Here is a 122,821-nt window from a genome sequence, read left to right as displayed (position 1 = left end):
AAGAGAGATGAAAGAATTCTGTTACTGGCCTATGGATAACTGATTTCTAAGTAAAAGTACTGCATTACTCCTGTCCTCTGCCTTGTGTTCCTGAGAAACTGGACTTTTCTCCTGGAGATTCTCCTGTTCATATCTAAAGCACTAAATTGTCTAGCTCCAGATCATTTTAAGAATGTAAGGCATGTATAATCCAGCTCTTAATCTGTGATGTGCTGATTCAGGCCTTCTTAATCTGCCAAAGCCCTGGCTCCACACATGTTGTAATGGTTTCTTGTATGTACAGTAGCGTCAGGTATATGGAATTTCATAGAAATTTAGTGTCGTATTTTGTGTTATTTCTATGAAATACCTATGATAATAACCCTCTCATAACATCATAGGATCAAAGAAGGAAGAATATAATGATTGACAGTAATTTTTATCCATGTAATATCAGTGTTCAGCTCTCTTGGCTGTCAATGCAATTTCACTTATGTAGTCATCATCCTTCTCTTTTACACATTCTTCAATAGGTTTTAAAACAACTCTTCGACAGACACACCACCTACTTTCTGAAGTGTTTACTGCTAACAATACCTGTCCCATTTGAGTGTGATTTAGAGACACTATTTTACCATCTGCTTAAATCTTGAATGCAAATAAAAAACATAATACTTGTGACTGTTTCCATTCTCTTTTCTTTTAAAAAGCTCAGGGTGGTGGATATTGTTTTCTAGAGCATTACACCTTCATTTACACATTCATATTGAACTTTAGATACTACTAAGAATTTCTTTCTATTATTATTGTGTGCTGGGATCACAGTGTCATAAGACTAAGAATGTGATTGTAATAAACTAAAACTAAATACAATAAACAAATCAAATAATCTCCAAAAATACTGGTTTGCAAAGGGAAAACACACAACCTGATATAATAGGTCATGATCTGAGACTCAACTTGGTATACAGTACCTTCATTCATACCTACCAAATAAGTGAAAAATCACATCAGACTGATACATGATTTATTTAATCTTTTTTTCCCTCATGTTATCCACAACATAAAAAGCACATATTGGACATGTTTTATTTCTGTAACTCTCCCATTCACCCATTCTTTGCATGGAAAAAGAGCAGGACCCTGGACAGCTCTTGACAGAACATTTCTGTAAATACAAGGCCAGTTGTCAATCCACTGTAATAAGGGCTTTCATAATTCCCCAGACTCAGTTCTTAAATATTAGGTCAGCCAGCATCTTACCTTATAACCCTGCTTTTTTCAACCAGACCCTGAGTAACTTTTGCTCAGTGAGGTTTCACATTGATTATGGATTGTTCTTACAAACACAGAGAATCTTGCTTTTAAGTAGCTACTAGAAATATTATAATACTGGCTGCTAGTAGGCATTTTGCCCTCTATTTTCTTGGTGGTGGTGTTGCCTGCCTGTTTTTCTGCTGCCCACTGAAACATTGAACTTTGTCAGAAAAATGTTGTTATGGACTTAATGAATCGGGGACATGATGTCACATTAATATCCACCTGTTCCTTGTTCACACTGTACAGAAAGAGAGACTTGTCTGGAAGGAAGAAATTATTTCTCAATTCAGTGATTGATTGTATCTGACCAGAACTCTGAACTAACACAAGTTGGGTTTTTTTTTCAAAGACTGTAATGACTGAACTAAATGATTAAACTGTGAAATAAGGTGATTATTTTAAGGTATAGTTACTTCTTTGTCTATTCCAAAATACTATCCATCACTATTTTAATAAAATGGTCACCCACATCGTCTTTTCTTATGAATTTCTAGCATTTTGCTGGTTTCAAAAGTAGCATATTTGCATGGACAAGCATGTTCTGTTCACTGGTTTCTAAGCCATAGATGCTTTGTGTCATCCCAAATCATCACCCAGATGTTCAAAAACGACACAAATCTGACATGCAAAACATCCACTGTATAACTGTTACATTCACATAGTGCAAGAAAGCTGCTGTTGTACAGCCAGCGTGAGGATGTGTGTAGTCTTGCCATAATGTTGTAACATCAGGGTGAGCTCACAGTCATCACAAAGAGTAGTGATTTCAGGTTGCCATCAATTTTTACAATTGGAGCTCTGTAGCAGCTAGACCACTCCTGCCCTAATCATCTTCACACTCGTTTTAAGCAACCATTAACATATGGCTCTACACAATTGCTGACATCTGTCAGGGTGGTCTGCACAAAACCCTGATTCATCACTAAGGCTTCGTTGCTGGTGAGCCCACCTGAGGTGTTGTTCCAACACTATGATGGCATAAAGGTGAATCTCACTTGATATGTCGTTAATATTGGTTCCTTTCTTGACTTACACCAGGTTTGACATTTAACAGATTATAAATGACCTTATCACCAATAAACTCTCTCACTAAATGTATTGATTTAGTGCTGCTGATTCAATAGTAACAGCCACTCAAATATTTCACAAACACTCCAGAATGATCAATTAATGACACCAAAACATTCAGTCACTACCCATAATCTATATATTTTATTTTTTTCTACAAACATACATGCATACATAGAGTGCTACGTATCTTTTGATGCTCAGTATGCCTTAATACACACTTAACATAAAGTGATAGTTTTCAATATGCAAGGAAATATCTTATTTAATTTTCACATAAGACAAAATGATAAATCAAAAGGAAGGGTATAGGGACAAAATAGACAAAATGATTGTTGTAACAAAAATCAGGCACAGTATGTATTGACAGTAAGCATACAATGACTCAAATAAGTAGCCTATTGGTGCATTTTGTAAACATTATGTTATTAGAGTCATTGTATGTGCAACAACTTTACATTTTACCTGTCGAAATCTAAATGTAATAGTTGATCTGCTTCATTTTTCACATTAAAAGAACCTTTCGAATATAAAAATGGTCTTCTGGCAATGTACGGTAACGGCTACCTTAGAGTATTATTTATTTAAGCGAGCCACTAGATGGCACAATATCCATTTACGGTTCAAACCCTGAATAAGAGATGTCTTGAATATAGAATGGTTTGTCATAAAAAGGAAAATATTTTTTATGACATATTATATTACGATGTTGTTATCTAAAGCTAAATTCAAATGTTTGGAGTTTTCGAAACTTTTCACTTATGTAGGCCTGTTCGGGAGATTCGCTGTGCTACTTTAAGTAATTCAGGAGGTGCTGGTATGTAACCAGATCTATCATATATTGAAGGAAAAAAAGATTTCTAGTGATTTGATTTAATGTAAAATTATTTCAAACTTTAAAATAATATAGTATTAATCTGTTGTAAAAATAGATTTACTGAGTTGTCTGAGAAACTACAACAGAAGCAAAAACATATCCATGAATTACAAAAATCAAAAAGTGAACAACGTCCCTGTGTATCACTAAAGTTAAATCTCTAAAAAACATAAATCTAAGTATACAATCAACGATGTATAAAACTATTATGAATTACGGTGACGGATTCTGGGTTTTAACTTAAAAAGGAGAAATAGTTATACTTTAGTTTTCAAAGTTTATCAAGTGTTTCAAAATTAATCAAGCAATAAACAAATACAGAACTACCCATTTTTATTGTATTTTGACGTTTTAAATATGTTTTTGTTTTATATAAGATTAGACTGCGAACTACAATATCTCATCATGAAAGGCCGAGACAATTATCTTATTCCTCTATTAAGGAGATAATAATAATAATAATAATAATAATAATAATAATAATAATAATAATAATAATAATAATAATAATAATAATAATAAAGTAATGGACGACATGGTTAACAATGCTGCCCTACTGCTCTTGAGTTCTGGGTTCGATTCCTGACTGGGTCGTCTTCTGTACGTTCAGGTGTTACCGTCTTAATACCGTTTGTGTGTGTGTGCCTTACAATAATGAGTGAATAGATTCTATTTTAAAACGTTTGGTTTTATGACAAGCGTAGAAAACCCTTAACAGCGAATTTAATCATAATTGCATTAACAAAAACATAAAATTAAAATTCGTTATTAGATTTGAAAATGAAAAATGTAATTTAACTTACATTAAAATATATAGGAAAACGTGTATTATTTTACCCGTTTGGATTAACACGCTAAACAGTAATAATAATAATAATAATAATAATAATAATAATAATAATAATAATAATAATAATAATAACATATCATCTAATGGAAGTCTGGATAGGTATATGGAAAGCGTATTTATAAGGTAGGCTATCAGTATCTTTCTGATGTTTAAATGCACTCAGACCATGAATTTGACTCGCCCGACAGAAGCAGAGAAATCTTTTTATGCACGAATAGTATGGAAGATCAATTTAATTTGTGTAATACAGTGTATATATATATGTTAAGCTTTGCGAACAGTTACCACACGACTTGTGGTTGATCCTATTTTTTTTTGTAATGAACGAAAAAGTAAAATTATTATATATACATCTTAAGCAATAGTACAGAATTTGGTATGAATACACACCTCAGTAAACAAGCCACGAGTCAAATGCTTAAGAAAAATGTTGGAAGTATGAAGATATGCGGTTTCACTTTTTAATTTTTTCTTTAAACATTCTATGCAGTTTCTGATAGTGATATTACAATTATTGTAATGGTCTGTTTCAATTTCTCCATTTTCAAAGCACATCAGCAGAAATAAAGATTAAATCATTAAACATTTTAATGGACTAAGCTAACATAGGCAGAAAAAATGTTCCAAAGAAGACAATGGGATAGTTTCTAAATGAAATAAATACTTTATAAAGGAACTGAACATATACCTTAAATGTACCACAACATTACTTTACTGCAACGTAAAGTTACAATGTATTCCAAATAAAACAAAAATTATATGTCAACACGCCTCTTACTACAGTTAAAATGACTGTAGTCCTTTTCGGACTTCTCTTTAATAGCAACCATTCTTCCTATATTCTATATATTCTTACACCAAACTGATAAAAAAATCTTTTTTTGAAAATGATGGTACTGTACTATATATAATTTGTGCATAATGATAATGTAATTCAATATTTCAACCATGTTATAAATGTAAATTAGATATTATATACGGCACCACCACCCTGTTTTGCTCTATTTAGAAGAGCAACTTTTACTAAAGACATCTCTGGAATATCAAAGGGGTGTCAATATCATGCCAAACGTTTTGATCCCGCCGTAGAAATACAATAAGCAGGAATTTAGAAAGGTATTCATGTTTTCTGACCATGCTTTACGCTTTATCAACCGTTAACAATGTAATAAAATAAGGCATTGTCATAATCTTCCAAAACACGTTTTGAGAAGGCCTTCTTATTCTGTTACGGTCTGAAGATGTTTTTGCAGTGCTCACATGGCAATAAAAAAACATCTTAAAACTTTTTCCTGTTAAGGTCACTCCGTGATAAATGTACATTGGCCTCAAATGAGAGGTAAAAAGTAATTATTTAACAAAAAACTCAGCCTTATAGCAAAAGCCTGTATAAATCCTGTTAGATGCCTACATAGCTGGACTTCGAGTACATAATACAGTATTTGAACAATTTCCATTATTATTGGTAACAGTTGTAGTAATAATTTAACACAAAAATGGGATAAAGTCTCTCTTATTTCAAAATATTGTCCTTCTGTAAAAAGTTAAGTAGTTCTGAAAATTGGGTTTACTTAAACCGCATGTTCTTAGCCAAATGACAATATTAAATCAGTTTAGCAGTACTAAAAATGTCAAATAGATTATTTACCAGAAAAGGGTCATGGGATTAATTTTAAAAAAATCAGACATTTTAAAATATTTTACAAAAATATTATTGCAGTTCAAATCCTTAAAGGCTCATAGTTGGTTTAAAATGTGTCCTTTTACATTGTGTTTTTTTTTTGTAGTTCTCGTATACTTTACTCAGTTGGTAAAGGGTTAAGACTTTTCAATGAGTATAAGTACCCGGTCATACTATTAGCATTTCGTAGCCAATGATGACCAATCAGGATATAACAGTGTTTTTTCTTCGTCCAATAGGAAATGGTAAGGCAATTCTGTCAGTCACAGGTAAGAAATGATACCAGTACTGTCTGAAAAAGGAGAGGAAAGGGAGAAGGAGTTGGGACAGTGAGAGAATTGCAAGGCGTGAGGAACCCAGCGTAAGAAATCATCGTCAAAATCGAATTTCGGTGCAATCAGATTCAGGACGCAATGAGATTATCAACTCAGTTAAGGGAACTTATTGGAGCTACTCTTCTGTAGGAGTGGGAATATATTTACATTTATTTGAAAAATTCTTAAAATTCTAAAGAAGAAGTTTTTCATTAAAATGGCCGTGCGCAGCAATACTTTAACACCCTTCTCCATCCAGGCTATTTTAAACAAAAAAGATGAGAGTCGGCATTTGAAAGATTTGGACGTTTGCTTTCCTAGGTCAACCTGTTGGAAAATATTCGGGGAAGTGGACAATGTATCCGAAGAGTTTTCCTCTCCCTGCAGAAGTGAAGCAGAGGCTTGTCTGGCCAGCTCCCAGAAAGTTTATGACTCCGACTCGGGTCTTAGTGAAGAGAATGACAGCAAGACACACACGGTTTGCAAATCGGAGAAAGATTTGGACCGCTCGACTACAGAGTTACTTGAAAGAAGTTTGCAGGACGAAACTGACCACGAATCTACAGTTATTGAAAATGCAAACGGTCTCAGTGACTGTGAAACATCAGCAAACGTTTCTGGTAAGTGATTTCCTACAAATTAAACATTTCCCGTTTATCAAGACTTTGAATTAAGAACGATCAGTTATCATTACTCATACAATTCCGTGCTTCCTTTTGCAGCAAGTTAAAAAAAAGGTAATAAACAAATGTAATAAGCTATCCTTGGGGTAAATTATTTTAATACAATAACAATATGTTTGCTTAGCCGAGCAATTTGAAACATGCTCACAATAGGGAGTCAGCGCAACCTTGTTGTGAAAGGTGCTATATAAAAATAAACTGAATTGAATTGAATTATTTTATATGGGAAAAAAATATTTCCTTATCTTCTCAATCCTTGCTTAGTGAAGTATGACATGGAGGAGTTCGCAGTTTCTTCTAAATTCTGCTTCAGTGAGTGACAGTTAAAGCCATACTCAAGTGTTTGATCAAAACATTAGCAATTAGATAGGCATATAATCTCTCGTGTGTATTTTCAGTATTATACAATATATTAAAATGTTGCAGTCCTGTAAAATGCAACAAAACCGAACACTATGGATGATGCCAACCACAAAACTATTTACGTCAGTGTAGAAAATGTTTCAGTAAAATGAAAAATAACCCTAAATATATACTCATAAATGCATTCTTCTTCCAAATCACGAAAAAATAAAGACATTAATGCGTCACGACAAATTGGTACTAAAAGTTTGCAATTAACATAGTTTGTACGGAAATAATAGTAAAGAAAACTTTTGCTTTTTAGGCTAATTTCATTCTTCCTGTGGTGGGCTACCTGACACGTACTACGAGTTTGAGAAGTTATGAGATTAATCCTGCTGTTGTTGTTGGCACAAGAATACCACTGCACTGATTTCATTACAGATATTTATCTATGTCTATATTTCTTTCTAGATTCAAACAACCCCGACGATTCTGCATGTGACAAATCGTCAGACCAACCGAAACAGAGGAAAAAGCGGTCCAGAGCTGCTTTCTCGCACGCACAGGTATTCGAGCTCGAGCGGCGATTCAACCATCAGAGGTACTTGTCAGGTCCGGAGAGGGCAGACCTGGCAGCCTCCTTAAAGCTGACAGAAACCCAGGTTAAAATCTGGTTCCAGAACCGCAGATACAAAACCAAACGTCGTCAGATGGCCGCCGATTTACTGGCTTCCGCCCCAGCGGCAAAGAAAGTGGCAGTGAAAGTTTTAGTCCGGGATGATCAAAGACAGTACAACCCAGGAGAGCTCGTAAGGCCGCCGCTCCTGTCTCTTCAACCGTCCTATTACTATCCTTACGCATACTGCCTGCCCGCATGGACACTCTCTGCCTGCGCTGGAAATCAGTGAAACGTCGCTAAAATCTGAAAAACGGACAAACTGAAACTGAGTACTATTTATTTTCTCTTCTCACAAAGACAGCTGATTTATTGGGATTCAAAAAGAAAAAAAGGACATAACTGCCCAGTGTAGACTGTTTCATGGTATCCATGTTTTGGCATTTTATAGCATTAAAAGAAAATAATAAAGACTTCATTCTCAGTACCAGGAAAAAAGACTCAGTTGGACTATTGGTGAAAATAGCCTACTATTACTGAATGTATCCATTTATCTTATATTTTGTTTTCCTTCAAAAGAAGGACAGCGCTGTCAATGGCTTTGAAATTTGAATAATATTCGACGTGTTATTGCCTTACTAAGATTAGAGGGTAAGACTTTTCAGCACTTTTCCACGCGTAGAAGTAGTTTTTGTTTTGTTTTGTTTTTTCAATTAAAAGCCTACAACTGATGGGGTGTGTATAATTTGGTCATCCTAAGTGACTTGAGATCCACAACTGTGGAAGGAACTAAGACGAATTCTGATTAAAATGTATATTTTTTTTTCTAATAACTGCTCGCTAAGTATTCTTTGCAAAACATTAAAAATAGTTGGCAATAAAGCCTTCATATCATGTTTCCACCCTTAGTCTTTATTTAAAATCTAATGATACTGAATAACTGAATTTTAAAAAACATGACTTTTATGGTCTTAAGTGCATCGCTCTTCGCACCATAGGCCTGCTAGTGACGCCTTTGCGCAAGCTAGTAGGCCTGTTCTTAGCAACTTTATAACTTACTGATTTTGAAGCCTGTTTTTCAATTACACAAAAAACGCGAAATATGTTATTAATTTAACCAATGACACAGAAATCATTTCTTTGGTCTAGATTGTTGTCAGTATTGTGATTATTTATGTTACGTTCTCTTACATTTGATAATCCATAGTATTTGCCATCAGCAATGCCATTGATAAGAATGTTAAAAGGTCAAAGGGTACAACATCATTAGGAAGCCTTTGGCAAGATTACGTTGTGTTACAGCTTGCATGTTAACAACCTATTTGACATATTTACCCATAATCTTTATAAATAAATGCTACCGAAAATTATAATTCTATTTTTGTACGCGATGCATGGTATAAAATGTAATACATGCATGTGTTGCTACATAAAAACATAATTGTTTAAACTGTAAAGCATATATATTATAAAATATTCAGCACAGATCTCAAATAAGGTGGAGGCAGCATTTTGCAATCTTACAAATGTTCACTGATTCCTTATTAGAAGAAAAGGTGTTTTCACCGTCAAGTATTTTCACCAGGCCTTTTAATATAAATCAATAAATATACCAGGAATGTAATGAAGATTTTCGATCGTTCTTTAGTCCTAAAGTTAGTAAATTGTAAATCCATGTGATTCGCCAAGCATTTTGATTGGTCTGATTACTCTTTACATTAAGTAACGTCTATAATACAAGCTGCGAGCACACTTTGATTCAGAGTTATTGATTAGGTGAATTATTGGATACAGTATGAAAACTGTGCTCTAGTAGCGGCGAGGGGAGGAGGATAACGTGAGTACTTGCGATAGTACATACATGTTCATATCTTAGTATCCCTTTCTCTCAAAAGAACATATCAGCAACCCAAATAAAGTTTATATGACAGCTGTTTTTTGCTCTATTAATTTTACCACTTTAAAATATCCCCTTAGGTAATAAACTACGTTTTGTCTTTGCATTGAAGCCATTTCCAGGAATCTACGAAAACTGTTGTAAATCCTTAACTACAAACAACTTAGTTTACGAGCCAGAACTAAACATTTTTTTTTCAGTTTGCTGACAGGCATAAACCCTGCATGTCTAAATTTTTAGAGGGTGTGTTCCCGTTCAGCGAATAATATGAAAAAAAAACTAAATAGGCCTATAGCATTACAGAAAAATTGAAAATGTATTAATTCAAAAAGCAATAATTTTCTACGCATCAAACCGCGCAAATAACTTTTCACCATTAGAATTTTTTTTCCATTTAAAGGTGAAAATACAGTTAAAACCTATCGTTGGTCCTTAATATTTATTCTATCTATATTAAATAACCCGTAATACTTAAGTGTGATTTGACTTTTAAAGATGTAACTTTAATTAAGGATATTAATACTTTACCTTCACCAGAATAGACTGCCATTGAAGAGTTCAAGGACTTTAAATTGCAAGCAGAAAAGGCCTACTTTCAAATCTCCTATACAAATTTTAAACCTTCATGCATTGATCGGTTTTCAGAATACCATTTTCTCAAAATTTCGTACTTTTCCAGATAAAACAGATAAATATTCAAGACATTGTTTTAACAAAGTGCTAATCTGGACATGTAAGCCAGGGTCATTGTTTGTCATAAAATGTTAAACCACACATTATTATTATTATTATTATTAATATTATTATTATTATTATTATTGGTTTTTTTATATCGCTCTACTGTAGCTGTGCTTTCATGGAATGTGTCAACCCAGGGAAAAGAAACATTTCAGTTTGTCAATTTTAATTTGGTCCCGTCACGATCTATAAAAGAGAAGCACAAATGTAAGTGAATATTATTATTATGATGATTACTATGTCACAGAAGAATTAAATATGATTTTAAATAAAAATATTAAATAGTAATTTAAATGTAGTCTTGGCGGTCAGCTTGCTGGTCAGATTTTCCACGTTTTTAGTGACTTTCTTCAAATCAAGAACTACCACGGTTATAAACTACATTCGTTGTGCGTTCGAGCATTTAATCTTTCATTTATTCATGGAGTGGTTAGTGGTTGTTTAACCAATTACATTATTAGTGGCCAAAAAGATAAGTAGGTCTTCAATGTAATTTAATAATCAATATACGAGATAATGCCCGCATTCTGGTATTCTTCTGTTTTCATTTTATCTTCCGAATGATGTAATAATTTAAAGATACAGAGCAACCACATACAGGATGTTTCAATATTTAATATATTTTTAAAGGAACGCATTTTCAGGAATGTGCCTCTATTGTGTATGGGTTTGTATATCTCCATTTCAACGTGTAGATGATATTGAAAATAAAATATGCAACAATCCATGGACTACAGTCAGCGAAAGGTACTGTATAACGATGTTCTAGGCACTTTCGTATAGTGACAATAGCTTAATAGCAATGTTAATGGCATTACGTCATTCATTACACTGAAACAAAGTTTGGAAACTTTTGAAGAACGATATAATACAGCATGATGACTTTGAAATTATCCTTAAAGATTCAGAACTACACTATACGCACGAATTAAGTGAGCATATGTTGTATAATACAAAATGTAAGTGCACAGGAAAATTTTATCGAATAAATATTCTAAGATCCAATATTCCAATAGCATACATTAACATTTATAAATTCGTTAAATTATTAATATACAATTACTCCAAGCAATTTATTACATTTTAATGTTTCTTATAAATTCTGTTTGTTAAAGAGAATTCCTTTGACGTTTCCATAGTCACTCGGCAGGGACTGGTCCCAGAGGTGTCTTTCCGATGATGGAGTAATTGCTTAATTGGACTGAAGAGAAAGAAAACTGTTTTCTAGCTTCAGTTAATATAAAACACGAAGCCATTATCGTTTTTATTTTTATTATTATTGATGGGATTGTATCACATAACGTGATAGTACGTTTGAGTATTTAATTGTGTTATCATCTATGACAAGGAAACGGATTTATCTTCGCTGTACGTCACACATCATCATCAGACGGATCGGTTTTACATGGTGGCAATCAACACCTTTAGTCAATACGTGTTGGTTTCCGGTAGGGCGATGAACACTAAAATGAGTATGTCTGCGGGAAAAGGACTGCAGAGTCCATCCCACATGCCTTGTCATAGTATCCAAGTCACATTATGCCTGCGTATGGAGATATCCGATATAGCAAAACGATTAGATGATCTGTTGCAAGAATTTGTGTTCATTAAATGGCAACTGAAACCCTCATCACTTTTATTAACCCTCAAAAATAATTTTTGTTATATTTAGGCAATGCTCGTCACTTTCTACTGTTTATGATCAAGCTGAACTACATTTCAGCTTTATTCCAACCTATGTCGAGGCATTCCATCAACATGCACATGAAATATGTGAAAACTCCCTGAAATTCAGGTACTTTTAAATTTAGGGGAGCACAATAGTAACAATGTGACACCGTTATGTGACTTGATAGTCCCCCAAAAATCGTTTTTCACGGTCTTTGGCTTTAAGATGCTTCGTTATCTTACACTCTGATGTCTTTTACCTACAGTACGTGTACACAGTCACATAAAGCATTGGAATCACTGTAAATAGTCTTTAAAAATCGTATTTACAATTCAAATTAACATGAAACTGCAGTTAGAACCACAAATGCGTCTTGTGATCAACTTTCAGTGTTATTGGCAATGTGTTATTAAAAATATAACATCAAGAACAGCTTCTCTTTTAGGGTCTTTCGGCAGACAGGCACTTCTTATCATTTAGAATTGCTAACTGAACAGCAAATAATATAATGAAAGACGCTTTGATTATACAGTTAGTTGTCTCATATCTGAAGTAGGCCCAACTTTACATTATGGATTCTTTTTTTTCAAAGGGGTTTACGATTATTATTTGAAGCATGTTTTTTGCCATTTCGAACAGTTGTAATCAGATAAAACAAAGACTACAGTCTCTACACAGCCATTGAAAAATATGAAGCTTTACATACGGCAAACCCAAAATCAAAACAGCACAAACGAGCAACCATGCAGATAACTTGTTGAATGAGGCTCATTGTGGTCATTCTTTACAATCCTTCACTTCTGGCAAACCCACTCATAGTTTAAATACTTAGAAGGAATTTGCTAAACATCAAATCAAACCACACTTAGCGTTTTGTGCGACATCTTAACAGTGGAATGCGTCCTCATATAGATACAGGCAATAAGTATACTTCTTTCTTTCATTATGTGAAAGTCGGTTATTGTCGGTAAGGGTTGTTGTAACCTTAACTCTGTTCCCGGAATAAAAGGGCTCGAGGCAGAACAATTACCAAAGACTGTACGCCAGTCGATTACAGCAACAGGTATATTTTACTATATTATGAGGTAAATAATTAGTATTGTTTCACACTTTATCCGGAGCAAATTATCAGGAGCCCAAAAATATTTTTTTTATTATTTCCTAAGAACAGTACACAAGTGACAGCCAAATATATTTCGTGCCTCCGGAGCGCACAATGAAGATCAAAGACTCAGAACAAACCTACTGCTACTTCTAACGTCTGTGCTGTCCGATGTGATTGTTACTCAAGAACATTACTAGATGGTGCCTTTATTTTACAGCTATCAACAATAAATAAAATTCAGTGTCTTTCGATAAACTAAATAATGATCAATGCTTTTTTTAATTTGACATCCCATTCATGACACAAAAATACATACAATTCATTATCAAGGCATTTGAATATTTATAAGAGATGCAGTAGATACATTAAAAGAACGAACAACATATATACTGTATATATAAGGGATTGTGTTTCACAAAGGTGATCACAAAGTTGTGTTATTATATGCTGTAAGTGGTATTCAAAATACTACATTTTCAAAAGAATCTCAACATGTCACACCATGTACAATGCATTACAATGTATATAATAACTGATACAGAAAGGATGATTACACAAAAAAGAAAATCCCCTCACAAGCAAACAAGTGATGACACCATTTTTATACGTATCTAAAAAATCATTAGAAAGTCAATTTCGCGTTTTCAAAATCAATACTTTTTACCAAGACAACTCTGTATCTTGCCATCTATAGCCCATCCAAGACTGCGTACATGATCAGAACAGACAATTTAGTTGTTTTCTTTCCAAAATCTTTAATTTATGAATATTTTTTATTTACTCCAATGAAAACCTCTCACCTGGCTATACACCAGGCCAGTGAGCAGTTGTGTATAAGCATGTTACTGAGCTAAATGTGTAAATTCACACTCAAGTTCTCACCATGATGATCATGAGATTTTTAAAATATTCATTAAATAGAAAAGCGCATCAAATTGGTTATGTATTGAAATATTTGAATGCGAACTTCAAGACATGTAGTAGGAAAATATAAAGTGTTTAGCAGAAGTGCAGCAAGAAATGATACGGTGGCCTACGTATTCAGTAACTAAGGACCTAACGATTAGGACTATTTTGACAGAAAAATACAGATGACAGCAAACGCATGCACATGCTGGGTTTTCTTCTCGCCACGTGTCCTTTTCTGTATGATCACATAATTTAGTCTTTGCACTTGCGGTGCAAACAGGCTCAGATCGAGCTTTGTTAGATTTCAAGGAGTTTCTTCACGGTATTATTACAGCCAGTATTACGGTCCAAAGAGAAGTTACACGTGAAACACTTTGTATAATCAGAATAATATCCAAAAGTAATATACCACCCTTTTCGGAACGTTTTGGAAAAGAAAAATACAAGGGTATAGGAGGTATAGCAACAGGCCTGCAAATAGTCTACTGTATATACAGTACATTACCTTAAAACGTAGACTACTTCTTCCTAGCAAGAGCACAAATATTTTCTTATATGATTATAACAGGTAGCATAATTATTTAAAGTAATTTTGTAAATACAGTATTTACATAAATACTTAAAGAAATAGACTATTAAAATTTACGCGTAAATTATCTAAACAAATCAAAACCGATGCTTTCAGTCGGAAACGTATTTCAAAGATCAGAACTTGCTATATCCATTTAATAGATACTCGCACAATTATATAAGATATAAAAACTAGATGTTCGCTTCATTTTGCATATACGGTACTGAGTCAACCCCTGGAAGAAAAGCATTTGTTAAACTAGAATATATTTTCCAGTCATATCTCTTTTAACAGTTACTAAGAGATATCAAATGGGATTCCGATGCGCATTTCATTAAATCTTTTATCAGGACGCTTATATAGAGACAAACATGAACCCCTACATTTTAAATGCTAGTAGAAGAACATCTAAACCGCAATATCCATTTGAATGATTTCCAAAAAGAAATAATAATAACAATAACAAATATAATAATATTTATTTCTTCTTATTATTATTCCAGGGATGAGAGCATTTTTTTTTTCATTTTTACACATTTTTTTTAAATTGCAGTAATGCAAAAACTTTTTTGCAACACAAAATGGTACAGTTAATAATACGGATTTCAAATATGAATTAAGAAAAAGTAAGATTTTTAAACATGTTCTAAAACAGCGGAAGCCTTTTGTCTTCATGTGGTTGCTCTTGGTGATAATGTTTAATTCCTAGCAACTTAAAACTAATAGCATAAGAAATTCTGTAAAAACACTTATAGTAATATAATCAGAAATGTGGGCTTTTTTGACAGGATTTTCCATATAGTTGTGATCTCATCTGTACAACAAATCATGCCCACATAGTTAGGTTTTTGATTTAGTATATATTTTCTACTAAGTATAATACCATACAAATAACAATGTATAAAAGATTAGTTTTTCCAAACATAAGCATTCGTCCAGTTTCATTATTTGTGTTCAGGATGGACACTTTGGAGTAAGACCCAGAAAGGTACACATATTGTAGCTGAAGTCACATACGATATAAACATGAAGTCACTGTATATACAGCGAGTCAATATATTTTCTTTTTCATTGTTTGTTTTCTGGATTAAACTCAGTAACCGAGTTAGAGAGGGAATAATAAAATTCCTATGCATTATGTAGTTTTGTATTCAAGAATATTTAAACGTATTTGCACTTTACAATTAATCAAAACAGATTAAAGCATATTAATGCTCATTATTATAAACAAAATCGATGAGGATGAGTTCCTATTGAACTGAGATACCCATAATTGAGAAAGGCAAGTTAAATATCAGACCTCCACGAAGTATTTAACACAATACCCATAAGTGCTGCGCACAAGTCCTTTCTGTAGACCTTTTTGTTTCATTTTACGTACGATCAGCGACAGTCTGTTCATTCTGTTTAAGCAACGGTGTTTTTTCTGAGTTCTATAATACATATCGCTATTCCATATGGTGTTCTTCTATATGGTGGTAGAGGAGTGCTGCACCAACAGAGTCTGCGGGCGCGTATACGTATGGGTGTGTTGGATATGTGTGCTTTTTATGTGGGGGGTGTTATTATGGAAGGGGAGGAGAAATTAAATAACATAAGCCTAATAAGGTATATTGTATACAAAGGAAAATACGTTCTATGTTTATAAAAAATACATGTAACATTTTTCTGTATCTCGTTCAAGTTTGGTTTGTTGTTCCTGTACTGGAGTTTCTGTATTGCACTTTGCTGTAACATCAGTCCCCCCACCGTTAAAATATGTAACTACAAGGAATGTCACATTTTTAAACTGACCTTCCAAACCGTGAAATATACAGTATTGACATCTAATGTACGGTTTGTCCTATGTGTGAAAACAAGCAAACAAAAACATGGGTTTCGCGTGTTGAGCTGGACATCAACCTACAAAGGGTTCGAATAAACATTATATGTTTAACGTTATTACACAAAACAAATATTAATAGGCATTTATATTTTTATTAATATTTTTTAAATCTCTGCATACTCCTAAACAAGAAGAATCAGTTAAGAGATCCTATTTGCAAAGGTATGATTTAAGCGCTTATGTTTAAAGCTACAATTTATTCGTCACGAATATTTCTGTTACCCAATACTAGAGATCAATGTTGCTTTTTATTTTCATAGGATTTACAACTTTAACATAGTAAAGCAATTTCCCAGTTTATAAGTACATCTTTACTATCCTATGAATGCCTGTATATTTTTGGTAAGATTTTGCACGTCAAGGACAATTTCTTTATACAAGTTAATAGAGTCCGCTTGACATACATAATGGTACTTAATCAGTAAAATTATTTTCCCTCGCTAGCAGACATGTTCCAGTTGTTGTTCTAGATCACATTTCAGATTTAATGATAGAAAATTACCATTTCAAATGCTACATTTTTTGACACTTAAATCCTCGAGCCATATGTTTCCGCCAGCAAGGGATAAATTTATTCTAGCATATAACTTAATGAAATTATATTTAGAGATGTCAGGTTACGACAGCCTAATTCACCACCACTATACTTCTCTCCGTGGCCGGAGACATTTTTTACTGTTTTTTGTGAGCCCGTGTGCAGTATTCGACCAACGAAGGAAAGTACGCTAGTCATGATAAGGCCTATTATTAATTACTATTTTCCACTATTCGGTCACGATTAACAGCTAAATAATACATAAACTCACAAAATTTAAGTAGTTTAGCCCAAGGAACGAATAAAGAGTGAAAATTATAAGGTTTAAAAAGAAAATACCAGTAAACTGTATGTAGTAGTGCAGTATGTATTTAATACATAGACCATGAGCAAGTTAACAGTATTACAATAGACTATTAAAATATAATAATAAAATAATCCATACAGATCATCCAGTATACAATCAGCTACACATTGAGGAAGAGTAAAAAAAATCGGCTGAGGTATCTAATTCTCTTATTCTTTGCTTAAGGTCTCTAAGATTAATACACCCAGAAAACCTCAGTATTATATTTATAATGTACAGTGTGCCATATTAAGAGGTTCTACACAAATAACTGCTGAATTCACAGTACGTTTGTACATTCATAGTGGGCATATTTCACTCTCACCGTCACAGACTGGAGAACAGAACTTATATATATATATTGATATAAATGGCTAAAATATATATCATATATTTTACATGATAAAAAAGTACACTAATTATATGAATGAGGCCTGTTTTAATTAATATTTAATTAACTTTAATATTTTTGTTGAGCAAAATATGTTGGCTAACAGTGTTTTAAATGAAATCTAAATACATATCATAACTACAAAATTGATTCTAAAATTAAACAAATGTTTCTCTTTGGCAACAAATTGATCAGATTCAGAAAAATACAATAAACAATAAACAAAAGATGATGTAGTATTTAATGCAGAAGGGCCCTTGCTTCTGCAGTTGGAGTCTTTGTAATATTAATATTCACTTTGAATTTAACCATTTAGTGTTTATTATTGTCAAAAGGTCAGTTTCCTTGTTAGAAAATGTAAAATAGGTTTCCTTTTTGCTTTACAATGTACTATAATATGAAGTAAGGATGTAAATTTGTTATACCACTGCTGATTCAAGAGGGCAGGTGACCCTTAAAAAAGTGAAAACACAAGTACACATCAGATATAAATTCTGACTCAATACTCCACATTTTGCAATGCTTTTTTTAAATGTTCCACATCACTGCCAGTCAAACTCTCCAACTAGCCTCATAAGAATGAATATCTAAGTCCTATGACTGCATCATTCAATACAATACTGCAGAAAATATTTTCTTCTCAAACCATTTAAAATTAATTGAGCGATCCATTTGTAAACAGTAGTAAAGCTACAAATATGATCCATTAGCTACCACTGAAGCAAACCAAACAAACCTTTTGTTCTGAAATGTAGTCCAAGAACACACAAATTGAGAAATTTTACATACTGTAAGTAACTACAAACGTATTGTTTATTAAAAAAAGTTATAAAATGTGCTGAGACTTTGTCTTTTGTCTGAATATTTAATGTACTCTGTTGACTCTCAGGTGCCAAGACTTCTGGAGGCTGTTCCATGCTGTATGGTGAGTTAGCATCTGGCCCAGGGTAATATACACAAAAATGTGATGTCACAATCTGTTTTTGGCTTCAGCCCAATATATGCAAACTGGTGACATCATAATCCTTTTTTGTTATCAAACTGAACCAAGACCTATTTCACAGTATTATAAACTGATAACTACTGTACTCAGTATGTATAACAAACTGTAATGAACTCTTGGGAACCTTAACTCATTTATGAACGTTTTACATAATAAGCATGTTATCAATACATAATGCTTAATAGTCAACTAATAAATCAATGTACAATATTGTAAAGTGGCGGAATGTTTTCTCTTGTGTTAGTCCAAATATTTGAACCATTTTCATACACAATGCACTGTATCATAACATCACCCAATTCACACCTTCCTCTGGTGAGAACTTTCAGCTACTTATTTTAAGGTAAATGACAAATCCCCACTGTTATGACAACTACAACAACAACAATCATTATCATGACTACTGATAGATACAGATAGATAGGGTTCAGAATTCATTATGCATTATCTGGAGTAAATATGAAAATATTGCTCTACAAATACAAATAAGCTGACAAGTAGACTGAGTGTTTAAGTAGTTACACATCCAATGGATTTCTATCATGTTGCCCCCACACAATATTTAACCTAAATAACACTATTGATGCGTTCATGAAAATGTTCATAAATAAAACTGCATAATTACTATCCTTCCCTCTTAAGCTCAGACTTCAGTACCTGTATACTTTTCTGTTCTACACTATAATATATTGAAATAATTTTCCTCTAGCCAATACAATTTCATGTAATGTTTTCTCAGGTACAAAAATGTTACTATTACATCTTATGTCTTTTAATTATGCTAATGGCATAGGTCACTTATCCAGGGATAATGTAAAAATGGTTCTCTGTATTTAGATTATAACATTGGAACAGAACATTGGGATGCTTATGTTAAATCAAGAACCTTTGTACGAATAACTTACTGCTTATGATGCTCCATTATGCATTTTGTGCTACGGACACTAGCATTTATAAAACATATGAATTTTAAATGCATGAATTAAATTTCTAAGGTATTGCCTTAGGACAATAGGTCCAACATATTAGCAATTGTTACATTATCTAGTTTGTAACGAGAAAAATATTTCTTTTTTTTTTTTTGGGGGGGGGGGGTATTACCATATTATTTAATGTTCATTGTACTAATTGTAGGACAATTCAAATTACCAGCAGAGAAGGGTGACTCTTTTGTTCAAGTTCAAGTTCAAGTTTATTGTCATTACACTCATATACATGGTATGTGGTATAACGAAATGCTATTTAGCTAGCTGTCGGACATAAGTAGTACAAAGAGAAAAAAAAACACAACAACAACAACATCAACAACAACAACAATACAATTGTGTAGCAAAAGAAAGACAGAGACAACAGGCAGTGTGCAAAAAACAACAACAGGCAATGTGCAAAACAACAAAAAAAGTAACAGGTTATGTGCAAAAATATGCATCAACAGAATAAAATAAAGGGATAGAAATTATGGGGAGTGAGCTTTTGACATGTATGACATTTTGCCTTATGTATCAGCTGTGTAACTGTCTCTATGTCTGTTTGAAAAAAAGAGAGTGAGGTGGTAACATCACAGGTTTGCATGTATTGCCCTGAAGGCAAAACTATTGTGATATGATGAGTTTGTATATGTTGGCTCGGGGCCAATTTCAATAGAACACATCACCCTGAAGGTGTATGAGAACAGTCAAACATTTCAACAGAAGTCCAGGACTCTTTGACGACTTATGAACAGTTTTGGTCTCAGTTTTACAACATCAGTATTTTGGCTAAATGCCTTTCATGTGTACAAAAATGTAAACAAAAAATGGTAGTCATTTTAGCCAGATTACTGAGGAAATTTAAAAAAAGGCAGCAAAAAGAAGATGATAACACCCAACTATTTTGAAGCTTTCACAAATATATCAGATTGGATATATTGCTCAAATAGTGTATCTGCACCTTTCAAGGTATGCAGTTTTTTAAAAGAACTGCATGATGACATAACAAGACAGATATTGGCCTCACACCTGAAGAAGGCTTCACAGCCAAAACGTTGTGTTTTCTCTCTTCTCTTTTCAGCATGGAATAAACCTATTAGTTGTTCCTACTGTATACTGATAAATATGTCATTTACACAATTTCTTATTCTTTTAATTCAAATATTGCTACAGAATTTTAATTCATTTGGCAACATGTCTATATAGCTTGTAAAGAAATAAAATAAGATGGTAAAGTGATGTAAAAGCAGGATGGGAAAGATTTATCAGACACCTCCAATTCCTTGCTGGAGTGAACAATACCCGAGTCTAAACTTTAAGCAAGTCATGAAAAATTGGAAGTCTTTTTTTCTCTCTTCAATGTAAGAATACTTTTACTTAACAATCGAAGCTCATGTGTGTCTTACAGAAGATGCAATACATTTTGGAACAATACAGTTACTGCATTCTACAGTGTTTCTTTTCCAAACCCTGGAAATCTATGTAGAAAATGAAAATAAAATGGGTTTAGTCTAACACTGATTATAATGTGCAATCTAGTTACCTGAGCCAACTGACATAATTTAAAATGCTATCTTTGTGATATCTTACAAACTATTGAAGATTTTTTCTATCTATTTCCTGACGTCTTCAAAATCTTGATAGGTTTCTTTCAGCACCATGGACTCTTAAGATTTTAGATTATGTGTATGTTGTACACAATTAACCTGTAAAGACTTTCAAGTTGAACAATGAAATGACAACACGATTCAAATTTTGTATATTAGGCTGCAAGTATTGATAATGTCTAATAATTGCACTGACAGTTCTTTAAATTTGTATGGAGAAGCTATAAAGGGATGCCTCCTCTCACATTTGTTTTTTAATTTAAGCCTTAGCTTGCAAAGTTAGAGCATCAGCGCAGGTTAAGGGTATAGAGGTATATTTAAAAAAATGACCGAATTTCATTATATTCGGATGATGTAATAATACATCTTTTAGATGTACCCAAGTCCTTTTCAGTTGTAGTCTACATTATTAACAGCTTTTGTAAATCAGACTGATATAAAGTAAACTGGGATAAGTCAGAATTTCTTCCTCTTAATTTTTCACATTGTGATAGTTTGTATATCTAGTACAACTGGAAAAGGAGAAATGCTATCTCTGATTGCGAATAAAATCTGAGATAGCATATCTGCTTCTTCAGGACAAATTAATGAAACCTGAAGCATTAATCTTAAAGAAATGCTAAATCAAATTAAATTTGATGTGGCCAGATGGAAGCATCTACCTATCACTTTATGGTGCAGGACTACAATTATTAAAATGATGGTTATCATTTAAGTAAATTATGTTTTGGTAGTAATTCATAAGAAATTATGTAATACCTAAAATTTCATTCTGGGGAGGAAAGAAATCAAGATGCTCATCAGAGCAGCTATGAGCAAAGGTGGACTCCTGACTTTTACAATGACTATTTAGCTATTGGCTAATCTCAGCTAAGTGAAAGATCTAATCCAGGTTCAACAATAGACTGGGTAATAATTGAAAAAGATACAGCTCATGGAAAGAGCATTAGCTTAGAAAGCCTTACAATAGTAATGTATGCCCAGCAGCTTTTAATTATATGCCGATTTCTTTATTATTTATTTTTAAAAAACTTTAACAATCATGTCTTTTAATGCACCTTCGTGTTTTAATCAACTACTATTCAGATCTCCAAAGTTTTTAGTAACTTTAAAACCAATTTATTGGCTAGAGATGGATAGGGTAGGTACTAGTGTAATTCAGGATGTTATTAAGGAAAATAAATTGATAGCATTCCCAGAACTAGTTCTTCACAAGTCTCTTCCTGAGAAAGAATGTCTTAATTATGCAAAGCTTGAAGATGTCCTCTGAAGGTGGGGTAGTATTGGAGGGGTAAAAGAAAAATGTGCTTTGATGCATTAGATGCTAAATCAATTTTCAGGCTTATTGCAATTTTTTGGAGAAATTTGAAAAATAGTTTTAAAACAGGTGAATTATAGCCAACCGCATAATTTATAACAATGACATGGGTTTCTATTCATTTTGAAATTAGAATAGTCACTGTCCAAACAAGTAAAGTATTATCTGCCCCAAGCTACACATGATGTTAATTTTTAATTAATGATATGGTAAATGTCATTCATCAAGCAGAGTTATTAGAAAAATTAAAATGAACACATCAGAAACAAAAAAATACAGCAGGCCAACATTGTTTTTCCATTCATAAGCTTTCATAAAATCTGTAGGATTTTGTGAAATGTATAATATATTATGAATTGTATAATACAATGGAGAGGAAAATTGTTGCCACTGTCGGTTACCAGTTCTTCATCGCTGCAGTGCAGTGGGAGACTGGTAACAAAGTAAGATGCTAAATAAATGTTGGGGCAATGAAGGCACTCTGACTAATGGTCTCCTCTCAATCTTCTTTATTTACAGCTAATCTGAACTCATGACTGTAACACTGGGACCTACAAAGATGTATTTAGAATAAAAAAAAACAACCCTTTTTTAAATAAAACCTTTATAGCATCATTTAATTTAAATTCCATGATGACATTGTTAATGTCTTGAAAGTCTAAAACTGAGAGGAAAATCCCCATGGACACCACCAAAACAACTGTTTATTGCCATTTTATAAAGGAAACTCACTTTTCTTTACTAGCATGTTGAAATGTTAGATAGTCCCTAGAATGTGTGTTGATATTTTATAAAAGTATAGTATAAAAGACATACTGGTTCAGCTATCTGGTGGAATAGAATTGATCATTTGCATGTAGAGTTGTTCAGGCTTCAGGCATTATCAGAGTTTCATAACATTTTACATTATTTAATAGAGATATTACTGAAGGCATGTGTTTTTATAATGTAAACCAACTTGTCTTCACTGCAGGTGGAAATACTCAAAGTAAAACTAGTCAGTCTGTTAAACTAGAAAGTCTGCAGGCATGAATTTAAATGAAAAATAAATAACACTGTATTTAAACAGAGTATGATACTTTTTCAAGACATTCAGGAGACAATCTAGTGTAGAATCATATGATTACACTTATATGCCTGTAGGAAAGTGATATCCTACTTCTCTATGCTTCTGCAGTTTTTATGATTATCCCTGAAAATGCTTTGAAAAGTCACATGGCCCAATGTATTGCAACTGCCCCAGTAGCTCTGGAAAATGATCAATGCTCACCTTACTCTGGAATGGCAGCATAAAGATGGCTGAACTGTTTTGCCAAAAAACTAGATTTAGAGCCAAGTACAGAGTATGGCTTTTCACCAAATTAGTTATCCAAGTGGAGATATCCTTACAGAATCTTAAGAAAAGTTAGGCCTGTGACAAGAGTACTGTTGAAACATTAAAATTAAATTATTGTTTAAAATTGTGGAGGGAGAAAGAGAATCGTTTTGGATGTCGGACTAACTGTAACAATGTTTTCGAGATTAAAGAGAGAAATCAGTGTTGTGACAGAGGTGGATATCCGTTTCACAGGAGGTGTGCAACTTGCCAAGCTTTGACTCATACCCTTTGGCAATAATTTTAGAGCTCTTAAGGCAGGCAAGAAAAGCCAAAGATAATACCAACCTGAAAAAGTATAGTTTTTTTTTTGTCAGGTAACCCAGACCTTTTTCAAAAAGTACTACACCACTATCCATTTTCCTCCTGGCACTTCCAATTTACAAAGACTTTGTTAATTTGGCAATGTGCATCATCTACTCCACACCTTTTAAAACATCAATTAATTCTTGATCAATGGGCCATGACACTGAAACACTCTACAAAACAAAACTCAGATATCCAATAAGTGCATTCTATATGGTGTACAGTTGCAGTGACCTTTTATTTTATTAGCCTATTTGTAAATATCTGATAAGAAATTTATGGTGCTATGTGGTATGGAGTACATGGAACTTTCAGGTCAGATACTCCAATCTAAGTGATTGATATTTTGTGTACTCTTTTTGTTTAAACACATGATGTCATAGAATGTCAACTTTATCTGAGGATGACTGGCATTGATGTCTACTCAACATGTCTCACTGATTCCCAACAATACGAGAAACCAGTATATGATATCGAATCCATACACAATATTTGGCATATGTTGTGGGGTTTCAGAAAACTAATTAAACATAACGGTACCTCTGATCTTTAAGGTAAAACAATGAGCATTCTTCGGAATGTTTGTTTGTCCTTTATCTTGTGGATTTTGAAGGAGGAAGAAACAAAAAAGAACACATGACTCAAGCAGGTTTTTCTCCAGCATTTGCTTATACTTTGCACCATCCACTTTATTAGTATTGACAAGCATACCAGTCCCTGTTGATGAGAAACAGCCTCAAAACTTCATTTTGCCACAACTATGCTTAAGAGTTAGGATGATGCTGACTGGATGATGTTATGTTTTGGGCTTGTGCCAGACTTAACATTTTACATTTAGGCCAAAATAGTTTTGCCTCATTTGACCATAAAACATTCTGTCACATACTGTATCAGCAAGATTCAAGGTGAGAAATTTCCAGTAAAGTCTTCTTTCTTGCCATTCACGCATATAAACCATTCACACAGCTTTGTTTAGGGGCTGAGATATTGTCAATATATGAACAATATATGACATAGAACTTAGTAGATCTTTCAAAATCAATATTGGTTTCACTGTGGTATCCTTAACCAGTTTTGTGCTTGCCCAGCTGCTAAGTCTGGAAAGGCAGGCTGATCTAAGTGTCTGCTTAGTATGATGCACATTCCACTTCTTAATGATGGACTTCAATGTACTTAAACAGGTATATTTGAATCTTTCCCAGATTTGTGTCTCTCTACTACATTTTTATATGAAAGGTCTGTGATCTCAACAGCCTTTTTGTTGTATCATTATATGAGTTGAAGTTTGAAATTCATTATGTGTCAGAGTTAACTTACAGAGACAGATGCTTACTGCATCTTAAATCAAGTCAAACCACATTGATTACACACAGGGACTATTACACTTTTGTGACCTTCCAAACTATTGTTATGCACCTGGGGGTCTGTATTTTATATTAAAGTCAATGGTACTGTAACAGATGTATGTTACATGGTGTATTTGTTGTGAAATATGAAATAAAATACAGGTTGACGATGCTCTTTTAAAGTTGAATGGTGCTTTTGGGAGTCTTTTTTTACCTGTTTCACTAACCTCAAAATGGGGAAAAAACAACATATATTAGGTGTAGTTACTGCAGTTACTTTACATTCATGGAATTTGTTATTGTTCTCAAACTATATACAGACTGCTTGGGAAGTAACAGCAACAAAGTAAATAAAGAAAATATTTGATTTTTTCTTTGTAAAAGTGAAGAAAGCACCTCCAGACATGTAATACATAAAATGATGAGAAAATCATAATCAATATGATACTTACCAGATAAGTTCCTAACCCAAAACTTATGAGATTCCTAAAGAAGCAACAACCAAACAGTCTGTGATACATTATTTCTTTACCCTCATTGCAGTTAATAATGGGATTTTCATTTCAGACCACAAAAAACATTATAAATACCTCTGTCTCACTGTTGATGTGCTGATTGTCCAAAAGCTCTGCTCACAGTTGAAAAGCTGTAAAAATAAGAAGAATCCTTTGGACTGTAGAGATGCAGCAACACATTTTCTTTCAGAAATTTCCCAAGAAAATTAAATGAACGATTATCAGTGATTTTAACTACATATTGACAATGCCTTATAAATAATGTGTATTCTTGTATTATTTCTTAAATTAACGATAGCATATGTACAGTAAGAGGGCATCTGGTTCAGACAAAATGGCAGCCTCTTGTCTGGGCCACATTTCCCAGGAAGCTGAGGGGACTGAGCTGCTACCCTCAGTCACCTCACCAATTTTACTGTTAGATAACTGGTTAAGCAATATTTTAAAAAGCAGGAAGCAAAGGCTTCTAAGGTTGATTTTGAATCTGCTTTCTTGAAGACAGAAGACAGGTCCTCTGTAGTGCAAAATCACCAGAGGGGAGAGGAAATGAAAATTCCAGTGAGTTCTTAGATTCTGGAAGAGTGTTTGTTAACAGAAAAAGAGTGTATGTAATATGGACGTTTAATAAAGTTCTATTAAACATGAACACAATAAGACAAAAAAAACAGTTATTCCTATGCTTACTGTATATTGTTAAACTCATACAGTATAAGATGAAAGTTTAGGCTTACGCATACTGAAATACTTTTACAAAATAAACATATTCGTTTTATGAAATTATCTAAAATTTATAAAGGCAAATTTAGCATGTGGTAAATTATGAACAATCCAAATATACAGAATATTTATCCGTGGAGTAGTGTTTACACTCCTAGATTCATAATGTGAAGGTTGTATATTGAAATTCAACATAAAACACTGCTGTTGTATCTTTCAGTAAGATACTTCACCCAGTTTCTTTAGTAAAATACTCAGTTTTACAAATAGGCAAACAGAGATGTTGCTTTGCATGGAAGTATCAGCCAGATTAACTTATATATTCATTTTGCTTTAAAACTACATTTCTATAATTTTGAAATATGTTTGTGACTGTTTTGGTCCATACTAGTTTTGATCTAGTATGGACATTTGGAGTAGAAATGTCTTATTGTTAATATTGTACTTCTCTTGTGCTGTGTCATTTCTAACCACGTTTTAATTTAGTTCAGTTTAATTTTGTTTAATTTCCGTAACAGTGATAACATTGGACTCTTGCACCTTGACAATATATGTTTGTGACTTCAGGCCAGACCATCTAATGTAGTAGAATGACAGTATGGAATGCTGAACATTTACATAATCTACTATTCCTCCTGTCCTTCATCTAATTCCCTTATTTCAACAGTGGAATGCTAGCAAGTAATATAGCCTGGATGTTTTTTTTCTTCATTTTTCATATTCTTAAATTTTAACTTCTCCTTGGAATATGTGGAAACCAAATTTCCTTCTCAGAAACCAATTTATCTTACTTTATATTGGCCCAGCTCAATTAAGATAGCATACCTACTGTATGCCAAACTGTACAGCCTACAATATGAATTCCTCTCTTTTCTTCTGCATCCAGGTTTTTCAGAACTTTATATTTAGTTCATATTGTTGACATACTGTATGGGTTATCCTATCAACAATAGCAGTCTTATCTAGCAACACCACCTTTTATCACTATATTTGTAAATTTAGATTTTTAAATAATATACAAAGAATTCTCACTGTGTGTATTGGGATATTAGATGTTTTTTATTAATACTGCTATCTTCATCATTTTCTTCAGTAAATAGAAAACCAGAACTACATACAGATCATCTACTTCTTTGTTAAAACTATAATCCTCTGTTTGCATAGACAGGTTTTACTACACACTGAAGAGCAGACCATTCTATTAGATGTATGTGTATGTATATACTGCACATCTTGCACCTAGACCAGGATCCGTGGGACACTGAGACTGGAGCTGGGTGTGTCATGCAGGGTATGCATGGTGTGCACTTCTGTATGTCAATAAAGTCAACTATACTTCATGGTGGGAGCTCTGGTATCTGGCTTATGCCATGTTCTAGTGCTGCCTCCAGAGGGTCTACTTCACATAAGACACTGCTGTTGTATCTTTCAGTAAGCTTATAATCTATAAGGGTGACCTGCATTACTATGCAGATCTCTTCAGGCGTTGTGTTCAGTACCCGAGTTCATCAGTCTCTAAAGCCCAGGCAGGCAAGCACAGTCAACCTTGGTAACCAAATTGTGTCCTGGCTTCTGTGAAAATTGATCCTGGTGTGAGTGGGTGTGTTTGTGTCTGCGTGTGCCTTGCAATGGACTGGTGTTCTGTCTGGGGTATATTCTGCCTTGTGCCCACTGATTGGTGGGATAGGCTCCAGCTCTCCCGTAACCTCATACTGAATAAAGCGGTTAGAAAAAGGATGGATACATTTTGTATTTCAAGCATCTCGGATAATATTTTCATACTGTATATTCTCACTCTTAAGTCTTAGAATTTACAAGCAAAGTTGCTCTCCCATAATAAATTGTGGTTTCTCTACAATACCAACAGTCTACAAACCACTCACAGACATTATGTATTTTTGAATGTATTCATTGCGTAACTTTCTTTCATTATAGAAACCTATGTTGAATTGTGAAAATGCTTGAAAATGAAAGGGACACTTTGGAAAATTGTAAGCACCCCCACAGTAGCTAGCTGCAGGTAAACGGAAGTAATCTATTATAACATTTTACTATATATCCTGCTGGGACTTGGAATTCGTGCCAATAGAAAATGTCTGTGAACTCTGAATCTTGGCCTGGCAGGACTGCAAAGTAATGTCAAAAGACATTAGGCTGCACAATCAAGGAGGACAGTGGCCAGAGTTTGTGTCCTAAACAGCCAAATGAAAATTGTGTGCCACTAAAAATGAATTTCAGCCAAATTCATCGTGTGTACTTGTGTAGTTTTGTGTGACTGAAAAAAAAGTTTATCTTCTTTGAACTCTTCAGTTATTGTTTGTATCTGACTCATTATTCAATTAATGTATCTTACTCATTATCGTTGAAAAACGTATAAAAACTATATTTTTATGCATCTAAGAAAACAATATTTGCATACCGTGTACAAAAAATATGTCAAGCCAAATCGCTTCAGCATAACGAACACGAGTACAATCAGCATAGGGGCAGAGACCTGTCATGACGTTTAATTCTGCTGCTTGTAAATATCGTTGTACAAATATAAGAAAAATTATAGTCCGAGTTATTTTTTCTATAAAAGGAAGAATTCATACAATATAAGAGCTTTTATTTTTTTTACACACACATACCAAAACAAATCAGGATTAAGAGCGTTGTTCTACCGATTATACGTTTCTGGTTACATTTTAAGTACAGGAGCAATGATTAATTTAGTCGATGGCGGCGCCTTTGTGAAAATAAACCATGTTAAATTTAAACATGATTTTTCTTTTAGTTTTGGCATGATTTTACCTAATCGATTCATCTGCTTCTACCACAGCGTGCCACAGTGAATCTTTGTTAGGGACGTTTCAAGTCTCTGATTGTTTCTCATTCTTTTATGTATAAATTAAGTAATTTGTAGCAAATTCGCAAACGTAAACATCCACTAAACCCCGCATACTGAACTACATGTTCTCTCTAAGTATCTTTAAAAATATCTGACCCTCTGACCCCGTTTACCTTAGCGACAGAGACGCGTCACGAGTGGATTAATCCATTTCATGAATGAATGTTAAACACAGCATACGAAAAGTTTAATCAACACATACACATTTTATTATAAAATATTCTCATGGGTAATATAAAATTTGGGAAAAGGTGTACAACTCATATAATATTGGTGCAATATATTGTAATCCCTACAATACTGCAATGGTCTTTCCCCAGTTTTAGCTTGCGGTAAATATGGCGTCTGGTTGCTTAGCGCTGTTCCGTTTAATCCTGACTTGATGATACTATTTGTTTCATAAACGTTACATTGTTGTTGTTTTGTTTATAAAGTGCAGTGTTTATTAAACATCATGTCGGATTCGGAAGAAGACAGTCAAGACCGACAGCTGAAAATTGTGATTATAGGAGACGGAGCCTCTGGAAAGGTGAGAGATTTTCAGATTTATATGATCTACTGTAGTATTGCAGCATCAACATATTTCGGATTTAAAACGATTGTGATTTATCCAGTCATTGCTTCAGCATGGGAGCCGGTGTTTCTCGAAGACAAATGTAGAAATACAAAATAAAACAGGTTTCTTGGTGTGCTCTTGAATTTACACTTTTGGAAATTATATTCAAAACAATATTTACTAGTTGCGTTTTAGTCGGGGATGGAACTAGACTAGTCGCAGGAAATTTTATGTGCCATCGCTTAATGTGCATTCAATTTAATACGATTTATAAATACAGCTTTTCTTAATGATATGAAGATGAACGTAATTTTTATCGAGCAACAGTTGGATCCCAGTACTGGCGAAATTCTTGTATTTCCATTACATAGGTCTAAAAACCGAGTAGGATTTCGTCTGCTGTGACTTTTTCTTTTTTCCTTCTCGAAAACAGACATACAGTACATTTTTTACCCTCAAGACTTCATATGTTGGTACATTTGCCTGCAAACAGAGTATTGCCTTTCCAAAACCAATTAGAAATTCCAAATTCATTTCCCTTTATAGACTGTGGTGTGAATAAACGGATTAAATGAAATTGCTCCTATTTGTTCTGGAACAACAGATGATATTTTATGATATTTTGAGATGCTGCGCTTTGCTTTATGCAAGGCAGCAAGTAGCATCATCGGTATGTGACCCTTCCAGGTAATATAAACATCTCATAAGAGGAAAGTGCTGATACTGCAAACCTAAGGTTTTTAATGCCAAGAAAGTAGCCTTAATAACACCTGAATCGCTCAGTTCTACAATAAGGGTGTGCTTATTAAGATTAATTATCAATTCCGAAGTTTAATGTCTTAAATTGGAGACATTTTACATTTTAATGTATTTTTACAAATATGTTCTTGTGATGGTCTGGGAAAATATTTGTCAGAGCAGCTCTGATTCAGTCAAAAGCTTAATGTTGATAATCATCCTGTCCTCACAATGTCTAGTTCGGGGACAGTACATCACAAAGAGATAATATAACACTGCGTTTTAAATTCTTGGGTATTGGATATAAACAGTCATTACGTTGGGAAAAAAAAGGGGGGTGGGGGGTGGGAGACACAGGGAGGTCTACATTTTTACCTTCTCGTATCTGTTTCATAGGATTAAGTCAAAATATTGTACGCCATAAACACATGAGATGGCTTCTTCTGGTTTGTAACCTTTTTACGCATCTTCACGTGTGCGTTCAGCTCGCTTAGCCTTTTTTTCCCCACGCAGCTGGTCCTTTACACAACTTATTTTTCGCTCTTTCTCTCCTGTCAACAGTGTACCACGGATATTGAAAATGTAAAACAACCGTAACTATATTGTAATACCGTACAATAGGGTTATATTGCTTAATTAAGGAAATTGCTTAAACTACATGTATTATTTCTATTACGTAATGCATTAAAGATTATGCTGTGCACCGGTAGATTAAATGAGGTTCCAGACCAGATATTTCTGAGTTCGAATAGCGTGTTCTCCAATTTACGTTTTCCGTTTTTAAATATTTTTTTATTTAATTTTTCAATACAAATGGGATTCAAGACTTGAAGAATTCAGGACAAGATTTCGGAATTTAAGACGTAGTTTGATACTTCATCGTTGTTTACATGTACAATGACTTCATCAGTCGGTCAAGCCTCAGAGTTTCGACTGACATCTCTCAGAAAGTGGTAGTTATTAGGTTCTTCAACACCCTTGCAAGCATTCTGTAACTTTCTGGAGGGTGGGAGGCGGTCACAATATTGAGATGGTATAATGATTGTGTTTTAAGCTACTCTAATCAGGCGTACACACACAAAAAAAGACTTGTGTAAGAAACGGAAGACCATATGGTACCACGCGCTATACTACACAGACGACGCATTACGCAAGTTCCGCTCCTGCCGACGTAAATTGCAGGAGTGATAATAATAACGGGCGCGTGACAGGAGCACGCCTGTTTTTGCTTGAGTACAAAGTGATGTGAGTAAAACAACGTGTAAAACGCGACAACTTTAGAACAAACTTCAGATTTTATGTACTTAGAAAAGCAGTTTTCACCCAGCAGCTACATTTTCTTCATTAGAGTTTATGGATTTTGTTCCTCTTATATTATTATTTTTACTTTGTCAATTAACATTTCAGAAATTAAACATAATACCATGTCAAATTAACTTTGTCACTGAAAGATCCTGTTGTGATTTGAAACCATTTATAGGGTAGACTTCTTAAAAACGCCGCATCACACTTATCGCAATGTAAATACAATTTAATTATTTCTAAAAGTAATTTCAGATGCATAGAGTTGAGGATTAGTTTTCTAAATCAGTATTTTGCATCGACTGTTACTTCTAGCCTATATCTATCCTTAAAAAATCCACCCTCTAATTTAATACATTTACAGTGTTCGAGATTAAACAGAAGTAATCCACATTCAGTGCATTTCTGCAAAGTAAAACATTTGTACAGAAGCTGCAGTAAATTATATACAAAACCAATATATATATATACATTCTTTACGTTTTAGTTAAAAAAAAAACTTAATCGCAACCACGGTCTTGAGTTGGTCTCTATAAAATCCTGCCCTTCAAGTGTGATTTTGATTGACTTGTCTTGGTCTCTTAATATTGAAACAGAATAGCCTTATCCCACTGGTACAGAATGTTGTCAAGTTAAATTATCGTCATTTCTGTGTAGAACTTTAGAACTGTGCTGTTGCAGTGCTGTTGTTGGACATTCTATGACTGGATGTGAAATAATATAGATTATATTTAACCCCCTAATGTGTACAATATCAAGTTCTTTCCAAGAAGCTTTTGACAAAGTTTTGACTCAGTTCATTTTTTTCCATTTCTTTCTAAGCAGACAGTAAATTGAAGAAATGTAATGCATGTAGAGTATACAATTTTAGTATGACTGGATTTTCTCATAAATCATTTTTCATAATCTCTAAACTGGCTTTCGCATACATAAATAGCACATTCATTAATTCTTCAAGGAAAAAAAAAACTTCTCACTGGGTGAGAGATTGTGGGACATACAGATAAATATTTAATACACATTGATTCTTGGAAAATATTTAGTGTAAAGTACAGTGCTGAACTGATTTCTGTTGCATGCCTACTCCCCAGTAAACACTGTAGTGTTTTTAGAAGACATTTGTGTCGGACACCATTAATCATTGATATGCTAAATGTTAATCAAACTTAAACAGAAATAAAATGAGAGATGTCATGGAAACTGCAAAATTGTTTTTCGGAATAATGGAATAATGTTATAATACAGGTTGCCTGTACCACATTGTGATGCTTTCTTTGTAAGCATCTGACAAAGCCCATTTGCCTATCATATGGTGTAAAGCCAGACCAATTGAAATTAAAGATGTTAAGAATATTTTTTGCTTAAGAACAGTGTTTATAGCAAAGAAAAGTGGTAGTCATGATAATCTTAAACAGTCTCCTTTTAAATGTATGTCTAAACTTTATATAATTGAGCAGAAATGTAGTCTGGTGAGTTAAAGTGCTTTTGGGGTTATTTAGTTCCTCCTTTTTTTAAACGGAAAAGTGAATTTAAAGTTATTTAGGCTTAAGGTGAAATTGAATGGGCTTAGTATGAAGATTCATTTTTTTAAAAGCAAATTAGCAGTTGGATTTCCTTACAGAACATACAAGAGAAGCAGTTTTCACCAGATAAATCTTTGGCAGGGGCTTTTTTAAGTCTTTGGCAGGAGCTTCAGTAAGTTAATGACAATTGTAACACCTTGGAGAATTGCCAGGTGCCAGCTCTTAACTGTCTGCATGATTTACCTGCTTCTAAAAAAGTACACCTCCTGTTTGGATGTGTACTTTGACTGACATTTTGTCTGTGTTTTCTTTCATGAATTTACTCACCAATTGCTATTGGATGAGTTTTTCTTGGACTCCTTCTCCTGTAATTCCCCCCTGTGGCTGTCAATTTGTAGACAGTAGGAAATATTTAAAAGTCTTTCCACTACCTGAAGTGGAACCTTTTTTTTTAAAAAAAAGTATCTCCATCTGCCTTTAATATGGATTTATATTTGCTTAGAGGACTAAGGACGATTTTGTGTTCATGATTTGTAGGTCTATCACCATATAGGATACTTCTAATTTATTTCTGCCCTGAAATATATATTTTTAAATTAAAATATGAGTGTAAACACTGGTTATAGGAACTGTAAGCAACTAGGAACAACTACTACACACCTAAATGTAGACATTTGTAAGTGTTATCACAATGTCCTCATTATTTTATATGATGAGTGCCAGAGCACTATATCTGCTATACAGTATATTTGAGTACAAAGCCAATTGTGGTTCTAGTAGAATTGTGCATGTATTAAATTAATCTAGGTTATGCTGATTTTGAACAAAGTTGTCTTGTTGATGACATTTCCTTTAATTAAATGGAGTTTAATTTAATATGAATACCACTTGTATGTTCATAATCGTATAAGATTAATAAAATATGCAATGGAATAATTGTGATTTTTGTTTTTATTGTGATAATTTATTATTCCTGTAGTTATTTCACTTTGTTTAATATTTTGCTGCTAATTATTTGTTCTTTCTTAAAGGAATTGCAGTTATAAACAAAGATTTTAACCCCAAAACCCATGAGCAACGAGCTTTGATAAAAATAATTTTCTCCTTATGTACCCCATTCTTTTATTTATCTTGTTTATAGTATTCACAGATATAAAACACAACTTTCCCTAAATACTGAGAGCGATTTCCAGGATGTGCCATTTGACATCTTCATTGAAGTGTCTCGTGTAATCTTGTATTCTAAAAAATATCTCACGTACTGTCTGGCTTTCTGAAAAGTACCAAATATTTGTTTTGTTTTTTTAAGTTCATATCCAAACACTGAGTAGGATAAGCACAGGGCCCTTATTAGCTTTAACCTTTTGACTTCTTTAAAAGAAGACCTCTGGATTATACTAGTGCTTCTTTCCAGGCTAGTTCAAATTATATGACAACAAAAGCCAAGCTACTGTAAAGCCAAAAGAGAAATGTCTTGCTTGGTTAAAGTGAGCATGTGGAGATTGCTTTTGCAGTTAGTGATTTTTTGGACTATTAAAGCTGAGTTTTCTATAGCCTGGTTACATTAGCTTTCAGCGGTTTCTCATACCAATGTGCATGCGCACTCTGTATTGATCCTTACACTTTCACTCGGATGGCCATAAGTTAAGTACTATCTTCGCTGATGATTAGACATTATGTCATAACAAGGCAAGTATTATGTGATTTGGTGGTCAACTTGTACCTTTCAAGAAACACAACTCCAAAATTTCTATTCACATACACAACTGTGTGTTTTACAGTAAAGATATAATGCTGAGACTAGCACCATGCTATAGTTATGGCTAAATGTAAAAATATGTTTGAGTTTGCTTGCTAATTTATATTTCTGTGAAGATTAAGCTGTAAAGTTAGAATATTTAGTGTATTATTTTTCTTCCCATTCATTAAATTGAATGACACTTGGCATGCTGAGGCTTTACAGCAATTTTCTAACTACAAAGAGATCTGTCATGGTAAAAATCTGTCCGTGTTTTGTGGCTGTAAATGACTGCATCCATCAAACTTTTTTGTTTTTTAATCTGGTAAACTAGGTGATTTAGGACTTTTGTAAATAATAGTTCAGTGCCTGTAGATTAAATATCACCTTAGAAGTAATTAAAATATCTCCAAATTATACTATATATTAAACAGCAATTTATTTTGTAGTTTTTGTAACGATAATCTGTTTTGAAACGCACACGCATTTGTTCGTTTAAATAATTAGCTATAATATAATTAGTGAAATGGAAGAGAATTATATTTTCTGCTAGCAATATTCATACCTTCATTGTTTATGGTATATTCCATGTATTATTTACATTTACACGCACTAGTATATAAAGTTAAGATAAATGTGGTCGTTCAGTACTTTTTCCAGAATATTTTAAGTTAACTATCCAGTTTAATTTTATGACTTTTGCTGTGTGCTTCATTCTGTGTTTTAACTTAGAGATGTTATACTATATTCTTAAACGGTGATAGTACTGCAATGATTGGAAAAGAACACTTGTGGTAATTGAATCTGTCAATTAAATATTAATTTGATGAAAGAAATGAAATAATGTCTAGTCTAGTTGGTCTGAAGCTGCAATTTCTTTTTTTTACTAAAAAGATAGTTATTTACCATAGTTAACTAATTTAAGAACTTCAGGATTCTGGGAGAAAATCCTGAGTGTTTTTTAATTAAACTTTTATTATTTTAAGTAGTGTTGGTAAAAACAATTATGAGAATGTAGGACTATTTTAGTGCAATGAAACGACCTTTGTCTTGTATTTATTGTTATTTCTGCTTTTTACTGTGTTCTGGAATATACAAAAGAAATCTCGGGTTGAACTACAGTTCAGCAACCGTTAAAATGAATTTCTTTTCAACTGTGTGTTGCTGGTTTAGTACTTGAATGGCTTTAGGACTGTGCCACCCATCCATTTTCTTTACTGGCTTTATGCAGCTCATTGTTGCAGGGGGAGTCAGAGCAGGGCAGGATATAGCTTGGAAAGGACTCCAGTCCATCGCAGGGCACTAATACACAAACACACACACACACACGCCATACTCAGTTTTTATCGAAACCAGTTAACCTACCAGTATGTCTTTGGACTGTGGGAGGAAACAAGAGCACTGAGAGGAAAACCACACGATCACGAGGGGAACCTACAAACACCATGTGTACAGCATTTCAGGAATTGAACCCAGGGCCCCAGCATTGCAAGGAAGCTTCACCACCATGCTGTACACGTATAATGTTATTTATTCCAATTATTCTGCCTACATCTTATAGCATCTTTCTCTGTGCAGATATACTGTAGATATGGTTGAGACAAACTATACTAATCCATCGTAGAGGCACAAATCTAGATTCAACAAAAACATAACAACATAAAAAATAGGTTTATTTCTATACATGTTGACTGTGATGTTCTTCATCATTTGCAAGTGGTCTGTAGTGTTTTTGTGTGATTAGCTGTGATATAATCATACTAATGATATGGCATACAGTACACTGGGAGAGATTTTGCACTTAGACCAAAATTCAAGTCCAAATTGAAGCATGAAGTTTTGAGTAATATTTCCCACATACAGTATAGGTGAGCTCTTTTGTGGTGCATACAATCTTTTCAACATATTTGAAACTTTGTGCAGCAAATAAACACCAGGAATATTAAAAACACTTGAAGTTGACAACAAGGTCCATCCATCATACCATTACATTGCCACCGCTAAAACAATATTTCTTTAATCTGACCTCAGTAAACATTTTATTGTTTCTTCAGTATGAGAAAGAGAATGGGTATTCATCAGAAAATGTAATCTTTTGCCAAGTCCTATCTATATTCATGTGTAAAATGGTCTAATCCATTTAGGTTTACTCATTTTAGTGGTGCTTATATTAAATGCCTGGAGTTTGATGACCATAATCAAACGTCTATTTGCATAAGACGTCTTGACATGACCCCCAGTTATGTTAACCACCATAATGAAGTAATTACTGTATGGGAAACAAAATTCTCAGGTGGCCCCCTTTTGTCAAGGTTTTAAAAATAAGAGGAGGCAGTTTGTCCTTTGTAGCTTGTTTGGTTGCAGGTATCTTATTGATCTGAGAAACACGCCCAAACATTAACGGAAAGAAGCAGTGGAATTGCTATCGACAGCATTGCTGGGTAGCTTATTCTATAATCGCACAACACTTATTTTATAAAGAAGTGTCTCCTGTTCTTAGTTTTAAAAGCACTTCCCCTTTACTTTACTTTACATTTGTGCTTTTAGTTCACGTTTCACTCATTTATTCTGAATAGATCCATTGGGTTCACTTTTTTAATGCCTTTGAAAATTCTGAGCCCTTGAAGTGAGCCCCTTTATAGTCCTCTCTGCTCAAAACTAAAAAAAGACTGAGTTCTTTTAGTCTGTCAGAACAGAACATTCCTTTAAACCCAGAAGTTTAACTAGGCAGATTTAAGAGCAGTAGTGTCTTTTTTTGAATGTGGTGACCAAAATTGTACACAATATTGCAGTTGGGGTCTTATAAGTGCATTCTACAAAATTAATATAACATCTCTTGTTATATTTAACATCACTTTATTAACCCTTCACAATTTCTTGCATTAGGAATTATCTTTTCGCACACCTGCTTGAATGAGACACACAGACAGAGAGAGAGCCTGGGGTCAGACCGCAGGGTCTGCCATTGTATGGCGCTCCTGGAGCAGTTGGGGTTAAGGGCCTTGCTCAGGAGCCCAACATAGTAGGATTCCTCTGCTGGCTGTGGGATATTTCTATAGTTATATTAAAATGTTCACTTCTAATTATTTATCCCAAGATTCTGTTTGTGTTTTTATTGCATTTTCTGGAAGACATAGGCCTTAAATGATGTGTCTTGTTCATGAATTGCTTAGTCACACTTTGTTTCCCTTTTACATTTATAGTTTGTTTTTCTTTTTGCATATTTATCTACATTGAGTGCCATCAGCCAGCTATTTACCGAATCTTTAATTCTAAATCTTGCTGAATTGCTTTTGCAGGTCCTCCTGTTTGATATCTGAAAACTTGACTAATTTGCTTCCTATACCAGTAGATCTCGATCTTCTGATAAAATCAAACACTGTCTTAAAATCTAAATATGCAGATTACTGCAGATTCTTGTTTAAAGAACTCTGGTAAGTTAGTAAAGCAAGACCTACCTTTTCCAAATCTGTGTTAACTTTTCTCGAATCATGTTACCATGCTGATTCGTAATAGTAGAAAGGGCTATTTGTATTTCCTTGGTTCAGTTTTGTCATCTTTTTTTATAGATGGGTGCTACATTAGCAATTTATCAGTCAAAGGGTAATAGTTAATATTGGAATCTCTTTTTACCTGAAATACAATTGACCTGTACCTGGAATTTTTTTTATCTTAATTGCTTCAAGTAACACTTCTGCCTCTTCTATGCTAATATAATAATACAGATAAGGAACAAGTAATAGGTTTATTCCATGCTGAAAAGAGAAGAAAGAAAACACAATGTTTCGGCTGTAGAGCCTTCTTCGGGTGTAAGCCACCTGAAGTAATAATACATATATGTGCTTTTCCTAAGACTGGAACTTAGTCAGTGTTGGAAATGAAATGTTCTTTTAAAGCATCAGCCATCTGCCTTTACATTTTCCTACCAGCTTTATCCAGTACAGGATCACAGGAGGAGCTGGAGCCTAGGCCGGCAAGCAGTGGGTGCAAGGCAGGCTGCATCCTGCACAGGAACTACAGTCCAACACAGGGCGCACACAGACAAAAACACACACTCAGTTTTTACAGAGTCAGTTTATCTACAAGCTTGTCTTTTGACTGGGAGGAAACAGGAGCACCCGGGGGAAACGTACGCAAAATGGCCCCAAACACTGCAAGGAAGGCAATGCTAACCACTCCCCACTGTGCCACCCACCTTTCAATATTTTACAATTAATAAACTTTATTTTGTATAGTGCCTTTCACTGTATGTCATCACAAGGTGCTGTACAAAAATCAAACAAAGTAGACAGGTATAGACATATTGCACATTATAGTCATTTAAAGAGTTATAAACTAGAGTATAAAAATGAGTTTTAAGACGGGACTTTAAAGTAATAATTTTATGGATGATCAGATATAGGCTGGGAGATGAGTCCATAGTCCTGGAGTAATAGAACTGTCAGTATGGTCTCCCAGTGTTTGTAAGCTTGTATTGGGAACTAAAACAAGGTCAGAATCTAAAGAGCCCAAATTATATTTAGGTGTGTAGGTAACTGATGTAGTCAAACCATTAAAGCCCTAAAAAGGTGAACAGGGGTATTTGAATTTTGTCCTGAATTTTGTCCTGAAATGTTGGTTTTGATTAAAGTTTGGAGAATTTTAAACGTGCAATTTGTTAAGAATGTGTTTGGATATATACCACTACATTATAATATTTAAGCTTCAAAAAGTGTGAATTAGCTTTTCTGCATCAGACTACAAGAGTTGTAGAAGGGAAAGCACAATGTTACAAAGAAGAAAAAAGACACCTTCACAACATGAACGTGAGCACTAAATGCAAGACTCGAGCCTTGCATTTAGTGCTCGAGCCTACCCCACGATTCGAACTACCCCGAGATTCCTCACTTGAGTGCTTGAACTGATTCTAGCACCATCAACAACAACATAACATGACATTGTGATTGAAGTTCATTAAACTTCATTTTCTTTTTTTTGTATAGTTTTGCAATTTAGTAACCCATTTAAAAAACTGTTTCTAGCTGTTTTCATTCACTTATTCTTTGGATTAAAATGGTTGTTTTAGATGAATGCATTTCATGTTGTAAAGTATCTACCAGCAATGTAGAAATATTTCCTCTCATTTGCACCGTGCCAATACATCACTGTAGTTACAAATGGTGAACCTATGTGTTTGGACACTTGCAAACACTTGGACAGCTTAAAGAGGAGTGCAAAAATAGGTGTGGAGCTGTGATTGTTTCTACAGGCATATCACAAACGTATATCATCCTACGTACAGGCTAATCAGGACAGTGAGCATTTTCCTTTTCTTCATCTTTGCTATCTAGAAAATCTTTACTTCTTCAATCTGAAATGTTTTCGGTGAATGTTATAGAATTCAATCATATGTGTTTTTTTTATTTCAGACGTCTCTGGCCACACGGTTTGCACAAGAGTCTTTTGGGAAGCAGTATAAACAAACAATAGGACTGGACTTTTTTCTGAAAAGATTAAACATGCCAGGTGAGAATTCCTAAAAAAATACCTCAAACGTTTATTAGCATAGCATCTGTAATACTTGTGCTGACCAGCAGACAGATATTTTGAGAATTTAACTTAGACGTGTTTCTTGGGAATTCTCTATCTTAGGTTCTTACATACAGAGAAAGATGAAAGATCATTATGGTAGATGCAAAACCATGTGTCCTAGACAACTAGGAATGTAATAAAAAATGCCTATCACAGAGGATATAATAGAAAATGCCTTCATTTAAATGCATATCAAATAAATCTTAATACTTATTTTTACCGACAGTATTGTTTCCAACTGTTTTTTTTCCAATTTCTACATTCAGTTAATTCTAAGTTTATAATTTAATGTTAGACTCAGAAATATTACTGCCGTAACATATCCTCAAATATATAATTACCCTTTGTTCATCTTTAGAAGGTTGTTTTGGATCTTCAGATCCAGTCCAGTATTTGCTTGTCTTCTTTCCACTATGCCTCAGGCCTTGCACTGTTTTTATTCTTTGCTTGTTCGATGAAATGATGAAGTTTGCTTTACTCTTGCATCTGGTCATTAAGCTTAGAAACGTAGAAGTCAACAGCATTTGTATTTTCTTTTTTTCCCATTTTTCAAACTGGGTATCGTCACAGACCATGTAGCTGCAACTTCAAACTTGGCAGTTGTACTGGCATAAATAACCCATTTAATTTACTACCAAAACTGGGTTCCTGCCTCAACCAAGATGAGAGCCTGACTACTGTTTTGATTTGCTCAGTGTTGATATGTGACCTGTAGCTCCACTTGTTTATGAATTTGGCAGATGTTATTCAATTGAAATAAATTTAAATATAATGATTTGGTATTCTTGCATAAACTTATGCAACTTAGAATTTATACTTATGTCTACCTGTCTACCATTTTGTTTCCACGTTAATGTCAGCTTCTGTTTTGGGTGCTACTACATTGAATTGAAATCAGATTTTGTCAAGAACCAAAGTTGCCTGTGGTTTGCACCTTTGCAAATAGTCTCCAGTACCATGGGGTCATTAAGAGTTTGGCAAATTTGTTTGGTCAGGTAGCTCGAAACATAGGTATAATTTTAGAGTCTAAGGCTTTTGGGGCATTTTCAGGTGTGCAATTTGCTAGTTAACTGGGACTCAGGCCTTAGGGAAAACTAAAAACTAAAAAATATTTGATTGTTGTACCAAATACACATCCTTCATGGGAAAAGGCTTGACATTTTGCATCCTTCCATATGTCTATGGAGTATTAGAATAGTAATAGCGTTGTATGATGTGATTGCCTTTCCAAAAGTGTTTATTAAGATAGCATGATAGCTCAAAATATCTTGTAAATGCAAGATTCAAATCATTTAAATAAAAATAATAAAGAAAACATAACCATGACCCATTTTTGTTTTCAAAATTTTTTAAGACAAAAAAGAAAACCAGTGAGGCTAGTCTGTAAGAAAGTTGTAGTGTCACTTCTTTCACAGTTGCTGTCATTTAACTGAATGTTATAACTGACTTCATAATAAATCATTTGTCTGAATGGATGATTTACAAAATTAATAATGTAGATATTTTATCCAAGGAAAATAGTATTAGGTAGAGATTCCTTGCAGACCCTTCATCCAGCTTAGCTATGATGTATAGTCTAGATGTATTCACTGTGAAAATTTCCCTTCCTTTATAAATGTAAGTGAATGTCAAGTTGGTCCTCTTGTTGAATTCACTGTCAATCAGACAGTCTGCTCAGACAGTTTCTTAAGATGTAGTGTAAAATACTTCTTGGAGCCCTTTGGTTAGTGTCCAGTAAATAGTGTTCAGTGTGAAAGGATTTACTTTTTACCTCCTAGTGCATGATGGCCAAATCAATGTTTTTAGTTCTTTCTTGGCTGAACAGCACTTACAGCAAGCTTGTAGCTATGAGCCAAATATACTTTACAGGATCACTGCTGTGTCCCAATGGAGGTTAGAAATCTGACCAATATAAACTACATACTGTGTAGTCTTCTTTTTTTTCCAAAGGAAGAAAATATTTATTTTAATTTGGTTTTGTAGCTCTCCTACAAATTGGGAAGGATTATTTTGTATATAATTATATTTTTTTTAATTCACATTTTCTTTGAGTTCTGTCTTTGTCAGAATATTGTACGTCACACAGAATATCTGGAATTACCTGTAGAATTTTGGTCGGTGGTTTAAAAGAATTTTAAAATATATGCTATTCTTTATAGCTATAATAAGGTGAGTTTCTTTTTCGTTGTTAGTGCAGGTGTGTAGTAACTAATTGTGAATAACTGATAATTCACACTTTTGGATTGAAAGAGAAGAATAATGTTTTGATTTTTTTTTCTGTTGAAAATGTAAGCAAGATAAGATGTAGTATTGTACTTCACTAAATTTAGGATTTACGTAATTAGCCTAACGTGGATCACAGCTCTTTGTGACAGATTAGTTATGTTTTCACCCATACAGGCAAGCCAGTGATGTTTCAATCTCCAGATTTTAGAAGTAAGAGGCAGTGTACAGGATAGCAAGGTGCGGTCCTGAATGTACTGCAGTTATTGCAGAGAAGGCACTCAAATTACAGTATATTATTCAAATAATTATATTATATTATTATTTAAATGTTAACTGAGTCAAATCAAATACTTACACAGTTTTTATTTATATACTATGTTTAATATATACTATATACACATTACGGTTTTTTGAAGTATTTTCTAGAGTTGTTGCGGTTTGGTATTTAATTATGAAATTCTTTTGTTTTTAATGTTAGTTTCTTGGGAAATCCAAATATTTTCTGCTCGTAGTGGGCATAGGAGGTCTGACAGTGTTTTCTTTTTCTAGATTAATATACTCACCTTAATAACATTACATTAAGAACAAAATAATACGTTTGTTTTCCAAAGGTCTTGCAGGGTTTGACTTGATATTGCTTGGTGTTGGTGAAAGTACTGTGTTATGGATTGCTTTTTTCCCCCTCAGGGAACCTAAATGTTACCCTGCAAGTATGGGATATTGGAGGTCAAACAATAGGAGGGAAAATGCTGGACAAATACATCTATGGAGCTCAGGTATTGTAAAAAAAACAATCATTTTACAAATACAGCTGTATTAAAAATATTTTTAGTGTGTTCTCTTGCCAGTTGTTTTCTAAATCTGCTTTGCTTTGTACTGCTTGTATTTGCATTTCATTTGATTTACTGTGAAATTATAATATCTGTCTTCGGGGATTAAATTTCCCTCATTTATTTCCCTCATTTATACAAAATTCCCTCATCAGCTGCCAGGTTTTAATCACAAATATTTATGATAGATGTGTAAGTGCATATATTTTAACCATATCAGGAAGTAAAACAAAACAGGCCATACAAGGAGCTATGATGTAAGATAAGCTGCACATTAGGAGAGCATAGTATCTTGGTGATACATTGTAGTGTATTTTTTCTGATTGATCCAAGTGTTTCTGAATAAGTTTGAATGAATATGTATGAAACAAAACAAATTTAAGATAGCCAAGCTATATGCCAGAAATAATTAGCACCATTGTATAATAAATAATAAGGTGTAACTGGCTTCACATTTTCTGAAACTTTGTTGTGGGTTTTATCTTACCTGAACCATATATTAGCAAGGATATACGTCATCGTTCTGTTAAAGGTTTGCAGCTGGAGGACAGAAGTAGTCGACACTGCTAATAACATCCATTAAGTCTGTGTCCAGTTATTTTAGAGTTGGTCTGAGTATAATAGAAATGATTGTGTGGCTCTGTCTTTGTGCTTGTCCTGCTAAATGACTCAAGTGCTCGTTTGGCTGAATGAGGCTTTTTTAAACACTAGAAGACTGTGATAGGTAGGTGGCTTTGTGGTTTCATACACTCACAAAATATCTATGCAGATTAGTATTTTAAGGGGATTGCTTACCATAGCTCAAGATGTTCTAACTGATCAGTTTGAGTTTAGCGTGTAGCCCTTTACAAGTCATCAATGGAATACACAGGAATTATTGTGCTTGAAAGCAACAATTTGCATAACGGGCTTGAATAAGAATTTATGTAGCGAAAGAAGGTGAAAGCCTAGACTTTTAGTTTTCCCTTGAAATTTGCTTCTCATGCTACAGGCGCCACCTACTGTATAATCATAAAGTGTTATTTAATGAGCTTTTGGTAAAAAAACAACACAAAAAATCAGTTCTAGATAAATGGGCTTTTCTTCTATAAATATTATGTGCACATTCATTTTCATCTACACAAGCTATTACTTTTTCTACCCAGTCTGAGATATAAAAATATACAATTTATTGGTATTTTAACTATCTTCAACAGATTTGAGCAGCTGCTGAAAATATTGCTTCATTGTAATTGGTAGATAAGATTATGATCTTAAGTTATTAGGAATAGAGAATTTTGGGTCATTAACTATAACTACTGACGAAAAAAATGTTCTTAATTTGCAATTGAAGTCATAAGTTGTGTGTGTTATCTCAGCATTTTGGTTGTTATCTTGTTTTTGACAGTGGGTCAGGTCTTAATCTGAACTTTACACACCTGACATTTGCAAATTAATCCATTACTTGCTGGGTTTTCCTTTCCATAGGCCTACTGCAGAGTTCTGCACACTGTATTTTACTTTGTGTAATCCACTTTATTAGGTAAAAACATGTCTTGGGACAAGGAACAGAAAAATTCTGAATATCATTGTAACGAGATTGCAGGGGAATAAGTTTTCTTCGTTCTATTATTCATAATAACCTTTCCATACATTCCTGTTTTAGGCCTTATTGTAGATGTATATTTTTCTGCCGTTTATGCACATTTAATGCTTATGTTTTTAATTTGCAGGTGTGTTGAAATCTTGACATAAACTGAGCCATAATTAAATATCTTTGTTTTTCAGTTTTATTTTCAGTAACACAGTGTATGAGTGTTATATTATTTTTCATTTATTAATAACGTTTATTGAATGTAAATAGTATTGATTTTTTTTATTCACTATAGGGTGTGCTTCTTGTCTATGACATCACAAATTATCAGAGTTTTGAAAATTTGGAAGACTGGTTTGCTGTGGTTAAGAAGGTGAATGAAGAAGCAGAATGTCAGCCTGTAGTTTCTTTGGTGGGAAATAAAAGTAAGTTGGTTATTTTTTTTTATGTAGATTAAAAATAAGTCTTAGTACATAAGTACATAAGTACATAGACTGTGTGACCTTAGTATATCTGCAAGTTCTAAAGACTTGATTGAATCTACGTTGCTGCTAAAAATGATAAAAATAGATACAACCAATTAAAAGTCTTAATAAATTATAATACAGCTTCTTTAATTTTAACAAATTAAATAATACCTAATAATTGTCTGTTATCTATTAGCTTTGAATACCAAAATTGATATTCTTAACTTACACAAAACACAGGATGCTGAATTTTTTATAATGTTCTTGGTCTTTTCATTTCCACCTAATCTGATTTTTAAACAGGCTCCTGGAGTGTCAAACCAACATTCTCCTGGGATTTATTGTAAATAGAAATTAACCCAGGTTGCTTGGGAGCTCTGTGCGCTTTGATTTATGATCCTGTAGCAAGTCTCTGGGGCAGTGGTTATCTGTAGCTTCCACAGAGGGATAGGAATTATCAGGCACCAGTGTGCTTTTGATGGATGAATGATTTCTGCTCTGGAGACTCCATGATGTTAACCAGACCCATTTGGAAATAAAGACTAATAACGCTAAATTTTAAACATTCTTCTTGACAGATGGGGAGTTGCAGAAAAGAGTGCATCAGCTGTAATTAAAAATGTTGACTGTATGTTCTTTTTAGCTGTGATTGATTATGAATGGAGTGGTATCTCTGCACAGGAAATTCTGTTTCGTTACTTTGCAGAGTTGAAAGGTTAGGATTTAATGTACATATTAACTTGGATTCCCTGCTCCTGATGGTGATGCATTAGCTTCGCAATTTACAGTGAACTCTTGTACGTTTTGAACAGCAGTCTATACGGAACTACATTTAGAAACTCAGCACTGCTTAACATGCTCTATTCCTCCAAGGACAGAAACCCAAGAAACATTTGTGTGTTTTACTCCTACAGTTTGAAAAATACCACACAAATTGCCCTACAAGGAGTAATCAATTATGAGGTGACACTTTATAAATCCTTGAACCTTCACATAGACTTATTTTTCAGAGGCTATGAAAAGAAGTTAGTCTAGGTATCATATGGGAATTGCGTACACAGACATTTCTATTTTGGTTCCCTTCAGAGGAGTCACAAATGCTTTAATGTATTGAAGTACTTTTTTTTCGATTTAGAGCTTAATGCCTGGACAGGCAAGTAGAATGGAAAATATACAAACTGCCGAGGCTTTAAAAAATACGTCTGAAACTTTTTTAAATTGCAATGTAATTATTTGAATAATTTATATATATATTAACCTTACTGAATTACACCTTTTGATTTATTATTAATAAACTTGCTTCCCTGATTTATACCTGATATTATATTTTAACTAGTTCTTCATTAAGCCAAGTAGTTAATCTAGTTTAAATAAGTATAACATTGCCATTATATTGTGTAAGCTGTCTTAATTGTCATCTAAAAATGAAAGAAAAAGACAGCAAAACTTTTACATTAAAATTAAACTTAATACTCTGTCTTGACCTGTGGAACTGAAAAGATGAAGCAATCAGTTGAGACAAAAGGATTTTGCAGCATGGGAGGTGGAATTTTTAAAAATAATTTACAGAATAACATTCCACTAGTTAAGAGTGTTTTATTTTAAAGAGTCCATCCACCTATTTAGCTCATTTTTGGAATATTCGTAAATAACAGTGCATACATTTAATTGACATTGTTTGTACTCTTATCAGTGACATTACACAGGGAAAGGACACCATATATATATATAGTGATAATAGTTATAACACCAGGTCTCTATATTTAAGGTTGTACGACAAATTCATCACAAGCGTAGATGCGTTTTAACTAGGGATACAAATTTGATCAAGCAGATGCCAGTGAGTTTATACATTGTGTTCTCAAGGGATATACTGTACATGGATGTTTCCATTGTGATAGAGTAAGTGGATCTTCCATTTAAATATTGTGCATCTTTTGGCAGTAGACAAAGTTAAATTAAATATTAAGTCTATATTAAGTCTTAAAGCAGAAAGGATTAAATATTGTAAGTTCACCTAGAGTAAAAAGACAATGGACTTAAGTGAGCTATTTAGCTCATTGATCTTCAACCTGTTGAATTCCATTTATTTGGTTGAGGGTTGAGTGGGACTCTTTGGTCTTGAGTAATTATTGAGTATGTTTTTTTTTACTGATAAATGGCATAGACTTGTTAAAGAGGTAGCTTGGCAATGTCATATCACATCTAATATAAGACTTGAAACTACATTATTAGAATAACATACAGAAGTTTATAAAAGAGAGGAGGTCATTCAGCCCATCTAGTTCATTCAGCTGCCAGTAGTTGAGTGATCCAAGGTTCTCATCCTGCCTTTTATTGAAAGGAGCCAGGGCATCAGCTTCAGAAATGTGGTTGGATAAGTCAGACCAGGTCAGGCACAGGACTGCAAAGGGTTAAGAATTCGATGTAATACTGCTTGTAGAGAATACTGTTACCAAGTATGTGATTAAAAGAGAAGGGCTACTGCTTTGCAGTCCTGTGGGTTTTTTTTGTAGCCTTTTAAATTGTTAGATCTGGCATGTGAAACAACACATCTATTCTTTTCATTGAATCATTGGATAAGTGCACTTTTTAAGAAGGCAGGATGCAGTTTTACCATCCACGTGTATTCCAGACACTTCTGTAAAATAATGGCTGCTCTTGTAATAATTTAGAAAGGAAACCAATAAAACATTTTATTCAAACACACAAAACATACCCAGAACACACACATATACAAAAGAAACTTAGACCACACTACATGGAAGTAAAAATAAAAAGTTGTTTATGCAAAAAATTATTTAGATGGTTTTTCTAATCTCTGACCGTTTCCTTTTGTAAATATAGTATATATGCTCAGGGTTTGTTATTTAAAGCGTTAAAAACTTATTTATCAAAATGGATTTGAGCATAAACAAAATCTGTACAATAAGTAGGCTTACCTCATTGGTCTTGTGACTGGGAATCCTGTCTTGTTTATAAACAGTGATTTCATGTTTTTGATAATGCTTACATTTTTATATTTAACTCCGACAACCAGTCAACTAACAATGATCTCTCTGTAACAGCTTTGATTTTGAGTTAAATATATATTGGATTACGTGCATAAAATATCTTTAGTGAAAGTAGCTTTAGAAATGTCTTTTATGAAGTACAAACATCACCATCACCTTCAATGTATCTGCTCTAATCTAAATGACTAACGTCAAAATTTATTTTTTCTGTGCTTATTTCCTGATCATAATTTATTTATTGATTCAAGGAGTATTAGTTCACTTGTTTCAAGAAGAAAAACTTGAACAAAATCTTTTTTTTTTTTACAGACCTGTCTACAAAACTATACTAATCTGTTAAAAATAATAAACCCATCTTGCTATTCTGGTTTTTAGTAGTATGAAGAATGAGACTATACCTGATGTCTCCCAGTGACTCAGCATGCACAGAATGACTTGGCAGTTTCTTCAAGGAGCCCATAAGCCTTTGTGTAAAGAAGTTCTTAATTTTCAGTCTTCAAATTCTATCACTTGTCATTTAGACCATATTATACATGTTTGTATAGAGTGAAAACATTTGTGTAAAACCATACTTGATACTCGTGTGGATACAACACATCCAGTTCAGTTAATGTGGTTATCAGGAATATGTGCACTTTACACAAAACTGCTTCTTAATACACCAGTATTCCTAAATCGTGTGTGGATGTTTACCTTCATTACTACTTAATTTGTATTCTCCTACTGAAAATACTGAAAGTACAGTACATATGTTATTTATCAGATAAGTAGATTTAGTAGATAAGTTATTTTTTCACTGATATGTTTTCCCAATATATGCTTTTTTCATTTTTAATAATTATTTACTTGTTTAACAAAAGTCTGCAAGAGTTGTGTAGGTACTTTGAGCTGATTTAAAGCAGACTTGTTTAATGTTCTCAACATCTGTTTAATAGTGTGGACAGTCTTAATTTACGTTTAGGCTCCCTCGTCTTGTGTTGAGTTTAAAGTAAAGGTCCCAGCTGACCTTGTCAGCTTTCTTTTAGTATATTATATTCTGAACACCTCAGTGACATTTATGTTTTTTTCAGGACCAAAATGATTTAGTTAATTGTTTTCAGCATCAAAATATCTTTAGCATTTTTTTCATTAACTGTTATGAAGTTAAAATACTTTTTTATTGGCTAACATCATACTTGATCACACAGATACAAATGATCATACTTAGACTAATCAGTGATTAGTTTCTTCATGAACATAGATGAAAAACTTTAATTGAAGCTTGAAGGGTACTTCACCCGAGCACAGGTCAGGTGAGCAATTTAGGATGAACTTTTTAAATAATTACATTAGGGTATTTATTCTTGCTAATTAGTAACCAGCTGGAAAAACAAGGTGTGGTACCCCTAAACATGAAGTACAGATACCATGTCTAGATTTACATGCAGGTTGGAAGACCCAAGTTTGTGTGCACACTTCTCATTTCCTGTGCTCATTCCAGTTTCTGTAGTAATGCATTTAAAAAGTGCAGAATTCCTATACATCTACATAACTACATGAACTGCACCTATGGATCATTTAGTTTCAAAATTAAACATCTGTAGCAATATAGATTGTATCAAGTAGTTAGTTCTCAGCTGAATAGCTTATCCTTTGTACATGAATATGGATAGGGTATCTGTTATGCTATATATACAGTAGGTTTCAGTGCTGTATGTGTAATGTGTTTGGAAGTGTGACTGAGAATGATATAATCTTGTGGAGAATGAGACATCATTTGTAGGTAGTGATGTAAGGCAAACCTGTAGAGCTGAATGCATTTCCCATAACGCGCTCTGTAGGTGAAGTGAGTTTACTATGAAAAGGGAAAAACTATTTTGCAGTAACTTAGAAATACAAACATGTATGTCTAGTGATTACATATCTGTTCTACTAGGTGCTCAAGTGTAACATTTAAAGTTATTGGTATGAAAGCAAGTGCAAAGTATGTCAGTCTCTTCTAGTAATTACGTGATCCCATATGTGATTAATGAGAGCCAGTCTGTGTCCCTGTTCTCTTCCCCGTGTGTGTATTTAAAGTAGTTTACATACTTTCAGAGATTGTGTTTAATTGATTGCTGATTCATACTCTTATTGATCTTATATGTACACACTCTGATAGACAAAATAATTTAATAAATAAGCTTTGTTTGCCAGGAGTAACAGTAAAAATACTGCATTACAAATGTTTGTGTATTGGTGTGTGAAAAATAGGTGCAAATATTTTTTTTTATTTCTCGGAGACAACTACATTGAACTCAAGATGCTGACGGGCAATACCTATGTAGAAAGGTTAATTTTTATTTCCCTTTTAACCCAAGCTATTGTCTTCTAACCAAAATCTGATATCTTGTCCTATTGCTACACTGATTAGCCTTCTTCTGTAAGTGTTGCATGGCTGAATATCCTTTGTTTAACTATTGAACTATTGCAACAATTTTTTTGACCAGTCAGCTTTGAAAACTATAGTGCATTTCATACTCCATTTTGACTGATCCTGCATTTCACTTAAGCATTTTTAGTCACTGAGGACCCAAGATTCCTGTCCTTAGTCATTCATCTGCTTCCAAGGATAACTTCTAGTCCTGGCTTCTGCACTGTGTTGGAAATAGTGATTGCTCAGCCCCCCTTAGTATTCTGAAAACGTTAATCAAACATCTCTAAACCCTTGTTTGGTCTATCCTAAAAGGGTTCAGTTCTCTTAACCTAACCTCATAAGTCACCCCCTTTTGTCGAGAGATTTGTCTTTCTGCTTTTTGTTCTGGATTTGTACCAGTGCTAACCCCTATGTAGAAAAAGACTTTTTGCCAAATATCTGAAGTCAAAATTGCAGACTATTCTTCGTGATCTTTCTTAAAAAAAAAGGACTTATCCTCCCTTGTTTTACATGGACATGACTGTACAGAAAAAAAAAATCTATATACGCATTTCTCCTTAATGTGTGAGCTTTATGAAAGACTTTATTTTTAAAATCACTGAAATCTCATAATGTGTTTTGCCACCAACATTGTTCTTAGTGTTTACCCACTTGGCAAAGTTGAGCAGAATATTTAAGGAGCCTTGTAAATTTGCCATAAATCCTGTCTGTTCAGTGTAGGCTGCACATTTCTTAATGGAGAGATGCTAATAATCCAGGGTAAAGCTGAATGTGCTTCTGTTTTTGGTTTAGTTGAAAAATGTTGTTTCTGGCTCTGTCCTTCATACTTAGGTCTTCTTATAACAAACTAAAAGCTTTTAATTGCACCTTTGGGAATAGTTAGGCTACAATAGACATATGGTGGACAAAAGCCGAGTCTAGTAAGAGCAGTACTACTATAAACAGGAGATGTGCACGTCAGCAATGTCGGCAGTGCACAGGGAGATGCTTACCACAGACTATTATGGATAATTGTCTTATCCCACATTGCTGTGTTGTAGAACTCCTTTATTAACAGTTATCAGTGAAAACAAATGTACCAAATGCACCACTGCCCGCAATATGCTTATGTCAATCACATAGAGCTATATACAAACATAAATACATAAAATCAATTTGCATACCCTATATTTTCTTGATACATTTTGAGTTTTTTTTTACTCCTGAATCAGCTCGCTCATTGTAATAGTCATTTGTATGTTATCCTAACTTATTTAAACACACCTTCTTTGGAATATGTACCTTATTTTAGTAATTACTGTAATAACATTTTGGAAGTTAGAAATATGCATTTTGTAATTCTGTGTATCTTTTTGTCTAAAAACAGCATTTTATGTTTTTACACTATCAAAAATACAATAAGAATTAATTAGAATTATATAATTAAATCTATAATTTTGATAAAATTCAAGGTGGAATAAACAACTTAAAGATTACATGCTTTAAGTCAGTTTGGGTTTAATTTTTTATGCTGTTATACTATTAATTGTGATCTGCTTAGGCAAACAATGTCATAATAGCAGGAGGTTTTCTTTCTTTCCTTGTCAAGGAAAAAAATGTTTGTCCATGATTTCTTGGTTTTTATTGTTGTGCAGATGACAACAAGAAAAACTGGTATAATTTCAGGTTATGGAAAGATAAATGTAAAAAAAGCAAAACTGTTTGTGAGGTGATTACAATGTTCAGATCCATATTGTTATTAAGAACTCATGATTTGTGCTCCAGTGCAAGCAGCCCTTGGTTCATTGACATGAGTACTTTCTGTGGCTGATCTTTGTGGTTGACCTAACAAAAGGTTAAGTATTAATACAAAATGTTCGCAGCCAAGTAACAACAAAAACAACATGTTCACAGTACAATTTATTTGATTATGCATTTACTGTAATATTGAATATCTTCATTCATTTAGCCATCTATAAGACAAATATTATTGCAAGTCGTGGATAATGCGTCTTTTTAAGGCTACTTGTGTGGCATGTCACAGATCATTAACTGCCCATAACCACCTGATTTGACGCTGTCTGGAAGCATCCTTGCGGTCATACAGTCTTTTATTCCTCTATCACAACAGAACATTGATGTGCAGGAATGACTTTTCTAAGCTGAAAGAACAAAAAAGTACATACTGTAGGAAGAAGGCTACCTTCATGCTATAGTTTTGAGACAGGATAGGAGTGGTGATACATATACATGTGTTGGTCAGAAACGCAAGACAAAATGAAGAACCGAAGGAAGCGTGCTGCTTGGCTCGTTTTATTTCATTTTGATCCTCGGCTTACCAATTACTTTTAGTTTCATGACATGTAACCATTGCATTTAACATTTGCCATTTCTGAGCAGAAATGAATGAAAATAATATCAGGTTAAAGCGTCTTGATGTGTCTGCATTTTATTGCAAAAAGAAAGGCATGTATGACGCCTGATACATTATGTTAGATTACTTTTCAATAAAATGAGATGAAGGATTAGAGAATATTGAATTTATGTATTAGGTAATGTTTTTGAAAGATCCTAAATTGTTTTATTTCGTGTATATTGTTCTAATAACAATTTGCAATTGGAAAGAATATGACTTGCTTAATTAATTATACAGCATCATAATAAAATATAAAAAGAGTCACAATTTACTCTTTGCTTATTTCATATTCAGTAAATGTTTGTTTCTATTCCATATATAAAATTAAACATTATTTCTGCAAAATACTAGTCCATTTGAATGGAGGCATATGAGATGAAGCGAAACTCATCATTTGTCATTCATCATTCTTCTCGTGTTAGTAAAACATTCTAGGAACCATATTTTTAAAACATTTCCAAACAATTAAAACCTTTTCACCTTGAAACAGCACAGATAAGTTGAGAATTAAAACAGCATTCTTCAGTAGACTAATTAAAGAGCTAATAAAACTTTTTGTTTAGTTTTGTAGTATTTGGTGTTTGTCAGGTGTCTAAACAGGTGGTCCAGTTAACACAAAGTAAATCTTTTATGAATATGCCCTAGATGTTTTATGGAGACCTTTTTGTAAAAACATTGATGATTATATATTGGTACGTTTTTGGACCTTTATATATTTGTTATATTAATACATACTGTACATATATATACAGTATATATGTTTATTATCACGAATGACTGCTGAACAACAAAATCTTTTAGTCTTTTATTTTATATAAAGGACTAAAGGACTTTATATTATTTAGTTTAATTCCTTGTGGCTGTGGTGGATGTGTTAATTATGACTTCTTAAAATGCATTTCTTCAAATATTTCTCATGTTTCAAATGTATATTCCAGCTCATTCTGGTTATTTTGAAGAGTTTGTTAGAATTAATATCAGAAAATATGTTTTTGCAGTGCCATCCCTGAAATTTGTAATCTAACAATGTCAGCTCACTTACACTGTACAGTTCCATCCTTACCAAGCCTGTATTTAACTTTTACAGGAAAAGTCTTAATGCTTTCCAGCATCAAATTATGGTTCTGAATTCTAATGATTCCTTTGTGCATTCAGAATCTAGATTTGTGTCATAGAGCACAATGTAGAACTGGGTGCTGAAAGGATGAGCTATGATCAATGAACTGTTGACAGAACACTTCTGCCTTGAAGAAAACTGAGTCCCTTGACGTGTTTTCCATGTCAGGCCACCCTGTTTCTTCAAAGCACAAAGAAAGCTCTGTAATAATATCTTTGCAGTTGAGAGGCTTCTCTTGCTGCTTATGCCATCAAATCACATCTTATTACTGTCTATATGTGCAATGGTGCTAAGAAGTACCCTTAGAAACATATTTTAAGTGATAACTGGTAGTTTAGTAAAATGGAGGCGGACTGATCTGTGCACACTGAGCTTAGAAATGAATATGAAAATAACTGCTTAGTTATGTAATAAAATGTTTTTTCACACAATGATGTGAACTAGGAAATGGTGAAACTAGGCCTTTTCTACATTTCTATCAGTGTTCAAATCAAGTTTTATTAAAACAAAACTGTCAGAAATTCTTAGTTTTTTGTAAATAGATTTGCCATGAACGATAGTAACAGTGAAATGTACTAAAGGAAGTATGAGTTTAGAAGTTACTGGTGCCTTCTAGGTCTGCCGTCTTGAAAGTTTGGTACTCCTGATTTTCTTTACTACACACTCGACGAAGATATGGTTAATGTAAGTGTTTTATTTGTATAAATTGTCACATATGTGCAAAAAAAGTACAATAATTTTAAAAGCCAGAAAACTACTTGTAATCAGCAAGATTAGACACTATTTGATATTACTTCATCCTGTTTGCTCTTGGCCGCTTGTCATAATTTTAGAATACCAAAGCTTTTAAAATTAACCACTTTTAATCCTTAAACTCTAATTGAGAGCATAAGTAAAAATATTACTGACCAAAAAGTTTTGATGTGTAATAAAATTCAAATAAAATGATGTAATACCTAATGGTTTTGGACTTATTGATATTGTTCACATAGGTATTACTGACTCATATTTTTTTTAACCTATTTTATACCAGTGCGATATACAGTTAAGGTTTTCTAAGAGAGTTCCCTTAGAAATTAATTGACCCAGGTTAAAAGTTCAAATTTACTCTGTGTTGTGCACTTTAGCAACATTTGTATCTTTAAAGGAACAAGTAATAGGTTTATTCCATGCTGGAAAAAAAGAAGAAAGAGAACACAAAGTTTCAGCTGTGTAGCCTTCTTCAGGTGTCACTTATATAGTATAATTTGTATCTTTATACTATAGTTTTTTCTTAGCCTAGGTAAATATTTTTACAGTGAAAGCTGTGCTGAAGACACAAGAAAACTCTTCCCAGCTAAAATAAGATAATTTAAGATTTCTTTCTGCATTACAGCTTTAGAAGTTTTTATGTATTTGGCTTTTTTTGTGCAATTAAAACTCAAATTTCTTGACCTATTTTTAATTAAAAGTAAGAGTGTTTTTAAAATAAATTATATTTAATGCTAAGGTAGTTTTCAATGGTGGTACAATTCCACTACAATATTTTGAGTAGAAATGTATTTCTTTTGGATAAGAGTAGCATTAGTAATCACTCCCAAATATATTAAAAGAAGCAGAAGTAAATTAATGTGTATTTAGCTAAAGTAGCAATTCAGAGATGTTTAAAGATTAATGACAGTAGACAAAGCCTGTTTACAAACATAATTGTATTGATGTACAGTATAACTGTTCTTAGTAGTGCATTATTTTTCATATTGTGGAATTTCCTAGTTTATCTACTGCAGGTGAAATAAGCGGATCAATGCAGACATTGTTATAAAAAGTAATAATTATCATAATGAACAGAAGGCACCTCGAAACCTGGGTAGATCACCACAGTTTAAAATACTTTTACAAAATTTTAAATTTACCATCTCAATGTTGGGGAAACATTGAAGGTCTGTGTAGTCTAATGCAGACAACATATGCAGCCTTTAGTTACAAATGCTGCATGTTTTGGATAACTACTATGTAAACACAGCATCTTGATCTATTGAGACTTTTTTATATTTTATGCTAACTTAATGAAACAAATCAAAGCTGAGGTTAGCATCAACAGATATCTCTCAGTACCTATTTATCAAACTACTTTGTTGAGAACTTGTGGTCATATTTATTGAGACTTCTTATTCTTCTGTTATGGATGTGTTCTAGAGATCATATCAGCTATTACTATAATTTGTCCATGTTGTCATCCCAATATTTAAAATTTATTTTTATTTAAATTATTGAAGTATTTTCTAGTGGTATTGCTGTCTGGTATTATATTGTGAAATTTCTGTGTGTAAAATTTAAATACTTAGGGAATACAAATGTTACCTGTTAGTGTTGGGTAAATTAGATTGTTATATTCTAAAGATAATAACGCCGAAAATAATTTAATTTTAATCTGCAATAAATATCTAAAAACTGCATTAATGGCTAGTATTATTAATATCTATATTATGCTTATTACCCAATATAGATATTATATCTGAAGAGGTTTGAATAGGGAGCAGTGTCACCATGCAGTCTGCAGTGTAATGTCTGGAAGGACCAATCCACTCTATAAAGAGTAGGAAGAAAAACAATGTTTCTGCTGCAAAACATTAAAGGTGTGAAGGAACAGGAATATCACACAAAAAAAGGGTGTTTATGGTGAACAAAAGAAGACAGTATTTAGGAATATGCATGAGTGGTAAAAATTAGTATTCAAAGAAAAGGAAATCTGGGAGTCATAATCCAAGGGAAGTGTGAAAGGCTGTAATCTATAGGAGAAATGTGAGCTTGGGGAAGATGTAAGCCTGTTATAGTGGAACATTTATCCAGGGGTCACCTGGCATGTCTAAACCGCCCAGTGATTTCATGGTTGGCATTATAGTCCCAATGTTCCAGTCTGCTCCCAAATGTTTGATCATATTCATCTAGCCAATAAGTGGCTTGAACCAGAGAATGTAGAAGTCTGTCCAAGTTATGGAAAGACATCTGGTTTTGGATTGCAATTTGTTTAACTTGCCAGCCACACAACAGTGCAGCCAATTGGATCCAAGGATGCTATTGAATGGATGGCAGTTCTGGAAGCACACCACACAACTGAAGACCTTGCTTTTGATGCTAGGAGCAGCTTTGTAGGAAATTTGGAATGCTAGGTGGTTTCCCACAGAAGAGAGAAAAAAAATCATAAGACAAATAAGAAAGGTAGCAGATGAGAAGAGACCAGTAGTCCTCCTTGTACATAGTTCCTTCTATTCCAGGAATATATCTGTTTCCTCTTCACTGGAATGATCTGAGAACAGCAGTCTCTTTAGTAATATAGAGACCAAAATTGTAGACAGTATCCTAATTGAGGTTATACTTGTGCATAGTACAATTTTGACACAAGGTACCTTGCTTTAAGGGGCGGTGCGGTGGCTCTGTGGCTAACGATCTGCGCCTGTGACTGAAAGGTTGCCAGTTCGTATCCCGTGGCTGGGAGAGGAATCCTACTCCATTGGGCCCCTGAGGAAGGACCTTAACCTAACTGCTCCAGGGACGCCATATAAATGGCTGACCCTGCGCTTTGACCCCAAGGTTCTCTCCCTGTCTGTGTGTCTCATGGAGAGCAAGTTGGGGTATATGCGAAAAGACAAATTCTTAATACAAGAAATTGTATGTGGCCAATAAAGTGATCTTATCTTAGCTTATTTTATTTAATTTTATGCTTTTAACTATCATTATGCTTGCCTTCTATTTGATTCTCCTAATTTTCTAGGAGATGTAAATAATTTTTCTACATAAATATTACTTATTCATAAGTAGTGTCTTCAAGCTTTGTAGTTTCTACCTCCTAAGTGTTCTTTCACAGAAAACACAGCCATGTCTTGCTATAATTTGCATCCATAAGGACCAAGGACAATACCTTAAATCTCTGAACTCATCTTAAGTCTGTCTATTATGTGAAACGTTTTGGGTGGCAGTCATACCTCACCTCCCATCCTTGGCAGGTGGGGTGTAAGACCCTGTTAATGGAGTACTTTAGGCTTAAGGAACCCAAAGCAGTTTCAAAGTACCCAGAGAATGTGGAGCCCCTTATAAAGAATTCTTACAGGACATTATCACAGGGACCAGTTAAAAGACCCACACTGAGACACTGTTGCAATCAGGAGTTAGAGGTGATTAGAGCCCCAGTAGAAGGGTGATGCAAAATTGACTGACAGGGTCTTTGTGATTTAAAAATCTTTTATATAAAAAGAATGGAATTTAGACCACCTTAGTTACTCAGAAACACAGGATTTCTGGTGTACCCAGCCCATTCTTACTTGCATTGTGAACATTTAGGAGATGATAAAACACCAGCTAGTTGTTTTTTACCTTGCGTTTGTCTCTGTTTTTGACTCATCATTTACACCAATATTGTTGCCCTGGGTGTGCATGAGGAGGTCAGGTAATACTGTTTAAATCTAAACCTATGTTTTTGTCCTCCTTGTAGCAGAAGTAGTACAGGTGTACTTGATTTTACACCACTTTACATTTTATCCAAACTACCCCAAAACATATTGAACATCACAATAAGAGATACGATAAGATCACTTTATTGACCATATACAATATCTTGTATTAAGAATTTACTTTTTCACATGCCCCAACATGCTCTCCATGAGACAGGGAGAGAAGCTTGGGGTCAGAGCACAGGGTCAGCCATTTATATGGCACCTCTGGAGCAGTTGGGGTTAAGGGCCTTGCTCAGGGGTCCAACAGAGTAGGATTCCTCTGCCAGCAGCGGGATACGAACTGGCAAACTTCCAGCCATAGGCGCAGATCCTTAGCCACAGAGCCACCACACTGCCCATAAGACCCCTCATAATAAGATGTTGCTGGAATCATTGATCATGTACTTCTGGATGTCCCATTCCCATGTTCTTATCCCCAAAAGTGATGGAATGTGTTAACTTTGTAATAACTTCTCTAAGTAGAACAAACTCGGCACAAGAGGCAAGGCTGATCACTTTTTAGGGGGTTGTATCGTGTGTTGACTTTTGGGTTGCTCTGCACTCCTGTGACATTCTAAACATTGATGGACGTGTTAATGACTCATATGGCTTATGCTTCAAACAGAATTAGATAATGTGGTCTTAAGTGCAGATTGGGTCACATATCTGCAGTATTTTCAATGATCAACGATAGCTTCTATTGATCAATGATAGCTTAGGACCAATGGGACTGCATGTAATAGTAGACCGGGTTACATATATGCCATACTGCATGGAATTCACAAAAAATAGATATTACAAATGTCGCTACCACAAAATGTACTTCATGTGAGTTTTTACATATATAAACATATGAACTTTACATTTCTTTATATAGCTTTATATGGGAAAGATACGAACTGCATTACCTTTGAAAAGGGTTTTGTGATAGTATGCACCATTTTAAATTCAGGTTGCAAAAACTGTTCACCTGATGGATCACAATTTAACACAGGTCCCGTCCATCTAGAAAGTTTAATTATAGTAACTTGTGTAAAAAAACAGAATGTAGTGTGCTGTTTCACGATTGTATCAGTTTCTGTCACAGCATTATGTAATACTTCAAGACTAAAATGTGAATGACTAAAGTAAACTTCTTGGTGGAGTTAAGTCTATGAAAATTTAAGCTGAATTCAAGCTTTTAGTTTTTTATGAGTTCTAACATGAGTGTCATTAGAAAACAACTGATCATAGAATATACTGTATACAATTAAATAACATCTTTAGTTGGTCAATTGACAGTTAATGACAGGCTCTGTAGATGTTCTGTTTTTTTACAGCTGTTTACAATACTTTATATTTGTACTGTATATCTTAATAATTAGTTGCTAGTTACAATGGAGATATTATACAGTATATGTTGTGATTATGAACATTGTAAAATTGTTATCAATTTTGAACATGCTTACCATTTAAGTTTTTAAAATTGTACTAAACTTTTTAATTGTCGTTTTGGATTTATTTAGGCTGTTGACCTTTAGAGTCCAAACCATTAAAATCATCACACGTTTGTGTTGTAGAATCAGAGGGCAGATCTCTTTTTGCTGGCAAGGTACACTTCCTTTCAAGCTTCCATATAGCTTTTTAGTGCTTCTCTTTTAGTATAAATAAAATAGGACTCTGCAAAATGGCAAATAACAAATGATGTCATCATTTTAGGGAACTGGAGCTACAAAATACAGTACATGACACTCAGTAAAATAAACACATGCTCTGGATCAAATTAATGCATGTCATTTGTCTATAAGTAATAATCTGTCACGCTATCTATCTGTGGATAGGCATAAACAGTTTATTTTGTGTTTAGAGTAACTTCCTGGCGGTAGTTAAAGTGACATACAGTTTGTCTGAAATGAGGGAAAACAGATCAGCCCTTCAGATTTTTTTCCCTGATAACCAAAAAATTACTGCATTAACAAAAAAGAGCTCTGAAAAGGATTACTTCTTCCGTTTTAAACTAACTTCAATAACAGTGTGGCTAGTGACAAGGCCACTAAAATCTGATTAGTCGGGTTTTTAAAATCACTGTTTTAAATGTCTTGATTTAGAAAGCTTTTTTTCTGAAGGTTCTGACATTCTAATAAATATTTAATAAATCAACATGCATAGCTGCTGTTGTCAAAAATCTATATTTTGTGGATCACTTTTTATTTTTTAGATTCATATATCAATGTAAAGGTTTTCTGCACATTAGTGAATGAACATCTGACATCTTTGTGTCTTATGGAACAGTGGTTATAACTATGGCTGAAATACATTATTTTCCTATGGCTTTATAAGTGTTAGGTTTTTTGTGTGTACAAAATTAAATGCAAGAACTGTACCCTGGTAAACTTAGAACCCTTTCATTTGTCCATTCTTCCTTGTTATATGTATGATTTAATTAACATTTGGCTATGTATTTTGAGTTTACATTATTTTGAACACTATTTGAAGCTTAAATTATCCAGATAATGGCAATAAAGAATATTTTTGCAATGAGTTTTACAGAATATTTTCTTTTTGCTTTGAATGTATAGTAACTAATAGTTTATTTACATTATATTTCAGGAAATGTAATTTCTGTACACTGGTTTACCCTACAGCGCTTGTCAAATATCTCAAAGACAAAAAACAGCCTGCCAAGAATTGATACTCATAAACAAATCTTTACAAGAACCCTCAAGACTTAGTGTTCTCAGTAAACATCATTCATTTCTTTTGTCAGCATTAATAAGGTCTGTAGGGGTCCAACATAAATTCTGGGTTCATAGTTAGCTGAAGATCGCATCACATACTACAAATAGTATAATTTACTAGTATTATAATTTACTAGACTGATATCATAACTGAATTGGTGCAGAATGAAAGTCTTAATTTAACATTTTTTGTTGAGCTTAGAACCTCAACACATTGTTTTACTCTGTTTTAATTTGATTTGTGGACAGAATGTTTGTTCCATAATGATAATCCGAAACTGCATTTAATTAAATTTATATGCAGACATTTGTCTATTGGAAAAATAATATATTTAATATTTTTGTTTACTTCTTTTTTGTTTAGTTAATATGGATCCAAATGGTAAAACTTTTAAAAAGATATATAGACCTTTTATGTTCAAAGCACTATTAAAAACTTTAACTTTATCCTAACCTGACTTTTTTCTCATTTTGGATTGTATTATATATTGTACACAGTTGTTTTTCTGTTTTATATGATGTATCTAAACAAAAGAAAAGAGAAGGCATAGAGAATAAGGATTGGGGGCTATTTAATTCCTTTAAAACTCTCCAAAATGTTTGAGTTACTGTCTTTTTTTTTTCTGCTTTAAATTGTATGGTTTACTTTATTTTACTCAGAGGTTTCAGTGCACATCACAAATCATAAAACAGTGTTAATGCTACAAAATCTTCACATGACAAGTGATTGATAACCCAGACCAAGTGTCCAGGATCTAAAGGATTTGTAAAGTTTACTTATAGTAGCCCACTGGGTACCTCAGCACTTCATTATTGGAATTAATATGGTATTGTCTTGTGGACTTGGTGTTTATAAGTAGTGGGGGATGTTTATTTAAAACTGTTCTTTTTTAACTGCCGAGATTATTTTAAAATGAGAAATAGTCCCTTTTTCTTGTTTTTGTTACTAATTACATTTTTTTATAAGAGCTGGTTATAAAAAAACTGTATTGGTTTTTGGGAATTAGCATTTTGAGTTGTATCATTCTTTTCAATTATATGAAGACAATGATCAAAGTCAGTGATTTTAATCAGATGTGCCTCTATGTGGTTAACTGTGAAAAAGTTGTCATTTTATGAGGAATAACTGAAAGTAGAACCAAATTCAAGACTAAAGGTAAGTAAATTTAACATGCAAATTTTGAGAGCTTTGACTACAAGCTGAATGAAAAACTACGATGCAGTACAGTAGCAGTTAGTATGCTGTAAACGGTGATTTCCATTAGATATAGTGTATGTTAGCTTGAAGAAAAAATAAAAGAGAAACTATAACTCTCTGCCCCTTTTGTAGCCCCCTTTGGGCCCACATGAATCCCAGTGTGAGACTGTTTCCTTAGAAGAAAAGGGATATTGAGTGCTTGATACATTACATTGGACTGCACAGTTAAAATGATGAACAGTAATAGACATACTGGATTTTATGTATAAACCAAGAAAGACAGATTTGCTGTGCATGTATACCTATGTACATTTCTTTTGCTGTTTTAATAACAGGGAAAAGATTACGTTTGGATTAGATCTTTTTTATTGGAGGGACATAAGACAATACCTTCCAGACTTAAAATGTCAAAGTAAAATCACCTTTAACGCATAAAAGCAAGAATCCTATGTTTCTCAGTGGTTTAGCACACTTTCTCTCCCTTTTTTCGAGTGCCACTTGTGTAAAATCTTCAGTGTGCAGTTTGGCAATTTAGATTAAAATAAACCAAGGTCTGAAGCTGAACGATAATGTTGACCCTATTGTATAAACTGCTAAAATGCACTTCATTGTTTTTACAGTTGATTTGGAGCACATGCGAACTGTTAAAGCTGACAAGCACCAACGGTTTTGCCAAGAAAATGGCCTCATCAGTCAGTTTGTCTCTGCCAAGACCGGGGATTCTGTAAGTAAAATATTGAAGACTTTGTTTCCGTCCTTTACTCCTTTGCTCCATCTAGAGTCTCTTTCTGACATGTTATGTTTCCCCCATTTGGCAGTGTGATGTGGTGTTTAGTGCAATGTTTATGAACTTCAGGAGACTTACTTCACCACGTCCAACACTCTTTTACCCAAACACATGATAACAAACTGTAAAAAATGAGATATCCCAGTTTTACAGAGCATTGCCTGCTTTTTAAAATTATTTTCTTAAACATCATCAGAAAACACCATGCAGTGACAAAATTAATGTAAAGTACACTTGAAATAAATTTGAATTTAGACTTAATTTAGAATTCAAGTTATATGCAACTGTCTTTTTTCATGATATGTTGTCACTGTAGATCTTCACCTCGCTGTTTCAGCAGATCACAATCAGCCATTCCCCCCTTGTTGACACTTTTATTTACATTTTCCTCTTTTAAGAATTAGGCGAAAGTGACATATGATGTCGTGAGTATTAATTGTTTTAGCAACTACAGAACTCTGTTCTATTGGCCCCTCTTTAGGTGGTTAAAATATTTGCATTGACCCCAAATGTGACGTCTGATATTATGATGGGAACAGTTGGTTTTGCCCCTATAACTTGAATAGCTAGGAACAGAAGAATTGCTGTCATTTCCTTTAGAAAATTCTGCTTAAAAAAGTAGAAACCTGAATATGTGATTTAAAAACTAAAATAAAAAGAACAAAAAAACATTTATGTGAGAACTGATACCCAGTATTTTCTTTTTTCCCTCTCCTATCCCTGTCACTTCGAGGTCTTCCTGTGCTTTCAGCGCCTGGCTGCTGACATTCTCGGTATAAAACTGAATAAAGCAGAAATGGAACAGTCACAGGTGAGAACAAAGTTGGATTAAATGATTTTAGGAAGTATGATGATTTTAAATATAGAAAAGCATTTAAAGATAACGTTCTTTGTCTTCCATAACTAAGTGATCTAATACTCTCACAAAGCTTTGGTATCCCTTGTATGTCTGATATTTCCTGTGATGCACATTCTTCATTACAGCTGTGGACACTCATTAATGTAGATCCAAGAAGTTAATGATGTTGAAAAATACAAGAAGTTAATGATGTTGAAAAATGTGGAGGCTGTAGCCTTATTCTTTATATTTGAATGCTACAAATGGCCACCTATCAGATATGCAATCTAGAGAGTTGTAGGTCGAAGTGATAAGATTAAGAAAGCTCCTAAAAAGCTATTAATTCTTCCTATGATATGACTCAGTGGAGACACACTGACTGTGGAAAGCGTAGGAGGGGAGGCAAAGGGTAGGCCATCTCCTATGACCCTGTGCAAGTCTTCGGAGGAGTGTTGAATGTAAGGATGACTAATTAACTCATTGTGGTATATAGTTCTGGAGTTGTCAACAAGCAACAATAAATACAGGGATCACTTTTTGGTCTGTCAGAATCAGCTAAGTGCCTTAATCAAAACACCAAAATAAGATTCCTTTCACTGTCTGACCATGGATAATATCTGAATTTGTGCTTTTAGTGCCTCATACAAACTCATGTAAGAGTTATGTTAAAATCTATAAAGTGACCACCGTGTTATTTTGTTCTTTACTAAAGAATACAAATAATCTAAAATTAAAATAAGATGTAATGTATAAAGTTAAATTGTAGCTTTGATGTCAATTAGTTAATTCTGTGCTTTTGGTATTTCTTCTTTTTTTTATTTTGCAGTCTTACTGTTGTTGTCCATGGACACTCAATAAGCCAATACTAAATGTAATCGACAGTAATGTAAAACCTATCAACAAAATTAGGACACTTTGCCAAAATTAATTTAAAAATAAACAGTGGATTTGTGCATCATTCATATATTTAAATCTAAATGTAAAATTTAAAAATGACATTGTTTACAATAACACAATGTAAAATAGTGTTTAATTAAATGTGAGTAATTGAATATATTGTTAAAATATTCTGATTCATTTGATGTTTTCATAACAAGAAATAGCCATTTGTTTTTTATCTGGACTTTCTTACATAGGTTCAGCGACATGTCTAAATGTTCCAACATTTGCCCTAGAGCCATATGTGCACACTCCTCTCATCCCTCAGGACTAAGAATTTAGTAGGTGTTTGAATTGTTTTTTGTTAGTGTTTTCTTCCGTAACAGTTTCTTGGAGCTTTCCACATTCATAATAAGTTAGTGTAAACTAAAAATATGAGTGTTATAAGCCCAAGACAGGCAAAACTGTGTATAATCTAAGCAAGTATATTTTTATTGGTCTACATTGTTTATGCAGTGCAGAGGCCATTCTTTTTAATCACAGCACTTCAGCATACTGACTTCATTATACTTCGCTAAGTGTGACGTGTTTAGCTCATGAGATTTTCAACAAACACTGCGAGAGCAGTTAATTGCCTGCCAGTTGCCAGAAGTCCTTCTTGATCTCTAATGTACAGGGTTGATGGAGAGGCCAAGACCTGGGAGTCCAAATAAGTCTTATTAACACTGGTTGGTTTTGAGAGCTTTACATGGGAGTCAGTGGCCTTTGCATAGATAACATCAGCATGGGAACCCATTTAATCATGCTCTGTGTTTATTAGATAAGATACTCTGAAGTTGATCAATTAGAAACTCAACATAACACATCATCAGCTAATAAATCTCAAAGGCATTTTGTTTTAAGCAGGCTTCGGTCTGAAGGTACACCTGGAGATCCAGTCTAGTTCATGCCGTTGTTTGTCATTCTTTCATACACGAATTGCCACCAAGTCAAAGTACAAGTCAGTCAGTCATTTTTTTTGTTACAGTTTAAAAATGCTTAACTCAACTGTTCTTTTTCCCTTTTCATGTATTGTATAAAGCCGATTTCAACCCCTGACACCCCTTATTAATTTGTTATACTGCAGAAAAGGAGGAAGTTGTTTATTATCTCAATGTTTTCTGCAAAACTGTATGTGCAGAGGTATGAAAAAGTTAAAAAGGACATTTTCTGTTTGCAGCTATATTTTATCATTTGCTAATTTAGTTCTCAATGGATCCATGTTCAAAAAGAAAAACTAACCATTGCTTTAACTGCTTTTCATGAATGTAAATGGGTGTTGTAGCTCTCTGCTATATTTCAAGGAACTACTTAATTTATAGTAGGCATGTCCTTTTTGCCACGTATCAGGTTTGCATTATAATTAAGCAGCTGTGGCACACAGTATTAATTAAATGCCACAGCTGCTCATTTCAAACTAAAGACAGCTTAATTTTAAGATGTATCATAGTTTAATAATTCATAATATATTCCTCATGTAATGTAAATGATACCATCATTTTCTTTTTGTTTAAGAACATTTTAATTGTTTTTCCTTTCTCATGACTTATGTTGCTATCATTGTCTTCTATTTTTTTCCATTTAACCTATGTTTGTGGTATTTATTCTTTCCTTGGGCTGGTTTGTTGACAGGGTATTGTGAGGGCAGAGCTGGTGAACTACTCACAGGAGGAGGTCCTAGTTACAAGTTCTGAGAAATGTCAAAGTAAAGTCTGTTCCATACAATAGTTAAAGTAGGTGCTTCATGTGACAAATAGATATATTGTGTTACATATATCTATTGTTGCATAGTTTTGGTAGAAGGTACTGAATGTAGAAGGAAACATAGAGGCCCTTGTCCAAAAGCCCCAAAATGATAACTGTTTAAGACTTTAGGGTATATATTTCCCCATTTTAATTTATGATGTCAATCTAACAAGGTGTATGGGATTTATTTTGGATTTCTCATATTTATTCACACAAATAACACATTGAAATCACAGTTACTTTCATTAATCTTTCTGCTTATACACTTGAAAAGTATTGTTGAATAGCAAACATACAAAACTTATTTTTCAGATTTTAACATTACATTGCATTGGCAACTTGTCGTGTTTTAAATAAATCATCTTGAAATATTGTTAATTTTTATGCAAAGACTGGTCACTGATACCAAAGTCAGAGAATAAGTGACAGAGTAAGTCTAGACTTTATATTTAGTTAATAGAACAGGATGCTTACAGTTGTCTTTTCTTTGTCCTTTTTAGTATTGTCACCTTTGGCCTAAATATTATACGACTAATTCTCTTTTCCAGTCTAGGAAAGAAAAATAGAATTTCTCTAGTCAGGCCCCATTCTACTACTTTTAAACCTTGAATTTCGAAGGTGAAGCTTCAATGTCTGAAACTGATTTAATCACTTGGGGCCAGAGCTAAACGATTGGTGGATGGTTTAGCTGCTCATACTCATTAATTATGAATGGTGGAAAAGAAGAGTTATTTAAAGGTCCATTGTTATGAAGTCTGAGTTGTTCTACTCTTCTCCGTAATGGCTCTCTGTATTTTTTCCTAACCACTTGGCATAGTTCGTTCCTCTAACAGTAGTATTGTGTTTTACTCTTATATGTTGTGTTCATAATCACTTTCAGAATACATCACTAATTGTTCAGTGCAGAAATTCTTGGTTAATTGAGATCTCTAATACTTGCACTAAGTGGACACTTCTTTGGGTAAATGTGGATGCCGGGGGTAAATGTCTTTTCACAAGTGAAAGGCAGCATATGAAAGTTGGGTTAATAGTCAAAAAAGACTTCATAGGACCTAATTTCCAGCTTCTTCCATTGATCTCCATCACTTTGAACTCAACTGATCTCTTTGGAGAGCTGATATGTGGGCTCTTACACTTTAAGCACCAACCGTTCATTAATGAATTTCAGCAGCATTTTGATCACCTCGGCCAGCAAGCTGATATTAGTGTCATTTTAGTGACTAACGTTTTTATGAGCTTGGCCTTGATAGTTGTCATTTAGTCAGGAGAACCAGGAATTGTGGAGGAATAAGCTTTCAAATGAATCTCAAACAACATTTCTATACTTTACTTTACATACGTTATTTTAAGAATTAATTCCCCTATAAATGTCATAGCATAGCACTTATGTAAAAAGTTATAGTAGACAGTGGGATATATGCACTGACAAGCAAATATTTGTTCTTAATAAAAGAAAAGAGTTACATACTAACTTGTTTTTCCTTCTCTCTGAAATCAGCGAGTAGTGAAGGCAGATATTGTGAATTACAGTCAGGAGCCTGTGGCACGGACTGTGAATCCTCCTCGGAGTTCCATGTGTGCAGTGCAGTGAACCAGCCACAACCCCTCCTCCAGCACTGGTGACTCCCCACAGGCCTGTTGTTCTCCAGGAACTCGAACTCCATCGTGATCATATCTGCGGCACAGCAAGAGGTTTCACAAACTGACTACACCAGTGTGCGCTGCAAAGCAGCAGGCAACTTTACTGACTGGCCATGGTCCAGCTCCTGGACCACACATGATAGAAAAAATAAAGAAAAATTCGACCTTACCATTATTTCAAATAGTTGACTTTTTTTCCAAAAGGCCTTAGACACATACACACCGTTTTCTATATTTCAAAACAGAAAATAATATAAAGAATTTAAATCAGTGTTTCCTTTCACTGTGTTTATGCTTCTCAAAGAGAATGTATGTACATATTTTTATTATTATGTATACAGTCCATAATTTATAAAAGTTCCTATTGGCATATAAAACCAATGGACATCTTGCAGAAACATTTTTCTCATTCCAGGCATATATAATCTTGTTTTCTGAAGAATCACTATTTTCTAGAATGAAATACTGTATTTAGGGTGTTTATCAATAAACAAAAAGCTAATACATTATTTATTTTATTTTTAACATTTCCTTATTTTATCAACATGACCGTAATGAAATTCTTGCTCTTACTTGAATAGAATAACTCACAGTGAGGAAGAATTTATGAGGAGTCCGAGAAACTATGGCATGTACTGTATGCAACAATTAAAACGATAAATGTGTACAATATAGCGAATCTCAAAACCTTCTTATATAAGGAGCGTGGAATATAAGATACAATAGTAGTTCAGGTGGGTAGCTGCGTCTGCATGCGTAGGCTGCAAAGGAACAAGTAATACGTTTATTCCATGCTGAAAAAAAGAAGAAAGAAAACACTTTTCAGCCGTGGAGCCTTCTTCAGGTGTGGAAGGCTTTACCTGAAGAAGGCTCCACGGCCAAAATGTTGCGTTTTCTTTCTTCTTTTTTTCCAGCATGGAATAAACCTATTGTTCCTTATAAGATACAATATTCTTTTTGCAAATTCAAAGACTATTCAAATAATTAAGCGGTCTTTAATAATGAATGCTTCAAGATTTTGTAAACAAAGACCTGAACCTCTCTGTATGTTTTGTTATTTTCTGTATATCATGATGTATACGACAGTGTTACCTGTTTTAAATAAAAAAAAAAACCCTCACATTTCATTTTATTTTTAATTTGGTTTTTAACCTGTTGGTGAAGTGGAACCTTCAGTTTCACAGACATTACTACCTGAGAAATTTCAGTTCCCAATAAGTTTCAGATAATGTGAAACACCCACAGCTTGTAGCCAAATATTTGAAAATAACGTAAAAATAATGTAAATTGTTATTTCTATTTTTAGAGTGGGACAAATGTACCGCTACATCTTCATCTAGAAACGGTAAGCTGTCAGAAAAGGAGATGTATAATTTAAAAATACACAGAACATGACACAAGACAAAGGCAATGTAAGTTTTAGTAGAAGACATTTTCTTCAAAGGCACTAATCCATCAGGTGCTTACTAATATGTATTATGTAGAATTTTCTTGTCTTTTTATTTACTAATAATTAAAAACAAGGATATTTTTTAACATGGAATTACACACAGTACCTCGATGAGACCTTTTTGAAAACAATATTCTAAAATTGTTGCTTTTCATTTTATTTTAAAATATATTTCTAGATATTTTTATGATTGGCAAAGAAAACTTAATACTAAAACATCCTTAATATTTACTGTATATTGTGGTTTTATGTTTCATATATATCTTAAGGACCAAAAAAATATATTTACACTAAAGGGTATAACATCATATATAGACAAGCAATTAACTGTTTGGATTACTTGCTTAATCCACAGTGTTTGCATTATCTCTAAAATATGTTTAGATGTAATTTGCTACTGAAAAATTCCCTTGTTGCAATATTGATCCTGTATTTTTTTGATACAACTGAAGTTGAATTTGTGAAATTCAGTACTTTACTTTGTGAATCCAATGACTTCCTCCTGTTCAATGTCTACTTGTGTTTTTCAGATACATATTTCAGTTGTAATCTGAATGTATTTGTTACATACTCTTTACATTTACCAAGCATGTTTGTGATATGAATATAATTTTGTGTTCATAAATGTAAAATGTGAAATAAGATAAAATACTTTTGAATTCAATTTTAATTTGTGTGTTGTATGAAAAAATGAAGCTGGGATTTTAAAGGATTATTCAATTAAATCATTCAGTGATTTGGATGAAAATAACTGATTTTGGTATCTGTTCATTGTTTTTATTAATCATGACATTTGCCATGACATAAAGTCATTGTTTTTTGTCTAAGGGATTTGTACTGTTCTGTTGGGAAATGTTCCATGGAAGGCTTTTGTAAGATTACAAGGTTAAAAAAAATCTTTAACACTGCTGAAGGTTAGAGATATATTTCATATTTCGTTATTCCTCTCTGAGACAGAAAGGATTACAGTTCTAGGACTTTTGTCTAATTTTTCAGTGTAGAGTTGTGACCTTTGACATGCAAGGCTGTCATATATCTAGAATGTCACTAGAAACCACTTAGCAGTCCCCAAGTGTGAAAAGTGAAATGTAAACTTAATACTTCAGCCATGCAAGTTCAGCCAGAGGCAACGCTGCTAAAGAAGGAAAGTGTACCCATAGTCGCCAAATATATATATAAAGATTTTGTAGAAGACTTATTAATTTATGATACCATATAAGTTATGAAAAACTATGAATTTGTGTTTTTTATTCTGGAACTTGGTCACTAATGTGTTTTATTTAGACACCTTCACCCTGGTTTTCACTAATTTACTTTTGCATATCAACCCAAAGATGTTTCTCTACCGTTTTATATAGGGCATATTTTTTAGTTTTCACTGTCGTACACATGTTTCTTATGACTTGACATTGATGCAAGTAAAGAACATTTTAAGTTTTAATTTCCAGGTTTTTCAGTTATGCAAATAGGAACTAAAGATGTTAAAAAGTAGAAAATCCATATGAATGCCCTGTAAGCAAAGCCATTAAAAAGAAATTGATGACATGAAATTCATACTGTAAAGTAGAAACTTTTGTTATGTCGACCAGATAGGCTTAAAGTTCACAAAATAGTTTCTATGCTGGTGAAATAAGCCCAAGGGAAATAAGAGGGGTGGAGAAGAGGAAAAAAGATGATGTATGTGTTTGAAATTTAAGCGTAACAGGTGTAATTACACCCTTAGCAGGTTCCTATAGACAAAGTGTCTTAAGGCTACAAGCAAGAGCTGAATAAGCAACTCTCTATTGTATGTTAATCTGCATTAAAAGAGTTCTCAAAAACACTCAAGACAGATGATACAAATTCCATTATGTGCTGTTGTATGCTGTATTAATTAATCACTTAGTCTGTGTAGCCTTTTGTCAGCTCTACAAAACTGTAAGAGAGTATGATTTCAGGTGTAAATGTTGTTCGAGAATCTCACCATGTGGTGTTTAAAAGCTTTAAGAGATTAGGGGGAACATCAGAAGGAATAATTATAAAAAAAATTCCTTTTGTGAGGTCTCACAAAAAGGTATTTTTCCTTAACAATTTGTTTTGACTTTTAATGTTTATGAATGATTATATTAAATATTCTGTTGTATTTAAGATCCTTTGGCCTGATTCCAGGGTGTGCATATTATGTTTTGTTTGAGTTTCTATGCAAGAATACCCCTTTCTTTTGGATTTTTTTTATTTTTTTGTCCTAAGATGTCATTGTGGCTGACAGCTGGGAATTTCTTTTGGCTTTGCTATTGTTTAGACAGGTGTTTTTGGACAGAAAACAACTTAAACTGATTTCCACTTATACTCTCAAAATGGCAAAAACACCAAATCATTTTGAGCAGAAAGAAATATACATTTCATATACATTTTTAAAAGATTGATTCTGTTGAGATTTTAAAGAGTGATTAAACAGGAACAATAATGCTTTACATTTTTCAAATATTTTCTTAACCAAAGTTAGATTTTAGTACTTTTAGCAAATTAGCACTTTGAGAAGCCAGCTTTAAAGGCCCTATATAAAATAAAGTTTATTATTTTTATTATTATTATTATTGGATTCTGTTGTTTTGTCTGAATGTTCAGTTATAAAAAAACTATTTATTGTAATACAGTACAGTATAGTCAAAACCTGTATGGTACAGCTCTTAGAATAATAATCAGGCCCAAACTTAAGGGAACCAAATGAGTTCTTATTAACAGTAACTTAAACAACTATAGCAACACACACTTTGTACAGATATACACAATCAGCGTTTTCTAGATTCTTACTTAGTACAGACCTAGAGAATTCCATAATTCTGTCCCTGTGATTGGAATATACCTCCAACTAAACACCTTAACAGACTAAAAACTGAGAGAAAAACTTTCTTAGGAAAACTGGATCCTACCAATGACTAAATTTCCCCCTTTAAAACACTGATACGTATAAATGAGTGGAAACCAATTTCCCTATTCTAACAATGCATCACTAAAATAGCCTTAAGATACCACAATATAGGAAATGAGTTTCAATTTGGCAAACTCTTTAGTAAAGCTTAACATCTGCCACTTCTCAGCATTCAGATTACCTGGACAGAATGTGGTGCCTTGTCTGGTTAGAGAAACAATCTCTCTTAAGATCCTGTTCTCTCAGTTCTTTTTTTCCCCCTTAATCTTCTCCTTCCTTCTTATGGAGGATGGACTGATAATCTCCATAGGAGTGAGCCATCATGTTGAATATGTATTCTCTAATATGGAGGTCATATTGATTTACATTTAGATTTAAAAAAAAACTAGTAAATAATTAGGAGCAGCTTTTGATCATATGTTTTCTTTCATGTTTCAAAACTTCTAAGGCAATCCAATTGGACAGTATAAATGTTGTCGCATCAGTCACAACGATATTTACTTTTGCTTTGTATTCATTATGGATACTTTATTTTGATCAAATTATTTTAAAGCGCTTGGATTGTTTTTGATAGATTTTTCAGATGTTTTGACTTCTGGTATGTCATTTAAATTCAAGAGCTTGCAGATAGGTAGATATTAAAGATGTGTTGGAGAAAGGTGCCAATATTTTTTCTCCTGCTTTATCATGCTTCAGAATATTAGATCAATAAAGGAACTCCTTCAAGGCTCTCTGAGTAATACATATTTAAAAGCATTAACTATGATCACCTTTTCCCTTTGTGTTGCTGACATTCAGATTTTTTTAATTCTAAAATGTTAAATCTTCTATGGAAAGCACTTATTCCTTTACATTTACATTCCCATACAGTTGGTCTTGATGTCTTCATTTCACATTGTAAGATTTCATTACAATGAATAGTTCACTGTAGCATAGAGCCCTACAGTTTAATTCTATTCATCCACATCTTCATGGACCTGTGCTTGAATGCCCTTTTTGATATACAGTAGGGCCACACCTCCCCCTGTTCCAGTAGTCTCCATCAACAATGTTGCTGGAGAGCCGGATCCTATCCCGGTAATCAAGAGGTTTAAGGCAGGATACACCCTGTACTCGATACCAGTCCATCGCAGGGAACACATAAACACAAACATGCACACACTCACACCAGGGCCAGTTTATAAACCAGCATGTTTTTGGGCTGTCCATATACTAAGGTTTCAGTGGCTCCAAGTGGAGCATAATGACATGCTAATGCAGTACCGTAGCTTCTTATCTTTTGAATTTTATTACTAATACTTCTGGCATTAATGAATAAACACAATTACTTGGTCATTTGATATTTAATTTTTTAACTTGTTTTCTACTCCCTATGAATGCATCTTGCAGATTTCTTGGGGGGGGATTCTTCCCCCTCCCGTTCTTATTTAAACGATTCTGTATTGTTCTGTGTATCATTTTGTTAGGCCAAGTGCTTCAATTTTCATTTAGATGTAATGTAGTATGTCATGGCTGTACAGGTACAAGATTCAGATGATGTAAAAATGATTCTAGTAGACAAGGAAGCTCACGCCTTCATAAGTACACCATGTTCATGTCCATGTTTTGTAAATGTTCAGTTTGAATGAGAATGGAATCTCCAACAACCACCACTTCTTTTTTATGTGGTTTTGGTGACGCAAGCATGGATTGAAGGTGTTGTGACTGGTAACTGGACTTCAATATCTGTGGCAGTGCTGTCATCTGAGCTGTTACCTTGTGTTGGAGGGGAGCAAATTTTATGATGTGATTTAAAAGCAGGTTGTCTGGGTAGACTAATTTCTTTTTGCTGTAGCTCTTTATGTTTGGGCTCTCTTAGTCCCTCACCTTGAAAACAAGAATATATTTAAAATGCATTTGTATATGTATGTATCTTTGTATATAAATAATAAAAAATAATCTGACAAGATCGCAAGTTTTAATCTGACTTTAAATGTCTTTAAGCTTTTTTTTTATCCAATTCTGTCAATATGATGACTGTTCCCTGCAATGTAGTTTGAGATAAGTCTGTATTGCACCACATTTACCACTCATGGATTGTAGTAAAAATACAGTACCACAATCATTCTTCTATAATATAAATTAATTTCCTTTATTGTGTTGTAAAATAATAAAAAAAATGTACAGACAGAACAGTTACCACTTACATTTCACATAAGTGCTATGTTGACAGCTTTCACTTCAGCTTTCAAAATATTCGTTGGTTAGAAAGCACTGTGATAAGCCATCACGTTTACATATAAAATGCATATAATCATATTAACATTTTATAACAGAACATTATCTCCTACAATGTGAAATTCAATAATACTAGATTATTTAGCTGCAAAAAAAGTTAGGAGAGAGATACTTTCTCTTGTGGCCCATACTAAAGGCCCATACCTACAATACTAGTCTTATTTTGGTGTAACTGTTAGTACATTTCTCTATGAATATATATTTTGTACAATTTTTAAAGTATAATGGGAACCTTCTAGAAATTGAAAGGAAAATAATTGATAAAGTAGTATTTCACTCAGGAATTCACTATTTCACTTAAGACGTCAACTACATGCCTCAGGCAGCAAAAGGACCACGTTTTCTATTAAACAGTATTAGCATAGAAAAGGTAGAGCTGTTTTGGGTACTGGAGGCACTCAAGATGAATAAATCCCAATGGTCCAATGTTATCTCACCAATTGTACTGAAGGAAACGAGATGTTATTCAGAAGCCATTGACACAACTCTACCACCAGTTGCCCACAACAGGGGTAGTACCCATGGACTGTTAACTGTAAACTGTTAATGTAGTGCCCATCTATAAGAAGGGTGAGAAAACTCAAGTAATTATAGACCAAGAAGTCTGACTTCTATTACATGTAAGGTTATGGAAACAATTTTTAGAACTAAACCTAAGACTACCTTATATGGAAACTGGTTATTAGGGAATAATTAGCATGCATTTAGAAAAGGCTTGCCTAAACAGCTTGTTAGAGTTCTTTCAACAAGCAACAGCAGTAATGGATGCACACAAAGAATATGGTATGGTCTATTTTGACTTTTAGAAGGCTTTTGATAATGATCTTCATGAAAAATTAACTCTCAGATTACAGGTGGTATGCATTCGGGAAAACAAAGTGTTTGGATTGAGAAATAGGAGTAAATACTCAACTAAGGGTGATGTAATTCTTGAAATACCATAGGGTTCTGTACTAGGACTACTGATCACTGACCACTGATCAGAATGGTGGTATAATCAATAAACTAATCAAGTTTGTAGATGATACCAAATAAGGAAATACTGTAGAAGCAACAAATAATAATAATTTTTCTGGACATTCCACTCAAAGCACTTTACAGGTAATGGGGACTCCCCTCCACCACCACCAATGTGCAGCATCCACCTGAATAATGCGATGGCAGCCATAGTGCGCCAGAACGCTAACCACACATCAGCTATCAGTGAGGAGGAGAGCAGAGTAATGTAGCCAATTCATAGAGAGGGATTATTAGGAGGCCATAATTGGTAAGGGCCAATGGGGAATTTGGCCAGGATGCCAGGGTTACACCCCTACCCTTTTTGAGAAACACCCTGGGATTTATAATGACCACAGAGAGTCAGGACCTCAGTTTTACGTCTCATCCTAAGGACAGCGCCTGTTTACAGTATGTTGTCCCCGTCACTATACTGGGGCATTAGGACCCACATGGACTGCAGGGTGAGCACCCCCTCCTGGCCCCACTAACACCTCTCCCAGCATCAACCTTAGTTTTTCCCAAGAGGTCTCCCATCCAGGTACTGACCAGGCTCACACCTGCTTAGCTTCAGTGGGTTACTAGTTGTGAGTTGCAGGGTGATATGGCTGCTGGCTGAACTTCAAAAAGATTCTGATAAAATTCAAGACTGGGCAAACATCTGGCATATGGAGTTTAAAAATACAAGCACAGGCTATTGCATGCGGGCAGCACAATTTTAAACTATAAAAAAATTGGATACATTGAATGACTACATCTGAAAAAGACTTGGGTGTTTACATTTACAAAATATTTACATCTTCTAGACTACAGAGAAGCAGTTAAAAGGATACTTGAAGCTAAACAGGTGTGTGTCTGGCCGATACCTGGATGGTAGACCTCCTGAGACAGCTAAGGTTGCTGCTGGAAGAGGTGTAAGTGGGACCATTAAGCGGCGCCCACTCTTCATCCTATGTGGGCACAAATGCCCCTCTTAAATGATGGGGACACTGTTCTGAGCACAGTCTTTCAGATGTGACGTAAAAGCAATGTCCTGACTCTCTGGGGTCATTAAACATCCCACAGTGTTTCTCAAAAAAAGGGTAGGTGTGTTACCCCAGCATCCTGGCCAAATTTCTCCCACCCACCAATGATGGACTCCAAATAATCCACATCTGTCAAATAGCTTTATCACTGTGCTCTCCTCCCCACTGATAGCTGACATGTGTTGAGAGTACTGGTGCTCTATGGCTGCTGTCACATCATCCAGGTGGGGGCTACACATCAGTGATGGTGAAGGGGAGTCCCCATTACCATTAAAGCACTTTGAGTGGAGTGTCAAGTAAAACACTAAATAAGTATCATAATAATAATAATAATATTAATAATAATAATAATCATCATCATCATCATCGTCATCATAAATGTTTGGATATATTTAGTTAAAACCCCAAAATCTAAATTGATAAATGTTATATAAAATTTTTATAATATACTAGAAAGGCCTCAATTAGAATATTGTATGAATTCGGTCACCACTCGGTTATAGAAAAAATATTAGTGCTCTGGAATCCATGGAGGAGCAAGCAAATGCATTCTAGGACTTCAGGGAATGATCAGGTGAATGAGATCAACCGTTTTAATCTTGAACAGATGAGGGTCGATGAGAGGACATGATATAAATATTCAATGGTGTTGCTAATCCCAACCCAGCAGACTTGTTTGGAATGAACACTGAAACGAAAAACAGGAAACACAAAAGGAAACTACATAGAACTAAAAGGTAAAACCAAAGACTTATGGCAGTCTGAAAAACCATTCCCTGGCTTCTTTCAAGAGAAGGCTGAATGAGATCCTCGGGTCGATTAGCTACTAACTACCAAAAAGTTTGGACATCTCTTGTTTGTAAAATAATAAAAATAATATATATGCTTATTATTTTAATCCACTTTTTGTAAATTTATTTGTTATTTATATGCAATTTTACATATGTTTTAGAACAGAAAATGGTGATGGCATTACATTTCTTACATTAAAAAAACCTGTTCAAATACTCACAATATTGTGATTCATATTATTAAACGGACAGATTCTTTAACCATTTCAATAAGCACTGCATTGCAAAGCTTTTATGTGAAGTTCTTTTAATTTTTAAATAAAATAGCTTTACACAACATTGTGTATTTTTAAATATATAAATAAATACATAATTCAGATCTAGTTAGTGCAGATTAAGTAGTTAATACTATAACTTTATACAGAAGTGTCTGTGCAGGAAGCAAAATACAAAGGAGGAATCCTTGCTAATGCATACATGTTATAGCTATGAAAATCAGTTTATAATTGTGAGTTAGGAAACAGCTTTCTGAGTTGTTTTTCAGCACATGAAGTTTGTTTGTGTTTCCTAATATGGAATGGTGTGATAACTGTTAGGGTTTTACTAAAAGTAGTTACATAGTAAAAAAAGCACATGCTCTATCTGAACCAGTGGAGCTTGAAGGAAACTGCTGTGTCATTTCACTGTCAGTTTTAGTGAACCACAGGATTCCAGACAAGAATATTTAGAAATCCACATACTGTAGGTCTGCTGTACTTTCCATTAACATTACTTTATCCTTTCTTTTCAAAGAGGCTTTCTAGTTTCTAGTTGCAGTGTTACTCTTTCAGTACATTTCTGTATCTCCAACTAGTATTGCTTAAATATTCTCTTTTTAGGTAATCAGGCACTGTGATTGCTTGAATATTAAAATAGCATTACATTGTAAAACTGCTGAAGTTATTCTCTGAGGGTTGACCTATTAAAGGTTGTCAAACCAATAAAGAAATGCAGAATGTAGAAATTCACTGCAACATTTTTGGCAAGTTCAGAATATGAACTACTGTAGTTATTTGTGAGTAATGAGGAGCGAAGGTGACAGTCCTGAATCACAATGCTGGCACTCAATAGTACACAACAGTTTCTGCTTCTACAATGATAAACAAATTACATCACCGGCTTCTGTAGGTTCTGTTTCATTTGGAAGTAATTATTGCTAATAGCAGTAAGAAATGTCTTAAACGTGAGTTAGACACTGTGTTTCGTTAATACTTCTTATGGAATCTCTCAAATTGGAACACAAGTATCATTTTGGTGTATTGTCCAATGCAAAAATTATATATATTATTTGACCACACTGACAAAAACAGAAACATAATTACTATATTTAATCTTTTTTTGCCCTGAATATATATACCTCAAAGTCACATAAAGCTTCATATTACTTTATTATCTCATTTCTCATTTCATAAGAACTGTAGTTGAGCTGAGAACATTCAGTTTCAAACAAAATTTATGTCTGGTCTCAACATGCCTGAAAAGGGTTTTACTATACTCCTCAACAGAATAAATTATTTGTGACCCTGTCCATCACATGGGTAATTAAATGACAGCAGGCTGATGAGGGAGGAATTAACATTCTTGGGTGTAATTGAGAAGCTTCCACTTTGCTTGCACTATTCTGTGGCTTGTATACTAATCCGACAGCTTGACAAAAGTGACCAGCTCATTTTGCTTCTGGAACACAGGTGATCTCAGGTGCACCGCGGAGTGTTCCTGGCGGTAACTGTTGCCAGCCACTGCCTGCATTGTTGTGTGGTGTACTGTAATAGCCTGGGGTTTTCCTTTGTACACCTAATACTGAAACTTCTCTTCACAGTAAAATCTCAAACCAGGTGACCATTAAAGATGTGAAGTCGCACATACGTATGTAGTCCCACAAACGAATGCAATATGTTGCATCATATGAATGCAAAGGTTGTTTCAGATGAAAACCAAGGAGAAGTTAATTTAGAATGATACAGATTCAAGATTTTTTTGGGGAAAATAAACCCTGATGCTACCAGGGGGAATTGTGATAATTAAACATTTTTGGAAATACTTCTTTGTACAGTATGTACCATTGTAGAAATGAGTATGTACTATGTCAAATTCAGTAACTGTCAAAAAGCAATATGTTGAAATTATTCTGATTTCCTGGTTCTAAAGGAAACTTCATTTTGTAAGATAATACACATTGATTCACACAAGAAAAGGAAAGGGATTTAATATCTTGTTAAAGGAGTTGCATTGTAAATGGCTATTCTTTCATGTCTCATCCTCTTTCACACATAATTTACATAATTTACACAGCGAGTGCACTACTTTAGGACCATCAAATCTTTTATGACCAGAACAGGATTTGCAAAAGATTATAAGGAAAAAAAATACCAAAATATTATTTGTGTGGATTTTCATGAGAACAAATAACAGTTTGTGTTCAGGTTGGATTTCCTGTAGTTAGGACTGTATTAAATCTGTTTAGTAACAATGTCTGATGTGTTCCGTTATTTGTAATATAATGTTCTGTAATTCTGTTATGTCTTGTGAAAAGAAAAGTATGTGGAAAATTTCTGGTATATAGTGAAAGGAAAGTTGATTTTTAAAAATATTTCTTATACACTTTATTTTAAATAAGATCCAAAGTAAGTACGTTTCTGAGAACTGGACCTCCAGCAGAAGAACTGTCAGCATAGTGAAGCACTATCTGTTGAAAACATTGAGCAATTACAGTCAAATTTGACTAAAAACAGGCAAAACTTCCACTTTGCTTGCACTGTTCTGTGGCTTATATTCTACAGTATACTATATGCTGTATGCTATATACTATATATACTAACAGTTCTCTATTCTAACATACCACAAAAATAACAAGGTGCAAGTTCAGGAGACCCCTTGAGCGAAAGAAAGCTGCACATTGGATTGTACTCTAAGATCTCTTTATTTCATCACATCCTGAAACGCTTTGGTGGTGACAGTCAGTGGCTTGAATTGTGGTATGGATTTAAAATGTAACAAAGAGACATTTTTCGAGTTCCGTGAATGGCTATTTTCCTTTCTCACTTGAAACAAAACCCATTAAAGACAAAACATTGAAAGTACTATATCAATGTACTGTATTAAGAAAAAAAACTACTAATTTTTCTAGGGAGGAAAAATCACAACAGCAGCCAGTGCTTTGTGAAGTATGTGCTCATTTCTCACCTGCAGCTATTGTTATTTAATATGCAGGAACCTTCCCTCACTATTTTATTAAAAGCAGCTTTTCTTTAACATTCCTTAAGAGGGCTGTGTATGATACTGAACACATTGCTTCTGGGTAAACCACTTTCAGACATGCAAATGATTAATGAAAATATCTTTTATACTTAAATAATAGCATCTCTTCATTACAGAAGAGGTAGCATATCATATATTTGATAAAGATCTTCTCTATTAAACTGGTATAAAATCTTTTTATTAAGAAGCCTGTAATTAAAAAATACCTAGGCACTTATCCACTTCCCAGGATCTATAATCTGAAAAGAGTGACAAGCTTAGACAATTGATGGCAGCTTAGGTAAAGCTGAATTATGTCAAATAGTAAAACATTGACCATCACCAGTTTAAAATGTAATTTATGAATACACCCAGTTAAAATACAGTAACGTAGATGTGATTAAGTATTTTCTATTCTTTTCAGCTGTCTTACAAAACAAGATATTGCACCAGACTTTGCAAAGCTTTATAGAAAAAGATATTAGAGTGAATGCGAAGTTTTGGACCAAACAGAAGCAAAAATGCTATTTTTGAAGGGACTTCATTAAAAACTCTGGAACAGCAGTTGGTACTCTTGGAAAAGTGGTTTTGTAAAAAATATTGAGGTAGGTATTAAATGTTTCATTATGCAAGGACATAAATGCATAACTTTTCTGTATGTATAGATCTGCCATAAAACAATTTCCCAAATGAGTATTTATACAGTACACCTGGAATAATTAACTGAATAAATGTGGATTGGGGCTTTTCCACTATTTATAAAAAATGCTTATTTCTAGAAAAGCTTATGCGTTAAAATATTAATAAACAAATTCTTCATCAGATAGACAGTTTAAGCAGAAAAATGTTAAGTTGTTTATTTGTTTTGCCCCCCTTTAGATGACTTCCTAATACATTCCTGTGACATATTTGTAAAGTGAAAATAAGTATCTGTTTTAAGAATCCGAGGTATTTAGCAAACTACGTCTGCAAGCTCAGTGTGGAAAAATACATTCTCCCTCCCCTGGTGCTACGGTTAGGAGAACTTGTTCAAATAAATTATTTTAAACATTGGAGAATTTTTACAACTGCATCATTGGCCTTTAGCCCTACCCTTTGAGGTATCCTTGCCCTCTTTACACCCCTGTCCCAGACGTTGAGTTCAAGCTTGGGTCATGTCGCTAGCCAACAGCAGAGAACCACTGGCAGGGCACCACCAGGGATAGAGTTAGGATTAGTTCACCAGGGCCCTCTTGGGCCTCAGAGAAACAGCCACTCCTTTGAAACAAACAATATTGGGTCCTCTGAGTTTTAGCTTGCAATGTATCACATGGTACAGTCTTTCCTTAGATAAAATATTGTAAACTACAGGTAATAAAATAGAAACTAATTCTTCATTATTACATAAACGATAAAAAAGTACAAGAACGAAGTAAACCTGAATTTTCTGGGTACCTGAAAGCATTTAATATGCTCAGTGGGAATGTCAATCAAGGACCTTGTAGCATGTTGGAAGATGAATGTCTTGATGGATGGGTGGGTTAAATGAAGATATTTACCCATCCTCATTCTCACCGAGCAGTACAGGAGTCACTGCTGTGACTCAAGACATAAGAGAAATAGGTAAAATTATAAAGGAGAGGAATTATTTCAGCTCATCTACCTTGTTAGGTTACTAATAGGGAGTGGTTCATGTCTTCTGGTTCAGTTAATACTGTTAATTCTGCAGAAGTTCATTGCTTTGACTTTGTCAATGCTTTTGAGCACCTGAACCTGGTCCCCTCTTAGTCTTCTCTCTTAAGATGTAAAAGATTCAATTCTTTTAACCTATTGGTGTTTGACATTCTTTTGTGGTCAGGAATGTATCTGATTCCTCTTCTCTGGACTGATTCTAATGCAACCATAATTTTTCCAGCATGATCACGAAAATTGTAATTGATATTCTAGATGATATCTCACTAGTGAATTGTACAATTTTAACATTATGTACATTAATTTGAATTTCTACACATTTACCTTCATATCCTAACATTCTGTTTGCCTTTTTGTTATTGTTTCCCAACACTCAAAATGTAAATTATGTATCAATATAAACACGTCTTTTTCATAGATACTTTATCTTCTTCAAACTCCATGATTCCCAGCTATTTAATCTTAATGTAACACTACATGTGTTCACATTAGATTTCATAAGGTATTTTCCAAATCTTGAATATTATCTAAATCCTTTAACATTTCCTATTCAGCTTCTACATGATCTATTTATCCTCCCAATTTTGGATCATCTGAGATCTCCACTAGTTTACTCACTGTACTGGAATCTAGATATTTATTTAAATTAGGAAGAGCAGTGAACCTTATCCCTGTCATACTCCACATGACCTAATTAACTCCTATAGATTTTAAAACTTAAAAAAAAGACCTTTTGAAAATTTGAAAAGGTCATATATTATGACCTGTCCATTACTATTTTGCTTCTTTAAATAACTGTAATAGTTACAGAAGACCAACAGTACCTATTGAAATCCATGTTGATTGTCCCCTAGAATCCTACTACCATGCAGAAGATCCTCTAGTTTATTTCTAAATATTGTCTCCACAAGCTATATGGGCTTTAAAACTTATTGGTTCATAATTAATTAGTTATATTTTGTCATCCCTTTTGTGCTAAATTAGCTATATCCCAGTGAACAGATATTACCCCAGTCTTCAGTGAATCTAAAAAAATAGTTATCCCAAATTTTGTATAAAATACAAAGTGATATCTATCCATTTTCTAACAGCTTCTTCCAGTGCATGGTCGTGGGGGAGTTGGAGTCTATCCAAGCAAAAAAAAAGGTTTCAAGGCAGGGTACACCCTGGATGGAATGCCAGACAGACACAAAAAAAGACACACCCACTCACCCCAGGGAAAATACTTCCAGAAGCAAATTAATCGACAAGTATGCTTTTGGACTATGGGAGGAAACCACAGCACCCCAAGGAAACCCAAGTGAACAAGAGGAGGACATACAAACTCCACACAGATAGCACTCCAGCTCTGTAATTGTACCTAGGGCTCAAAGGCAGCAATGCTAACCACTGCATCACCACATTGACCTACTGTAGATAGAGATACTATTTATAAAAGAAAAAATACAAGAAATCTCTATAAAATATGCAGGATAAATTTGAAAAAATGAAAATAAAAACCTTAGCCCTTGTGTTGCTCAGTGTTTAAAAATGGTTCTGTTCTGGCTATTACAAAGAAAGTAAAAAATGGGATCACTTCTGTGTGTCCTAAATAATCTTTGAAAAACAGTGATTGTATGTTGTCAAATTCTCATTAAAGAAAATCTAAAAGATTTGTATACTTTCCGAGTGTATTATGTCATCTATACTCGCTTTCACATAAAACAAAATACATAAATGTTCTGCTGTCAGGACAATGCCTTTTGTGTCTTAGGTTTAAGGCCTTCCAAGTTTTAGGCTTAATGCCAGAGATTATTAATTTAAAACACTATCCAAGGGAATAGTAATAAAAAGTATTTGAATGCTTTTATATAATAAATAATGAAAAAGTATTTTAAACATAAAAACATCCTGTGGCATACTGGCACAAACAATAATTATTATAGTCCTGCCATTAAGTGTGTGAACGGTTTATGTCTCATAGCCAGAAATGAATGTTCTTGGTTTAATATTTCCTTCACTTGAAATCTGTACTGATGTTTAGGGATTATTTCAAAGGCTAAAAAACGAAGTACAGAATGATTCATATTTTATTACTATGGCATTAAAGACAGCAGACATTCTATCATTCTGAGGAGAAAAAACGATATAAGCTTGTTTCACTTCCTGTCGCTTCACTTTTTAGTATCTTCTTCACTCTGCTCTATATGTGTACTTCATATTGCATTTATGAAATCCCAGCACTAATTCCAAAATATGGCAGCTGGTTATAATGTAAGTGTGAGAGTCCACCCTTGGAAATGTGGCATCAGAAAAGCATTTGTTAAGAATATAGGAGGACTCTGTTAGATCCAGAACATCACATGCTGAGACCCTGGGACAAGCACTGAAGGACAGAATGTAATATCAGCATGCCACTCACCTTAAATGACCCCAGTTGGTGATGTGACTAGATAGGAGAGATTCAAGGTGCTAGTTCGGCAGCTTATTGGATGAGCTAGCTGACCTTGATTGATTGGGGCACAATGGAGAGGGAAAGGAAGATAAAAATGAATTTGTTGCTGGACAGAATATTAAGCTTAAAATGTTAAATACAAACATTTTCAGATCTGAAGCTATAGCAGTATATTGAAGAACACAATGAACTGAACCTGGTTAGTTAGAAAATTTGCTTCGATATTCTTTATAACCTTTATACTTTTTAACTTTATAAGTTCATCTCCATTGTTCCAAAACCCATCTTATTAGTAAGGCTTTTTTAGGTGTTACGGTTTAGAAAGAGCATTAAACTGTTTGTGAATTTGCAGGCAGTTACAAACACTATTCATGGTAACAGACTTTTCATTGTAAGAACATAATATAGAGTACAAATGAGAAGAGAGTATTGGGTCCATCTAATCTGTTTGGTAGTGAACACTTTGTGTGAGCCTCTTTCTGGACTTGAATATTTGAGTCAAATCCCCTCAAAGTCTTCACTAAATAAACATGAAATAAATGGTCTTTTACTGGGCCTTAAGTACAGGAATCACAATGCTCAGTTTTGCACAAGACTACAGCCAAGGCACCATCTTTAACAATGTGGCAGGATAGCATATTTCAGATTCACTAGAACTTCACTTGATTTCAGACAGAGAAGTTACGTCACTTTTTAAACACAGCAACCTAAATGGGCGAACCATGTTTTAACAGAACATGCACTCAAACCAAACCACCGCCCTTAATGTAATATTGAAACCACCTGCAAAACAGAATGCAGTGTATTTGAAATGTGATATTTTAAAAAAGTTCTGCAGGTGTTAAAAATGAAAGCAATAATTTAAGGCATGTTAATAGAGATAAAATGCCTTGCAAACGTATTCAGACCCTTGTACATTTGTTTACATTTAGTTGTTTTAAAGCAGGCAGTCATAACAAATTGAAGAAGTAATTAATATTTGTTATGTACTGTACTCAGCTTACTCCACACATTGAAAAAAAGAAGGAAATAGATAATTTTTATAAACAAAAAGAAACATTATGATTGGATAAGCTCAATCCCTTTATATTGAAAAGGCTAAATTAATTTAGGTGTACAACAATAGCTTAAGGAGCTGCACAATTAGTTGAGTGGCCTCTTTTTGTGTCCAGTAAAAGTGTTTTTCATGATTTCAAAATAAAGACACCTGTTTCTGTTAAGTTCCTTGGTGAGGTAGTGAATTTTAAGCAAAGAGTCAACCATGAAAACTACAAAGGTTTCAAAGCAAGACAGGGATAAAGTCATTGAAAAGCACAGATCAGGAGCAGGGTACACAAAATATCAAAGTCTCTGCACAGCAAAGTGGCACTGTGAACTCAATCAATAAGAAATGGAAGTATCTTTGTAACACCCAGAAACTGCCTAGAGAATGTTGTCTCTCCAAAGCTGAGAAGCTGAGCAAGGAGGAAGCTGGTGGATACCACTGTGAAGCCACAACAACTTTGAAAAGGCTACAATGTTCAATGGCTGAGACGGGAAAAAATGTGCATGAGTCAATAGTATCCAAGTCTTACATTTGGCAAAGACCCAACGCACCACATCTCTATATCTCTTCAGATGTGAAGGTACAGTATGTTTTTCCTGAGCAGAGACTGGAATGCTTGTCAGGATTAAAGGAAACATGGAGCAAAGTTCAGGCAAATACTAGGGGAAAAACCTTGTTCAGTCTGCTAAACAATGGAAAGCTACAATGGAGTTGTTTAAAAACCAGGAAAGTGAACGAATTCTATTGGGAATCTGCATAAAGACTTGAACCCTGCTGTCCATAAGCGATCCCCAAGATGCTTAAGAGAGCTTGAGCAACTCTGACAAGAGAATAGGTAAAAAGCTTTGGCTGTAATTACTGTTAAAGGTGTTTCCACTTATCTTACCATTAGAAGTCTTCAATTCGTAAATTCAGATTTCAGATAAAAAAGTTTAAAAACTGTGTATGCATCATTTCGTAATTTCACAAAATGGAACACCATAGGAATGTTCGCAATACTTTTGCAAGTCACTGTAGATACATGTAGGAAAATACGACTGATTCCAGGATACCAATGTTTGCCATTTCAGAAGCCCGTGAAAATTCGTAATTTAGATATAAAAGCATACTATGTAATAACATAGAGGGTTAAAAAGCTTACTGCATTTTCATATTCAATTTCAAGTTTGTAATTTTTAAGAACTAAGTTCAGTAAAAGTATTTTGTGCCAGAATCTCAAATTAAAAAAAGCATAAGTAGATTTTGTGTTAAGTATATAGAATGGTTGTTATTTAATGTTTGGTTTCTTCAGTTTATTTGGTTGTATTTCTTCTCACTGCTTTACATTTTAGTACATTTTGTGGCAAATGACATATAATCATCAAAATACTTTAATTAATCATGTACAATGTTAGCTAGCAGACGTAAAATGAAGATATGGTTTTATAAAACAGGAAAGCAGACATTTACATTTCAGTGTGCCATTAAAAATTTGTGTTTCTTGAATAACCATAATAAATAGTGTGGCTGATATATTTTTCAGTCCAACAAGAGCCCTTCAATTTTGGTGTTTTTGGAATTCATTAAGTAAATTAGCAGGTGTTTCCTCCTTAAAATGTCTTAGTATACAACTAATGAGTTGATTTAAGTATGTTGAAATTATTAGGTCATTAAGAAGGGAAACACAAAAAGTTGAACATACAAAGAAATTAAGTGTGTATGTGCACGCCATTAAAACATGTTGAGTTAGTATAAGCCACATCAAAATTACATGGTTGTTCTAAATGGTGTGTTTTGTGGGGCTAATCATATCATTAGTGATTAAAAGCTTGTGAAAGACGACAAAGTTGAATATAATTATGTTTTTTCTTTAAAATACACCTTAGCATCTTGAGACAATTAACCTTTAATAATGTTAAACTTATGTATAAAACAGATTAAGTCTGATTAATGTTCCTCATGAAAACACGTACAATGGCAAAGTAGTAATGCAAAAATCATCATTTTATTGGTTTCTTAGTAAAATATTGACTTTGAGGAAAACTGATTTCAGATGTTTTTTTCTTACTGTGAATTTCATTAGATGCTGTTAAATTTCTGAGAATATCTGGTTGTTGAATACATGTAGAAACTTGTTGTATTTGGGTAACTGTGTATGTCAGTGAAAATCCTTTGGCAGCAGTGTGTCGAAGGTTATATAAACTTGCTCCATTCAGACACAAAATGGTTCCTCTTTCTCTAGTTTTGTTTGAGAATGATTCCCTCCTGACAAATCAGAGAAGTCCAGTCACTTTTTGATTTGCATCTTGTGAAGGTGTGTGTTTTTTATTACCTTTAAATTATATAATTTTATTGCCAGTGCAGTCAGAAACCCAATCTTAATAATTTCTTGGATAATTTCCAAGATTGCCTTTTTGTCTATATTTCACATATACCGTATACAGTATGCCTCATCTAGTTCTATACTGAAAGGACAAATTAAACAGAATTTTTATGTGCTGGGAAACCCAGGTCCTGTAATGATTTACAGTAGAATTTATAAGAAAAACTGTCCAGATATTTAAGGTACTGAGAAATTAAGCTTGACTTATTAAATGAACCTCATCTTATTATTATTATTAGAAAATAGCGAGATGACTTCTTATTAATTTTCCCTACTGTACATGTACAGTCTATATTCTTGTATCTTTACAAGGAAATCGTCTACATGTGTCACATACAGTACACAATGTGAACTGTATTGCTTCATCACTACAGTTACATTTCTGCTATGTTTTCCAATGGTAAGTGAAAGGAAATTGAAAAGAACACCAAACTACTCCATGATAAAGGTTTGCACTTTACCTGAGAAAAACTGTTAATTATTCATAGTCCTCCCTACTGGAGCATGAAAAAAGATAAAGCATGACCTGCTCAGCTTAGAAAACACGATCCACCTTTTTTGAGTCCGGTGAATATGACAAGGTGTCTTCTGACACCTTATCTAACAAACATTGATCTGTCATCATTATAAGTGGACCTTGATGCACCACACTTAAGAACACTGTTAAAAATTTTATGTTCCACAAGCAATTAAGCAGACCCAATTATCTTTTCAATTATTGAATAAATTTTGGAAACCCAATTATTTATTTAGGAGGGTTTGCAGATAGTTTTACTTTATTGAGTAGGGATGATGGAACTCCCAAACTTTTGCAAAATTATTTTTCACTTACTTTATCACTTAATTTATTCTGATGCAATGTGTGCAACTGGTGACCTGCTTGTACGGACATTAAAATTGAATGTAATTTGAAACATTACTGCTATAATACAAAAAAAAAATGTATTGTATTGTAAAAGTCTTCTGCCAGTCATAGCCTTTGGATAATTATGCGAATTATTGCACATGTTGTGTTTTATGTTAGGAAATTGATAAAACAAATAAGGTTTAATTTATGTGATTAAAAGAAATGCCAAATGTGGCCTAGACAAAATTTGCAGACCATGGTATGCGGTATTCCTTTGCATAGATATAGACAATCAGACAAAAAATAGAATAAATAAAACACTATAATGGTCTTATTTTAATATCTGTGTTACAACTCTCATCAGCCCATTTAATGCTGAAGTCTTACACAGTCTTACAAAACAATATTTTTAAGGTGGATTGTCATATTTTGAAGTTTGATTATATATACAATGAAGTGTGTGTGTTTAAGAGAAACAGGAAGAATAAAATAATGAAAAAACACAATCATTCAGTAATCAGACAGGAATACAATGCAGAAAAGAGAGCAGATAAGCTACAGTATACTGTATTTGTTTTTTTTTCTCAGGGACAGTTTAAACCTAGGTAGATTAAAAAGAATAAGATAATTAAAAAAAGCAAAATGGTAATTAATATTGTTTAGTGTACATAGTACTGAGAGGAATTCTCAACAACCAGAACTCTAGATGTTTAGGTAATGTAGTCCTTATTTATGTATAGTTCATTAAAAATAAATGAATCTGTTAACTAATATATGATAAGGTGCCAACATTTTTAGGGAGACATAAATTAGAAGGTTCAGTAGTTGGAAACTCCAGCTCTAAAGGAAATTCTGGACCAGTCTGAGAAGCAGCTTTATGAATTTGTGCCTTTTAGCTCTAGTCCCCTGAAGTTCATCATCGTCAACCAAGAAAGTGAATTACATCATTTTAACATAATGTTTTTTATTAGGTATCATGTTTTGAAATGGTCTTTAGTCTGTGTATAGCCTTCAGTGCAACGCTGATCAGTCTGCTTCAAAATATCCGGATAAAAAAAGACCTTCTGTGCCGATAGTGGTATCATCTACATACAACATTTGGAGTGATGATCAGTGCAACTAAATATTTGATGAGTTAATAAATATTTACACCAAAGGCTTGCTCTCAAAACCTTGCTTGGGGAACACCCTAACCCTTTCCCTTTGTGCTCTGTCTTTTGCCATGCTATTCATAGAATGATGGCCAGGCAGATAGAGTTCTACACACACTGTGCAGTGTTTTCACCTGAAAGAGCCAGGGAAGAAAGACTTAATGAGAAACTAGACTAGAAGACAATCACATAAAATTGACATTAAATTAATGTAGCTTGGGTGAAAACTGCACTAAAGTGCAAGAGTACATTTTAAAAAAACATTGTTAATGTTATGGGTACATGCACTTACATATCAAAATTATATTTTCATTATGATGAACAGGATATATTTATATCAAAATATAAATTTTGTATTTTTTAATTTTATATCAAAATTAAGAGCAGAATTTGCTCTTAGTTTTAATAACATTACAAAGATGTTAACCAAGCTGATGACAAAACAAGAACAGAAAGAAAATACAAAATTAATGTGGTTTCCTCATAAACATAATTTGGGATTTTAAAGAATATTAAAATACTTACAGCCTACATTCACTAAGTTCTTTGAAGTTATTTATTTGTTATTTAATCTTTTCAAATACAGTCTCTGTGTCTTGAGGTATTATACTCAGGCTGACACAATTGACCTTGACTGTACATCTGTCTTAGTGTCCTGGGGTTTACACAGATCCATTCTGCACCCACATTGGAACACTGCTGAAGCATACATGAAACTGTTTCAATAATAGAACAAGCAGAGGATTATAATACATTGAAAAGTGGAAAGAAACCAAAAAACAGTGTTCTGGCTGTTGAGCCTTCTTCAGGCATTTTTTTCTTTCTGCTTTTCAGTGTGGAATTAACCCCTACCTTTCCCTATTTTGGGCTTGCCTACCAATGCAGCTCCCCGCTAAAACCTATTTCCTTATTTAAGAATGATGAGGCAACATTTCAGACTGCTGAAACATTTCAATCTGTTCGTATGCAGCACTGTCGGGAACATGTTTTCTTAACCTAAAAAAATACTGCTTTAAAATGAATTAATATGGGAAGAGATTGCCTAATTGAATAGATCATGTTTGTCCAATAAGTGTTGTTCTATTTTCTTATAAATCTAACTCTTTCTTTAGGCTTTTGTATTTTTTAGAGAGATTACCTTTCATGTAACCTTCTGATATAAACAATGTTGATTCATTGGCCACTAAAGATCAGATAATACAATGTGCATTATTTTGCCCACCTGGTCCTGTTTATATGGTAAGTATTCACTGAGGGCTGGGCTTCCAGGGCTTTCGGGGCTGCTCTGCTGATCCTGAACTATAAACAATTAATTTTAAGAAAGGCTTGGAAAAGGTCTGCATGCAAAATATATAGAGGAATGAAAACAAATCAGTTTCTTTTGTATAAAAGTCAAGGTGTTAAGTTTTTTTAAATCCATAATGGAATGTATGGCATTTGGGTAGACAAGCTGAGTGCCTTGTTAGAGCCCAGGAAATCTCAGATGACTCATAAGCACACCATACATTTTCAATGTAAAAAAAAACAAACATTTTTGCCAGTTGTAACCTTGTAGAAGGAAAGTAGGAAATACATCCCAGACCTATTTGCAGTAATTTTAAATAACACTCTGGTCAGGAGGCTTGGTCCTTGATTTCAGTAGCAACACATATAACATTATACTGTATATATGATGGTGATGACTAGCTGGATAATGAAAACAATTTGCTTTCATAATTTTCAGGAAAACAGAGAATCCTAAGCTCTATTTCAGTTTGATTCTGTAAAGTTAGGTGCTGGGTATGTTTTACAATTAAAGCAGAAATAAAAATATAATTCACTGAAGACTAAAGTGCAATTTATTCTTTACAGTTTACTATGATCTATGATTGTGATTTGTAAAGCATAAACTAAGGTTAGTTTATTCTGTAGATGGAAATTCTGAGACTTGCAATATATAAAGCACTACTACTAAATAATGTATCATTTAAACAACAACAAGTGGTTGGATTTTAGTGTAAATATACATATAATAACTTTATTTTCATTACTTATTTTTCTGTGGCTTAGTTTTCACCCAGGAACTAAGCAAGGAAATGGTCAGCGTGGTTTTAATAGAATTTAATAAACCACCAGAAGCCACAACATAAATACAACTACTTGTATCAAACCAAGCTGCAGACGTTTCTTCTCAGCATCATATTTATTTAAGCCTACAGTTGGCTCACGACTCATCTGGCTTCCCCAGCTTGTTTGAAAATCCATTCACACCTGAGCATTAAATTACTGACACTAGGATTACTAGTAATGTTTGGATAGGTTCCCATTTTGGAAACCTATAAACCTCAGAAGTAAAAGTAGAAGTGGGAAGTAAAAAAAGAAAGTTTGGAGCTTGACATGGAAATTTAAAGAAACTCTGTCTCTCTCTGTCATCTGTTAGTGATGTCTGTTGCTGTGTCTGTTGGGAGCTTGTGGGTACACACCAGGAGGTGAGTGTCTGGGAGTAGGCCAACCTTTTTCTCTCCCTTTCTTTTGTTTTTCTTTATTTTCTACAGTGTAGGTGTTTTTACTGTTTTTTTGTCACTAGAAAGGATGTACATAGTACATAATACAGGATGTACATAATACTTTGGGTGAAGTTTATGTCAGCAGACTTGGCTGCTATGGCCGGGTCAAGGGGAACCAAACCCTTTGTGGGTTTGACAAAGAGACAGGGGCTAAGAAGTGGGTTCATCCCCTTGTACCAGGGTGAAGAAATGTGTTAATGAGATTGAGAAGGTGGAGGGCTGTTGTAATCTGCAGTCTTCTTTAAGAATTGTGCTTTTAGAAAAAGAAGTTATTCTAAACAATTTTGTGCAAACTGGACTTGTAATTGGTGTTGCTCTGATCACTGTTCTACCACTTGCAGCACCAGTAAGAAAAATAATTGTGCCCAACGTTCCTCCATTCTTGCCCAATGCGCTGTTGGTGAGAGAACTTAATAATAATAATAATAATAATAATAATAATAATAATAATAATAATAATAATAATCACCTGGATGATGCAACAGCAGCCATAGTGCGCCAGAATGCTCACCACATATCAGCTATTAGTGGGGAGGAGAGCAGAGGGATGAAGCCAATTCATAGATCGGGATTATTAGGAGGCCATGATTGGTAAGGCCAATGGGAAATTTGGCCAGGACGCTGGGGTTACACCCCTACTCTTTTCGAGAAACCCCCTGGGATTTTTAATGACCACAGAGAGTCAGGATCTCAGTTTTACGTCTCATCCGAAGGACGGCGCCTGCTTACAGTATAGCGTCCCCATCACTATACTGGGACATAAGTACCCACCCAGACTGCAAAGACATTTTTTAAATGTGGATGGGAGAGACTTAGATATGGCTTAGATATGTAAGCAGTATGAGGGAGAACACAGCACTGCTGTTGCCAGAAATCTGGATTTGAAAGAGTGCAATATTGTACGAGAGAGTAAGAGTCAACTTACAGAGTTGTCTGTACAAGGAATTGAGCAGCCTGGGTCTTCATTTGAGGGGCAAAAAAGAGAGGAAAGAGAATTTCAGGTGATAAATCGAGAAGGCAGCAGGGTAGCAGGTTCAGTAGGTACAATCTATTCTGACAGAGGATGTCTTTTAAGCCATCTGAGATGGCTCCTGTACTGGAGAAGGTGGTGAACAGGGAGTTTCATTAAGCTTGGAAATGCAGGTAAAGACTGAAGTGCAGAGGAAGATACAGGATGATATAGATTCAGGGGAAACAGCCTCTCAACAGAAAGAAGGAAATCACTGGGCTTTTTCAGGGCAAGAAGAGAAGAATGTGAGACAGAAGCAAACAGGAGAGTTTAAGCTGATGAGTACTGTGCAAGTTGTTAAATGAGGTAACTTTTTAGGACATCTAAAGACAAATGAAAGTTCTTATTTAGGAGAGAGTGGTGCAAAGACTAGTGTAACTGAGGACAGCTCAATAAGTGAACAGAACGGTGTTAATTGACTGGCAGTCAGCAGATGAAAGGAGATAGAGTGCAGAGAGTATCTGTGCGTATCTGGACATGGTACATGAAAGGCTGGCAGGGTATTAGTGTAGCTAACTATTTTTCTGATCTTCGGTTATTTATGAGTTCTGCTCTGCAGGTCATGTGCAATACTAAGACTTTGGGCATGTTAAAGAAAGAACATTAGGAGTTGAAAACTCTTGTAAGGTACAATGAAAATGTTTTAATGCTTTTTTTTTTACTTTTTTCAAATTACAGTTCTGTACAGTATGTGTTTTTTCTTGGTTAGTGTATGTCTGTGTGGTCCTTTCTATATCTCATTACTCAACAGCATTACTGAACAGTGTTTTAACAGGCTGAGGATATTGTGAACTTGGGTGACGATTTTAACTGCATTGAAATTAAAAGTTGGCTAGAATCAGTTAATAACCTCACCTTAGGTCAGCCAGGGAGCTACTGTAGTTACTGTATTTTTCACAATTTAAATGGTGGATGTTTAAGCGGAATATCTTCTCATCTGCTAGACAATACACTTAGGTTTAAATTTCTCCCCGTCTGGTTTCCTTAGTCAGGTTGGATACATTTTATTGCTATTTACATTAATTAGATTTTGTGACTGGCTGCTATATTTACCCAGTTGGTTTTTCTGACCACAGCATGGTCGTTTTTAATTTTATTGTTCCCTCACCTAAAGGTTCAAAGTCATACTGGCATTTTAAAACAAGACTGTTAAATTCTGTACATGTTTTGAAATGTTTTAAAATTTTCTGGGAAAAGTGGACTAGGCAAAATCATACTTTTCCTTCACTGAGGCTATGGTGGGATGTGGTTAAGATGCGAGTGGGATGCTTTTGTCAACAGTACACTGGACATGTTACTCAGCGTAAAAGTATACAGTACTTATGAGACAGCTAAAAGAGGACATTACTTATATCTGTGCAGCAGGTCAATTTTGATTGGTTATTTGAGAACTTGTAGACTCGGATGCAATTGGGAGTCTTGTCAAGTGGCCCTGATGTGATAAAGATTATAAACTGTCTCTCGAATGGATGCTCCTACTCGACTTTTCTTTGGATCAGATGTGAAGGAGGCTCCAAGATCTACTACTTGAAGACTCGGATTAGACAGGAAGTGAGTGTGCCACGGGTGATCTTTGAGGCATGCTAAAGCTTTCTATGCTGACCTGTGCACATCAGAGTCAGGTACAAAGGCTCCTTCAGGGACTGTCTTGGATGCAAGAAGAGAAGAAAGATCAGCTTGCAGAAGATCTGGAGTTCGAAGGATTTACAGTGGTTCTGGACAATGGCAAAGCTACAGGAATCAATGAACTGCAGTGGAATTTTATTTAGCGTTCTGGGACATATTTACAATTTTGATCACTGCTGTTACACTTGGGTGGGGGAGAAGGTGGGAAGGGGTGTTGGTGTAATTGTTGATGATGAAGTATGTTTTTTAATTTAATGGAAATAAAAGTTTTTTTTAACTCATCTCTAACTATCTATTGTATTTTTAAGACTGGATACGGATATTACACAGCCAAAAGGAAAGAGCCCCCAAACATTCCTCAGCTTAAACTAACAAGCTGGAGTTTTGCTTTACAGACAATAGAGACTCAATGGCCTTTGAACTTGGGAGGAGCAAAGAAATGAACACCTGTGTTCCTGTCTTGAAAATGCAAGTATACTTTTCACTTAGCGTCTTGTTCACTACAACCTGAGTAGCGAAAGAAAAGGACTATATTTAAGGAAATGCTTAAAAGACTTCTTTGTGCAGCTTTGTTTGTCATCCTGGTCAGAGGTGAAAGCTCAGTACAAAGGCGTGTCAAAAGTTAAGTGCAGGATGCCACCACACCATGTACTGTGTTAAAAAATCATGAATGCGTGCATTGTACCAAGAGTTCTTATTTAAAGATTTACCATTAGGTTAAAAAAACCCAACAGATTGTGTATTATGTATAAAAATCAAATGTCGAACTTGTGTTTACATCTGTATGATTATTGGGACAAAATATCCACATACACTACAGTATAGTACAATAAAAAAATGTATTTTTTGTTCAAATGAACTTTTCAGCAATTTAAGACTCATATATTAAGGTGTGTTTTAGTTCCAAGTTACTTCCAAGTTACTGTAGATTTCTCTCACATTTAATGAAATAACTCAATTAAATAATTTCATAAGTCAGAAAGTCAAAGAGGAATCCTAAACTAATCTCAAAACCAATTTTTACTCTCTCGTACAATATTGCACTCTTTCTAATTCAGATTTCTGGCAAGCAACAGGCAAAAGACACAGTACACCCTGGCTGGGACACCGGTCCAGCACAGGGCAACTAGACACAAGCACATTCCCAGCAATTTTCCTAGAAGCTAATTAACCTATCATTATTTTTTGGACCGTGGAAGAAAAGCACAGCTCCTGGAGAATGCAAACACTGGGAAAACATACAAACTCCACACAGATAGGGCCCCTGTTCAAGAACTGAACTGAGGCCCCCAGTGCTAAGAAGCAGCAATGCTAATCACTGCACCACCATGCTGTCCATGGGATTTTCCAAAAATATCAAATTACACATCCAATAAATAAAGTGCCTTCCTTGCATTCTCACATTGGTCAGATATTCAATGCCTGTTGGCATGGGCTACATACACTGCAGGATCAACCAATGCAGTGGCGGGGTTAAGGTTAGGTCATCAGCATACAGCAATGGCGACAAACAGTAACATATAATGTAAGACCTTCTGTATAAATATTAAGTGTCTTAATGAAATGAGGTGATTTTAAACTAATGTTCAAGACGTTAGAAAGCAGTTTATCATTAGCCTAATTTTGTTAGGAATTTCATTCTGTGCCATCTCCCATCCTGGTGCTGGAAGGCCGGTATAACTGGGTTTTCATATCAGTACAGTGCAGGTTTTAATGATCACGTAGTTACTGGATTGATTGTGCTCATTTTTACCAGACCCTGTAGGTACCATGGCTCTCTAGGACCAGAACTGCACAGGAAACCAACACATAAAGCAGTGTGCAAAAATATGTCATCAGCAAAACAGAAGTACAGAATTATGCATTGTGCGTTTTGACAGTCGTAGTTACGTTATTTAATTTTTGGTCAAATTGAAATACATTTCCACAGACTGCACATGATTATGCACAGGTACAGTAGGTATACAGAATATTGCTGTTTTTTAGATGATAGGTTTTCTAATTAACAGGACACTGCATGAGTGCAGCAAATAGGTCTTCATCAGTGTGTGATTGGTCATCTATAGTATTTTTTATAATGAATGTACATTCATTCATTATGAAAGACTGTAGATGAACAACACAGATTATGCTAACCAACAGAATAAGGTCAGGCATTACTTAACAGGATAAAGTTAAATTTCCTCATTACAATGCAAGAACTCCAATTTAAAATACAATGCTGGATTAATGATGGAAGCCAGAACTGTAGGTTGTTGAGTTGTTAGAGTTTTCAGTATTGTTGTGCTGTTGTATTCTACAGTGGAATTGTGTCAATGGCCATGCTCAGTCATGCATGGATCATTTGTTCTGTTTAAAAAAAAATAGCAAAAGTGAAAGAGCTTTTGGCCATAGTTTCGAAATAACAGGCATAATAAACTGTTGTGTTTCAACTAAATTTTCTTTCATATTTAAAAACACTGGCTGGAACACGTGACTGCATATAGTACTTAAATGTGACTTAATATGCAATACTCTGTGAGGCCCCTTGTTCATTCACTGCAGTTCCCACACCCATACTATTTCATTCTAGTTCCTAAATGAGCATATACAGTACATTAACATCAGGATTTTGCTGTTTTTCAGTTATTCTAAGAGACGCAGGAATTATTTGCTATTGGTTTTTCCATTCATGTTTACCTAATGAAAATGTAAATTCATAGTAATGCCTTTCAGGTTTGTATGTGTTTGAGGCAGATTGGATGGAAACAAAGTTGTGAAAAAAGAGTAACTGTTTTAGTGCGAGATTACTTGCGATTTCATGAATGGCTGCTGCCTTGTCCCTCTCACATGCCTCCGAAGTGTACCTAAAGCAGCAGCTCTATAATTTCTAATGTCCTGATTAGTTAATACTCACGAATGAATAAAATAAATCACGTTTTGTTTAAGCAAGGAAGTTAAGGTGATTAGGGATTAATTGTATAACATTCATTTTGAATTCTGGTTTTCAGATCCCACAATGTTCCTTTCACCCTTACAAAAACATTCAATGGTCTCATTCCTAATGAAAGTCAGGTCTGAGAAATATAAAAGTGCAGCTGATCATTCTCTCTAAGCCCTTTAAGAAATAAATGACATTTTAATGATTTGTTAATTAATTATAAGGGAACTATGTAATTGTGTCTATCCAGTACTGGTTTGAAAAAGTTTGAAAACACCAACTGCTCTTACAAGAGCAAACTTAAACTATTTTATCACCATCAATAGGAATATTAAAATGTTTATGTAAAAGCTAATGAACGTAATCAATTAAATAATATGCTTATTTAGGTTACAGTATATAATAATATGGGTAATAATATTGCTCTAAAATTAATTTGTATTTAAAATATTTAAGAGAAACAATTTAGGATAAACATGAAGCTCAAAAAACAACAATTTAAAATATTTAGGATTTAGGCACAATATAAGGTAGATAAACAACAGCTTAAAGGACTCGGGATAGCAAAATTAAAAGAGAAGACATTGAAAAATGATACACTAATCTCACATTAAACTCAGATATTTTGTCTCTCCATATCTGTTTTTTATTTTGTTTTGTTTTTGGCACTACAATGAAGTTGCAACTGTAGAGGTATTGTATTTGTTGATTATCTTACTCGTCTGAAAACAAATTCTTTCTACTACCTCCGCCTGGGGCCACTTGCAGTTCCAAGGATACTTACATTGTGGTGACACATTCCATCAATCATATCACCATATCAACCATTTCACCATGGCTACATAATAATAATAATAATAATAATAATAATAATAATAATAATAATAATAATAATAATAATAATAATAATAATAATAAACTTTATTTTATATAGCACCTTTAAAGGTGGCTTCTCAAAGTGCTTTACAGGATGACAATAATAATAAATAAGAAGACTACAACAATAAATAAGAAGATTTCACAAGATAAGACACAATTACAATTACAACAATACAACAATAATAATTGAGGAGACTGTGGCAGGTGGTACTAAGAAGAGCAGAGGGGTAAAGAATGGAACCAGTTAAGTAAAAGCTTTTCTGAAGAAGAAGGTTTTGAGTCTGGATTTGAAGGAGTTTAGAGAAGGTGGCTCTTTAATATCCTTGGGCAAAGAGTTCCAGAGCTTTCATTTTGTGTTTTCATTACTGTTTGTGTTTTTTACCATGTAGAACACTGAGACACATTTATTGCATTTAGGTCCAGATACATTTGATTTACTGCTCTCCTTCAGTTGCAATTACAAAATTGCAAAAACTTTCAGTAACTATTTGGTTCAGACTCAGGATGACAACATTTACATTTCAGTATTGTTTTTTCCTATGAGGAATGAAACCTGTTACCTCATGCATCATCTGTTATGTCATATGGTTCAGTTTTGAACCCCACATTTTTTACCTACGTACAGTACCACGAGACAATAACCAAGGTCACAGAGTGATTGTCTGCTATTTTGTTGATGGTAGCTCCCTGTTTAAGTACTTAAATCCAGGAAATAGTTCAGCTTGGGCAATTTAAGTTGATTGTCTTGGTGAAATTCATTCTTTATTGCAGAAGTCATGATCATGGGCTGACAAGATCGATTCAGTTAAAAAAATCTATAAGTGCACTGGGGGTTCATCTCCATAAAGACTGTTAACATAAAATGATGTTTCCCTGTTCATATTAAAAAAATAATTGATGTCCATTGTTTTAAAAATCCCCCAGATTTACAACAGTTTTGAACTTGCTATGTTTCTTGAAGTAGTGTTCGCATTGTCTTTTATTTTCCACAGAGTAATCCAGAGTAAATCCAATGACTTTGGATCTATTCACACCTCACTTGGTGTTTCAGTGAGTAAATCATAATGCCAACATGCAGATAGAAAGCATTTGGGGAATACAAAGATGATAAACTGTTTTATTTTTGTTCAGCTTAGGAGCATTTTTATGTTGCCCATTCATGCCTATTCAAGATTCATGTTGATCAGGTTGTGTGGGTTTCACTACACTGTCATCAAAAAAGAAAACATATTGGTGAAAGTTTGAATTAATAAATTCACACTGCTATGTTCAGAACATAGTAAAAAGACTCCCTCTGCTGCTGTTACTAGGTAAACACAAGACATGGTAAAGATTTCACATTCTACACTGAGAGACATTAAAGAAACAAGAAATGAATATTGTAACCAATTGCATATGTTGCACTTTTAACATCTCTTAGTATAAATCTAACTATATGTAATTTTGTGGACAACTTTTTGCACATGCTTTGTGCAATAATAGGATTTATGAACCTAATTACTGAGAATAAAGTCTATATTGATCTTTTCTAAAGACAAAGATGACATCTCCCTTATTTACAACATTGTGCAAACCTTATCTTTACATAGCTTAATATTTTATAATTATATTTATTCCTATCTTACAATTGAAATGACATTATTTTTACTATTGCTAATCAAAATTATGTTTTCCATGTTAAGATATTTTCTTTTACAAAGATTCTTAAAAGTTTAAAGTCCAAACATCCACTAGTATAACCATTAATTATCGACCATTACCCAGTAAATTGTATGTACTGGTCCAGGAGGGACCATGTGAAATTTACCTTCTGCAAAACAACACAACTATATGTAGTCACATAGCTGGAAATCTGTATTTTTTTTATTATCATGACTTACAGCTGAAGTGTCCTATTTAGAGAACTCTACAGTACATTGGTAACGTAATGACTCAATCCACATCAGGGCTGCATAACTGCTGGTAATAGCGTGGATGACAACCCAGCACATATTGGTAAAGGATGTTTTTTTCTGATTAATTTGTTCCTCATGCCTAATTTGGTGATGCCGGGACATTTGTATATTGCAGAAACCCCAAATGTTTTTTCTGTGGCCTATGTAAGAAAATTATATAATTTACAACACAATAAAGTGCTGAAGCATTATAATTGCCATTAGGAGTGGGTTTGTTGCTATGATATGTCATCTTGCTTTACAGTGTCATGTTGCTCACACTTCAAGATCTCTCCTCCAGCATGTGTTTCAGCACTGTCTTCCAAACCTCCATTAATCTTTGTCATGTTTTGACCTGCTATATCAACAGATCAGAATGCACGAGAGTCCCTGTGGGATGAGCTGGGTGGACATGGAGATCAAAACCCATCAGATTACATCACTAAGCTGGCTGTTACTTTATAGAAGTAGGGATGCTCTATATGCAAAATATTGACAGAATCTTTGTCACAAGTCAATTTAATAATTCTTTCAACAAACGCATTAGTGTAAAGGAAATAAAAAGGAGACAATTCCAAATCACAATTCACACAATATTAATAGTGAGCTTCATGGAATAGTGAAAAAGTGAGTGTTTGTGAAATGAGGGCTACTGCATAACCATTATATTTACTCAACAGATCATTGTCATTGTCATTATCATTATGTCACCTTTTCTTTAAATGTGGTTATGAAATAGCATACACTTTTTTAAAACATTTTTCTTTTTTGTAATATCTTAACCTACTGATATATGAAAATAATCATTTTATTTTACATCAGCTTTACGCTCTAACCAAACCTGCTTAATTAAAAGCCTCTTGCCTGTGTAACACAGTATGGTGAAAAAGTATGGTAAGTACACCCCCTTAAGGTTTTATGGTTTAACATATTCAGACATATTTGACCTTCACCAATCATAACCAAGTCCTTAGAGCAGATAAAACTAATCTCATTTGACAAATACCTCACAGATCAAATCAACTTTGTCATCGTTTATTAACGATGTTTATTACAGTTTTACTCAATTAATTGATCAATTCAACTGGAAAGGAAAGTCAAATAAAAATAAGTAACAAGGATCAGGATTGTGAAACCCTGTTTCAGTCTTGTATTAGCTGTCTGCTTGACAGATATATTTATGTCTTACTTCTATTCTCAGCTGCAGCTGCATGTATAACTGTTAAGGCATCTCTCCAACTTTATTTATATTTAGTTGATTAAAACTCGAAAACTTATTAAGTTTACATTGTACTAATTTGTAATCTCTGAATGTTGTGGGGTATCATTTTACAACATTAGGTTTCACCACTTCCAGAGTGTTGTACAATGTTTTAAGAATATTAGACCACAACAATAAAACAACTTATATTTATTTAATAGAACATGCATAATGTACCTCAGATTTAGGGTTTTACATTGCTACATTTGACTGCATAATAATTGTAGACTGCATCTAACTGTTAGCTGTGGATTTTGTAACATTCTGACATCTCTTTGCAACATCTCCAACTATCGTCTTAAAAATATACAACTTAACTGTTACATTCTGTTACACACTTTATGATATAAGCAGGCAACAATTCCGGTAATCATAACAATAGGACTACAACATTTTGCCTAACATTATCAACACTGTCTACATGTGTCAGTGTAGGACCACTGTTTATTTTAAAATAAAATAAAATGTTCACCAGGAATATACATATTGAATGACTATACAGCTCAAAATGGAACCTACACTACAGTATAGGTAACAATACAGGAACATACTATTGTATGATGTTACAACCAAAACTTACAGAATAAACTTAGGTTTATTCCATTTAAAGTTTGCCTTGAATCCAGAATTATGTTCCTAAGATATTTCAGTGTGCATCTAACAATGTACTACTGTTACTAATATCTTACTACTGTAATACTATATTACTGCTGAGTTATAGTATAGTCAGTAAGATAATGCTTCTATTATTAAAGGTACATTCTAAACTATGATTAACTGACTGTAATATATTTTCTGTCTGTATATTATAAATATATTATTGTAAGCAGTATTACCCAACTTCATTTATGACTTTAAGTTATTTATACTTACTACATTTGCTCAAATTGTGCTATCACTACACCAGTATTACAGGCCTTATTACTTTTACTGACACTTATTTGTTGTTATGTCTGTTCTTTATTTGACTAATTCCTATTTCTAACTCATACAATAAGTTTTTGTACATAACATGAGAAGTGATTTAGTCTGATATGATATAATGTACAACTTTTGAAGTGGTGACAAATAAAATCAATAAACTGTATTCTAAATCACTTTAAAATAACATGCTAAAGCTTACAGTGTATGCCTTATAAAGTTATAGGTCTGAGACTTATATTGCTAAAGTTTATGTGAACTGTAGTTAACTTCTGATTACCATGATTTAAAATGGTTTTGTAATTATATACTAAGGCACAAATTCTGTAGACAGGCCATAATTTTGCTGTCATTTTGACATGGGGTTTTCATTAGGCATTCCAGTTTTCTTTTTTAATGGATTTGAATGTGTGATGAGAATCTCACCACTGACCTAATGAATGACACAATTTACATTTTTTATTTTCCATTATATATGAGCATAGAGTATTACAGCACTTATGTTATTTATGTACTTGAATTATATGAAATATTAAAATAAAATTCTTATTCTTAACAGACAATCATCCCTATCTACTTTGTTTTTAGTGATATCTACATTAAACTCACTTAATATACAGTAACTTATGTATTATTTGTCTAAAATCCAGAATAACTTATGTTGTTTAAATAAACCTTTGAGGTATACTACATACTGATAAATTTGGATGAGAGTATTGTAACAGAAATCATGTATTCCAGTTATCTGAGTATACAGTACATAATATTTAGATTTCTTAAATGTCAAGGGAGGCTTTTATAACAATCTTTAGATGATAATTTGTCTTGCTATAAAAAGCTGCACATTTTATGAATTTACTGTAATTCCTTTCCCTGATGACATGCTTTCGTTAGTTTGCCAAGATTAATTTTGTTCATTTCCTCTGGCTGATGTGAAGTCGTATCTTTCATGTCTGCACTGACAAGTAATCAACTAAGAGACAATTGTGGCAGTTCTTTCCACATCATTATCAATAAGGTCAGTTTTTTTCAGAGAAAATTGTTTAAGAAAAAATAATGCTTTGTGCTATAAATCCCAACTGGAGTATCAATGTGTCAGTTTAATAGTGGGCTAAATCCTAGTCATTTATAATTGTGAAAAAAAGAAGAGCCAACTTCCTGCTCGAATTCCAAACATCTTTCAATTACTCCTTAACAAACTGACGTCTAATAAAAGGTGTCTATTTCAAGTCTTATAGTAAAGGTCATTTTTTTTCTGACAGGTGCTTATTAGAGATGATTTTTAAAACATGGCTGAATGCAGTGATACAATTTTGAAACACCTGGCACTCAAAATCTCCAAATTGCACCTACTCTCCTCAGTGAAAACTCCCGCAAATCATGAGTGGAAATCTAAGCTGACAGCCTACATTTTATATATTTTTTTGTTTTACAATATTAAAGTAATTTATATAATTGTTTGAAACAAGTCCACTTTTCCTAATTCCCACATGTGTCCTTGACAACAGGTCACGGAAGGCCTCGGCAGCTGTTGTGATTCTTGTGTGATCCCAGATGGCCTGAAGAAAGGGCCTCTCTCAAGGTCAATTGAAGAATAAGGACCATTCTGTTGCCTTTTCGTAGAGGCTTTACCTGTTTCTGGGTGCAAAACATAAACTACTCACCCAAGGGCAACCAACAATAAAGGAAGGAAAAACCCATACCTTTTTAATTCTTTGAACTTTCAGTGTACAAAGCCTCTGAGTAAGTCAGTAGTGTAAGATGAAAAAAATGACTTCTGGAGATTGAACAAGATGATAGGCCTAAGCAGATTTACTAGAGCAGGCAGTCGGTAAAAGCACTTGAATAAAGAGGTTGATGAAAGCTTTACAAAGAGCGGGACAATGCTCAATAGTCTTGTCTAAAACAAGAGTGTTGCCAGTTGTATTGCATTTTTCTGATCTTTCAGCATCTCCTACTTTATGTTTTAACATGCCTGCTGTTTGAAAGAAAGCAGACAAAAAGCCTGTAAGAGTCTGTGAAGACTGTTTCTCACACCTCAGGTTTTATGCCCATGGGTGTCATTCACAGAATTCAAGTCACTGGAAGCACTGGTATTTAAAATTGCTTTTAGTCTAACCCTGAATTATTACACTGTATTACTGTTCTTGACATTTTTTTATGAATTCTAAATTATGTTTGACTTTCCAAATGAGTTTTTTACACTAATTATTTAAGAGTACTTCAGATCCGTTATTATTGATTTGAGTATTTAAGTGCCAGTGGCAGATGTCTTTATAGTCAGTGTTTAATATATTGCATAAAATGCAGCACATACTATTGGATCCAATATACATCTTGCATTTTTATGTTTAGATTTAGAATAGGAACGACTCAACACCTAGCATGAGATATTAATCTTAACTTGCTGGATTCAATAAGAGATTAAAATAATAATAATACAGTACAGTACCTTTAAAATGAATCATCTCAAAGTGCTCAATTGGAAATAAAGATGGCTGAACCAAACATACACTTTAATCAAGTTAAACAAAAAGGTTTAATGGAACATATAAAACATATTTTTACAGAGAAATGTAGGACGTGGGATATTCGTAATGAGACAGATTCCGAATTGTTAAATTTATCACACAAAAAGAGACACTGGATGTCAGTTACCTTTCTTAAAATATTCAAATTTTAACTCAGAAGCTCAGTCATTACAGGCAATGTTGCCACCAATGTCTCAAAATTCAGCACACCTTTGTTTGTAATGAGTGCAGGTGGGATGGTCTTTGTATGTCAAGTACCTTTTAAGCAGTACTTGGGGCATAATTAGACTTGGACGGTTATGCTGTACCGAGGTGTCAGAAAATATTCCACAAATAAACATTGCATGCCTAACTCAACATATTCAGTTTATGCACTAGTTAAATTAAGTCCTTAAAACAACACTATTATTGCTTAGTAAGCCCAACGGCAACAAAAACCAGAAAAGGGAGCTCCCTGGTGGCACAGTACTTGAAAGGTAACATAATAGGGTGCACTTGCAGAAATATAACAGACTACATATCAGTATATATTTAAAACTGGAAAGCAGTGGTGTTTTCTGTTCCCACTGTCAGACCCCTTTCATAAAGAGAGTCCACAGACAAGTAAAACCTGTTTCTTGCCTCCCATAAAGTCAAATGTAACCAAACAAGAGTCTGAAACTAGGCTGTTTTACACATGCAGGATCCCCACAGAGTCTTAAAAAATAAGCATACTTTTGTCTGATGACATCATGACCATCGCAGCAGCTGAAAATAGCAGCAATGCTCTGTTTTTAAAGCCAGAGGGTAAAAAAAAATTAACACTTCATTTTTTTCATGTTAGCTTTTATTCACTTGGGTGGCTTTACTGATTAAAATGAGATCTCACCATAAACAATTCGCTAAACATCCATCCATCTATTTTCTAACCACGGTGGCGGTGGAGCTGGAGTCTTTCCCAGCAAGCAATGGGCACATTGGCGGGAAACATCCTGGACAGGATGACAGTCCATCGTAAGGCACACACAGACATAGACATGTACACATGTACAGTACACCAGGGTAAATTTTCCCAGAAGCACGTTTACTTACCAGTATGTCTTTGGACTGTAGGATGAAGCCAGAACTCCTGGAGGAAATCCAAGTGAACACAAGTGCAACATGCAAACTCCACGCAGATAGAGTCCCAGGTCTAGAACTGAACCCAGGGCCACAGCACTGTGTGGCAGCAATGTTAACTACTGTCCCATTGTGCTGCCCGTAATCATGAAACTATTAATATTTACATAAGGATAACATGACAATATAATATTTAACAAAAATACAAATGTGAGACTGTTATGAAATTGCATAGTAAAGGCAAAATAAATTGGTGTTTTAAATTAACGGTCTTTGTAGACCTTTATACATACATTTCTAATCTTTTTATACCCCTGCAACACATGCAATGTATTTTCAGCATCTTGTATTATTATGTTTTTAAGTCATTTCATTACTTGATAAATAAGTTGCAAAAATTAAATCAACATTGAGAAACATGTATTCAAGAAAAAAAAAAGAAACAGAGTCCTTTTCTTTAAGAAATAATACCATACTTTGTGTGAAATAGGATCTTTAAAAACATACGTGAAGAATTGTAGAAGTATCATTTATGGGCTATTTGGCTAAAATGAGGGACAGGAACATGATTCCATTGTTTTGTCCCTCAAAACCAAAAAATACAGACTGTCACTGCTGATTATGGTAATAGTTACCCATGCTCTAAGTACTTGCCAAAATCAGTCTTGATTAAAAGCTGTGACTTGAAGACAAATGGAACATGTTTGTAAGACTTTTAGACATGGTTGGACACATTGCTGGCACAAGTTAAAAGAGAAATTGTTATAATACAAAATACTGCCAGAACTAACCTGCTAAGACTAGATTATGCTTATTTGATCATTTCATTAGAGAATTTGGTGTAGGTGTCAAAGAGTTTCCTTATGTCTATGCAAGGGCTATTAAATTCAATTATGGCTGCCAAAGAGAGAACTGTGAAGTTCTGTTAGCATGTTTCAAAGTGGTCATTTAAACATTAGCGAGTCACAGAAATTTCTATTCATAACTCTGTTACAGTTTTTCCTAATTATTTGTAATCACAAAACAGCCATGAATCACAACTGAAACTTTTAACATTAAAGCATTTTAGGTGAAACAGTGTCTAAGAGAAACTAGAATGTTATTCAAGAAATTCAAGCTTTTTTTCAGGACAAACATCATCTACACATTACTCTATAACATGATGCAATATAAATATAATTTATATAAAGATTTAAAAACAATGACAATGCTTCTTAAAAGACCATGTTTTTTAATAAAAGAGAAAGCCAATATAGTGCTACCAACCTGCTCAGAAATCTGTCTGAAATCTAAGCACTTGACTTACAATAAATACATATTTTAATAAAAAAGGTAATACAGAACTGTGACAAAGCTGTGTCTGTACCTTTTTACTTATTATTGTAATGAGGTCAATGGAGGTATCATTTCAGAAAATTCACCGTGAGTAGCAAAAATATGTTATTTAAAGTATTTTTCCCTTTTTTATTTCAGATGTAAGACTTTTAGTACTGTACTTCAAAGATTCAACAACATTACTGGAGAGCTAGCCCCAGTGAAGGAGAAAGACCACTAATTGTCCTGATTTAGTGTATTTTCTTGATATTCTGGGAAGAAAAATCAGTCATGGGTTTGGACCTGCACTTAAAGTACAGTAGTACTCACATTACAGTGTTTACTTTACATTTTAAACAACTAAAGTTCTGGCTGCTGCTCAGGTTTTCACATGTAATTACACAGTGTGGTTTTACAAGTAAGTAAATGCATGCAACACATTTCAAAAATGTATAAATGAGTGTAAAATTAATTGACACAGGACGTGCATTAAGTTGTTTTTGCTGGGGCTGCTAATCCAGTGCATAAGAATAACTGATAGGTAAGGAGCTGTAGAACACTCCAGAGTTCTAGGACCCAAAGGAATATAACTGCACAGCTGAATGTCTCAGTCAGTAACTCATCTAATGGTTTATGTTTATAAATTCAAAAAATCAGAAATGGCAGTTATACTTCAAAATGCAGTATAGGAGATCGACAAACCAGAATCTGGTTAGTTCATGTCTGAACAAAAACAGAAACTTTGCCTGTACTCTATAAGTTTGAAAGCCAATCAACCACGAAATTTGCTAGTTATGACTGATAAAAAAAGCATGGCTAGTCAGGTGCAGGGGAAAACAGCACTGGACAATGTGGCTGAATGGTCACAACTGATATTAATTCTTATATAAATTAAAGTTAATTGAAATCAAAATTAAACTTTAAAGATACTAGGCTGGGATGTAATGTGGAAGAAGGTTATTGATCTACTGTAATACTGTCCCAAGGTCCTGGCAGAACTGGCCTTCCTTCTTGTTATGTTATTCATTTCACAGTTACCACTACCAAGACAATGTGATCAAACACCATACCATGTTCTTTACATGCTGTCATAGAATGAGATTCATTATTCAAGATAACAGCAGTCACATTTCCCATTACCACAAGTTACGAAAAAGAATATTCCAACTTTACCATAGCTGTTGATGTTGCTGTAAATAATGCTTATATAACAATATTATATACTGCATCAGTTCCAATAATATTTGGAATGTTCTCTGATTGAATAACTAAATATGTAGAATTTGGATTCTTCATTACAAATCACAGTTCCTTCAAGTTAGCCCATGTGAACACTTGGACACAATTTATACCTTGGACTACCACTGACATTAACTATACTACCAGTGACATCATTGCTGAATGTTTCAATTTATCAGAATGATACCTTTAAGATTCAGTTTGCCTAACTGAATGAATTGGTTTCATTCACAAAATGTCCATGGTTTATTTTGGTTTCGTAATATTAGCTGAATATCCAGTGTTTTTTTGAGAGGTATATTTTACTAAGAATTGTTAAAGAGGGTCTCAATTAGAAAGGTTATGTAAGTAAGTCTTTCAAAAATATTTGTCAATTCTGTTATTTTTAAAAATACAGTACATGCCAGGGCACGTGTAACCAGAGGAATAATGACCACATATTTTAAAACAAATATGCATGAAAGCCTTTGCATTAGAATAGCTTTGTTCATCATGCTCCCCTACAAAATGTCTGCTAAAACTTCCTTGAGTTCGAATCTTTTTGCTGTTATTTAAAAATGTTTAAAAAATAAATTACCCTGTAATATGAATTTGAAAAATTAAAAACAAATGTTTGTTTTAGTGCTTAAGAATTAGAAGGATGAAGATGCTGCTAATTTTCCCTTATTGGAAGGAGGTGTTTCCACAACTGTCCACTATGGAAAAATGAGAATTAATTTTATCTGGATTGTAGACAAGAAATACTTCAGACTGTAATTCCCATTTCAATTCTATACTGTATAATAAATCTACTTAAATTTAGAATAACATACAGTTTAGACCACTTTTTCGTGTTCCATCACTAAAAAAACACCTTAAAATTATTTTAAAAGAAAACCTGAACTGACACTGTAAAACATGCCAGCAGTCAACTGTTGTAGGTGAAGGCAAGCTTTATATCATGAAATAGAAAGAAACAGAATTCTCTTGAAAAGAAAAATTAAGGATCGATGCTGTTGCACTTTGCACTATTTAAGTGGGTTTATGCAACATAAACACAGGAGTCATTTAACCTATCAAGCTGAAGTAAGAATGACAAGCAGATCATTCACTTCTGAGGCTGCCTTGTGTTCAGTTAATGGAATGCTCCATGCTTGTGGTTTGTGAAATATTATAAGTATATATTCCAGATTAAACTTTCTATTTTCCTCTAGGTGGTGTTGCCTTTCAGCCCTCAATGACTTGGTTTTTACCTAAAGAATCGGGTCCTATCAGCAAAATCAAAGGCGATTACACAGCTCACTAGTCATTTAGGATTTCTGTGGCTACATTAAGTATGTAACGCATGCCACAGCCACTGAGGCTCTGTTTATTCAGTGAAAGTGCTCTGTAATTTATTTAAAATAATCTATTTTAACAAATAAAGAGGTCATTGAGTGTATGCTGCTGCAGGCATGCATTTAAATACCTCTTTAAGGGTCTTTTTGGCTGGCCTGCCTTCATTGCCTGAACAAAGTGATTCACCATTTGAAAATTGCTGTTGCATGCAAGATTTCTTTTTTTCCTTTTTAACCCACAACCCATTCACTTTTCATTCGTTCATTCACCAATTGTCAACATGATATGTAGCTTGACCATGTACTTCCTTAATATGCAGAAATCTGTAAATCCTTTCCTACTTTGATTTGAATGAGAGGCATTTTGATCTGTGTTTGACCCTGAAACCCTGAACATGATTTCTCAGGTACAGTCATTGTATACATTTTCACTGAGCTACAATATTCAGTGATTCCTCAGGAAATCTCCACTCACACCAAAAGTGTCATTATGTCCATGTATCAGGCCTGTGATTGACCATCTAAACATCTGGAAATTCTTTTTATTTCTATGACAATGTCATTGTTCTTGAACAATGTAAACAAGTTGGAATTTCACAATCCTTTTTGTTTCTATGTCTAGCTAGGCTTTCATGACAGCTGAATGCTGATATTTGTGGTAAAGTTGTAGATACATTTATGATTATGATTTATTTTAAAAGTTTGACAGGTGCATTGTGCATGTTTTAAAATGCATATGGGGGGGCGCATTTCAATGTTTTGCCTATGACAACAGAATTAGTGAAACCGGGCCTGTTTATCATCTGTTCTTACTCTAGTGCTATTCTATTTTCATGAAGATATTAATTGAATACAACAGGATTCTTTGGTATTAAATAATTTAGTCATGATGTATGCAGCTATCCAGACTTTATCTAGCAATGGATAAAGATTGATCTTGATTTACAATAAACAATTTGTTCCTTTTTCTTTTTTTGAAATTCTAGCCATACATTGTTAAATGTTTAATTTATTAGTTTTTGTATATTTGACTGAGAATCACTGTTTTTCATATATAACTTCTACCACACAGCACACATGGGTAGACATCTTTAGAATTATGATTCGCCTTCCATTAATCGTTTTTATAAGAAAATGTATTCATCTTTTTATCTTTGTTTTGAGACCTGCTTTGATGCACACTCCATGCTCCTCCTGATATTGCAATTGTACAGATTTAAATAGAATCCATTGTTTTCCATTTATCTCTTAATCTATTAATTTTCGACTGATGTTATATCACCTCAGTGAAAACCCTTTTCTATTTTGTCTCACTGTCCTTAATGTCACCACTAAATTATTCTATTTGATGCTGATTAGATCTATATAGATTTTTTCAACACCATGGATGCTGAAAGCATTCAAAACAGATGCTGTCTGTCAGTGCTTTCTCATTCTCACAGCTTTATCCTGTGGCTTTTCATGTGTGCTGTTTGTTTCAATCGTTTACCTACTGATATAATGGTGTAGAAAAACCTAGGTGTTTAAAAATCTCTTTGTGCATAAACTGAAAGCTGATTTGATTGTAACTTCATCTACTATGTGGTTTTCTGGATGGATTATGTGAATATACATTATAAATATGTAAGCTGACATTTTACAAACCATATATAAAATCTATATATATAAAACATTAGTTGGTCTTGACTGGCACTCAGCAAAAAAAACGTGGTTGATAGGCAGACAGCTTTTCAGTGGCCAAAGAAAACTTGGTTTTGTATAACCACCACTTCTCAGAGTAACATAATGCATTAAATAACTAGGGACCATACAAGACAGACTGCCTTAGTACCAGCATGTGGTCATCTCACATGTCAGAGGGGACTTTATGGCGCCCACATTCAGGCACATGTGGAGAAATGTTTCTTTTCTTAAAATAATTACCGTGCCAATTTTTCTCCATTTATTAACATATTCACTTGGCCTCGTTATGACTAGAGCTAGAAATTGTTTTTAGGTTGAAATCTGTGATGTGGTTACAGTTACTGTCATGGATATGAGAGGTCAGAAATGATGTTGACTGCTCCTGCAAGGCCCAAGGCGAATTTTTCATATACTTTTATTACGAAAGTCCTTATGTTGCAAAGTAAATAAGTAATTCAATATTAGAAAGTAATTTTAACAAAAGACAGCCTTTTATTTGATAGACCTTTAAGAGTAGAATAAAAACAGGGGCACTGAGTGTGTCCTTATTAAAACATGATTAAGTGTAAAGTAATACTTACAGTTCACCCCTTCTCTTAAGATCGAAGAGTGTCTTCTTTTAAGCACTTTACAATGCACTCGCCCACCCAGAGCGCTGCCCACAAAAGGACATACCCTTAATGAGAAGGTCAACTGTACATATTAACTTCTGAACTCTCTTCTGCCTGGAGTTTATTTTGGGTTAACATCGGGCTGCTTTATTCAGTCCAGCTATGAAAGCAACTCTTTGTGAGGTTCACTTCGATGTTTTTTTCAGTTCATATCTTTCATTTTTGGGTGTGAAAGCATGATCTTATTTCAGAAATAAAATGATTGACAGTTGGTCACTGATGCAGAAACACCTTCCTTTCCTAAAATAAAGGACTAAATGAGCACTAAATGATTATTCAAGATAGGAATTTAAATAAGTCAAGTTCAAGATTTAAAAAAAACTGACAAGAAAAAAAATCTGTAAATGACAGCTGAATCTGTAGGGTATTGTGCAAGTAACACTCCAGTTACCTGAACGACATGGTGAGTCAGGACCACCTATCTTATTGAGGAGACCTTAGATCTGCAGTTAGACTGGACTGTCAAATGGAAAGGCACATTATGTTTTACATTTTATATAGCATTTTCATATGAACATACATTGGCAGCCAGGGGCAAATAAGGATAAGGAAAAACACTTCAAAATGTCTTTCTTATAACATAAATTTTACAGTACAGGCACAGATTTTTATCAACTTGTTTCAAAAGTTATATTAGACAATTTGGGTTTTACCCCATTTGATATTAATAAAAAAAACTATTTTAAATATTTTACTCTATAACACAATGTACCAAATTTTAATACTAAGCACAAGGCTAATAATCAACCAGATATATTTGTCATAAAAATATGTAATAAATATTTGTCATAAAAACATATATTTTTATTTAATTACTTGATAAAATATAAAATTGACAATGTCACAATGTCAATTTCCAGGTATAATTTTTCTTAAGCCTACTGAAACTTTACTTCTTTAGCAATAATAATAATAATTACTATTAAAATAAGGTTTCAAAATAAAACTTTCATTTTTGTTCTGGTGTTTGGAGAAATGTTTATGGATATCGTACCTTTATATCTTTCTGGGAAAAAAATAAGAATTTAAGATAATGATTCAATTTTTCGTGTTTTTTTCTGTATATGCTTGAAACATATTCCATATGTATGGACAAATGTTTGAGAATTGTTCAGTTTTCAGTACCCTTTTATTTAAACTAGACTATGGGAGGGAAGGTGAAAAGGTTATGAGTGACAGTAACATCTAGTTCAGTATTTTGCTGGATTTTAAATGATTCTTTCCATATAAGGTTTCCTCTAAGTGGCTAATGTGTCCAGAACCCACACATGGTGAGGTATTTTCTTAACAGCACAGGCTTAAGCAAAACAAAATGAACAGTGTTTTCAGTAAGACAGTCGGCAGGGTAGAATCTTCCTGTCATTTAGAATTTTCTACGTGAACCATATCGACCTGTTGCACCTCCCATTCAAATCATTAACATAAAAAAAAATTGCAGTGTGCTGGAAGATTTTTCCATTGGGCTACAATACTGTCACTCTCACAGACTTTTCACATTAGTCATTTAAGGTACATAAGAAAGGTTAAGAAAACGTGCAAAGTGGAAAAAATTGGGCAGTTAACATCAAACTGATCCTAAGCAGGTTTGTGAGCAGTGGGTAGCCTGGGGCTTCCAACAATTACTATACTGAAGAAGCTGTGCTGCTCAGCCTCTCTTTCTCCCTCTCTTCTCTCCCCTTTCACTCTCTCTCTCTGTCTCTCTGTCTGCCCAACTGGCAGCCATCTGTTGATAATTACTGCCCAGTCTCTGCTGAGAACTTGTGATATTTAATATTTCCTCACCACTTGAACAAATAAGCGATAATAACTGCAAGGTACTTGACCACAGGAGTAGAGAGATGTGTAGCATGAAAGGGTCTGTGTGCACCTTGGCTAATATATTGTTGTTAAACTTTCCATAGAATGTCAGACTGATGCATAAAATTTGGCAAAATCTAAACCGCAAAAACATAAACAGTGAACAAACACTATAAATCATCATTAAAAGAAGATATAAATAGTTACACTTAAAGCTGATACATTTTGAAAGTGTTGTACCATGTACTGTACAAGGAGGGATGCACAAAACAGTCATTAACTGGCCTTCACAAAGCCACCTTTATGACCCTGCTTCTAGCTCTCACTAAAAAGGCCAATCTATTGAAATCGCATAAACATATGGAGATTTTAAGGTTTCTTGGACCTTCAAGACTGTTTTTCTTTCAAATTTGCATAAAATTATGAGAGTAAAATCAAATCTGAAAGCACGTAGCTCTTAAAAAAAGGAAATATACTTATAAGGTTTAACAAAACTGTTAGTGCTAAAGCTTCCAAATGGCTCGATATCCCGCCAAGCCACCCACTTGAAAGATACGAGAGATCCTATGGCACAGTCTTATAGAGAAGATAAAAAAAAAACTTTCAAGGGAAATTTTCAAGTTAAATTGTAATTGTAAAATTTGCAATGTCATTTTCTTTTGTAACTGTGCTTGTTTTAATTATAAATGTCCTTCTGATACAGTATCTCAATTAGAAATTAAACAGAGGGTAAACTATTCCAAATCCCCCTGATTTCTATATCCCATACAGTATATAGGGACTAAGCAAGAAGCAAACAGAAATCCAACAAGCAAACAATAAATGACTCATACTATACTCATTAAATTGTCTTTTGGGTTTATTATAACGGACATTCCCTACATTTTAGTTCAAATAATTCACATAGAAGGCAACAATCACCTGATCAGGGTATCGGGGTCTGTGTTGGGTTTTATACTGTAAATCATTTCATATTAGAGATGTTTTGTTTATGAAAAAGTGAGCTCTTGTTAGTGCATTTTTACACAATTTTAAAAACATGCTTTGACTCCAACAACTTTTGTAGAATGTATCCAAAAGCCTACCTAAGGCTAAAAGGCCCATTAAATGTACTGTATGTAAATTCATTATTAAAAAGCTTACTATGTTTTTCAGTATGTTAGAAGTTAAATAAAAAGAACATCAGGAAACATTAAATACTCCTACAACTGTTTGCTGTATAACTGATACTAAATGTGTGATTTACTCTACATGCTAATACCATTTCATAATTATTGATCAACAAGGTTTTGTATGTATATACCTATCCACTCTTTTAATTCATTTGACAAGATGAGGGTTGCAGTGATGAGTGATGGACAATAAACTGAAACTAAAAGATGATTATACACAAAGAACTGAAAGTATATTTTCATTTCTATAATAGAAACAATAAAACCCTAAAGGCTTCTATATTTTTCACTATTATATGCATAAAGGGCACATCCGTCAAAAACTATTGTAAACAGAAAGGAGCTCCAGCCCATGTCCTGGAGAACTCCTGTCTAGCAGGTTTAGTACAGTAGGTCCCCATGAAATCACCCTTTTCTAAAGATATAAGACAATTCCACTCTGATCAAATAAACTGGTGATTTGTTAATTAAGTAATTTAGTCATTTAGGACTGAAATCTAAGTACTCTTCAGCTCTGAAGGATCAGAATTCTCTTAAATGAATAGATGATTTTCTTGATTTACCAATAGCTTACAGGTGCTGCCAATCTTTAAAAACAGGTGACCTTTAAGAGACCACTGACAAAGAGTGCCTTGCAAAAGTATTCACCCCCTTCAAAAGATATCAGATTTAGATGAACTACAAATGTTGTATGCATATCTTTTGATGTGAACATTTTCATCAAAACCTGAATGTTCAAAAATAAATCTTTTATGAGTGAAAGAAGTTAAATAATCATGAGGGATATTTGACACTCCTCCATGCAGAAGCTTTCCAGTACCCAGAGACTGTGCAAGCTGTGCTTTAGTTCTGCTTTCTTCAGCTCATATCACAAACATCATAAATGTTCTACCAGAGATTTGAATAACTGATCATGAACATGATGCACTCTTTAATGCACTCTCAACCTTTTCTTCACTGAGTTTCATGCATGCTTTGTATTGTTAGTCCATTCTAATGTCCATCTTTGAGCAAACTTGAGCTTGAGCTTGAAGGCACAGTACCAGTATCTGGTCTAAATATCCTAGTTAGATTTATAATCCACCTTTTCCTCTGCTTTACCTAGGATAAGAGGATTGAAAGAAAAACAGATCTATTTATATTGTTTGCAGAACAGAATCATTCTACATCAGATTTACCTTTCTGTGCTAAAAACAATGTCCATACTATGTGTCTGTCAAAGAAACTAATTTGTGTTTCATCTAACCACTTTGAGCGGTTACTGTACTTAGCAGTCATCTAGAATTTGTTTGCAAGATTCATGTCATGTCTAGTTCCATAATGGATCATTGGTTCATGCAATTACTTGTTCATATATTCCTTTATTCTTCTTTTTACATATTCCAGCTCATAAAGGTTTAAAAATGATTATGTAAACCTACTTTTCATTTTCATTGTTAAGAACAGTCTAGTTTCCTTTAATCATTTCATTAGGATATGAATTTATTTGGAAGCTACATCTGGGACTTGAATGTATTTCATGACACTGCAGTATGGTAATGGACCTCCACATGTATGTACAAGCTCTCAGGTTACACTAATCTAACAAACATTTATCCGAACAATGCATTAAACCATATCATTATAAAGTACACCCTAATAACTATGCCTTAAGAACTATTACAGCCTTTAAATAAATTGATGCAGGTAATAAAATTCTTTCGAAAGGTTTAAAAAACCATATACCTTGCTATCCACATTACAATGTATTTCTTTTAGAATGCAGTAAGAGAAAAGGGGTTACCTTTTAAAATTAACAAGGTAAGGGGAAAATGATCTTAAAGGGCATAAGTTACAGAGATGTATGTGGAGTATACAGATACTAGTTAAAGAAAAATAATAGGCTATAAGACTAAAATAAATTTCCCCAATTTTAATTTTATTTTAAAAAAATTAATTAAATGTTACAGATACCAAATAAATAACTCCTTATATAAGTACCTTGTAACTGTGATGAATTATTTTTAAAATAACCTTTGGCAACATAGAGTTTATCCACCTGTGCTTTATATACAGTAGATGGCTACTTTACACAACCTGCAGTTTATGTTTAGTCTGCAACTTAAGGGTAATAATTGAATTTTAAAATCTATAAACTACAAAAACTACAGTTGTGACACATTGTTTTCTTCAAAAAAAGGATACAGACCCAGTAATGTTAAATTTCTCAACAAAGGCATTTGTCAGGAGTGATATTCTAGACAAATAGACAACACAATCACACAATGTTCCTCAATAATACATGTACTTTAGGCCTGAAATGGTGGTGGTGAGGGGGTTGTGTGTCTATTTTAAAGACACAAATGAGGTGAATTTAGAGGAGGGGTCAACAATTTAGTGAACTAAATTCCCCTTGGGAAAAAGATAAATATGGCCACCAAACTGAACTAAATAATTTTTAGTTTGGCTTTCAAGGATAAAGAGCAAAACATATATCTAAAGCCTAGAGATTTTTTATTTAAAATCAATATGATCAGTCTTTTTTAATTACAAAAACTCTAACAATCCTCAGTGAATTGGTCTATTGATACCTTGGATTACATTACCAGCATTTTAAATTAGTTTTTTTCAGTGTGCAGTATTTTTTAATCAAGAGCCTGTTTACAAAAATATGTTTGTGAATGAGCTTCACTGAAGTTGCTTTAAAAGGCAAACTGTTAAGCGGCAAAGTGGAAAACTAAATGAGACTCAAGAACACATTTGCCACAAAAGACTTAAAGAGTAAGGAAAATAATCCTTATGATGGATGTCAGAAAAATAAGTATCTGGGCAGAAGGAAACATCTAATTAGTATGTGAGTTGGGCTGTTTCCCTCTTGAGATTCCAGGAAAAAAGCCTCAGATTTGGAAACACACTGAAATTTGCCACTGCTGCCAAACACGAGGGCACTGCCACATGCCAACCTGGAAGAGCGCAAATAATCAGCCTTTTCTGAAAAAAGTACATCCCCTTAAATTTACTGGCTTATAAAGCTGCTCAAACTCTTAGACTTTAAAATACAAGCTGCTTTCTACATAGAACTCCATTCATCATCAGCAAGAGGAGGTTATCAAGGGAAGACTACTTCTCTTACATTTCCTGAGCTGCTGGTGGCAACACTCCAGTATTGGCAAAATCAAATTAATTATTTCCTAGTTTAAGGTTTTTAAATGAAACAATCAATAATATGTCCACTCTTCACATTTGTGGCTTTGACATTAACCTGATAGGTCAGTTGAGAACTCCCAGGCAACCAGGCCAAGAATTCTACAATAATGTTGCAAAGAAGACAAAGCAAGCAAGAAAACAATCAATAAAAGGTAAATAAGGGAACAGGGATGTTGTAGTTCTAAGTGCAAGTGCTAGACAGAAAATGTAAAGTCACACAACTGTAAAAACTCTAATACAAATGTTGATAGTTTAGTTATACTCTGTAGATTTAATGACAAACTAAGAAACTAATTTGCAATTTGATCACTGATGCAAATTTTTGAATTGGTTATAATCTGTAAATCTTATAAATATAATTAATTATGCATTTAGTAAGATAATTTTGCAACATGTGCATGAATTCCATAACAACTTAGAAAATAATTTCAGAGAAGGATTATTTATTTAAATTTGGTACTTGAATGGTACTTGGGATATTTTAAATGTCTCAGTAGCATCTGGATAATTTTTTTATGATAGATGCTTTTAAAAAATCCTTAAAAAGTTAGGATGGTACAATAGGTATTTTCTCTTTACTTTCTTGATAATCTCTTACGTCTTTCATTTTGAGACTATGGGAGAAATTACTGTTCGATTATATAATTCTATTATTATTCAATATTATTCTATTCTACTAATATGTGGAATGCACAGGCATTATCAAACACTTTAAAGGAGCACATCATATAAAAATATTTAAAGATTTTTAAAAACCAGGCATTTGTAAATCTTTTTTTAACTATACAGTTCTCCTGTATCGAACTGTGGTGTGGTGGCCTACTAGCCTGTTTTTACTACATAATATTCATGGATGTTTCATCTGGGACAAAAATAATCTTTTTGTAAGTGGTGTTATATTGTTAATTGCAAAGGTATTTGGACTTAAACTGCATTTTATAACTTTATGTATGAGTCCATTTAATATTTGCAAAGCCTGTTGCAAAAATGACATAGATGTGGAAAGGAACTAAGGTCAAAAGAAAATGAGGTTTAAAAAAGAAGCTTTTGATAGAAAGAAATGCACCCAGCTGTGTGCTGGATCAGACACATGCAATGTATAAATAAACTTTCACTGAAAGCCAGGCTTTAAACAGATGAGTGGTTAAACTGAGTATTTTATTTCATTTTGAAATTTCCATATAGATATTGAGATATCAGGCATGAAAAGAAGGTAGCAAATATTAGCAGAATTTCCTTAAAAATCAGTTATGTGATGATTATTCAACTTTTAGCCATAACTACTGCATAATATTATTATTTAAATCACCAATCTGTGAAGCCACCAGAATACTTAGTTGAATATCACTGTTATTTAAACAGAATTATATTTGTATTTAACCGATTTTAACAGATTTTATTAATCTTGTTGTGTTTTTGTGGAAACAAAACATATAACTAAGACTTTTTTAATAAAAATATTTAAATTGTGTTGGCAGTAAGACAACTCCTGGAATTCATTAGCTGGTGGGTTTCATTTTGCTGGAAAGTTTAATAAAGAGTCTGATGAACCATGTCTCAGATGAGAAAAAACCTTGACATTTCAATTTTTGTATTTGAACTTGTTTGTTATTTGTTATTCATAGTAATAGGACAAAATTTAGGTGAAAGGTGATATCAAAGTAAACTGATAATAAATTCAAAGTTCCACAGATGCCTGACAACCCATTTAGTTTATGTCTAACACCACTTCCAGTGGTACATTATTGAGAACAAAAAACAAAACAAATGACAACTGATGGTAATTACCACTTGATGACTGACAACTGACTGGAGAAATTGTACTTACTGTACCTGTAATTGTATTGATGGATATGTGGTATTAATGCCTGAGATTATACTAGGCACAATCACAATCTT

General features: G+C 33.8%; 2 protein-coding genes across 6 annotated transcripts; both read left to right on the top strand.

The window, feature by feature from the left end:
- Nucleotides 1-6,079: 6,079 nt before the first annotated feature.
- nkx3-2 (NK3 homeobox 2) lies at nt 6,080-8,464 on the top strand. Its single transcript, XM_006629592.3, has 2 exons — nt 6,080-6,709; nt 7,589-8,464. Exons 1-2 carry the CDS (start codon nt 6,307-6,309, stop codon nt 8,023-8,025), a joined length of 840 nt encoding a protein of 279 aa, XP_006629655.1. The 5' UTR covers nt 6,080-6,306; the 3' UTR covers nt 8,026-8,464.
- A 21,685-nt stretch (nt 8,465-30,149) lies between these two features.
- rab28 (RAB28, member RAS oncogene family) lies at nt 30,150-71,697 on the top strand. Of its 5 annotated transcripts, none has more exons than XM_015345039.2 (8): nt 30,150-30,353; nt 41,090-41,186; nt 44,166-44,254; nt 46,177-46,306; nt 64,274-64,377; nt 65,192-65,251; nt 67,829-67,901; nt 69,441-71,697. In XM_015345039.2, exons 1-8 carry the CDS (start codon nt 30,279-30,281, stop codon nt 69,563-69,565), a joined length of 753 nt encoding a protein of 250 aa, XP_015200525.1. In that variant the 5' UTR covers nt 30,150-30,278; the 3' UTR covers nt 69,566-71,697. The 5 variants fall into 5 exon arrangements, with proteins under 5 accessions (XP_015200525.1, XP_015200524.1, XP_015200526.1 ...); XM_015345038.2 differs by having other exon boundaries at nt 65,174-65,251; XM_015345040.2 differs by having other exon boundaries at nt 65,174-65,251; nt 67,829-67,929; nt 69,441-69,528.
- Nucleotides 71,698-122,821: the final 51,124 nt, after the last annotated feature.

The sequence above is a fragment of the Lepisosteus oculatus genome, chromosome 1 (assembly GCF_040954835.1).
Source record: "Lepisosteus oculatus isolate fLepOcu1 chromosome 1, fLepOcu1.hap2, whole genome shotgun sequence".
Lineage (NCBI taxonomy): Eukaryota > Metazoa > Chordata > Actinopteri > Semionotiformes > Lepisosteidae > Lepisosteus > Lepisosteus oculatus.
The sequence above is the reverse complement of the archived record's forward strand: the minus strand, read 5'-3'. Positions and strand labels throughout refer to the sequence as shown.

Bases quoted from the DNA above. Each gene is read 5' to 3' on its own strand.
- nkx3-2 (XM_006629592.3), top strand. From the start codon at position 6,307: ATGGCCGTGCGCAGCAATACTTTAACACCCTTCTCCATCCAGGCTATT. The intron at 6,710-7,588 runs GTAAGTGATTTC...ATTTCTTTCTAG, and splicing joins AACATCAGCAAACGTTTCTG to ATTCAAACAACCCCGACGAT.
- rab28 (XM_015345038.2), top strand. From the start codon at position 30,279: ATGTCGGATTCGGAAGAAGACAGTCAAGACCGACAGCTGAAAATTGTG. The intron at 41,187-44,165 runs GTGAGAATTCCT...TTTCCCCCTCAG, and splicing joins GAAAAGATTAAACATGCCAG to GGAACCTAAATGTTACCCTG. The intron at 67,902-69,440 runs GTAAAGTCTGTT...CTCTGAAATCAG, and splicing joins AAGTTCTGAGAAATGTCAAA to CGAGTAGTGAAGGCAGATAT.